Source organism: Xiphophorus maculatus, chromosome 8 (assembly GCF_002775205.1).
Source record: "Xiphophorus maculatus strain JP 163 A chromosome 8, X_maculatus-5.0-male, whole genome shotgun sequence".
Classification (NCBI taxonomy): domain Eukaryota; kingdom Metazoa; phylum Chordata; class Actinopteri; order Cyprinodontiformes; family Poeciliidae; genus Xiphophorus; species Xiphophorus maculatus.
Genome location: NC_036450.1, coordinates 6,791,663 through 6,916,595, shown reverse-complemented (window position 1 = coordinate 6,916,595; position 124,933 = coordinate 6,791,663). Strand labels below are relative to the sequence as shown.

General features: G+C 37.6%; 6 protein-coding genes and 1 long non-coding RNA gene across 11 annotated transcripts; 2 read left to right on the top strand and 5 right to left on the bottom strand.

Annotated features, from left to right (window-relative positions):
- Positions 1 to 3,268: 3,268 nt before the first annotated feature.
- LOC102235555 (dihydropyrimidinase-related protein 2) lies at positions 3,269 to 33,338 on the bottom strand. 2 transcript variants are annotated; one of them, XM_005799680.2, is made up of 15 exons: positions 32,707 to 33,338; positions 32,198 to 32,620; positions 19,031 to 19,119; positions 18,771 to 18,955; positions 16,540 to 16,704; positions 16,102 to 16,163; positions 14,445 to 14,525; positions 13,415 to 13,483; positions 12,853 to 12,973; positions 11,822 to 11,978; positions 11,545 to 11,686; positions 9,423 to 9,593; positions 7,756 to 7,935; positions 7,510 to 7,675; positions 3,269 to 6,307 (listed from the first exon to the last, which is right to left on the bottom strand). In XM_005799680.2, the coding sequence occupies exons 2-15, from the start codon at positions 32,468 to 32,470 to the stop codon at positions 6,216 to 6,218; spliced, it is 1,953 nt and encodes a 650-aa protein (XP_005799737.1). In that variant the 5' UTR covers positions 32,471 to 32,620; positions 32,707 to 33,338; the 3' UTR covers positions 3,269 to 6,215. The 2 variants fall into 2 exon arrangements, with proteins under 2 accessions (XP_005799737.1, XP_005799738.1); XM_005799681.2 differs by lacking the exons at positions 32,198 to 32,620; positions 32,707 to 33,338 and adding an exon at positions 29,392 to 30,075.
- Positions 32,679 to 36,803, top strand: LOC111609515. The gene is made up of 3 exons (XR_002753159.1): positions 32,679 to 32,762; positions 35,962 to 36,178; positions 36,283 to 36,803. It is a non-coding gene; the product is annotated as an uncharacterized LOC111609515 (long non-coding RNA).
- A 2,790-nt stretch (positions 36,804 to 39,593) lies between these two features.
- Positions 39,594 to 50,354, bottom strand: LOC102236145 (BCL2/adenovirus E1B 19 kDa protein-interacting protein 3-like). The gene is made up of 6 exons (XM_005799682.2): positions 50,105 to 50,354; positions 45,813 to 46,038; positions 42,854 to 42,932; positions 42,646 to 42,749; positions 41,688 to 41,837; positions 39,594 to 40,296 (listed from the first exon to the last, which is right to left on the bottom strand). The coding sequence occupies exons 1-6, from the start codon at positions 50,160 to 50,162 to the stop codon at positions 40,248 to 40,250; spliced, it is 666 nt and encodes a 221-aa protein (XP_005799739.1). The 5' UTR covers positions 50,163 to 50,354; the 3' UTR covers positions 39,594 to 40,247.
- A 1,510-nt stretch (positions 50,355 to 51,864) lies between these two features.
- LOC102236397 (serine/threonine-protein phosphatase 2A 55 kDa regulatory subunit B alpha isoform-like) lies at positions 51,865 to 64,753 on the bottom strand. The gene is made up of 10 exons (XM_023338770.1): positions 64,459 to 64,753; positions 61,575 to 61,643; positions 60,010 to 60,107; positions 59,750 to 59,915; positions 58,993 to 59,105; positions 58,704 to 58,881; positions 57,398 to 57,562; positions 55,955 to 56,124; positions 55,050 to 55,141; positions 51,865 to 53,774 (listed from the first exon to the last, which is right to left on the bottom strand). Exons 1-10 carry the CDS (start codon positions 64,463 to 64,465, stop codon positions 53,495 to 53,497), a joined length of 1,338 nt encoding a protein of 445 aa, XP_023194538.1. The 5' UTR covers positions 64,466 to 64,753; the 3' UTR covers positions 51,865 to 53,494.
- A 3,028-nt stretch (positions 64,754 to 67,781) lies between these two features.
- Positions 67,782 to 89,940, top strand: gsn (gelsolin). Of its 2 annotated transcripts, XM_023338352.1 has the most exons (17): positions 67,782 to 67,932; positions 75,197 to 75,397; positions 77,312 to 77,466; positions 78,831 to 78,992; positions 79,133 to 79,282; positions 79,360 to 79,449; positions 80,352 to 80,484; positions 80,557 to 80,861; positions 81,721 to 81,854; positions 82,684 to 82,774; positions 82,930 to 82,956; positions 85,212 to 85,382; positions 87,060 to 87,237; positions 87,715 to 87,836; positions 87,964 to 88,041; positions 88,128 to 88,188; positions 89,363 to 89,940. In XM_023338352.1, the coding sequence occupies exons 2-17, from the start codon at positions 75,202 to 75,204 to the stop codon at positions 89,530 to 89,532; spliced, it is 2,223 nt and encodes a 740-aa protein (XP_023194120.1). In that variant the 5' UTR covers positions 67,782 to 67,932; positions 75,197 to 75,201; the 3' UTR covers positions 89,533 to 89,940. The 2 variants fall into 2 exon arrangements, with proteins under 2 accessions (XP_023194120.1, XP_005799741.1); XM_005799684.3 differs by lacking the exon at positions 82,930 to 82,956 and having other exon boundaries at positions 67,784 to 67,932.
- A 1,143-nt stretch (positions 89,941 to 91,083) lies between these two features.
- On the bottom strand, positions 91,084 to 97,549 carry LOC102221814 (erythrocyte band 7 integral membrane protein-like). Its single transcript, XM_005799709.2, has 7 exons — positions 97,346 to 97,549; positions 95,835 to 95,944; positions 95,091 to 95,163; positions 94,082 to 94,164; positions 93,697 to 93,900; positions 92,676 to 92,810; positions 91,084 to 91,573 (listed from the first exon to the last, which is right to left on the bottom strand). Exons 1-7 carry the CDS (start codon positions 97,377 to 97,379, stop codon positions 91,385 to 91,387), a joined length of 828 nt encoding a protein of 275 aa, XP_005799766.1. The 5' UTR covers positions 97,380 to 97,549; the 3' UTR covers positions 91,084 to 91,384.
- A 2,616-nt stretch (positions 97,550 to 100,165) lies between these two features.
- Positions 100,166 to 110,971, bottom strand: LOC102236904 (erythrocyte band 7 integral membrane protein). Of its 3 annotated transcripts, XM_005799685.2 has the most exons (8): positions 110,797 to 110,971; positions 107,532 to 107,564; positions 107,191 to 107,300; positions 105,294 to 105,366; positions 104,491 to 104,573; positions 103,572 to 103,775; positions 101,814 to 101,948; positions 100,166 to 101,072 (listed from the first exon to the last, which is right to left on the bottom strand). In XM_005799685.2, exons 1-8 carry the CDS (start codon positions 110,849 to 110,851, stop codon positions 100,884 to 100,886), a joined length of 882 nt encoding a protein of 293 aa, XP_005799742.1. In that variant the 5' UTR covers positions 110,852 to 110,971; the 3' UTR covers positions 100,166 to 100,883. The 3 variants fall into 3 exon arrangements, with proteins under 3 accessions (XP_005799742.1, XP_023194356.1, XP_023194357.1); XM_023338588.1 differs by lacking the exon at positions 107,532 to 107,564; XM_023338589.1 differs by lacking the exon at positions 110,797 to 110,971 and having other exon boundaries at positions 107,417 to 107,564.
- Positions 110,972 to 124,933: the final 13,962 nt, after the last annotated feature.

Sequence of the window (124,933 nt, the reverse complement as noted above, 5' to 3'; positions counted from 1 at the left end):
AGAAAATTATTCTTCCAGCTGTAAAACTCTGACTTGTGAGGTAAATTTGTTGCAAAGTGATGATGGATGCAGCCTTTTCTTTGGCATTGCTAACCGAAGAAGATAAATTCTGCATTTCTTTTAAATCAGTCTGTTAATTAAAGTGATTTCAGATGAACCTGAAATACATGAGCTGGATTATTTTGTGAAAAGGAGAAATGTAACTTAAATATGTTAAATAAAGGATAGAAATTGATATGTAGCCCTAAAAGGTTATTTGTTTTTCAGAACATAAATGTAAGGCTATTGGAAATTAGGGCCAGTTAAGAAAAAGTCCAAATTCTGACTTTTTTCCCCAGAATTTGAAAAAAAGGAAATAATCAGAATTCTCACATTTTTCTGGGAATTTGGAATTTAATCTTAAAAAAGTAAAAATTCAGAATTTTTCTTTCTATAATTTGAATCTTAATTTGAAAACAAGGAATTCTAACATTTTTTTTCTAGAATTTGACATTTAATCTGAAAAAAACTGAATTCTGACTTTTCTTCTAGAATTTGAATCTTAACATGAAAAATAATCAGAATTCTGCTTATTTCAGTGAAATTTAACATGACAAAAACCTCCTCTGAATTTTTTCAGAATTTAAAATTTAGTATAATAAAATCTAAATTCAGAATCTTTTCCCCTCCAGAATCCCAAATTTTATATAAAACCATCTCAGATTTCTCTTTTTTTTCTGGAATTTGGAATTTCATCAGAAAAAAAAGTCACAATTTTGACTTTTTTCTTTCCAGAATGTGAGATTTAGTCTGAAAAAAAGAATTTGAATTATAACTTCCAGAATTTGACATTTAATTTTCTTAAAAAAGAGTCAATATTCTGAATACTGAATAAACAAGTTTAGACTTTTTCCCCCGCATAATTCTGACTTTAATCTGGAGAATAAATGTCAGATTATTGCTTTCCGAAGTGGCCCTAACACTCTTCCATACTTTTCATCAGATTTTAAAGAATCCAAGCAATTTTTCCTTCCTTTTTCAAGCTAAATATTCTAAGAATTTTCCTTCGTAGAAATAAACACATGGAAGTGTAACTCTTGATAGTTGGAAATATTTACACAAACTGGCCACTAGGGGCCACAATACTCTCATAAACCTTGTAAATAATTTATTTGAAAGAAAATTCATTAGTTTAGCATTTATAAAATAATAAAAAGTTAATTTAAACATTAAAAGTATCATGTTAATTCAGACTTCCGGTAAATATGTTGTAGTTGATTATTTCAAATGCGTAGCTGATGTATTTTATTTAGCAGCTGCTGTTGAATGATGAAGGATTTATAGAAACACGTGTTGGGTCTCAACTAGCTTGATCTGTAAATAGGACAGCACCGCCCCCTAGTGGAAAACTATAATATCTCTGGATTCCTCTAAAAAGCTTTGAGATGCCACACGATTAGAGTTACTTGCTTATATTTAATTCAAGATTGAAAGAAGCCATTTGGGAAATGAATTTGTTGTTGCTATTTTAGTTTTACAAATAAAAATCTGAATAGTGTGGCATGCATTTGTTGTAATTACAGTTCCAAGACCCTGGGGTGTGTCTGTACCAACTTTACAGTTCTTGAAACTGAAGTTTTGCTCTTTATTCTTTAAAATAAAAATCTTTCACAGATTCTCGATTGGATTTAGGCCCGGACTTTGACTGTACCGTTCCAACACATGGATATACATTGACCTAAATCATTACAGTGGGTCAAGGGTCAACATTATACACGACTTAGTGACAATTAATTAACCATTGACTAATCATTAATGATGTCACTTTGTTGCCATTGCCAGAAGACCTTCATATAGTCCTTTAAACTTTGACTATAGGTCAGTTTAATTATGTACAAAGGTGATAGAAAAAATGCCACCCATCAAGTTTCAGGACAGATTTGTAAAAAGAGGAAACGACTTAAACTGATTTGATGTTTTCAAATTATGTCGATTCATTACAGCAGCAGTGGAAAGCATTTTAACAATCCTGAATGTGAAATAAATCTATCTAAATCTTACAGAAATGTGAAAGTCATTTTGATTAAGCAACATGGAAATGAATAAGCTAATGTTTTTGTTGTGTCATTTTTGCATATTTGAAATCATGGCTGAAAAAAAGCGTTTTTTTTTTTTTATCAGTCAACATCGATAATTATTGAATAGTTTTTTTTGTTTTAAATATCTGAAATAGAAAATCTTGTTTTCACGCCACGCTGTTTAGTTTTAAGCAGTTGTGAAGCACAGAGTCGAAACCTTAAAAACTGCTGCTGCGTAAGTCACTCAAGTTGTTGCTAGGCAACCAAAGAGCAAGTGAGTTAGCTGATTTCACCAACCTTGCTTCCGTGGATATCTTATTTATTGAATATTGACTATTCTATCAGATGTATTATCTACTGAGATATATGAAGTTATTGATTTATTGTCCAGACTTATATGAAATATATTTAATATACTTTAATAATATAATATAATATTATATAATATAATATAATATAATACAATTTCACCTTTGGGATTAATAAAGTATTTTTGAATTGAATTTGAATTTATATGAATTTGGAATAGTCTTTCGAGTTAAATATCTAATATTCTCTTCATGTGACTACAGGTCAGGTATATGTTTATACCTTTTCATTCATGATTTCCTTTAGTTGTTACATTAATTATTCGTATTTATTGTGAAAATTAAAGAAAAAATAATAAATTAGTGTAGTCCAATAAATACTACAAGTAGGACAACTAATCGATAGCGATAATGTAGTAGACACACGATCAATATCAACCAATAATACATCAGAATATTAACTATATAGAATTCCATATATAAAATGATTTAATTTAAAAAACATTATGAAATAATAAAAAATTTATAACATTTCTTTTGGGATTAATAAAGTATTTTTGAATTGAACTGAACTGAATCTCTTACGGCAGTTGGTGGAATCAACAAACTCACTCTTTGGTTGCCTAGCAACTACTTGAGTAACTTGCGCAGCAGCAGTTTAAGATTTTTTGCTTCATAACTGCTTAAAAATGAACAACAACGGTTTGAAGTGAAAACTGTATATGAAACAACAAAGGTCACTTCACATGTCTGGCGGTATTTCAAATATTTTAAACAAAAAAAACCCAAATCAATAATCATCGATATCGACTGATATGAATCGCCTATGATGTGAACAGCATTAACTAATGAGTGAAGCTGCAAGTGTCAAACGAGAACAACAAAAGAAAACGCTTAATACTCTGAAGTTCTTGTTTCGTTTATTTTATTTTCCGCTGCCCACATGATCTTTTCGTCATAACAAGCAAGCATCCCAGAAACCCTACAGCCACCAGGACGAACACCATCACACAGTTTCACTTTCACAAAAAGTAGGGGGAGAGCTTACAGAGGAGGAGGTTTGGGGTGACTACGGGCCTCAAGGGGGGGGAGGCGGCGTTCAACAGCATCAACAACCTCAGAGCAGAAGGAAGAACCTGTCAGTCTGCAGCATGTTGGGTACATACATGTCACTCATATAGCGTTAGCGTAATATGGCATAGAAAGAAAGCATCCAAGCTGACAGAGCATCAAAGGAGTAAAGCTGTGCGTGTAAACGGAGGAGGCATGAGACACACCGAGGACGCCAGTGGAGACGTTTGCCGTTTTTAGCATCAAAGTCAATTCTTCTAAGCCTGCAGAATCTTGTCGGAACCATCTGGAGTCCACACAACAGCATAATTTAAAAAATATGTCGGCGCAGAGTTGTCGGTAATAGCGCCGAGTTTCCATGACAAACAGAGGTTAGAGGTTTGTCGCCAACAGCCAAAGGAGTGGGGAGAGAAAAAGTTCAGAGGAAGGGGGTGAAAGCGCGGTTCGCTGCCAAGTCGTGTTACTGTGTTTTTAGACTAACTCAACTGCATAATAAATCTTTAAAAACAGTGGGCTTTCAAAAGGTTTCCAGCCATTGCAAATGGAATAATGCTTCATGTAACGGATGCCAAAAGAGAAAAGTAGTGCTTTATTATTCAATACTGTTCACAGGCCAGATTAGCACAGACTAGCTAGCATTAAAGCTAAAGCCATTCAATGCAAATTAAATATTTTGCATTGACAATATGTTTAAAATAAACAGCTTAATTTCTTAACACTGAAATTTCAAATGTTTACTCATTTACTTAAGATACTTTGAATGAATAAGTAGTGGATATTATTACCCAGCTGTTTCTGGGTATAATTCACGATCTGCACTTTATACTGTAATTTATGCATTTAAATATTACTCAAATCCTAGAACGACAACAAAACTGAAAATTGCAGTTTTATAGGTGTGAATACAAGCTTACTAACATTAGCTACTAACATGCTAGCATAAACAGAGACTTGCAGGAATTGTCTATCAAAAGAAATCTTTAAATTACAAATTACACCCAAAGCTAATTCATTTAATTAAAGAATTAACTCCAGGTTGTGGTTTTAGATTTGAATCAGGATGCTAACAAAAGCAGAAGTACTTGTTTTAGGGAGCATGAAAATGACAATTATTAGCTTTGAACATGACCATACTATAGCTAGTTGTTAGCATTCTAATATCCAGACATTAGCTGAGCCTCACACTTAGATGTAGATGTCAATATTAGCATTCTAGTGTTAGCATAGGTATTAGACTATTGTTTTTGTGAATGCTAGTGCTTCTGTAGCATGCTAAGAATGAGCACATAATTGTTCATGGCCCATAACTAGCATGAATGCTAACAATAGCATGCTGGTATTCACTCTAGCGGATATTACCATCCGCGTACCATTAGTTGCCATCATGCTAATGTAGCAAATATTTAGCTGAAGCTAAATATTTGGTGAAAAATTAACTCTTTTTTTGCAGGCGCCTCCTGTTGGTGTCCCATCCCTCATCCGCATCAACACTAAATATCAGTCAGAACTACGTTAGCTCATGTCTATGTTCAAGCGTAAATCAATAGTGCTCAGCCCTTAGGCACCTAGTTACAGAATAACACTAAAAAGCAGTTTGACAACAAGGTAAAAACTCTAAAACATTAGAACATTTCAAGATATCAATCTCGTTTTTTCTTTGCGTAGGGCTCAATCGAGCTGAAAAGCCCCTACGAAAGCACAAAAATCTGGCACCTTTGAATCGGTTAATCCTGGCTATTTTACATCTTTTTATCTTACATCCTTCACTTACTTCAACAACAAATAAAAAAAAAAAGAACAAAATCAAAATATCAGTACAACTTCTGTTTGTTCAGGCACATAAAAAGTGGAAATGAAGGAGAGATTTCGATGAGTAGAAAACAGTCTGTATGCTAAAGCAGCAGTTGGTTGGTTGGTTGGTGGAGGACGGCTGGGAATTTCGCAGCTTTTCGCAGCTTCCGCTGTGAAATTTGGACCTTTGTAACTCAGGAATGCAAACAAAGTGGAAAATCAGTCACTTCCCAGGCGGGACAAATCGAGGATGTAAAGAGACAATAAGGCATGGAAGGGCTAAGTCTGACAAAATAAAACTACTCAACCACCAATTCTGCAATGCAGTTATGACCGAAAACAGAAATGAAACGTGACGGTTTTCCAACCATCACATGCCACAGATACACTGCAAAACAAACAAAAAACAAGATTTAAAAAATCTCTTTCATTATTTCAACTCTTAAGGCAGCATTCATTGTAAATTATCAACAGAATTTGAGATTCTTGACCTTACTGCTGCAACACCTTTAAGACTGATCAATTTGTTACCCATTCTTCATTTTAGCTACAACCAAAACAAAAAGTAAAAGAAATGAACAGAAATACAGCATCTTGCATAAACACAGCCTTTTTTGTCCTAACTGACTAACCCGACAAAAACTGCAAAGCAAAAAATAAAAAGGACAAACGGAATAAAGTAAGAACAATATATATATATAAAAAAAACCAAAACAATGCAGTCAAAAGTGCTCAAAAAGCAGTGTTATTTTTTTCACTTTCTTCCTTTATGTTTGTTTTCTATTTATTTCTAACTGTGTCCAATAGAGGCTGGGGAAACAGGAAAGTTGGTAGGTGAGAAAAACTGCATAGGAGGAAGTGCCGGGATCTACGGTGAGGCGCAGTGAAAGGTTCGGCTCCTCTCGACTTGATCTCACCGGCTGAATGCTATCCTTTGACAAATTTCCTCCTAGGCAGGGTTAAGGGTCAGGGTTTGTGAGGCGGAGCTTTAACCCAGGCTGGTGATGTTGGCCCTGCCACCCGGGGGCGCCACAATGCGCTGGGTGTTCCTGCGTGGAACGTTGTCGTCGATCTGAGCACCTGTGTAGCCAAACAGAAAGTGAGCTGTTATGGTTCCTTGAACACGTCAAAACAAAACATGTTCATTACATTTTTGAGATGTTTCAGGTTGTCTTGCCACTTTAAATCCAAATAATCTGCTGCTGGCCACGCCCCCCAACTCAACTCATATGGTTGTATGTTTACAGATGCGCAAACACACAGCTGTACATCTTTGAAACCAACAAGAATGGAGCAAGTGGTTTCCTAATGGTAAGTTTCCTAATGTTGACAAATGGTAAGTCAACAACAAAACATTTGTCTTTTTCAGCAGCCATTGTACAGCGCATTCATCCTGACTATTCTCTTCATGATTCTGTATTAGAAAAACAGAGTGTCTTTAGTAAGAGGTTTCTTCAAATTTGCTGTAATACAGACAGCAAAGGCGGTAACCACCATTTACAAAAAAAACTCTTGTTTTTGAATTAATATGATTTACAACAACATTTACTTTCCCTTTGGGTTCAATAAAGTATTTTTGAATTTGAATTGAATTAATACAGCAGTAAAACCAGCTGACCTAATGTCTTGGAGTTCATCTTGTGTTGCTAGGTAACAGGCAGAATTCCGCTGGGGTTGCTAGGTAATGGGCCAGGCTTCTCTGGGGTTACTGGGTGAAGGGTCGGTGCTTGTTGATTTGTGACGTTGCATTCCTCAGGTTTTTGAAACGGCTCATTGTCCAGACAACAAGAAACGTGAACTTATTGTCAAAAACCATCTGGGATTTTTTTTTTTTTTTGAAGCAGTAGAAACCCAAATGGATTCATTAATTCTCAATTTAATCCACAGTTTTATATATTTATCATGTTAAAATCGTGGTATCATCCATGACAGTGGATTAATGGCATTATATGGTTTAAAATAGTTGATTAGATCATAAATATCTCATTATTGACACAGAAACGTAAGCCAACCCCATGTCTCACACAGTAAAAATAAAGCAAAGCTTCTCATTGGTTCCTTACATTTTCAAATATGACCAAAATATTCTTTAAGTTTTCTAGAAGTCTTTAAAAATTTGCCAAAAGCTTGACTTTCTTCCAAATGGTGGCAGTGTCTGAAATCTTCAACTGGGTTATATTTTTGAAATAAACTCAAAGTATCACCTTTCTCCTACCAGACAGAAACAATCTACAGGTTCCTGACTGTCAGTAAAGTTTATGGACTGATGGCTCCTGACTGACCGGACAGGCTGAAGCCAGACTGGTGCAGGTTGCGGACAGGCTGGTTGGGTTGTTTGGCAGGTGAGGTCTTCGCAGAAGAAACGGGGGTCATGGTTTTAGGAGTGACGGATACCTCGCACACCGGTCCGTCGTACAGTCCTCTAGGCACACCCCTCAGCTCAGCCAGCTGCAATAAGAAAAACAACACGCAATATTAAATGCAAGAACCAAAACGACAGTCTTCCAAACAACAATGCAGCACTATACCCTGCTGCGAGCCTTTATCCTCTTGTAGACGTAGTCAGGGAAAGGTTTACGGGCCACGAAGCGTCCTGAGCCCTCAGTGGCGTGGAGAGTCCCCTCCTCCAAAACAATCTTTCCCTGACTGATGACCACCAGAGGCCCGCCGCGCACCTCCAGGCCTTCAAAGATGTTGTACTCTACGGTCTAAGAAAAGAAAAGTAAGCACATAAAAAATAGGGTTATTTTTTGCAAACTAGAAGAATTTGAATTCATTCTGCCAATTTGTTTATTTTGGTATTTTCCCCAAGTTACAACTGCTGAAATAACAAAACTTAAAAGAATCTCAAGACAGACTTTTTTCCCCGTCAGACGACTGAATTAATTTTTGGTCTTTTAACTGCAGTAGACGGTAACCTTTAAATAATAACCTACATAAATTATCAGAAACTCAAGCCAACAGCTACAAAAGCTAGCAGTTAACAGCTATAAACACCAACAGCTACTTTAACTGACAGTTACTAACACTAATGGCTGCCTAAACTAACATCTAATAATACTAACAGCTATCAAAGCTAACAAATACTTAAGCTAACAGCAGCTCGAGTTAGCATTTCGCTAAACTAGCACTTACCTAAAGCTAACAGATAATACCTAACATCTATTCAAGCTAGTATCTACCAAAGCTAAATGCTATTTAGTCTAGTAAATATTAAAGTAAACAGTGCTTTAATAATGACATCTAATTAAGCTAACAGTAATGGACTAATTCAAGCTAATGGCTACTTAGGCTAGTAGAAACCTAAAAAAACCATTAGATTAGATTATTTTAAATGACACAAGAACAAAATATTTTCAGTCAAGAGAATAGTTGACAATATTAATAGTTGTGAAATGCAGAAAGTGACCAGGTTTAAACAGAATTTGTTCAGTGTCTGGAGGTTTTGGGTTTGAGTTCTTTTAGGTTTTAAGCTCCTTTTACCTTGACTAAGATTACAAGTCCTTCCAGATTCTCCAAACTGGAGCTCACTCTACCAGGTGGATAGATGAGACCCCACAAATCTGACTTACAAAACATCCACAACTATTCCTTTAACCGATTTGTTACAATGTGTTTTCTGTGGTCTAATGCTAATAAAAGAGCTAATTGCATGGACAAGAGGGATAAGTTGATGGGGAACAGAGGCGTTCATTTTTGTCCCAACAGATGAGGAGGCCTGGCCAATGAAGAGGTTTGTGTGTTTGTGTGTGTCCACTCTGGAAGCCTTATAATGCTCTTTCCTAAAAGCTACTGAAGCTAACGCTGAGGTCATGGCAATCTGGCAAAACTTTATCCCAACATGAGCTCACCAGTAGGATTAGCCACCCCATTACTCACACGCTGCTATACATAATTTCTCCCATGGAACAAAAAGAGGCTCGGGGACATAACAGGATTAAATTATCAGATTCCCAGAACATCCACAGCAATGGTCTCCATGTCTTTCTAAAACATACATACACAGACAGGCAGCCTGCAAACAATCAGACCCTGATGTGTTTCAGTTCTCTGGCAGATTTTATGAATGACATCACTCCCTCGACACCGTGTGAGGCCCACGCCCTGTTCAGCAGTCTTCCCAGCCACCACAGCAGTGGACTAACCCCCCCTCGCTCCCACTGACACCGGTTTCAGAAAATGGAGGACATCGTACGGAGTTGTGGCTCTTGGCAGAGATGATCTTCGTGACGTCCGGGTCCCAGAGCACCAGGTCCGCGTCCGAACCCACTGCGATGCGGCCCTTGCGGGGGTACAGGTTGAAAATCTTGGCTGCGTTGGTGCTGGTGACGGCTACAAACTGGTTTTCGTCCATCTTACCAGTCACCTGGAATATATTACAACTGAGCGTTAGAACTGGCTTGATTCTCTAAGCTCCCATGTTGCATGTTTAGTCTATCGTTCCTGACCAATTGTTTGACTGTTCTCAATTGTTTTGTTTCACCAAAAGTGGTTTGTTTTTGCCTAAAGCATTTTTGGAAAGAAAAAACTTTTTGTCAAAAAATATGCAAATTAAAGAGCTGCGTTGGGCCCCCACACCACCAGGGGGCCCCAAGAGCAGCAAGCTAGCATAATAAAAATACAAATATATTTAAAATAACATTGAATAACACAAACTAAATAGTATTACACATGAAAAAAAAAACTATTTCTATTCACCTTATTCCTGGGAGGCTTACTGGGGGAAACGATTATGGGTCCTACTTCCAGCGCCCACCGGAAGTAGCAGTATTTCATTGTAATTTGTAGGGTTTTTTGCTAGTCTATATTCATGATAGAAGTTACAGCTCTCTTTTCGGTTATAATACAATATTTAGTCAAACTTGTTTACAGACACACCGTCTGCTATCAGAGAGCTGCTCAGTACAGATTATCGTAATTGTGAGTTTAATCACGGGGAGCGACAGGAACACGATCGTTAAGTTTCGTAACAGAATGACCGTCAATTAGCAGCTCTGCTAGCAGCTCATTTCTCTGGAGAACTGACAGTAATAAAGAGAAAAGCAGGTCAGAGATCTGAGCTGCTGTTTTGCGCCGACATTGTAAAGCACCAGAACTACACAATATTTGCTTTGTGTGATGTGAATTTTTTTGTTTTGTTTTGTTTGAATTTAAAACAATAATAAAGTTCATGATCTGAGTCTTTATCATTATGATTGGGCCAAAAAATTTTATTTATAAGACAAAATAAAATATCTGGGATTATTTAGTCCATGACAACCAGAACCTCGAGGTTCTCCGTTGCTGAGTGTCGCTGCGAATCAGCGGAGAAATAATAGCGTAATACAGAGAATCTCCCCACTGGACTAGAACCGAACTGAATCACACATTAACCGGTTATAGAGAGCAACTTGCCACTGGAAAGTGTCGGAAGATGCCCTTGTGGAGCTCGGGTAACTGTTGTGCTGTTCGTAGCTGTACTGTAATAATCAGACTATGTTTGGTTTGTGGCTGCTGCAGCAAGTGTGTTTTGAACGTGCTCCAAAAACAAAAGCGGTAGTTTCCATCGCCTACCGACAGACAAGCGAACAAAAAGAATTTGGCTAAAAATTCCAAACTTCAAGAGAGAACCCAAAATGCTTTATGTGTGATCATTTCATTGTGTGGACAAAAAGCCAACAGAAGAAAACCCGCATCTGCATCCGAAGCAACTGAGTCAGTGAAGTAGCTAACTATGCTAGTGCGACTTGAAGAAATGCAGCCATTTCTTCAAGTTGCCATCTCTCCCCGCAATAGCTGTAGGTAGCGGTAAAACAATTTTGTCACATTTAAGCTTTGATAGCTGGTGTTCTCACATATTTTATAGCCTAAAAGCTCTGATGAAAGCTGGTTAGCGAGTTCCTAAGATATAAACAAATGGCGGTTCTGGTTTGCGGCGGAAGTCGCACCCATAAATCACGCAAAGCCTCATGGGGGCTAGGAATAAGGCGGACATTGTTTTTATATTTGTAATAATGGTTTTCAGTTTTAAATCTTTTTTTTTCCTCAGTCCTATTTTTTTCTGTTGACCAAACTTTTTGCCTCAATTCAGCTCCATATACACTTAAATACCACACTCCAATTTTTTTTGTTACTCCTGTAAAATTAAAATCAATATAATAACATTGGTATGATTTTAGGTCATTAAAAAGAATGATAATAATAATAGGCCTGTTACACACAGAGTTACTCAGGAATTATAAAGAATTTGTTGTTGACAGGTTGGGATGGGGGACCCCAAATAAAAATCTGCTCTGACCCCCAAAAAGTCTTGGGCCGGCCCTGGCCAGGACACGTACCACACATTTGTCCCAGATGATTGACATCCTCTCTTCTGTGCCATTGACACCCTCAGGAATCAAGGTGAAGTCATCTTTCCCCACAGCGCGCTGGGCTGTGTTAAAGGGACAGTGCGCACTTCCTGTCACCTGCAGGTCGCCACTAGAAAGATTAAAAAGGACAACATACACACACACACACACACAGAAAGAAAAAAGAAAGAAAGAAAATGAATATAACCGGAATGCTGAGACAGAAACATTTCCAAATGTGTCTCCAGTTGGATCCAACTTTTACCAGGACAGCAGGGAGTTGAGATAGTCCGGAGTGGCCGGGTCAGGACTCAGCGGAGGGGACGTGACATAAGCCGCAGCCTTGGCCCAGTTCTTACTCCAGTAGTGCGACCCGTCCGTCCCCAGACTGGCCGTGATCGGCTCTCCATAGACCACAGTGCCTGGAAAAATGGTACAATAAGGATCTGCTACCAGACAGAGGCAGGTTACTGCAACAGCATGTTAGGGACACTGTGGACAGAAAAATGTCTCAGACATTTTTAGAATAATAATGAACATTTAGGAGATTAATTCCAAACTTTTGGAGATTTCTTGAAGCAATTTTTATACTTTTCTAATTCAGAAATGTCCTTGTTTGTTATATCTACTAGGACCTTAACAGACCCTTGTAATTTACAGGAAAAAGGTTTTAAAAAGTGATTTATTTATTTTTTTTGCCACATTGATTTTTACTGAATAAGCATTTATGACCACTGACAACAAAAAAAATTCAAACTTTTTCTTCAGAATCAAAAGTCAGAAAAAATGAAAAATTTTGAGAAAAATGTCAGAATTTTGATAAAAAATTCTGATTTGTTTTTCTATTTTACAGAGGTCCTCTCCTGTAAGCATGAGATAATATCAATAAACTTGAAAAGTATACTTTACAAAAATTATATATAATAATTAAAAAGCTTCAACAATTTATTAAATCTATAAATAAGATATTTTTTTAAAATCATAACATTTGTACGTTGTCAATTTGTACATATATAAATTTTTTTTCATGTTGCTGTGTTGCATAGATTCTCAAAAGTGTCTCAAACCAATAAAAAATATCATTTGCCATATAAATATTTGTGTATGTAAAGCTTAAATAAAATTGGAAATACATATATTGAGTTATTTACTAAAAACATAATGAATTATTCATGAAATATTTGTATTCACATTATAATAAAAGCATTTTTATCAAAGTACTTATTTGTTTTTGTTCTGCTTTGTAAAAACGGCCAAAATTAGCAAAAAATACACATTTATATATACTTTCCTCACCCTTCTTCCTAGCCTGAGCGATGACATCAGCAGCACTCTTGCTCATCACCTTGGTAACGTACAGCGGGCAGTTCGTCTGATTGGCCACCGTCACGGCGCGGTTCACAGCTTCGGCTTCCACCTGGAAAACAAAGTTCTTCATGAAAAACAGTGTAGATATAGACATCACAATCTTCTCTAAGCGTCTAATTAGGTGACTTTATTTAGTTGTATCAGTAAAAGCAGGTGAACACAAATGAAATACAGTACAATCTTTTTTTAGCCCTGACTTACGTTTTACAGTCAAGCTTAAACATCAACGTTGTACTTTTTCCCACCAGATAGAAGGAAAGGGGGAAGAAAATAAATGTTTTAGCAACAACACAGTGTTATCTTTATAACAGATGTCCTGATGACAAACCCCATCCTTTGTTTTGGCGTCTTGTTTTCGCCAAGGCAGAGAATTGTCCAACGATTATAAAACTGTCAAACACTTTAGTACCAAGCAGAGAACGACTGAAAAGGTCAAACTGTTCTGGCAAAGAAAGAGGCAGGAGTAGAAATGCAAAGTCCAAGCGTTCACCTCCTCTGGATGGCTCAACACGTGTCCTTCAGGTCCGGTGATCCCCTGCTCCAAGATCCGCCTCTGCTCCTAAAAACGCACAAACACACAAACAAACTCGTTGGAAAAGTCAACCGCTGAGTCACGTCCAGGTGTTTCCGATCAACAGCAGAGAAAACCGATCACAGCCATGACCCCCCGTCACCGACTGTCCTCATCTGGTGGCAATTACAAAGGCCATTTGGCGGCCATCGAGCGCGACTCGTACATGTTAGAGCAGGACTACAGGCCACACAAAGCATGGTCATTACATTTTCTGCACAAAATTATTCTTAAATAATGACGTTTTAGTTTGTGTATCTTGAGCTCCTTTCAGAATGAGCTGTTTGAGTGCATCTTGTCACTTTAAATCCAAATAAATTCCTGCTGGCTACACCCCCAAATCAGCATTTACACATGAAAACAGCTTTATTTTGAGACAAAAAGTAGTCCATACTATTTAAAAATAATAAATATATATATTGTGTCATAATTGACAACCATCAGAATCAGAATTCATTTTATTGTCATTGTGCATGAACAAAAGCACGAAACTTAAAAAACAGCAACTCTCAAAGGCAACAATAAATATATACATATCAATGAATAAATTAAGGCAAAATAAAAAATAAATAAACGATAAAATGATCGGCTTTCAAATGAATTTGCTGTGTTCAGGGAAACAACAGTTCTTCAAGCAACCATTGTCCAGCACATAAATCAGTAAAACCAGCTGGCCAAATGTGCCAGAATTCCAATTGAGTTGCTAGGTAACCGGCGGAACTCTGCTTTGGTTGCTAGGTAACGGCTGGGCAGTGCCTGCTGAATTGTTACATTCAGAAACCAAAAAACCTTTACTTATTGTCAAACAATGGGGAGGGAGGGAGGGTAGATTTTTAAAGTGTTTTGGCTGTTTTTAAAAGCGGTAGAAACTCAAAATGGAAGTACAAAAACATGCAAAACAAGCTAAATATTTGGATCCCGGTTAAGAGAAAACAGCTCATATTCATACCTCAGCAACGATGTCCCCGTTCTCGGCGTGAACCTGGGCAATGGCTCCCAGATCGCGGATCACGCTGAACACCTCGTACACCTGCATCGATTAAAATGTACTATTTGATGAAAATATCTACATATCTGTGAAAAAGTCATTTTTCAAAGTGATATTTTCACCATGTTACTCACTCATTTATAAATGTCACAGTTTCCAACTGACAATTTAGTTAGCAAGCTAAATATTTAATAAACTAACTAAATATAAGTTAGCAAGCATGCTAGGATGTAGGTAGCAGGAGTTTATATAGAGGTTCACAAGACCCACCTTTTATTTTTGTGGTCCACTTCAGTTTATTAGCAAGTAATTTGAATATTAGCTAAATATTTAGCTAGCTCAGTGTTTAGTTTGTGAACTAAGTATTCTGAGCTAAATATTTAATCTGAGCTAACATTTAGCTTGTTTAGCTCTGTGCTAAATATTTAGCTCCAAGTTAGATAAATATTTCTAATTGTAGCTTTATTCTGAGCTAACATTTAGCTTGTTTAGCTCTGTGCTAAATATTTAGCTCTAGGTTAGCTAAATATTTCTAATTGTAGCTTTATTCTGAGCTAACATTTAGCTTGTTTAGCTCCGTGCTAAATATTTAGCTCTAGGTTAGCTAAATATTTCTAACTTACTATATATTGAGCTAACATTTAGTATTTAGAAGGCTAAATCAGAGCGTTCCTGCTCTGAGTTAGCCAAATATTTCCAAGCTAGCTCAGATCTAAATATTTAATTTGGAGCATAATATTTAGCTTCCTCACTAAATATTTATGCCAGAGTTAAATATTAAGTCGGTCAGCTTCCCAACTAAATATTTAATTAGCTAGCTGTGTAGTTTGTAATCTAAATATTTTAGCTAAATAATTAAACAATTAGTTTGAAACTGTGACATTTTATAAATTAATAAATAATATTATGAAAATATTACTTTTTCTTTCTCTTATAACTAAAGAACCCAGATTATTAGTTTATTTTTTACAAACAGCATCTCATTTATTCAATCTGGAAACAAGGTTTTAAACATTTTTTCCCAAAGTTTCCACAACTTCCTTGGTGTTGCAGTGAAATGGGTTCATTGAAGGAATCAAACATGCAACAGCGCGACGCCGTCAGAGTTCAGCGGAAACAAAAGAGGAATAAACTGCAGCCGGCATTCCTCACGCAGGTGCAAAAACCGGCACAGATCTGCTTCAAAGATCTGTGCCGGACGGGATTAATTCATTTTCACCATGACTCAGAGAGAGATCTGCGCTGAGACGTGGCTTTTATTACATCTCACTCTCCCAGGAGAAACACTCAGACTCTCATTTTGAGAAAAAGCCTCGTCAAGACAAACAGACTCTGGATCTGCCAGAAGCTTGATTTATTTTATCATAAAATCATATGGTAAAGTCCCAGCCATTCTCAGAAAATACAGGAAAAACCACTGCTGATACTCAAAATCACTGCAATCAAGCTTTATTTAAAGAGATGTTTCCATTTTAATCTGATTTACAAGACAAACTGATGCGCTACAATGTAAATTTTGTAACATTATGCTAATCTAATTACAGATTTATAAATTTTCACACGGCAGAATAATTCAGGGTGGATATAAATGTTGTTTGGAGAAATAAAGGAGCCTTACCTGAGCATCAGTAAGCTGGAAAATATCTTTATACGCCAAGTAGACCAGGAAAGAGTTGACACCTGAAAATAACCAGATTAAAAATTATCATGAAAGCAGGAAATATGAAGATCTCAAATGAATTTCTTTAAGCAGACAATGAAAGCAAACTGTTACAAGAATCTCCAAGCTGTTAGACCCACTTCAGATTTAAATCCTTCATTTACTTACTTTTCTTCTTCTTTCATAATTTTTTGAAAGTAAAACAAAAAAAAACCCAACCGTAATAGTATATTAAGAGATTGTATCTCCTTCCTTAAAACTCCTTAGATAATTTATTTGGAACAAATATAGGTTGTCAGAAAACTCCTTAAATTTTTACAGGTTTCTATGAATTTTCTACCAATTTTGTTTGTTTTGTTGTGATGTACGGACGGATCCGACGTCCAGCGTTCGTACCGTGATCCTTCACCAGCGTCTCCATCTCCTCCTGGATCCCCTTGTGCCACTCGGTGATGTCGACGTGCAGCGAGTAGTCGCAGCAGGACTTGCCGTCAGCCCATTCGCGCCACTGCTCGAAGGCGGACATGAGGCTGACGCCGGGCTCGGGAACCACATGGTCAACTGGACATGCGAACAGAAACCAGAAGTTCAACCGGAGCTTTTTAAACGGGCAAATTTGGTGTAGCATTTCTGACAGGCTTTTATTTTAACAATGTTATAGATATGAAGTTTGTCAAAATGTGTTTATTTATTCTTTGAATTCATTTTGTTAAGTCTTATGACATTTATTGGTGTTTTAAGTTCTGTTATGCTGCTGTTGGCAGTTGGAGGTTCCCATGGTAACCAGTAACTGACAGTTACGACCACCTTTTTCTGTTGCCGTCGGTAACTGCGCTATGCAGTAGGATCAGCTCTATGTTTTCTTTACAAAAGTTATATTTCAACATTTACTTTGGACAAATTTAATAATATACAGTTTCATGAGGAATTTTGCTATGTCTTGTAGAGTATATGTTTTTAACTGTTATTATTATTATTATTATTATTATTATTATTATTATTATTAATGTTGTCCATTTTAGACGTGTTTAATTTTACAAATGTTAACTGCTGTTAACTGCTGTTAACTGCTGCTAATTGATGCTAACTGCTGCTAACTGCTGCTAACTGCTGTTAACTAATGCTAACTGCTGCTAACTGATGCTAACTGCTGTTAACTGATGCTAACTGCTGCTAACTGATGCTAACTGCTGTTAACTAATGCTAACTGCTGCTAACTGTTGTTAACTAATGCTAACTGCTGCTAACTGCTCAGTGAGAGCTATTGTTTTGCAGTTTCTTTATGGTTATTTATTTATATTTTAGTTAATGTTTAGGGACAGAAGCTGCTGGACTGATGTTAGCCACCATCTTGATTTCCTCTTTTTTTAATTTTTTTTAGAATAAATACAGTGAACTTGAATATTTCTGTTGTTAAATCAACCTACTGGACCTGAGACGAACATTGAAAGGTTACACATTAATGATCTTGAATGAATTTTCTAATATATTCTAAAGAGTTATTCTGATTGTATGGTTCTGTTTCGTCTTCAAAACGGTTATTGTTGCGTCAATGTTCCAGACCTGACTGCAGCAGTCAGCGTTTAACCTGAAGGGAGTTTGTTTTTGCTGCGGATTCAGTACAGGGGGGGCTATTGTGACATTTAGTTTCAATTAGGTGCTTTGTTTTTTTATAATTCACATAATCATCAAATATATTTTACTTTTTAAAGCTGAAATAACAAGGAATAATAGCTAGAATTCTTTTTATTTAAGCTGTTTAATAGATGCTTTTATATGATAACTGATGCAATTATGAGATTTTTCCCAACCAATAAGGCATCAGGGTATTTAAGAATACCTTGGTGCCTTTTTCTTCTTCAAATTTGTTGTACATATAAGTTGAAATAATTTATTTATCTGTTATTTCTGATGCTTTTTGTCTGATTGGTTGTTGGTCAATTCATCAAGCTAGCAAAGATAAAAGAAATGCAAAAGTTTATGACGAGAAAAAGACCAAAAGATTAAAACAATACTGTGGGAATAAAATAAAGTTTGATGTGATTAACCCTCTATGGCATGACTTTTTATTTTTGTGGGGAAGAAATATTTTCCTGCATTCTTTGGGAGCTTGGTGGTCCCTAATTACATGTCAATCATAAAATCGGACTCTGACACCTCCTGGAACCAGATTTGGGTTTGTTGCCTCAGGGTAACATTGGTCTAGAACACCAAGATTGTCTACACTGATTATGAGAAATGAAATACAAATCAAACAAAAACTATATTCATAAAAGAACTATTTTTTGGACAAAAATATGTCAAAAATCATGCCCCCCAAAAAATAAAATAAAGGAGCAATGTGAGGTACAGCTATGTGGTTTGTTGCCTGAGGGCAACGCCATGCCATAGAGGGTTAATATGAAATATTGCACATTTTCTTACAATCAAAACTGATTTCATCAGACAGCGTGAGTTAGCATTTATGCTAAATCAGGGGTGTTCAAAGTGGGGTCTGGGGGCCTTTTGTGTCTCTTGAAATGATTTTATTTGGCCCCTCACCATGAGTCAAGAATGGTAAAAACAATTGATGTCCCAAAAAATGAAATGAAATGAAGAATTGCAACTTTTTCAGTTGAGCGACTCACTGATCATCGTGGTACCGCCGGCCAGTGCCGCCTTGGTTCCCTGGTAGAAGTCATCGGCCGCCGTCATGCCCCGGTCGGGCATCTGGAAGCGCGTGTGCACGTCGATGCCACCGGGCATCAGCATGCGACCGTGGGCGTCGATGGTCTTCACCCCGCCGGGAACGATGAGGTTCTCTCCGATTTGTCTGAAGCGGCGACATTGAAACGGGTTGGGCCGAGCAGGGAACGGAGGGCAACATAAACAAACGATGTAAACTCACTTAATGACGCCATCCTCCATGTAGACGTCAGCACAGAACGACTGGTCATCATTCGCGATCTTCGCTCCTTTGATCAAGAGACGGTCACTCTGACAAAAAAAAAAAACAAACAACGACAGGACAACATCAAATCAGTTGCTACTTTAGTTTCCAATAATTTATTGATATCCATTCAGTGGAAGTGGAAATAAATTATTATAGAAGTTGCTCTCCTGGGTCTCCTAAAGCAGCTTTACAAAATGTACATTAAAATAATTCATTTTTATTCCTTTAGTTCCAGTTCACAACAAATCTCAGTCTTATAAAAGCAAACAAATCCACCATCTTCAGTCCTACTTACAATATTAATACGCCATTTTATTTCTATTGTACTTGAGAAAAATCACTTGAATAAACAGACTTGTTGCCATAGCAACTGACAACAATACCACTTTATGTTTCAGGATTCAACACCAAAAACCACTCAAATATTTCCCACACAAAGAACAGAACATTCAGTCCATTAGAGTTTTACGTTTTCAGTTTGATGTTTATTTTGTGATCATTAATAATTGATCACTGTGGCAGATTAGCTACCACTGCTATTAGCTAAGCTAACACTGCGTTGCTTTTAATTAGCTAATCAATTAGTTGATTAGCTAATTTAAACACCTGCTCTGCTGATGATCTGTCAGAGTTGGTGATTAGGTTGCCTAATTTTTCATTATTTTTTTGTAACTGAACCGAAACACAACAAATTCCACAGCACATCTACATATCAAGATTATCATAGTCAAGTTAGCATAACTAGCTTACTTCCCACTCCCTCGATTAGTTTTTTCTTAATTAAATCTTTTTCCTGAGCTTGTTGTCTAGATGTTGTAGTGTAGCATTGCGTCCCTTTTTCTTTCATATATTAGCAGTAATTTAAGATTTAGCACATTATATTGAAAGCTTAACAGCTAAAACCAATGCTAGTCATCAATGCTGAATCAATGCTAGCAACTTTTTGCCACAGGCAGGGAGATGGGATCTTACGTTCACGTTTTAAGGTATCCGTAAGCTAATTACAAACAACAGTAATGATATGTATTGTATACACATAGAGAAACTTCGGACATGTTGGTATGGAGGGCCCAATTGAAAATCTGCTTAGGGCCCCAAAAAGGCTTGGACCGGCCCTGGTCAGAAGACAATAAAAGAACCGGTTGGACACACCCATTCTGCCTCAGCACTGCAGAGACACAAGGGGCCGACCAATGAGAGCCAAAAGCATGTGATCAATCATCCTCGCCCACTGCGGTACCAGCAGAGGAAGAGGAAGAGGAAGAGGAGGAGGAGGGGAGCCCCTCATATCCACCAGTGTCCCCGTCTCTCCCTCTCTAAAGAAGGCGTGGCCGGTCTGGTCACAAGGACTCGGGCGTCCCCGGCTAACAAAGGCCTCTCTGTTCGAGGCGGGCAGCAGTAGCAGAACCGGACCCAGCGCCACTCTGGCTCCACTAAACGAAACATCTCTGCAAGGCTTCGGGACTTCTGTCCAAAAGTTGGTCAGCTTTAGATCCGGACGGTAAATTCTGCTTTAGAACCAAACTACATTTATTTGGCAACTTAAACTTCACTGCTGGATGATTACAGTGAAGCCGTGTCACAGTTAAATTAAAAAATGTTTTATTGTCGCAACTCAAATCGAGGGCTGAAGCAATTAATCAGATTAATCAGAGTCGTTATTAATAATTATTGATTAGTTGTTTTGTTTTGGAAACATTTTTTGGGGCCACAAATGGCCCACGTGCCGCACTTTGGACACACCTGGTTTAGTGAATGTTCAGGGTTTGAGCCAAGCATGAAAACAGGAATAAAGCAAACAGGAAGTGGACGACAGACCGACTGAGATGAGTAAAAATTATCTGTAATTCTTTAAAACAAAGTATTTACACCCACTTTTCCACAGAAAATGACGAGTTTGGAAAATTTTCCCACCTGATTTGCTTCCACTTTGCAAAAACACAAAATCTCACCAAGACCTTTTGGTCTAATTACTAGTTTAAATATATTATTACACTCAAAATAAGACAATACTAACTAAGAAGTAACATTTCTAAGTTATTGGGAGAAATGCGTCGATCTGATACAAATATTGGCATCGGCCCCAATATTGGGAGAAATTCTAAATTGGGTATCATGATGAATAAAATAAATCTATTCAGTCTATTTCTACGCTTTATTATTCATTTTACATTATGATTCCTAATTGAACTTTCTGAACCATTTGAGAAGTTTATTGCAGTTTATTCTTACACGTTTGACCAACATTTTGTTTCTGTATTTATTATTTGTTTTACGTTAACTGCACTGATTAAAGATATTTTTGACCAATACTGTGAAGCTATTTGTATATTTAAATGTTCAGTACTGGTGCAAAGTTATCAGATAAATTAGAATTTTAGTACATTTATGTCTGTGTTTTGAAAAAAAGAAACATTGTAAGTGAATTCATCTGTTTTTCTGTACCGGACTCGGCCGATACTAAACTTCAGATATCGGTATCAGAAGTGAATAAAGTGAATCGGTGCGTCAAGGGTTATCGGTAGAATATCACAAGTTGAAATGTCTTGTTTTACTGGCAGATCATTTAACTTTTTCATCAATATTAAGGATTTATTTACTTTCAACAAACCTCTATAAATTGCTGAAAAGTTTCTTCTAAGTTAATTTTGTCTTATTTCAACTAAAAACAGACAAAAATACAGATGAGCTCCACCAATTTATTTCTACACGTAAAACTGAACTTTACATCTAGACAGTAAGAAATGTAATAAAAAACTTTATTTTTGTGCTGGACATTTAGCATACTGTTGTTTTTGTAATGAGAACAGCTGCAGTAAAGTGACTCCTTGGTTTAATGAGAGAGTATTACAGCAGCTGCAGGCTGTAAAACCAAAACAATGATGGAAAAGACGCTAAAACTCACTTTAGAGACGACGAACATGAGCTAAAATGGTGCCTTAATTAAAAAGAAACACAAACGAGAAAGTAACCTGACGAAATGCAGGATGCAGAGTAAAAAGTCTGCCTCAGGCGTAACCTGGCAACAGCTTGTGTTGTGTTTCCGAAGGGGAAAATATCCTGGGAAACGTCGAGGAAGTCAGGTGGAGAAAGCTGCCAGCTGAATTACGTGTCTCCTCCTGGATGAAGCAAAAACGAAAACCCAAAACAACCGGATTTCTGTTCGGAGAAAAAACCATAAAAACGGACTAAATGTGCAGAGAAAAGCGCCACAAAATGAGCTGAAACTTGGTTTAAAATATGAAACTATAGCTCAACATGAAACAACTGAGACAAAATGAGCCAATTAAAACTTATTTTTCCGATTTAGTAATAAAAGAAAAAGCCCCTCAATCTTCAGCTGAAGGATTAAAACTTTACTCTCAACTTATTTCCTGCTTGTTAGCAACAAAAAAATGGATTTTATTTTTAAAAAAATATTCAAACGCAATGTATTAAACTTGTATATTAATTCATTTTTTGCTTCTTCTATTTTGCCCCACAAACTCCCTTTAGCTTGAGAGAGTTTGAGTCAAAAATGTTAAAAATGTGAATGTTATATATATATTTTTTTTTACATTAAATAATGACCTTAAAAACCCTTAAATTTCATTTAATGAAGCTGTTTACTGCAACTAAGTAGCATCTGTCTAACCTTTTAGCATAAAAAAAACCTGTTTTATAGGTAAATATGTTTCTAAATCTTAGATCTCGATTTGTAAAACACAAAACAAATATTTTTTTATTCAACAGAGTTTGGTTTTTTTTATCTTTATTTTGCTATAAAAACCTGAAATATGTTGTTTAATTTATCCAAACTGTTTTTTTGACTCAAAGTTTGTAATAAAATCCTCTCTGGTCGTCGTTGACCCCTCGTTGACCTCCTTTCTGCCGCCAGGCGGCGAGGATTTAACAGAGTCTCTGTTGTGATTACGGCAGAGTTCGTTTCTGGGTTTTATGAATGAAGACGCTCAGATTGAAGCTGAAAGGCTCAGAAATGCCAAGCGGAGTCGGACGGTGCGGCTGATTGGCCGACGAACTGGTTCCCAGCACCAAACCACCAAACACTGCTGGTAACAACAGCACAAAGGTTATAGACAAGATAGGAGAGGAAATTTCTGCCAAAAAACTCTGGAATTATTAGATTAATGTAAAAATAATTCTAGAAAAACATTTCAGAGATTTTTTTGATTTTTGGAATTCAAAAAATTCCCCTTTTTCTTTTTTTACAAATTTTTCTGAGATTAATCTCAAATTTAAGATTTTTTCCTTGCACATTTATGACATTAGGTGCTAAGAATTTTTTTTTCTGGAAAATTTTTAACTAAAATTTTGGGGGGGGGGGGGGGGTTTAAAATGAAAATTACAGATTCATCTAAAAGTTTGGGGGGGGTTCTAGCAAATTTTCAACTTTTTGAACTGAAAATTGTCCTTATCTTTTGTTCAAATTTTCAGATATTGAGTTACTTTCCCGTAAATTTACATTTGGAGCTCAGAAAATTTATTGTTTTTGTTGAAAATCTTTGAGAGTAATCTCACATTTTTTTAGAAAAAAAATTTCCCCAAAAAAACTTTTTTCTTTTCTTTTAGAAAAAATAAATCTAGAAAAAAGTTTTTCTTTAAACAAATGTTCTGGTAAAAAACTGAAATTTCCTCTTTTTTAAAGAAAATTTATGAGGGTTTTTTTTTTTTAGCAATTTTTCAGAAATTCAAAAGCATTCTTCTAGAAAATTTATGAGATTAATGTAAAAATTTCAGAATTTTTGGGTGGAAATGGACTCTATTTTTATTTACAATCAGCCCAACACTCTGCTTCTTCACCTGACAGCAAAATAATTTTTTAACTTTGAGAAAAATAAATGAATAAATTAGTTTGACCGCAGTTAGAATCTGATGAGTGTAGAATAATTCAGTCCAGGTTATGATTTATTGTGAGTCGGCCAAAAAAAACAGGAATGTAGTTTCACACTAAAGAAAAAAATTAAAGAATCACAAACTTGTTGTAAAACTGGTAAATTTGGTGTAGAGCCGCCAACAGATCACTCTGTTATATAAAAACGTATTTGTTCTGAGCTGAACTGAACTTTGTTACGTCCTTATAACAAGAAACGTTCTCATATTTTATGAGTTTTGTGTCATATATACTCGTTCCCGCCCACGACACAGCGGCGCCCTTGGCAAAGAGCCTTATCACCCAACAGGAAACACCAAACATTAACTGCATGTGTGGGAAACAAGTCTGATATGTCAGAAACCATGTAATGATCTTTGAAATGTTTTTTATTTTATTTTAGTCCTTTGATTCCACCTAATAATCTACAAACAGTCTTTAAATAGAGAAGCTATTTTTATCCTCCATCCTGAACAAAAGGCTTTTTGTTTCCTAAAATAACTTTTTATTTCTGTTTGTCTTCCTCTCATCTAAATTTATGACTCACATTAAAATGAAAATGTGTTTTGTAACTCGGTCTGATTTTAAAGTGAAAGTCAGATTAACTTAGTAATGATAACATTATATTTCAGCCAATACAATTTATTTAATGTTTATTTTTTTCGTTTTTCAAATCAAATATTTTAAAGCATATTTTCTTAAATGGGTTCCTATTGAGAGATTATTGGCAGTCACTATCTTACCTACACTAGATGATTCTCAAAGTGAAATCTGTTTGTGACATACATTTAATAATCCAGAATAATAAGTAGATTAAATTATTTTTTCACACTAAACTAGGGATTGAAGGATGATTTATTACTATTTTCAGGTTTTTATATCAATTTACAGAAAAGAAAACATATATTTTATTTTTCTTTCATAATCAAATTTCCTTTTAGTTACATTAGATTGTTTTATCCAATTATTTAATCAGATATTCGAAGGTTTAGTCAATGACTGTGTTCCTGTGGAGAGACTATGAGCAGTCAGCGTCTCACCGTTAATGCTCCAACTAACTGTTATTTTAGTAATCGAATATTTTTCTAAAGATTAATTGTATTAGAAATATCATAAAAGATGCAAATAAATAACCCACTTCGTTTTATGGATAAGAAAATAAACAGCCAGTGGTGTTTTTGTCTTAAATGTCAAATTGTATATTTATTGTAGCGTTTAGGATTAATAACTTCTCTGAATATGTCATCTTTTATCACCAAGTGGCATTTTTTATATTATTTTTGTTTACAATTAATCAATTAGTTGACAATTAATTCAATAACCAATGAATCCGATTGTTTCAGCCTTTAATTACAATCTGAATGAATAATCAAATAAACCTGAATATTTTTCAGTAGTGATGCAGCGGCGCATGCATCAAGCCCAGAGACCAAATCCAGCGTCGCTGCAGGTCACATGACCGATACAGGAACTGTTTCGAAATGAACTGAAACGCGCCAAACTGTGTTTATAAGGAAGCGAATCTGTCAGCGGGACGCATTTGCCAAAAATAATTCTTGATCTTTTACAGCGTCAACATATGGAGCCTCAAGGCAAACGAAAGGTTTTGTCGTTTGGGACCATTTTGATCTACGTCAGAAAATAAAACATCGGTTATCACTTTGTTGTTGTTTCATCCGGTTCTTTTCAGCTCCTATTTGATCTTTCTGAATCCAAATTCAGCTGAAATTGACTCTTAGTTTACTTTCATTTTATGTTCTGCAGGTTAAGTGTTGCATATGTTTGACTGAACTGTTTTATTTAAATAAATCCACGTCCTCAATGCTGAGGCATTACAGGGCGTCAGAATGAATCCCAGATACACCTGGATAAACTCAGCCATTCTACAAATTACTTTTTATAAATTATTTCATATAAATGTATTTTTTACTTCATTTTTTCCTACAGCAGGAGAAGTTGTGTCAAGAAAGCGTAACAGACTAAACTTCAAAATGTTGGAAAAACTTTTTTTTTTTTTAATGAAAATTTATGAAAGAAAAAAAAAAGTCCACAAGCATCTTCATTCCAAACACGTTCACTTAAATTTCCACTTTATGGCACATCATCACATTATTTATTGACTGTATCGAAGAATGTCAAATATATTTTGAATTTAACTGAAGATATGACTTAATACAATATATAATATACAATAAAATACAATGACTTAAATCTTATTGTATAGACTAGGTCATCAAATCAGTCTGTCAACTGCGTTGCCTGTAGGGATTTTTAATGTCCAGCAGGTGTCAGTATTCAGTGACGCAGTATCAATACAGTATCGACACAGTTTGGGTCAAAACGATTCCTTTACCATCACTATTTTTCAGGTATTTTTGCTGTTTGAAATATTTTTCTCCCACCTTTTCATTCATTTAGTCATCAAAAAAGATCCATAACGGACTGGTGGAACGAAACATATGGAAGACCAAAACTGACGAGATTAAAAGTAAAAGTAGAAATATTTCTCCTTTCACTTAAACATGCATTTTTATCAAGAAATGTCTATATTTTGTTTTGTCTTTTTCTTGTACAAGCTTTTCATTGCCTTATCTCTGTTGTCTTTATCGTTAGCATTTCTGGCTCCTTATGCAAATGAGTTGAAGCTTAGTAACTTTATTAGAAAGTAAAGCTTCTTTTTCTTTTTAAAACAACCATAAATACAAACTCTGTTTTTGCTCATATATGGTCAGAGTTAGTTGCCACATTTTCGCTGCAGAAGCTTCCAGGTGGTGAATTTGCAGATCCTCATTCATATTTAATGAAAGTGCAGCTGGACTCAGGATTCAAACTCAGCTAAATATTTAACTCAAACCGATTCACTAAAACCAAAAACGGTCGGCCAAACACCGACATCTTTTGTCTCTTGCTTCGGCTTTTCCTGCTTTGGGTTTTAATCAACTTAACATTCATTTCCTCCACGGCGTCTGTTCAGTTTAATGGCTGCTGGATGAAATTAGAAAGAAAAAAGAAAGAGATCAAAACCTAAAAATAAAAAGAATCGATAGGAGATGACAGAAAAAGCACGGCTTAATGTATTTAAATCTCAGGTTTCCAGAGACATCAGCTTGGTCTCTGACCCACTTTTTCTTTCAAGTGCTTCTCAAGAATAATCACGTCTATCCATTTACGTCCGACTGCAGGAACCCCCTAATCCGCTGATCTCTGCGCCGAGCAGCAGCTGCTCCTGCAGCGCTTCAGCAGAAGAAGAAAATCTACAAAACCTCCCGTCAGAAACACCTCCAGACCCACAGACATCCTGTCTCTGCTTCTAAATGACACGTAAAGGTGTCAGATTAAGTAAAATTTTAAATCAGACAAACAAAAGCTGAAAATATAAACATATAAAGTAGCTAAACCGCAAAGACACAAAATATTGCAAAGTATTTTTGTCTAAATTCTAATGAAAATGTCTCAGTAAACTTGGAATAAGACAAAATTAGCTTACAAGTAACTTTTCACCAAGTCACAGGAGCTTTTTCTAAGTAAGTAATTCATTAATATTGATTTTTTTTAAAAAGTTCTAGTTCCATTGGTAACATTTTCCTCTGCACCGTTACCTAGCAACCACAGCCAAGCCCCGCCCGTCACCTAGCAACCCAGTTCTGGTTCCGCTGGCAGATTACTTCACTTGTAACAAGACATTTTCCCCATTTTATAAGGAATAAGCTCCTGTAGCGCAATATGGAAGGAAAAGTAATAGATTTCTGCCATAAAAAATCTCAGAAATGTCGACATTAAGCTAAGAAATTTCTTGTTTAAAAATTTGAAATTTTGTTAGAATTTTTTTTTTGAAACTGAAAATTTCAGAATTTTTTTCCAGAAAATTTTATCTAAAAATTTCAGAATTTTTTCCAGAAAATTTTCAAGTTTTTTGATGAAAACTTGCTCCTTTTTTCCTCTAACATGCTGTCTTATGACTTTTTTACTTTTGAGCCTGTTTTTTCCAGTTAGCGGTTAATCGATTACTAAACTAGCCAACAATTATTTCATTCAGAATACATACAACGCCTCATGCCTCTATCTAAAGAAATAAAAGCTTTAAAAAAAACTACATACACAAATTGAGAAAAATTAAATTTTCCCAAGAGACAACCAACAGTTCATGATCAACAATAAACAATAAAAAGAGAGAAACCGGGCAAAAGTGGCATTCGCGGGACTAAAATTTTACCCAAAATATTTCTCTAATTAATAAAAAAATAAAAATCTTCCAATGTGGCTGAAAAATTATTGATTGATTCAGAATCAGTTGCTAGACAAGTTCTCTGCATCTATAATTTCAACATTTTAACACAACAGAAATCGTCCGACAAAACTGCAATTGGTGAGTTTTTCTTGACGTCTTTGTTGTCGGTTTGTGAAGAATCATCCGATTCTGGTCACCAGGCAATTTATTTTCCAAAACCTGACAAATGTATCTGAACCGACGAATAAAACTTACAAAATTTCAGAGATTTTGACAGAAATTTACACTTATTTTTCCTTTTTTTTGCACATTTGCTGTATTTTAAAAAAGCATTTTTTTTTGTTTTGTTTTGTTTTTTTAGGTTTGATTGAATACATTCATTTTAATTAATAAAAACAGAATTTGGGTCACTTTGTTTCTAAACACTTACCATATTTATCCAAGTTTAAGGAATAAATTAAGGCATAAAAAGCTGATTTTGGTGCGGATTTTGGTAAAAGTCTGAATAAACTTGGCTTTATCTTTTTGTTAAACCATTTTACATTTTCTTGTGTAAGCAAATGTAAATTAAAAGTCTCCGTCTGCATATTTGGACTCCCCTGTTGTAAATGTTTTATCTTTTTATCTGATTTAAATTCCAGTTTATAGAGACGCTGACCTCCTTCCTGCCCTGCCTGCATGCATCCTGCCCTCTGCACAGCTGAAGCAGAAACATGAAGGAAATAGGACCCTGCGTCCCCTCCCTGTTCGCCACTGTCCATTGAAACCATCATCCCTGCAGCTCTGCCGTGAATTCAGGGGAATAATTTGCTCCCACGGCTAATATCTGCTGAAAATAGCGCGGAAGGAATGAAGGCGGCTGTCCTGGAGGAATAAATAAATGAATAAAAAGGCAGTCTGAGGAGGGGGATCGCTGTGCTCCCACCTAACAAAGACCACCGGCGTGAAATCTCCACTGGCGTGCAAACCGCAGGAGACAAAGCGTGGGGGAATCTAAGCTCGGATCCACGCAGGCACTTGCAGAGATGCTGCGGACACAGCGCTGCTTCTTTCTGCTAAAAATCATTTTTAAAAAGGCGTTTGAAGAGACAAACTCCTGCAGATCTGAGCTGAGATTTTGCGTCACCAAACGCACCCCGGTGACATCCCGCGTCCACGCCCGCAGGCCCGCGCCGAACCCGAGCCGCGGGACTGACCCGCAGGAAGCCGGGGACTCACTGTGATGCGGGGGATGTTCTTCTTGCCCTGGTATCCGGACATCTTTTCCCGGCGCTCCTGCTCGTTTTGGGTGTATTTTTTGTTGTTGTTGTTGATTTTCTCTTGGAGACGGAGGAGTGCGGATTATCAGCGCGCAGCCTCTTACAGGGAGCGGAAACAGCCGAACCTGGAGCGACCCAAACCGCCTCGGAAGTTCAGACCCGAACCCTGACAGCCGAACCCAGCTCTCCACCGGCGCGCCGAGACCCGTTACCTTCCCAACGCGGAACCAGACAAGAGCAGAAAGGAGGCGCAGCCCGCACTGGGAGGGTCCGCACCGCGCATGCGCAGAGCCTCGCCCTGCTCCATTGACAGGCGAGCGGCTGTAATGCCATCAATTCCCTTCATGGATTAGGATGGAGGGAGAGGAAGAAACGCCCAGCAGCCATCTTAACTCCAGGATCTGATTTAATCACAAACTGGCTCCAAAAACCGGGGATTTTATTTAAATAAAGACGTTTTTCTGCCTCTAGAGGCTAAACTGTGAGCTAAAGCAGGAACATTTACAGACAATAGGAGATTATTTTATACATTCCTTTAACTAAAGACTGAAAAACACAATCTTCTTCTGCTTTTGGACCATAATAAAGGAAACATTGAAGAACAAATTTAGTGTGCGTGATGAAACTTTACTAATTTTTGACTTTGAACCTCATTGACTTGAATTGTGCTGCACAAATAAACATGAGAAATGTGAGGAAATATCAAATAAATCTGGATGACTGTTGCTAAGCAACGGCTCAATTCAATTACACCAACAAATGATCTGATTATTTAATTCTGGGGTGTCAAATTCATTTTCCTTTTTTTAAAAAAACAAAACATATTAAGATTATTATAGCCAAGAACTTTGACTCTTGAAATGCAGAAACTCATCATAAATTGAACATTTTTCTTCAAAATTTCTGAGATTAATCTAAATGTTTAAAAATTCTAGCAAGTTTTCAACTTTTGGAGCTGAAAAATGTCTTTTGTGTTTTGCTGAATTTCTCTGAGATTAATCTCAAAGTTTCTTTCCCACACACTGACAATATTTGGAGCTCAGAACATTTCAGTTCTTTTCTTGAAAATTACTGAGAATAATCTCAACATTTGTGGGACATGTACTACATAAACAACTTTGGGAAAAAAGTTCTTCTAGAAAAAGCTTTTTCTTAATAAAATGTACAGAAAAAACTCTAAGATTTTCTTGTTTTTGTTTTCTAGACAATTTTTGATATTAATCTAAATATTTCTGAGCTTATGGGTGTAAATTTACTCCTTTATTTTCTATCTGTAGCGGCCCTGATACGTCATCGTGTTTTTATCCTAACTACAAACGCTGAAACGTTTTTTCCCACCAGAACCAGAACAAAGACACTCCGCCGCTAAAACCTGGTGATGTTTTTAGCATCAGAGCCATTAAATGCAACTATATAATGTTATATAACTTTTAAAAGCTGTAAACTCTACACTAATATTGCTGCAGTAAAGAGAAAGTAAAGTCATAATGGGTGAGTTTCTTGTATGTCGGGTGGAAAAGGTTCGGTTCCTTAATGCTGCCAATCAATATGTAACAGGATGCAGCGATTCAACCCGACCCAAAGCTCTTAGCAGCAGGAAGCTCTTAAAGGAGCCGCAGCTTTAAACATAAAACATTAGAAAATATGTTCAGATTTTAATCAGTTACCAAAACCAACAAAAAAAAAGCAAAATTACAGATTTTATTGATTTGTTTTTATATTTCATTAAATATGTATTTAATAAATTATGTAAACATTCAAATGTTTTCCAGATTTGATCAATAATATCTTAAAAATATCTCACACAAATATTTATTTACTGGTTAGATTATAAATTTATTTGTGACTTGCTTTTCCATGAAATGTTTTGGTGTTTAAATATCTATGAGATAATTAAATACAATAAATACTTATATACTCTAAGTCTATCATAAATGCAATTTACATTTATTTTTCAGTTATTATATTTTTTTAATCAAAACATCAACATGAAAGAAACAAGGAAATTCCGGAGGCAAAAGATATTCAAAACAAAATTTCAAAGGAAATTTTAACAATAAAGTAAAAAATGTTCTAAAAAAGAAACCTGAGTTTAGAAAGTAAAAAATTTGCAAGAAAAAAACTATTTTTTATATTTATCTCAGACATTTTCTAGAAAAAAACAAGGAAATTTCTGAGCTAAAAAAAAAAAAGATAAAATTTGAAAATTGATCTACAAAAAATTCTCAAAAAACATGAAAACTGAGTTTGAAAAAATGACGAATTTGCAAGAAAACCGTCCCAGAAATGTTTAGATTAATGTCATGGAAAAAATGCGCTCCAAAATAAATCCAGTGTTAAATGTTGATTAGAATTTAATGTTTATTGATAATTGATAAAAACCAAAATATTATTGTTTATTGCAATGACTTCTGCAGCAATTAATCACCATGTTTAGTGTGACAGGCCTGTGCGTTTATAAAACCGCGTCATCTATTCATTAATTTATATATAAATGAATTTTATTTAAAGACTTTTTCACTCCATAACCATCGGGGTGAAAAAGCAGAGCCACTCCCTTCAGCTCTTAGGCATCAACGCCTCGTTTCAGCGCAACGCCTTCTGGGAAACGCAGTCCAGCCAAGTTAGCGGTTCACGCAGGATTCAACTTACTCATCCTGCGCACGTTTAGATTTAAACGACCAATTGTTGAATGAAAGATGTGAGTGCAGAAAAAGCGGGTCACATCTCTGGTACCATGTGGGATTGAAACGGGGGGAAATTACCCGCCTGTCGTCCAGGTTCTGGAGCGCCTCCTTGCCGGTGCTTTCCCGGATCTCCACCTTCCTGGGCTGGGAGATGTCGCTCTGCCGGTCGATGACTCTGCCGCCGGCGGCGCTCCGTCCTCTGCACGCCGACAGCGCGTCAAAGTCCAGCGTCTTCGCCTCGGAGGAGCCCTCCACCGGGCAGAACACGCCGCAGAATTTCTGCCTGGGCCTGTTGGGGCTGTCGGAACCCACGCTGTGGAAAAAAGGTGGCACTTCCCCAGCGGTTGACATCTTTTTTTATTTTTATTTTTCCTGCCTGCACAGACGCTCAGGGCCGCTCCTTTTCTTTTGATTTGTCTTCTTCTCCTCCTCCTTCAGTCCTGCCTGTCTCCAGCTGGACAGCCGCCGCCTTGAGCCGGTTCCGGAGCGCAGGTGGTCGCACTGTGACAAAAGGAATCACTGAAATCACTCCCACAGCGGCAGAAATAATGGAGATTAGATTTAAAAAAAGGAGCTGCTGAAGCGACCTCTGCAACAATCCCGAACTGCTTACTCATCCGTCCAAACGAACCCGCATCGTAAGGTGGGGAGACCACAGCGCGGCTTTGTCAGATAAACCGACCAGGGAGGAGTTTTCCTCTCTCTGTTCACACCGATGAGGAATTACCTGTAGCCGGTTCAGATCGGGTTTCTTCCAAACGAGCCGATTGGACCGATCAGAACCTGAATTGGAACCGATCAGGACCCTGGAGAGTTCCTGAAAGCCACACCCAGTCCGTGCGCAGAGGGCGCTGTCCCTCCAGCACCACACCCACACCTTCACAACCCAAAGTTTGGCCACTTCCACTGATCCCACCAACAACACAGCAGAAGCTATCGAGCTATTTTCTGAATAAAGATGAACTTTAGATGAGAGGAAACTTTGTCCAGCAGAAACTGTCCAACAAAAATGGACTGAAATTGTGCAAGAAGCAGCAAAGCTGTGATACCTTCCTTTACCTGCTAGCTTTGCTGGAGGATTTAGCTTCCAGCAGCAGTTAGCTTTGCTATGATGCTAACCTTAACTTCAAATATTAACTAGCTATCTTATATATAGTGCTAACTTTACTTTCCAGATGTGGTTAACTTCCCATATTAGCTAGCTATGCTGCAATGCAAACTTTAACTACAAATATTCTAGTGCTAACATCTGATATTACACATCTGTGCCAAAAAAACGACAAAAATATTAGTTATCTGTGTGACAAAACAAACTTTAGATGAAAATATTAGCTAGTTTTCCTGTAGTACTAACTTTAAATTCCAGTTGTGGCTAACTTTTCATATGAGGTAGTTCCTGAAATGCTAACTTTAACTTCAGATATTAGTTATCTGTTTTATAGTGCTAACTTCTGATGTCAGATATCTGTGCTGCGGTGCTAAGTTTAAATATTAGCTACCAGTGCTACAAAACGAACTTTAAGTTCAAATAATGATAATTCTCCTGTAGTATTAACTTTAAATTCCAGTTTTGCTAACTTCTGCTATTAGCTAACTGTCCAGTGGTGCTAACTTTATCTTTCAGTTGGGTAGCATCATATGTTACCCAACTGTGCTGCAGTGCTACCTTTAATTTTGAATATTAGCTAAATATCCTGTAAAGCTAAACTTAACTACCAGTTTTGGCTAACGTCTGATATTAGCTAGCTGTGCTGTAATGTTAACTTTAACTTGTAGTGCTATCTTTAAGCGTCATGGCTGTAAAAAAAAATATTTGCCTCTTCGCAGATTTCTTCTGTTACATTTTAGACAAATTGTAATCAGACAAAGTAAATTTATTTACAGAATAAAAACAAAAATGAAAGCCTTATTCAGGCAGCCTTACTCAAGCAGCCTTGATAAATAATTACCAAGGCTGCTCCACCATGATTCATCTTTAGCTTAGCATCATAAGTGGAGTGTTTCCGTGAGTTGTAAATACATTAGTGCTGCATGACGATCAATACCAGCGCACTCTAACACATGTCAATGTCTGAGCAGACAAAAGCTCTCCCTAGCTGAGGCCATGAGAACGAGTTAGCGGCGAATCCATGCCGGCCCAGTTTCCATAACAACGCGGTGGGCAGCTAATGGTTCTTTACTGCAGCCATTAAATCTCCCGGGGGATTAAGTGGGGGTGGAAACACACGTCTGAATATCAGCGGTAAATCCTGAATGTATGTGTTTTTTGTAGCAGAGACAGATTAAATAGTTTGGGGAAAGTTGGCAGCAGGCCACAAAAAAAGAGAGAGAGTGATCTGAGTGGAGAGTTAGGGCACGACGTTGGCATCCATAACAGATGTAGGACAAACTGACATCAGCAAAACAAGACATGATCCACTTACTGGGAGTGCAAACATGGACGGATTACTTTGGATCGGTTCTGCCTGTTCAGACTGAAGTATGAACAGAGATTATGCACATTTTTCACAAATTGCCTAGTTTTTATTCTAGATTAAATGAGACACAAAAGACCTGAAGCTGTTATTTAGCAGCAATGATGGAGGAGAAACTGGAAAGGATTAGGGACGCTGAAAGAAAAAACGTTAATATTCTGACATCAAAAGTCAAAATTTTGAGGAAAAAGTTAAGAGTTCTAAGAATTTTGAGATTAAAGTCATAATTATAAGAAAAATTATTCTGAGAAAAGAAGTCAGGATTCTGACATTAATCTTAAAATTCTAAGACTGAAACCAGAATTCTGAGATTAAAGTCTGAAATCTGAGAAAACAAAATCTGAGATTAAAGTCCAGATTCTGAGAAATAAAGAAGTCTGAGATTAAGCTCAGAATTGTAAGAAAAAAAAACAGAATTCTGAGATTAAAGTCTGAAATCTGAGAAAAAAAACACAAATAGAATTCTAAAAAAAATGAATTCTGAGATTAGAATCATAATTCTGAGGAAAATATCATAATTTTGAGATTAGAGGCAGAATTCTAAAAAACAAACAAAAGTCTGACTACATTTTTTTTGTAGCTGTGGTACTTCAGCTCTGATTTGTTCTATTTCTAGACTTTTGTTCCATCACATTTTTATTTGAGACTGGATATTTAAAATTACTCTGGTTTTTGGAGAGTTGCTATGATACGCAACCATGGCAACAAAGGTCAAATAATACCAGCGCTGTGGCCCAAAATCCCACAGGAGTTGAAATAGAGGCTTCATGGATGGAGCAGACAGAGAAGGAGAAAGTTTAAACTATCTTTACCATTCATCATAATGGGGGGTAATAATATCCCCAACTCTAACGTCTTCCTACCAGACAGAGATTTAAAGAGAAGCAGCAAAGCAAATGAAGTGGATTAGTAGGTTTTTGTTATCCCAGAAACTGAGCTGCTAGCGCGTCAGAATACAGCAAGTCTTCAGTCAGAAGCTTCTTCAGACTGACTGCTACTGGAGAGCCATCCTGCCCACAGCATTATCATCCAAAATGGCTGAAGATACGTGGGTGAAAGAAGCTAAGAGAGCTAGCTGCAATGTTACAAACTTACCTTGTTACTTTGTGGCAGCTAGCGGCTAAATGAGGTTAGCTAGCATCACTACGGCAGTACTGCTAGATGAGTTTAGAAGATAGAGCACAACTAACTGCTGCTGGAAGCTAATGTTAGCATCGCGGCACAACCTGTTGCTATTTTGATGTCAACAGCAGCCAAACAAAGCTAACGTTGTGAAACGTTCCTCTGATATGGAGGAGAAAGAACAGGTTTATACAGAAATCATGTTAAATCTGTAATAATCCCTTTTTCCGTGTGTTCATATGTTAGTGGAAGCTGCCTACATGAAGTCTCACCATAGAGACGGAGCTGGCCGCCACCCTGTAACCCATAGCAACGCCATCAGCTGCAGTGGGCGGAGCCGCCGGTGTTGAAGCTTCTGATTGGCCGATAACAGGTGTCCTGACATTCCATATAAGGAAGGTGGCGGAAGCATCGTTCATTTTTAAATATGTCAGGAATGAACACGCTGGATAACCTGCAACATGTAATTAAACAATTATTTGTAAATACAAATACATTATAATTATTTATTTTACACAATGTGGTTTTATATCTCTATTATTTTTATTTTTGTGTACATCTTGACAGGTTTAAGTGAGACTGACTGTGACCATTTCAGTGTAACTGACAGGATGGGACAACAGAGAGCAGTGCAGATCATCTCCCACCAGAGTGCACTGCTTCCCTGGAAATTAAAGGTTGATTTCTGTGTATGGTTTCAGATTTCCATTCATGTAACGTTATCCAGCTCTGGCCACAAGCTGCTACACACCCAGATATACGCTCACAGCATCCACCGTTTTCTCAAAATATGTAAACAAACAGATGAATATTAATTAATTAGAACATTATATATTATTCCAGCAATTCAGTTTATATAGTGGAACTAATAATTAGTCACATTTTCAAACTTTTAGTCAATTTTGATGATTATGGCTTACACCTAATTAAGACGCAAAATTCAAGAACAGTTTTCCTTCTACTAAACTTTCCATTATTAGGCTAGCATAAAATACTGTATAAGGAGACATAGTCCTTATGAATTAACATTTTGCAGATTTCATTAGAAATGTGTGAAAAACTGTCATCATTTCGCTAATGTAGAAAAAACTATTTTTTAATTGTGGTGTTTTTGTTAAATAAGAAACACATTTAAAATCGGAAGTGAATAAGTTTGTTTGCGTAAAAAAGATTTTTCATTTCAGTTTTGCAAACTAAACCAATTTTTATACGGCCAAAAAACACCGCACTTCATATTAGTGGCAAAACTTTTTAACTAAAGACGAGTTTTTTCAAAAATAAATTTTTCCATTAAGTGAATTTATTGAAAAATGTCAAATTGTGCCGTTTTGTGGTCGAAAATAATCCAAAATTATTCATCGGTCGAACACTAAATAGAAAAACAGAGTCCACCTCTTTCAAAAATTATATTTTTTTACTAAATGTTGAGGCATGGAATTCATTCAGGCTGCTGCAGAGCGAGAGAAAGCAAGACTTCAATTAACATAAAGGATAAATTTATCACCACAAAGTTGTTTATTTTTGTCCTTTAAAGCTTTTAAACTCCTTCTGTTATGGATTAAGCTGGATTTTAAAGTATTGGCACCTTTTAGGGATGAATTCTTATTCTCACCTGCTAATTTTGTTATGTTAGCTACGCTAACCACTGATGCTAAATACTCCATTATGGTTATAATTGTGTTTTAGAACAGCAAAACTCTATTTTACAGAGACTTATGTCTCTCACACAGTGTGACATCACCATAATTAACAGAAATCAGGTGAAAAAGCTAAAAAATGATTACAAAACTAACATTTAACCAATTGGACCAGAAATCGTCCAATATCTTTAACAAAAAACCAAAACCAAGCCACTCAGGTCATGTTTATTGACAAAATGTTTATCAATGTTTTCAATGTAGCAGGAAAAAATTAAAGCAAATGCATCATTACAAGAACTTCTCTCAGACCAGTCTTATGGAGGAAAATCTCTCTCCACACTTTCCTTTTCCTTCAGCAAGGAGATTTATTTTCCCGCTTTTGAAACATTTTCACATCAAGCTTGATTCCCAGTGTGTGCGTTCACAATCGCTTCTTAGACAGCAGGAAACAAAAACGGTTCAAAACAAAAAACAGAAAAGAATACAAAATGTAAGGTTTAACTGTAGCAGGAACAAATACAAGCACCAGCACAAGGGGGCAGCAAACAAAAACAAAACAGGAAGTTAGAAAACAAAACAGGAAGTTACAAGGTTTTTAATGCAGAGGCATGCTGAGCTGTTTTGTTGAATTGTTTCGATGAGGGAACGGGGAACGTTCTTGATTTGTTTCTGTTCAGCAAGTGCAAAAAAAAAGAGAGTAAAAATCACAATTTCCATTTATTTCCTCCTGAAATAAAAGCATCTGCTGATGGTGCCAGTTAAACCCATCAACAAATTATAATACTTTTATGATGATTATGACTTACAGCCAATGGAAACATAAAATTCAGCTCCTCAGAAATTTAGAATAAGACCAATAAATCATTTTAGAAAGAGAAATAGAATCAATTCTCTTCGAAACAAACATTGATGGAAAGTTTAATGGAAGGAAAAAACTTGGAGTGAACTGTCAGAAGAGAGATAATAAAAGTAAACTTCTATTTTGAAATTCCAGAGTTTTAATAACATTTTAGGAGAAAGAAATCAGTTATTTTATGATCTGATTATTTAATTTATTTACCTTCCATGCTTCATCTGGTTTCAGAAGTTAAGGAGGCGAAATAAAAGTAAAATTGATTCATTTATAAATCTGACAAATATTGAAGTTATGATCATGTAAGTAAAAGGTCAAATATATAATTTAATTAGAAATTAAAGTAAAAGGCCCTTTAGTTTTTTATACTTTCAGATTTTTTTATTTTAGGAATTTAATTTAGGGATAAAACGTAGAAAATCTAATATTTTTTTAATGATAATTTCGATGATAATTCATCAACAAGTCCAAAGTCGGAGCATTTTCACTGCTCGGATTTAACATCCTAACTTCTAAAAACAGAATTTTTTGAGCTGTAAATAATAATCATCCATTTTTTTAATCATTTTCTCATTCCTGGTTTGAGGCCGTCATGCAAGTACCGTCTGTTAGTGCTTTTCTATGTTTGCACAGCCACATTCTATCACCTGCAGATCTGCGGAGTGCTTCGCTGGAGTTCAGGAGCGCTGCTTTCCTTCAACAAAAGCATCTCTGAAACTATAAACTCCTAATAGAAACTTTAAATTTCTTTGTGAAAAATTTTCTTCTTGAAAAACATTCAGGAAAAAGTCAATTAAAACGAGCAAGACTGAACCTGAAGAGTCCTGCACTGTAAAAACACGACATTTTACCGAGGGTTTTTATCTAGTTTCTAGTGTAAATATCTTAGTACGCTTGGAATAAGACAAAACTGACTTAAAAAGAACTTTTAAACAAAAATTAGGAGATTGTTTAATGTCTATAATTCCTTAATATTGATGAAAAATTACTAGTTTCACTGGCAGATTATTGCTACGTCTGAAAGGAGTAAATTTTCACCAATTTTCACCAAATTTTTACATTAATCACAGAAATTTTGTAGAACAAACAAGAAAGTTTTGAGCTTGAAGAGTCGAAAACTTGGTAGAAAAAAATCTCAGGAGTTTTGAGATGAATCTCAGAAATTTTCAGAAATTTTCGAGATTCAAAAGTCAAAAATGTTAAATTTTTGAAACTCAGAAATTGCCAAGTTTTTTCCAGAAAATTTCTGAGATTTTTTTTCCCCAGCAAATTTTCCACTTTTGGAGCTTGGAAATTTCTACATTTTCTCAAGAAAATTTCTCAGATTAATCTAAACATTTTTGAGTTTCTTGGCAGAAAAAAATACCATATTTTTCATCAATATTAAAGAATTATTGACTTAAAACAAGCTCCAATATATTGATAAAAAGTTATTTGTGAGTTTGTTTTGTCTTATTTTAAGCATACCTAAATATTTCCACTATAAACTACACCAAAACTACTTGGTAATACTTAGTTTTTTTCCAGTGTGTGCAACCCAAACTGGTTCCCAGTTAGTGTCAAAGTGTCTTTTTCTCTCAAAACTGGTCAGAATGAAGGTTTGAGTTGGCTGCTGTCTCTGTAGACAACTACTGTTTGCAAAATAAATAAAGTAGACACAATTAGCAGAAGAAGAAGAAAAAAAATGGCCACTTTCAGAAAAAGAAAAAAGGCGCGATCACATTTCCAGGCTGCGTTTGGGCCTGAATTTGGTCGTGATCGAGAGCTGGGCTACGTCACGCAGGTGGCACAATCTCTGGTCAGTCTCTGTTTTCAACGCTGCAACAATCCGCTTAGAAACTTCTAGAGGGGAAAATACGACCTCAGAAAGCTGCAGATGGTTAGAGGAAAACAGCAGGAGGGGTTAAAAAGAAGCAGGAGGAAGAGGAGGCAGGCAGGAGAGGAAGAGGGATGAGACGGGCAATCTTCTCACAACAGCACAAATCCTCCAGAAACGGGTCGTGGCAACTTCTCTTCAGGCACTTTTCTTCAGTTTGGGTTCAGAAGGAGCTGGCCGGCGGCGTGGTCAGCCTCTTCCCGATGTAAACACTGACGGGAGGAGCAGAGGAACCGTCAAACCAGGCCAACAGAACCAGCTCCATTTGGCTGTAGCTGCCACTTCACCCACATTGAAAAGAAATCGCGTTTTTCTGTCACCTGTCTGTCTTGAAGTGTTAAATTTACAGAATAAATGTAAAAATCTCCACAGAATAAGAATGAGCCTAAAATATAAATATAATACTTTGTATTGCAGTCATTATTTTCTAAAATCTTTTCCTAATTAAATATTAAAAGTCATGATGGGGCCCAAATTTGTATTGTGCTAGAACAAAAAAATCATTTCAAGAGCCACAAATGGCCCACGCGCCTCACTTTGGACAACCTAAAGTTTAGAGCTTTCAAACATTTTCATGAAAGAAGCCGATGATTGAGAAAAATCAGTTCCACATGAACTCAGGGAGCGTAATGCAAGCAAATAAAAACTTTAATCGTTTTGACTTCAGACGTTACAACGCGTTTCGTTCCTGCTCAAACCTCGGCTTTACTCTGACTGCTGCAGCACATGTTATCAGAGGCAGCGCAGCAGCTGCAGCACACTGCTGCTGCAGCTGCTGCTGCTGCTGCAGCTGCTGCACCGCTCCCCTTGCTGGTCGAGCTGGGAAACTGCACTGGTTCCGGTTTAATCACAGGATCAGCAAAAAAAAATTAATAAAACAGCAACACGGTTTGTGTAAAACATCTGAAAATAATAAATTTATAATGGATTCCTTCAAAAAAGTTTGCATTATGTAATCCTGCTGCCCTGCTAAAAGCCTGACTTCACCATAAAATCAAAATAAAACAGTGAAGTTTGAGGTTTTAAAGAAACAAAACATGGAATAGTGAGTACTTCTATAGGGACACCATATTTAGCCTTTTATATAGAGACAAATATGCTAAATTGATATAAAAATACAATATTGAACCTGAAAATCAAGCTAAAGTTGTTAACTGAGTTGTTTTCGACTACAAATGTGGCTGAAATGATTAATCGTCTATTAATTTAGTAATTGATTAATCGTTAACTGGAATACATAAACTTAAATAAAAAGCAATTGGCCAATAGAACAACACAATCAGGGGAATAGTTAAGACAAAACTGTACAAAAATATACAAAATAAAATGAAGAGATTTGTTTTTAAATATGTTTTACCAAAAACACCGACAGTGGAACTTTTAGCTTCAAATTCTGTAAAAAACTTAAATAAAAAGCAACTTTTGTTGTGCAATTACTAATCAGTAACTGAAAAAAATCATAAATAAAGATAACTGAAGCAGAAAGAGCTGAACTTCTCACTAAAATGGCTGAAAATCTGCAGAAAGTGCCATTTTTTTCTACCTGATTAATCGATTAATAGTCAATAACTGATAGATAATGTGTTGGTCAGTTAATTCGTACCCCAGGCCCAGAGCGAGGATGTGCGATAGCAGCAACGAGGGGATGAAGACTTTGAGGAACTCGGCAGAGAAGATCCCGCCCTTCTTCATGGCGCTGGTCTTCCTCATGCTGAGCATCACCGAGCGACGAGGGTGGCGGAAATGAAACTCCCTGGGACAGAAAAGATCACACACACACACACCTTAAACACACACCTTAACATTAACTCTGATCGTTTCATCCATCTGGTAAACAAAAATCATTTTAATTCTTAATTTATTAAAACCAGAGACATTTGGACTGATTTCACTTCAGACACTGAGGGAAAAAAAGGTTAGTGTTTCTTTAAATCAGTAGTTGGAAGGAAAACATTTCATGCTGCTTGATGTTTGTTTTAGTTTTCAGCTGTAATTATAGATAATTATTAATAGAAATTCCAGTCACACTGTTTTAAAACAAAACGATCCATGAAGGTGAATCTGTTCACATGCTAACATGCTTTAAGACAGGGGTGTCCAAACTGCGGCTCGGGGGCCATTTGTGGCCCTTGGATCGATTTTTGTGGCCCCTTTTGTGCAATTCAACAATGACACAAATGTGGCCTTTTGTACTTTTTTTAGGATGAGATTTTCTTCTTAAACCAAAAATGTTAAATACAAAACAAAAAAGTTTCTCTTCATAGTCTATTTTTTTAGTTTTTGCTTATATTTGTAGTCGTGTCACAAACATCTAGCGAGTCGTTACTAAGAAACAGAAAATTAGGCATTAAACTTTGCTGTATTAATGTTTTTGAGTTTAAAACCATTGTAAACTTAAAAAACGTAAAATAATAAAGCTAAATGACGGTTAAGACAAACATAAAATATTTTATATATCGTTGTTTCAGTATCACAGTCTCCTCTGTACTCAGACTGACCATTTCCTGTGCACAAACATGGACCCGGACGCCTGTTGCTATGGAAACGTGGGGAGACCTTACTTGGGGGGAATGTTTTCCGGTCGACTGGACCAGTCGGCGACCCAGTCTGCGTCCTTCATCAGGATGTCCATGTCCCTCTCCTTGTCCAGGGCGTCCTCCTCAGACTGACGGGAGCAGGAAAGGCGAGTTATCAAAAACACCGCAAGATGACGGGGAGCAAGATGGCAGCAGCACTGGCGTTTCCGTGGAAACGGGACAAGCGTCTGACCTGGCTGTCTCTTCTGCCGGTCGTGTCCACGTCGAAGATGATCTGTCCCTCGTCCTGGGGAGAGTGGGGCCGCGGCGGGCTGCGCCGTGAAAAGCAGCAAACAGCAGAAACCAAAGAAAATCTGACTGATACAGTTTAATAAAGATAATACCGCAGTTTCACCAATTAGTTTTTACAGCGTGAAAACAAATCTGCCCTTCCTACTGTCACACAACGCTAATAACTTCTGACTTAATTCAGAAACATTTAGCTCAGACTCATAAAACTCATAAAACTATTCTGGATCATGATACACTGCAAAAACACAAAATATTACAATGTAATTTAAAGTATACTTTCTAGTGCAAATATCTTCATAAACTTGAAATAAGACAAAACAAACTTTTGTTTTGTATTGTTTTAAGAAAGTAATTTCTTAACATTTATTAAAAAGTAGTGGTTCCACTGGCAGATTATTACACTTATGACAAAAATATTTTGCAACAAATGAAATATTATGCCAGTGGAACAAGTGCTATTTAATTAAAATTAGGGAATTATTTACATTAAACAAGCTCCTATGTCTTTCTGAAAAGTTACTTGTAAGTTATTTTTAAATTATTTAAAGTGTACTAAGATATTTACGCTAGAAACTAATCCCAAATTACTCGGTAATATTTTGTTTTTGCAGTGTATCACTATCCAGAATAGTTTTTATTTTATTTAAAACTCTCATTAGACTTAAAAATTAAGTTTAAAAAAAGGTTAAATTTGTTTTCTAGCAAATTGTTACTTATCTGGCAACTAAAAATCAATCTAAAACCAGGTCACTTCAGTAAAGACTCTAAAGAGCTTTTAAAATTTAAAATCTGTTAAATTTGTCCGACAAAAATCTAAATTTTGGGTCGGTCCCATTTTTCTGCGTGGGGAAGCATATTGAGCTTCGTTACCATGGTAATCTAAGAGGGATAAATAGATCTAGTTTTGTTACTATGGTGATTTAAGTGAGCTCAAATAGACTCATCTTTGTTACCATGGTAATCTAAGTGGGCTCAAATAGACTGTTGTGTTGCCATGGAAATCTAGGTGGGTTTAAATACATTCAATGTTGTTACCATGGCAATCTAAGTTGATTCGAAAAGCTTCGTCTTTGTTACCATGGTGATCTAAGTGGATTCATATAGAGCCATACTTGTTGCCGTGGTGATCCAAGCTAGCTCCAGCAGCTTTAGCTTTTTTAATAATGAAACCTTCAACTCAAAATAGCAAACAATGGCAGCGCAAAGGGAAGAAAAAGTAAAATAGTAAATGTTTTTCAGCACAGGCTCCCTCCTCATCTTGACCTTTCTACAAGAGAAGCTGAAGTGGAAGAATTAGAGGATTAAGTGAACTAAAAAACGCTCCATGATGATATTGTTACTCAGAAAGCTGCTGAGTCGGGTTGCTGATTCAGCGTTCCTGGCTTGAAAACATCGTAAGACGTCGACTCACTGGTGGCTGTAAGTCCAGCGGCTGATAAAATCCTCTTTATCGCTCCAGAGGCACATGATGTGTCCACAGGATGAAGGGTCGCATGTTTTTAACACGCTTCATAAAACACCGACCTCGTTGTCAACATCGCTCTGGTTTTATCTTCCGTAAATAAAACTGCTGACCTTTTTCTGACCCTGGACTTCATGACTTCATTGTTTTTATTTAACTGACAGAAAATGTTTTGTTCTCAATGAGGGAAAATGCATCAGAACATTAAAAACAAAGCGTCAACATAGTTTATGAGACCATTTCTGAAACTTCTCCACACTCAAACTTTTCGGTTGTATGTGAAAAATACAAATTCACAAAAAAAGATATTTCCACAGACTGAAAGGAAGGACGGATATTTTTTATATTTCCCTTTGGTTTTCACTCCTGCAGTTTCTAAACTTTTCCTACAGTAAAATTCAAACATTTCCAATTAGACACAAAAACAAAACAAACAACAAAAAACTGTTTTAATTCACCGTTATATAATTTATTACTGCTCTACATTCTACAGCAGGAGCAAGATAAACTAAAATATAAATAATTTTTATGTTTTGAAATTTCTCTCTAAAAAACCTCGACAAAACACTAATTAAACAATTTTAATAATTTTATTTAACGTGTAAAATATAAGCCAACATTTATTTCAGTAAGTCATTCATGATAAATGTTCCTACTTTTAAAATGATTGACTGTTATAGTTCCTTTAGTCTGTTTCTTTTGTTGATTTTTTTCTGTTTTATTGTTTTCTGAATGTTGTTAAAAATTAGAATTTATTCTCAATCAAGTTAACTAGTTAAATAAAAGCTAAAAAATGTAAAACATAAAGAATAATAAATATTGTTAAAATGTTATTGCTACGTTTAATGGCAGGGATGTCAAACTCTTGATCTCAAAGGGCTTTAATGTGTTGATAAAACCGTTTAAAAAAGTCTAAAATATGAATAAATATCCATTTCTGTCTTCAGTAAGGACTTATTAAAGTTAAATCATATTGAACATCTTTCCATATTTTCAGGCAAAAACTGGTTCAACTTGATTAATATAACAATATTTAAGCACAGAAGGTTTAGAATCTAAAGGGCCACATAAAAAGTTATGGCGGGCCACATTTGGCCCCCGGGCCTCGAGTTTGACACACGTGTTTTATAGAATTTAGTAAATAGAAATAATTTCGGTATTTCCTACTAACCTAAAGCAAGAAATGTTTCCTCTAATTTAACTTCAGACATTGAGAAAGAAATCTCTTTTAATTATTAAAAATATCTCATTTCAAATGTAAATAGCGTTTTCTCTTGAAAAGAGTCCAAAGAAGCGCAATAAAATTTTTATTATTATTCCCCTTTATTACAAACCTGTGCAGTTTGAATAATCAAGCACTTTCCAAACCTGGAAAACACCTGACTGAACCTCCAGGTTGTTCCAGGATTTGTTTTGGCGGAGCTTTTCCTGGGCCTACCTGTCGCAGGACGAGTTGCTGCGGCTCGACTCGTGCTGGGCGTCCAGCAGGATCTTCTCCATGTCTCCGTTGTGGATGGAGGAGGACGACGGGACGTGCTCCAGCCCCCCCACCATGGCCTCCTCTTCCTCCACCTGAGGAAGGGGCAGCAGGCCCGGCGCCGGCCCGGCCGGCGAGGACGACTGGGCCTGATGGGTTCTGTTCATCTCCAACTCCACCCAGGACCCTGCGAGGAGGAACCGGACGGGTAATTTACTCCTTCATGTTTTCCAGAAGGTTAAACCAGGATAAATAATCAGAAATGACCAGAGAAGAAGAAACGTAACACAATTAATATGGTTAGAATTATAAAAATCACTCAAAAAACGAATTTGTTTTCATTTAAAGTTAAGTAGGCCTTTAATAATCACTAATTTTGATGGACAATAAGTTGTTTCAGATGTTATGACAAATGATAATATTGTTATTTTGAGACCATTTTTAAGTGATAAAAGAACAAATTCTAAATATCAATAAACTTTCAATTTTAATAAACATTCAACACTGGAACTGGAAAACATTTTAAATATCCAAAATAAACACAACAAATAAAATGATTTATGAAAACTGTAAACAAATATATCCTTCAAAATAAGAGCTTCTACTGAAGATTTTTATCATCCAGTTTTTCGTAGAAAAAGAGAGAAAAAGGACAATAAATCATAAAAATAGACTTTATTGAACTTACCTTAATTTATTGATTTATTGCTTGTTGTGCCAGGCCTTTTGTGATTTTACTATCAGATTCATCAACTTTCAGTGAAATTCAGTTTTAATTTTCACAGTATTAAGATTTTAAAAAGAGAAAACCTGTAACAGAGTTTGAAAATAATGATTTAAAAGTCAAACTCACCATAACTAATTTTACTGGAGAATAAACTGTCCCAGAAGTTTTTGCAATAAAATGATAATATTGTTGTTTTGAGATCATTTCAAGTCACTTAATGCAAGAACACAATCTCAAATATCAATAAACTTTCAATTTTAATAAACATTCAACACTGGAACTGGAAAACATTTAAAATGTTTAACAGAACAACAATTAAAATTAATTAGGAAGTCTCTGTAAACAAACAAAAACGAATAGTTGAGACCAAAACTGAAAAACTGAAATCTTTTATCATCCAGTTTTTGGTAGGAAAAGAGAAAAACAATTAATCATACAAAAGGAAATAATTGAGTTTGCTTTAATTCATCATGTGATTAACCTGATTTATTGCAGCAGGCCTAACAATCAACAACTTCTTAATGTTATTTCTGAGTTTAAACTAAAAACTGTCGTGTTTCTGATAAGATTTGAGTCACAATATTTGATTCAACAAACCACTTTTATGTCTAAAATTGTCAAAATAAAATAAAATTGGCACTAATTATAAACTTACAAAACCTGTGCTAATGTTCGTACATTTTGTGACAATAAAGTTGGTCTCGTTAAGTCGGTGTAGGAAAGTTTTTCACTTATTTGTGAGGCCAGAGTGTGGATGAGAAATAAAGCCACCAGACGGTTTGGTTCTATTTATTGCAGCTGGCAGTAAACGCTGGCCTGTGTGAGCAGACGTTGGCTGGGGAATAAAACGCTCCCACCGGCTCGTACGTGAGCTCCGGCATGGACCTGCAGCTCAGACGGCAGCGGTACAAATATAGAGGAGGGGGAGGAAGAGTAGCAGGACGAAGAGGAGGAGGGACGGCTTGTTACAGACGCTTCAGAGTAACAAAACAACGAGGAAGAGCAGAAACACGTAAACAGGAAAACACGCCAGAAACGGAGAAGCTGCTCCTCTGGCCAGCAGCCGGGCTCAACCTGCGGATTACGCGGCGGACCGCGGGCCATTGTGCCGGCCCGGTGGGCCAAAGCCGCGTTGCCATGGCGCCCATCGCTCAGAACATTCTGGCCAGACGGACAATATCAGCTGCTGGATCGTGATGCGACCTCTCTGCTGGACCAGAGGGGCAGATGGGAGCAAAGTAACATGTTTTATACCAAAACAGAGCAACACGGACGGGAGTATGAAGAATAATCTGAACATGAACACAAGATTCACCAAATAATCTAATTAATCCAAGAGTAAGAAGATTTTCACTGCAAAAACACAAAATCCTACCAAGTATTTTTGGTTTAGTTTCTACTGAAAACATCTTGAAATAAGACAAAAACTAACTTACAAGTAACTTTTCAGCAATAATTCCTATATATTGATTAAAAAGTACAACTTCTATTGGCAGATTATTTCACTTATAACATGGAAAAAACATCTTGTTATAAGTGAAATAATCTGCCAGTGAAACCAGAACGTTTTCATCAATATTAAGGAATTATTTACTTAAAACAAACTCCTATTTCTTACTTAAAGGTTACTAATAAGTTATCTTTGTCTTACTTCAAATGTACCAAGATATTTTGCCTGGAAATTAGGCCAGAAATACTCTGTAATATTTTGTGTTTTTGCAGTGCAGGTTGAATTTTATGTGCCTGAAATAATTCATGTTTTTTACTTCAAAATTTAGGCAAAGAGCTCAATCAGATTAGAAGGTGGAAATCAGTTTTCTAAAATGGATAAAAGTTTGGACTTTTTATTTAAACAAAGGATTCTCAAAGCGGGGTCCGAGGGCCATTTGCGGCCCTTTGGCTGATTTTGTGCGGCCCCCTAGACTACAATTCAAGTATAAATTAAATAAATTAGGATAAAACTATGACTTTTAAATTGAAATCTAATTAAACACATGTTAAACGAAACAGAAAGTTATCATCTTCTCCAACATTTTTGGTTTTCTTTTCTATTTTCATGTGAATAGTACAACATCTACTCATTGATTTATACTCTAAAGTACATCTTGGTAGGCCTGTCGCAATAAAAATTTCACTTTTTATAAATTGTCCCAGTAATTATTGTGTTAAACAATTTTGTGACCATGTTCAAGTAATATATTGATGATGGCGTAAAACTACCAGAACACTCGACACTGGAAGATATTTTAAATATCCTAAATAAACCAAAAACTATAAATAAAAAACAAACACAACTGACCTTCATAAAAATATTAATCATCAGGATGGAAATTAACGAGCACATTTTAATTTATCATGCGATTAATTGGTTAATTACTTATTGTGACAGGTTTACACTTTGGTGTACCAAAACCTGCCTATAATTTATGTTTTAAAACTTGGTTAAAAACAGAATTTTGTTTCAAAATTAAGACTGATTTACATACTGTTTTAACTGATGAGAATAGATTAAATATTTTTCAGTTTTCTTTAATTAACCCCAAAATAATAAGCAAACCGGATGCCTTTAATTTAATTTAGCAAAAACTATTTGAATTTCTGGATCTATGATCCCATAAAGAAATCCGATTACTTTATTTGTTCAACTGATCTACTTCATACTTAGTTTATTGTTGAGTACTACTGACAACATTTTCTCCGAGTGAAAGTACCCCTGCAGCATGACACTGCCACCACCATGCTTTACAGTGGAGAGGGTCCGTTCAGGGTTACACTGCACACAGATGGGCTGCGTTTACTAATTAGAGAGATTGATTGCACTGGGTTTTATTTAGAGAATGAGAATAAAAACATAAAACATCTAGCTACAATTTAAAACATGTTTTGCTTCATCCACCTTTAACTAGCGTGAACCAAGCGACTCCTCCACCTTTCTCATATCTAAAACTTCAGTCCCCTTGTTGTCATGACCATAAATAGCAGGCCAAGTCACAGCTCCCCCCTAAATAGTGCTGTAAAACATTTTCCAACCCCTGTTAGCTGGGCCTGAGTCAGTGCAGCAGTGTAATATTTAGTGAACACCTTATAGTTTATGTCATAGTTGTATCTTACATAAATATTAATCGGTTATTTACCTTATAAACCGCTGTTATTAAGGGCAAACTATCAAATAGTTGCGTCAGTTTCACCACGTTGGACATCTTCCAACTAGGCCTGTTGACAAGAGTCCAGCCCGCCTCCAGGGAAGCGCTGATTGGTTCACGTCACTGTCACGCTAACAAGCTAACTGTCGCTCCACAGACTGTCAATAAACACGGAACATTACGTGCTAGGCCCTCCCCCTGTTCTGAGGCTTCGCTTGCAAAAAAAAAAAAAACATAAATGTGAAAATTAAACCACTGTTGTTGACACACGCCGATCTATAAACGACTTTTATTTATAAACCAGAGTATTTAGAGACGGTAGCAGAGGGGAAAAATAGCCTTAAGGATGTTTTAGGGCATCGGGTTGGTAGCAGTTAGCTTACCGTTAAGCCCCGAGTCTCCGTTGTTGTCTGTAGAAGTAACGTTAGCCGCGTCGGACATGGTGGTTCCGAGTGAGGAGGGAGGGTTGCATTAAGAGCTACAACTGCTCCTTTATATACACATTCAGACGAGCTTTAATGTAACCGAGCCGAGGCGTCGTCAGCCCTGGGCAACAGAACCAAAAAACTGAGACGCCAACTCGAAGCGCCGTTTGTTATCGTAGGCTTAGCTGGCCTACAAGCAGCTGCCGACACCAGCCAATCACAGCTCCTAGGAGGCGGGGCCGTGGGATGACGTAACAGCCTCTGTTTGACTCGACCGGGGTGGGTGCGGAGTCAGATTACGTAACGAGTTAGAAAAAAACAATGGGAAGTCGATTTATCATATTATAGTTATATGTAGTTAAAGGAAACAGCTAGACGAGAGCGTAGTTTTCAGAAAACAGCAAGCTCAGGGTTAAATAAAATAAAATAAAAATATTTTTACTGCTGTCTAGTAAACATCTAATCACCTAATATATCCTAGGGAGGTCAGCATATCCACAGAAAAAATTAAATATTATTTCTAAACAGCTGAAAATCCATTTATTTTAAATAAATTTATTTGAAAAGAAGTATTTTCGAAATAGCTGACATATTAGAGATTAGGAAAAACTGTTTTAGATAGCGATATCTACATTTTTAAAATTCCTTTATATTACAACCTGACTTGCCATATTTCAGATTCACCTTTAACTCTGAAGAATGTTCTACTTTTACAAAAAATAAATCCCAATACTTATATTTTTAAAAAACAAAACAAAACAAAAAATCTACATATATATGTTTCCAGAGTTCATTATATGCTACAATGTCTTGCCATACAGAGAGCTAACCGTTAGCTTGAAATGTATAAACATGGCATCTCAGTTTGCCTCGGTCGGTGGGGACATGCATGCCCCCACGTACACAGTCACGCCTCTAACCCGATGAGAGCTTCTTCACAAACTCCTGTAACTGGACCCCATCGGAGCAGATTTCAATCCACTGACGGTTCAAATCCGAGAACTTTTCCATGACGCCTTTGAGCAATCTCGTTAAAAATAAAAATAGTAAAACCCAAACAGACTTCTTATGAGTTGAATTTTATGCATCAGAAACTAAATTGTGACACTAAAAAAGTTCCAGTAATTGAATTTAAAAAGTAAAACTTAATTTTGACCTTATAATACAGAAAAATCTGGAATATTTAGGCTTTATAGGCCACAGAAGGTAAATTTTAAAGGCGCTGTAGCCAAGTAGAAAATTTAGTGAAAGGAAAAAGTGTCAACAGGAATGTCTTCAACTTCAACAGCGACATGAGGATGCTGTTTTATCTCAGTACGTAACCTACTTTTTTTTTAAGACCTCACCAATTCTACATGCTAATTCACACTAAAGAATAGTTCATGTTCATCTACCACATGTTTTCCTTCCACAAACCTTTCCATTGGATACAGCTCTAAATGCTTAATCAGCTTATTTTCTGTGTTTTATCCCAATTTTTATAACTGAAGGTCATATTAAATCTGTTCTGTTTTAATTGATATTTTGTCATGTTTAATTTTATGAATTTTTCAACCATAATCAACAAACAGAAAGGTAAAAAAAACACTAGATTTATCACTTTTTGTGTAATAAATCAAACTTTCTCCTTTTCAGCTGGATCATTATAATAAAATGTTGAACATCATCTTAACTGAAACAAAAACAGACGGTGAAACAAAGTCACTCAACCAAAACGATGCAAAATAATTCCTTTATTTTTCTTTTTCCTTCCACCATCAGAGTAAAATTATAATTCCACATTACTGGAGGAATCCGTGTCCTGAAAAAAAAAAATCCTAATTACAGTAATGTTTTCAGTGGTTAAAATAAGTTATTCAGTGCCTCAAATAATTTTGCGGTTTTCAAATCGCAGTCGCACAACGCAGACTTCCAGAGGACTGGATTGGTGCACAGAAAGAGTCCAGTGTGAAACTTGAAGATCTCTGAAAAAGAAGCTAAAAGTCCAGCTTTGTTTCACAAAGCGTGACGGAAAACAACCGGCGACATTTTCAACAGCATTTCACATAAATATGACAATCATAATATTAACGATATCATATTTGTAAAGCCTTTCTTTATCACCCGACTGCTGTTGCACACAGAAAAGTAAAGATAAAAAAAGAGGAAGAGGATCCGATGCAGAAAGACGGCCATCTTGAAGGGAGATAAAAGAATAACTTCTGGAGTTTGGGAGAGTACGACGGAGAATTAGGGACACGCCAAGAAAATATAAAATAAAAAAAAAATACAAGGATATAGCACAGTATCACGAGTATAGTCGAATAACAAGAAAGTCATAATATATAAAGAATAAAGTCTCTATAAGACTAGAATAAGCTCGTAAAATACAAGAATAAAGTCATAGTTTCGTGAGAACAAAGTTGTAATATGAGAATAAATTCATATTATAAAAAAATTGAAATATAGAAATATAGTCAAAATAATACAAGTTGTAATAACAAAAGAATAAAGTCATAATACCACTAGATTAGTCGTAATAACTCGAGAATGAAGTTGTATTAACGCCAGAATAGTCATACCACTAAAGTCGTAATAACTCAAGAATAAAGTCGTATTAACGCGAGAATAAAAGTCTTATTAACGTGAGACTAAAGTCGTAATAACAAGAGAATAAAGTCGTAATAACACGAGAATAAAGTTGTATTAACGCAAGAATAAAGTCATAATAACGCGAGAATAAAGTCGTATTAACGCAAAAATAGTCGTATGAGCGCGAGAATAGTCGTGATAAGATTAAAGTCGCACTACTACGAGAATTACATTACAAAAATAATGTCAAAATAATATTGTATTACAAGGATAAGGTTGTAACATTACAACAATTCTCGTATTATTACGACTTTATTCATATATTACTGCAGCTTTGTTCTCGTTTGAGTTTATTCTTGTAATTTAATTCTTTATTTTCCTTTTTTTCTTATGATCCTAATTCTCCGTCGTAGCTCAGTCATGGACAACCTGTGATTTTAAAATCATGAAGGAAATGAGTAAAAATGTGATTTCTTTTAGAAATGTAAACACCACAACGTCATGAGAGACAGAAGAAAAAAAAACCTGTTTTAATTCTACCAGAGAAAGAATCAGAGGGACCGTTTATTAAAAAAAAAGTCTAGTCAAAGTCTGAAGAAACGACGGGATGAGACGTAAAGGTCGGGTCGGCAGGCGAAAGGAAAAACATTGGCACGACTTTAACAAGGCAGCGGACGACTGGAGACTCCCGTCCACAAAAAGGTCACGCAGGGGTCACGGAGCTCCTTCCAGACGATCCTGCAGGTTAAACTCCCCTCCCTCTGGCCTCCATCTCCGTTAGTTCACTTTATCCTGGAATATGTAGAGGTTGTTTGTGGTTGCCACGGCAATGATGTTGTCCTGCGGATGCCAGGCGGTGTGGAGGATTTTCTTGTTGAAGTCCAAACTGTCCACGCTGATCTCGTCCTTCTTGCGTTTGCCGCCCGTGCAGACCTTCCGCGGCTTGAGGACCTGCAGCGGCTTGCTGTTCTCCCGCGACGCCTCCAGCGTGGCGTCCCGCCGCTGGCCGCGCTCGAACATCCGGAAGAAGTTGTTGTAGGAGCCGGTCATCACCACGCTGCCACGGGAAGGAGGGCGAGACAGAGACAACAAAAAACAAACAGAAAACACTGAAAAAATTTACATTTTTATACGAGTATGTGGAGAAAGAAAGTTTAGTGGAAGAAAAACCATTATGGTGTTGATTTCAAAGAGCACCAACAAGGTTCCCAGAGGGATTTGGAAAATAAAGAATCAGACTTATAACTGCTTATTTTTTGCTAAATGATCAAATTTAAACTGAACGTCTTGCTAACATCAAAATATTTCTGTCTGTATATTAAATGCTTCTCACTTTTAAACTGAAAAGTTATAGAACAGGAAAATAGAAAATAAAAAATGTAGTAAAATTAAACGTTGAATTCCTCTGAATACGTGAGATGCATTATTTATCTTTTTCTTTTAATTCAAATGTGCAAAAAACACTGAATAAGAGTAAAATCCCACCAAAAAAACTCAGAACTTTTGAGATTAATATCTGAACATTTGAAGAAAAAAAAAAAATTTGCAAATGAGTTTCAAAAATCAGAAATGTTTACTTTTGAGTTTCAAAAGATGTTTGACTCAGAATTTTCCATGTTTTTTCTATAAAATTTAAAAGATTATTCTCAAAATTACAGATTTATTTTCCAAGCAAATTTTAAACTTTTTAAGCTCAGAAATGTTCTGGCTTTTTCTAGAACATTTCTAAGATTAATCTAAAAAAAAAATCCAGCATATTTTTTCAAGGAAAAGTCCGACTTTTTAAGGTCAGAAGTTTTTATGTTTTTTTTCTGTGAAAGTTCTGAGATTAATCTCATAATCGCTGAGTTACCTTCCTATGAAACTTTCAACTTTTAAGCTCAAAATTTCACATTTTTTCCAGGGGAATTTTCAACCTTTCAAAGTCAGAAATTTCATGTTTTTTCATAAAATTTATTTAGGTCAATCTCAAAAAGTTTCTTTTTTTTTTCTAGGAATTTTTCAACTTTTCAAGCTTGTACATTTCCTTGGTTTTTCTAAACATTTTCTAAGATTATTCTCAATATTTCTGACTCTTTTTTTGCTGGAAATGTACTACTCTTTTTTCCATCTACAATGGCCTTACAGTACACCTCTGTAAATTAATCCTGGAACCTGTTTTTAATCCAGGGAGTGGAGATAATTGAACCCGTCAAACAGAGGAATCATTCAAATCGGCTCAACGTCTGAGCGGATGACACAGAGGGAAAACAAAAAGCTCGTCTGGGTGTCCCGACCGGCGACAGATTAGTCACGGATTCTTGGAGCGTCATAACGGCCGTTGTGCTCCTACCTGTCGTTTCCGTTCCAGCAGCACTCGAACTTGTCGAAGATGCAGTCGTTTTCGTAGAGCGAGCAAAGCTTGTTCCTCAGATATTCATGAACCTGAAACGATTCAACCAAACAGCCGTGAAGCAGAAGAAGAAGAATCACTTCTCCCTACAGCTCTGATACCTGAACTGTTTTTGTCTTTTACCGCAAATGTCCTTTACAAATTGTTTATCCTGACCTCTAGTGGCCGCTATGCAAAATTACAAGGAGGGACTTGAAATGTGTTTTTTGTTCGTTTTATTTTAACTGACATTAGTTGAGTAATAACTAGTTACATTTACTTGGGTAACTGGAAAAACATTTACTTTTACCACACTGTACTTTTAGTAATTTTATTATAAATCACTGCTACTTTTACTTGAGTAAAATTTCTGGAAATTCACCAGATAAAGACAAATATTATTTGTTATTATAATAGTATAACAACTAATATTATAATATTAGTTATTATTCAAGTTTTATACATTTTAGAGTGAAAGAAACTGATTTGGGAAAATGTTTTTTCTGATTTTATTTTTGCAATTATGACCTAGCATGTCCTTAATACTGTGTTGTACACAATTATGTTATCTATATAAATTATTTTCATTTTGGTCTATTAAATACAAAAGCTTCCATACAGCTTTACATTTTGATCCACCTCATGAAGTAAATTTAAATATAATTATTTGATGTTTTGATCAGTTTCTCAGTACTTCGTTTTTTTTTTCTTCTTTTTTAATCTTGCATAATTTCTTGGACAGCACATTTTTTTTATTTTCCTCGAGTAAAAATACGTTTATGGCCACTTTTGGATAGATAAACGTCTCAGAGAATTCAGTTTGAGCCAATCAGAGTCTAAGGAGATCCAACCATCAGCGCGCTCACCTGGTACGTCTCCACCGGCCGGTTTTCCATGTTCAGGTCCCAGATCTTCACAGATAAATAGTCTCTGGTCATCAGGTAGCGTCCGTTGTGACTGAACTTGACGTCTGAGATGGACGATATGATCTCTGAGAAGAAGGAGCGGTTGCTGGGGTTTTCTGGCTCCTCAAACACTGGAAGAGAAGAAGAAGGAGGAGACCAGCTGTGACCAGAGGGATCCTCACTTCATCCGGCCGTCAATACAGGAGGGAAATAACGATTACCGTCACGAATGGACTGTAGTAACTCATGTTACCGTGTTGGTTCCAGTGCTGCTGACCAGAACAACAACTGGCTCCAATAAAAATATTAAAACCTAGTGCCAACTCAAATTAACTCACTCAGATGTGTTTTTTGAGTTTCAGATGTTTGGATGTCATGGAAGACGAGTTCAATCATCAAGTGTCGCCTCTGTCGGCCATTTTTCAGCCATATAATGATCAAAAAATTAAAGTGTTTCGACAAAAATGTTCCAGTACGACAGAATATTAAAGAAAAATTACATGAAAATTAAATTACGTGAATAAAGTTGGAATAATACCAAAAAAAAGTCAATAATACAAGTTATAAAATTACAAGAATTAGTCGCAATAATACAAGAAAAAACTTTTTACAATACGGTGATAAAGTCACAATATTATGAGGATAAAGTTGAAAAAAGTCTAAATAAAATATGAAAAAAGTTCATGATGATACAATAACAAAGTTGTAATGGTACAATAAAAAAAAGTCACAGTTATACGAGAAAAAAGTAATGCGACAAAATATCAGAAAATTACAAGAATAAAGTCAATAATACAAGAAAAAAAACGCAGATTGATAAAAGAAAAAGTCATGATAAGGAAATGACGTATTAGAAAGTCATACGGAAAAAAGTCGGAATGATACGAAAAGTTGGAATAATGTGAGAAAAAGTCAAAATACAAGAATAATGTAAAATTAGGAGAACTAAGTTGTAACCTTATAACTCTTACATGGAAAATAATAAAAAATTTAAGTGAGGAATTCTGAGCATCTTTTGAAATTATACTTTAGTATCGGTTTACAGATGAGGAAATACTTTATCTTTCAACACATCAGAAGTTAAAGAATTGCTCAAATAACTATTCATATAAAAAAATCGAGTTGGTTACATCAGATCTTAAAAACTAACAAAAAAACTTTTTTCAAGTAATTATACGATTCCCTTCTGGCAACATAAAATCTCTACTCAGCTATTAAGTGACTTTATTCTTATAATTTAAGAGAAATAAAAATCCCAGCCTGGCCCTAATTCTTATGTCCGGGAATTTACCTACTTAAGACTCTAATCTGATATTTTATTATTATTTTCATTGATGACGTTTTGATTTTACTCGCATCGTTTTCCTTTATAATTTTCTGCTTAGAAACGTGGAGCCAACTCACGCTTGGAGTGCTTGTCGCAGAGAGCCGACGCCCGCATGTCGCAGAGGCGGATTGTCCCTTTGCTGCTGCTGTAGACGAAGGTGTTGCACTGGTGAGGATGAAACTCCGCCGCCGTTATCACCTCGGTCAGCTCCTCCATGTTGGCCGGCTTGATGTCAACGATGTCTGAGGTAGCGCGCAGTCAGGGAGCGCCAACAATTCACACACCAGCCGCTTTCATTCAACTCCGGGTCGGTTGTCTAGAAAGTTCGGTTCGTTTTGGGAGGCGAAAATTAGCAATAGAATAAATAAAATTAAAAAAGAAAGAAAGAAAGAAAAGAAGCCGGCTGTTCTGTATGATTAGCATTCGCTGTCAGAGTAGCATACTTGCAGTGAGTACGCATGCGTGCGCATGCGCAGTAATAGGTCCACCACATTTGCAGGAGCTGTCAATTAAGCATACGCGACCAGATTTGACAAAAATAAGTCGATAAATTGTTTTCGGTGATAACTAAATGGATATACATCCGTTGTCATGGTTTCAAAGTGTATTTAAAGAGGATCTAGCTGTAGCTACAGTCAACTACGAAACACGGCCCGTGGAAAACTCGCCTTCCTGTTCCTCGATGATGGTCTGACTAGCTAACCGCAAAGTCGGGACGTCATACAGCTGTTAATAATAATAGTAATAATATGGCGATCTCACTTTTACGTCATGATTTTATGTTGCTAATGAAATTAAAGCATGTGGTAATGACAGTGTATACTTGCCTGACAGACGCAGCCGTCAGTTTGTGCTACGCGTATGACGTCCTGACAGTTTATCAGCGTCATTTCCCTTCAATAAAAACGACAGAAATTGGACTAATGACTGACCCGTTTGATTGTAGAACGTAGCGATATTCATAACCATCAAATAGCATGAAATATTTCATAAAGCATAGGAGCTCTTGCGGACGTGACTCACTGACTCACAGTAATGGCGCCTGCAGGAGCGTCGCTAGGTTTAGCTGCTAACCCCAAACCAGTTATGTATATTAACAGCTAAATCATTCAACCGCTAAAATCTGACAGTTCTCCACTTTTGTTTACATTTTATGAAGCAGAAAGTTGTGATCAGCCTCTTCTTCAGAGGTTTTGTGTCGATTCCTTCAGTATTTCTCAGTGCAGCGCCACCACAGGCGAGGGGTGGAACAGATTTTTATATTGGTTTGGCTCGTTTGACACAGTGACGCAGCAGCTGAAAATGTATCAAATGTCGCGATTTTGGTCCCAAATCGGGTTACCTAAATGTAAATAAAGTCTCTCAGGTTGTGTTTGAGGATACTGAAGCTGCGGTCGGTGATCTCCAGGTTCCACAGGTTGATGCGCAGGTCATCCGCAGACAGGTAGGTCTCGTCGTCGCTGTTGACCGAGACGGAGTTGATGTGGTAGGTGTGAGCGTTGGAGAACACCCGGCGAGGGCTGGCCTCCACCATCAGGTCCATGGGGATTAATACCGGGACCTGCAGCAGGAAAGCGACTTTCAAACACTGAAATGTGCAGAAAAACTAATAAAAACTCTCTGATTTTCTTTGAATGCATCATGGCAGCATCAAGGTGTGGTTCTGACCGACCCGCAGTGCCGTGATCGTGTTGGGATCTCTGTATCGGCCATCTTCCTCTTTCAGGTTGTAGCCTTCTGGTCGCTTGTCTCTTTCACTTATTTTCCACAATTTTATAGTTTTATCTGCAGCAGGAAGAAAAAATAAACTCAAAGTTCACAAACTTCAAATTCAAACACATTGTCAAAGTAAGCTTTCAAACTTTTGGAGCTTCATTTGGTTAAATATTTACAGTTCAAACCAGTCAGCGTGGGAAAAACGTTTAGTATTCTGCTCCAAACATGTTTTGTTGTTACAGCCTTTTTATTTTTGTATTTTTAAACATTTTCTAAAATAAATGTAGGTATAAAATCCATTCAAAGGACTTCGGCACCATGTTTATTCGTAAATATGATTTAAAATCCGAGACAAACAGAAAATTTTCCTATTATTTGAATATTTCTGCCTTTAGATTGTGTTGATATCAATATCCGATGTTAGCATTTTGTTGTTATGGCTGATAACTGATATTTACCATTATATTATATATATTTCGCTACGGTTTCGACACCTATAGAAAAAAAAAACAACCAGAAAAAGATTCAAAATAATGATTATATCAATTATGATATCAATGTTTTTGCCGATATATTGTTAATTTCTAGTTGAGAATAAACAGAAATCCAGGTTTTAGCATATCTATATGAAGGTTTATTATTTACTCTCCTCCTTGTTCAGGTCAGAAAAATGCAGAGGAGAAATGTTTGGGTGATAAAATCTGCAGCTTTACCGTTGGTGGACAACAGGAACTGAGCGGCGTTCTTCTGGGGAAGCCAGCGGATCTTGTTGATTTTCTCCTCGATTTCTAAACTCTTCAGGTAGTCGAACTCGGGCTCGTGGCTCTGGAAGGTGCTGTAGACGTTGTACTCGCTCCTGAACTGGGGCAGGTTCTTGTTCTGCCAGGAGAAACACGGACACTTATGAGACGAAGCGCGATTTAATCCAAAGGAAAAAGAACCAAAACACACCGAACATTTAGGAGGGCTTTACTTCTACTTCCTGCTGGAAGATGACGACGCGGCCGCCCTTGTCTCCGGTGGCGAGCAGCTCCCCCGTGTGGTTGAACTCAACCGTTGATATGATGTCGGCTGGGCAGAGAAACGACACATCAGAATGGAAACATTTAGTTACTAAACGCAGCAGTAGCAGTCTGTGTCGGTGGGAAGGAGGGCGGACGGAACGTGATCGGTTTCATTTTCGCTCCAGTTACTCAAACCGTCTTTCATATCCTGGACTCCTCACACTGAAACACACACACACACACACACACACATACATCCCCCCCCCCCCCCACACACACACACACTTTAACGTCCACTGGAGCAGAAAGACAATGAGCGACTAGATTGTAGTGAGGGGCCTTTGTGCTGCCGGAGGCCCAGAACGGGGTGTATAAAAGTTTGCAGAGACATTTTGTCTTGTTGTCTCCTTAAACTTCGATGTATTTTATCATGAAACATGGTGGCGGCTGCATCATGCTGTGGGAAGCTGGTCAGAGCTGATTGGATGATGGATGGAGATAAATTTAAAACCACAGAAGAAAACCTGTCAGAGTTTAACTATTTTGTGCTGATTTGTCAAATAAAATATTCGGGCTGGAACAATTAATCGTATTAATCATCAACTAATTAAGTAATCGATTAATCGCTAACTGCAGCGTGAAAACTAAAGAAAAACTACAAAATATATTAACGTTTTTCATTTAAGATGTTTTAAAAAAACTTTCTGTAGATGTTTTACCCAGAATTTCTAAAGTTGCCATTTTAGCTTCACTTTGTTCAAATACTGTTAAAAAAAACCCCCAAAAAACTCCTATTAATAAAACTTTTATCACTAAAATAATCACCAGATTAGCTCTACACTGTATTAATGCTAACTTAAGTAGAAAGAGCTGAACTTTTCACATGTTGATGTAAAAGTATTTTTTTAGCTGCGACCGTTCACTACAGAAATGCAGTTTTTGCGTTTTGGGCAATAAAATGTTTATTTTCCTCTTAAAAAAGGAATTATTTGCATCTTTTATTGCGTTTCCAATACTACTTAATAGGGGTTAGGTGGTTAAATGAAAAATCTTAAGAATGTGCCAATTTAAAAAAACAACAACAATGTATCAATTAATCATTATACTAATTGATTAATCGTCAAAGTATTTGATTACTAAAATAACCGTTAGTTGCAGCCCTGTTAAATAAACATTTCAGATTTGTCTCCTAATAAAAGCTGCATCCTTAAAGTTCCCTTAATACCAAAAACCAGTTTAAAATCTGAGCTTCAGATTTCAAGTCATTTTCATAAAACTCTGAACTCCATAAAGTTTGGATTTTCCCCGTTTAGAAACCAACAGCACCAGTAAGTGACGAGTCCAACCCTAATGGAGATAAGGGAGGGTTTCCTGTTATAAAAACATTTAGGGATTTCAGGTTAAGAGATAAACTTTGGGGAGGAAACATTTCAACATAAAGGATCAAGAGCTCCGATATCCAGATGCTAACCAAGCAGAATCAATTAGATTTGGAGCAAAATGTTGTCGTACGAAGGATTATTTTAAATCGTACCTTCAGCTACGTCGTCGTCAATGGCTCCCTTCACCTGGGAGAAGCACCACTGCATGTCGCCTCCGGGTCCTTTCAGAAGGAAAAAAACTTTTCTATCATGTTACAGGTTTATTGCATCAATACATACCAATTTAAATAATAAATGCATTTGATAATAAGTTAAAAAACTGCACCTTGTAATTTTCTTGCTAATATTTTCAAATTTGTCAATAAAATAATTAAAAAAAGCTTAAGTTTCATCAGTAAGTAAGCAATAAATAAACAGGATGCAGAAGCTTACAAACATCCTCTTTACCTACTGCTGCAAACTGAACCTTAAAACACAAAAACTTGTCTAAAAAAGATACAAAAGTCTAAATATTTTACAAATTTAACATCCACACAATTCATGTGTGTCCAGTAAAACTTAGAAGAAACTCTTCATTTTTAATTTCAACACCAGATCATAAAAAACTGAAGACATCGATTACCCAACAGACACAACTTTGGTCAGAGTCCTGCGGTTAACACTTATTACAGGAAGGATCTCCAGTAGCAGTCCGTCTCACAGCTCATCTGAACAAGCCTCTGACTGAAGACGGTTGCTGTATGGCGTTCTAATGACGTTTTAACAGCTGAGGAAGACACTTTGCTTCCATTTTGATTAAATAAATATGGACTCGTGAGAACTGGAACCATTTATGATGATGTCGGATCCAGCTTCTGTTTTTGGGCCAGAACCGCATAAACAAACTATCAGTGGGAAGGAATGCAAAAGTTTTGATGAATTAGTTAGAAAACTGTAAACATTTTTCATCAGTTACAGGTAAACTTAATGTGTGTTTATTCTATAGGTCAAAATTAGAGTACATTTTATTGATATCATGTTATATTTCTAATGATTAATCTAAATTTTTAACTAAAGAAATTTGTTGTTGTTGTTGTTTTAAAGCCAGAAATATATATTTGTGCATATTTTTAGAGTGAAATACTTCATAGTTGTGAAATTGTGGTTATAACACTGTGAGGATCTCATACCTGAGCATGTCTGGGCTCAGTTTTCTTTCATTTCTCAAGAGCAGCTCGCAGATAATGTTGATAAACATTTTCTTTAAGCCACTCAATTATCCTGCAATTAAAAAAAAACCCAAAAAACTATGGATTATCGCTTTACTTTCATTCCTTTATATGCTTGAATGACAGCTGGTTAAACGTAAAATGCCTTTTATTTTGTTAAAGAAAAACAGTCTCATCTAGATCTGTCCTATAAGGAAACAACCACTGCTGAAAAAACACAAATAAATTGACAAGAAGCTTAGATATTACAGCTCAAAAGCAATTTATAAATATATATTTTAGCACTAAATGTTTGGAAGATTTAAAACATTAATTAATTACATATATATGTATATTTGTAGATATCAATATCTACATGTAAAATATTCACAGCCCTGAAGGTATTTTTTTTTAGATTAGATTCCTGTTTGGACTTGACGCTACGATGGATCAGTGATTTTCAGGTATACAGATGAACAGATTTCAGTACCACTGCAGAATAAGAGCAAATATCCAGGAATAAATATTACAAACAGGTACGGTAATCTTCTTCACGTGTTTTAATCACAGAATTTATACTGAGAAATGGAAGCAACTATAAAAAAATACCAATTAATTTAACTTAGGAGACATTAAATCACGCTAAACTAAACTTCTCTTAGGTCAGTTACAATTTTCTAAATTATTTTTATCTGCTAAATGGCAGAAAAACAACATCATTATCATAATTTTATTTAAATCTCTGAAGTTTACAGTTGGAGCTGCATAAGATATCAATAGTGCAATAAGAAATGAGAGCTGAAAATAACATAATTTCTCTTTTAGATCGGACTTTTAAAGTGTAATTTTAATGGTTAATATGCTGAAAGTAAAAACAGACATGTGATGAAAGGAGAGAAAGAAAAATCAGAAAAAATTATTGATATTGCCCTTTAAATCCAAATCAGAATCTATAAAATAAGTAATAAATTTGCTCATCCGCTGTTGTTTTTACTAATGTAAGCTGATTGGAGATTTAAAGGGGAACAGCAAAAGCAACCGAGGTGGATTAGCATTGCGTGTGTTCAGTCAGTGGCTTTTTCAGATTGGTTGGAACACTGACTGCTACTGGAGATCAGTCCTTCACACAGCATCTCCTATGATAAATATTGGATATCTTCCCCAATTTTCCTTTGGGATAAATAAAGCATTTCATTTTGCCTTTCGTGACGTCATCAGCCCCTCCCAAGAATCACATTTTAGAGAACAGTATGATATCTTTAATTACACGTGTGCGTCTCTTCTAAAGTGGTCGTGAAAGGAACAGACGGTTCTTCTGGGTGATCCGAGTCAAGTGATCCGGCTCTCTGAAAGTAGCCGACATTCCCACCAGCAGCGCTAACGCCATAACTCGCCTCGCCTCGTCAAAGCCAGCAGCCGGGGTGTGTTTAGGGACAACCAGGCATCCCGTGGAAACCAACACGTATTTTCCAGTCAAAGCAAACCTCCCAGTTTCATGTTTTGGTTGGTCGGACCGGAGCGCAACTCTTGACAATGAACCGTTAGAGCGGAAAGAACTGCAGCAGAGCTCGGCTAAAGCGACAGTTAGCTTGCAAAAATAGTCCCAGCGATACGGTTACCGGCGATCATCTGCTGCCAGCAGCTGGCCGCTCATTTTTAGCCGGCAGAGGCAGCCAGTCCGTGGGGTGACACTTGTTTCTGCTGGCTAGCTAAGGGTTAGCGCTGCTAACTTTGGCTAGCTGGTTAGCTTCCGTTACCCCCACGCAACATAAAACGAGTCGTTGCGAACCAGAACCAAGCAGCAGACCGGCGGCCGGACGGGGTGAAACCCAGCTCCAGGCTGAATTACCTGCCATGACGAGACACGCAGCGGAGCTCGAACCTGCTCCCCACTCCCACGCGCTGATCCGTGGGATCTGAACTTTTTCTTCCGCTCAGGATCCGATGGCGGTGTGCACAAACCTGCACGTTGCGCCCCAAATGAACCGTATAACCAGTTAATTTATTACACCACCCTTTATTTCCCGCTCTTCCTTCAGCTGGTTCCTGTAGATGTCACCCACTCAGCCGCCCGGCTACTTCGCATCCCATAAGTCACTTCTTCTTCTTCTCTTCTTCTTCTTCCTCTCCACCCCTCACCAGACGTTTTTCCGCACGTGAATCAGAAGGCTCTTATGCGCGCGCATGTATCGCAGGAAATAAGAAGGCGCCTTCATTCTATCTATCTATCTATCTATCTATCTATCTATCTATCTATCTATCTATCTATCTATCTATCTATCTATCTATCTATCTATCTATCTATCTATCTATCTATCTATCTATCTATCTATCTATCTATCTATCTATCTATCTATCTATCTATCTATCTATCTATCTATCATCAAATACAAAGGAACACGATCTACACCACTCGTGTCAAACTAAAGGCTCGTGGGCCAAATGCGGCCCACCATAGCTATTTATATGGCCCTCTAGATTTGAGAGAGTCACAAAGACTGATAACAGTTATGTGCTTAAACATTATTTTATAAGTCAAATCAAACTAGTTTTCATTTCTATAGGGCCAAATTACATAAATGTGAAAAGATGCTAAAATTATTTATGTTTTAAGGAGTACTAATCGAACACACTATAATATTTTAATAGTTTCTTAACGAGTAGTTTAATTGTTACATTCTGTCGCAACCGGCCCTTTAAGGACATTCGTGACCTTGATGAGGCCCAAAATTAAAATGAGTTTGACCCCTCTACAGTAGACGCTACCTTCGGGGGAAACTGTCTTAGCACTAGCTAACTAGCTAGCTTAGAATTAGTTTCCACTGTATGTATTAATGCAGAATTAATGAAGAATTAATGTCTTCAGTTTGTAAGTGTTAACAGACAGTTATAGACGCCCTTAAAGCGAGTCTCAAGTATTTGTGGGTATTAATACCTCTACCGAATACCAGAGGTCCACTCCGACCCCAAAAACAAACTGATGTCTTATGAAGGCGATCAAAAAGAACCCACAACAGCATCAAGAAAATGGGCAAATATGGCCTTCATGGGAGAGTTACAAGACCAAAATCTTCCCAAACTACAAAACAAACAAAAAAACACAAGTTGTCAGGGCAATGACGGTTCATATTTTGTTTCTGTGGATTTGGAGAAGACGTCTGGCTGTGTCCCTCTCGGAGTCCTGTGGGTCGTACTTTGGGATTATGGAGTACCAATCTTCTTCTGGTCCTTCTACAACCGGTGTCAGATCTTGGTCTGCATTGCTATCATTTCTGGTCAGAGTTGTATTTAGGTTGCCCTTTGTCACTGATTCAGTTCATAACCTCATTGGCAGACTTTCTACGTACAGCTAAAGTGTTGAGGGGGTCCATGTTGGAGGTATCAGGATCAGGTTGCTACTTTTTGCAGATGATGTTGTTCTCTTAGCTTCATCAGATTGTAATCTTCAGCTTTCATTGGAACAGCACCTCCAAATCCCAGACAGTTGTCTCTGGAAAAATGTATAGAGTGTCTTTTCTGGGTCAAGGACGAGGTCTTGTCCCTAGCAGAGGAGTTCAAGTATCTTTGGGTCTTCTTCATGAATGTCCGGCGATGTACTGGTGCGTCATGGTAAAGAAAGAGTTGAGCCAAGGCTATTGGTCTACTGGTCTATCTACGTTCCTGCTCTCATCTATGGTCATGGGTTTTGGGTAGAGAACGAAAGAACAAAATTGCGAATACAAGCCGAAATCAGGGTGTGTGAACTCTCCCTCAAAGACAGGGTGAGACTCTTGGCCACTGCCCAAAATTTGTCCAAACTGGGGTACAAACTGCATTTAGAGTCCAATAATCGCAATATACAAGTCACAACCAGCTGAAGAGGACGATAATACATCTACCTATCTTACATAACACAGACTAACTATCTATCAACATATTACTGCCTTTGGTGTGACTAAAATCCCTTTTGAATGTTTTTCTTCTTGCAGTATTTTCTGTGAGTCATGTGTGCTTTAGAGGATCCACTTCTCGGCTGGAGGTACCAACGCGCTCCGTAAATGTCTTATAGCACAAACACGCAGGCCTTGACTTGAGTGAGCAATAGCTCCGCCGCCCACATGGATACGTCAGACTCTGTTTCTCCTTGAAAGACTGAGCATGCCAAGTAAAGAGGACTAAAATACAGTGTTTGTACACCACTGCAAAAACAGCAATGATGAAAAAGGGGAGAAAGAAATGGCAACGATAAAAGAAAAGAAACAGAGCTGTAATCTGATGAAACTCTCTTTAGAAGTCTTATAGACATGTTTGTAATTCTAAAGTCTAAAAATCATTAAGAAGGTTTCATGGGAATACATTTAAAATGGTATTTTATTAATCTTACAGGCTACTGCCAGTCATATGCAGTTACATTTTTTCGCCACCAGAGGGCGACAAAGTTTTAAAGGGCTGTGATTTAAAATCCAGCCAGATTTCCAAAGAAATTTCTAGTCGTTTTCATCAGGCCTTATAAGGACATAACACGTTAAATTATATGTAAATATATTCAAATTAATTAAAGATGAAGTAGCTGTCAAGAACTTACTCAAAAGTATTTAGTAAAACTTTTGACTCAAGTACTGAGTAACTTATCAAATTATTAATAATTTATTATTTAAAAATTGCATCATCAAATGGACCAAAATATAAAGTTAAGTGGAAATTTTGTTATTTTAAAGATGAAAATGACAATAATTCATATAAGTAACAAAAAAATAACAAAATCAGGCAAAAGAAAAAGTTTCCAAATCAGTTTCTTTCCATAAAAAACTTCAGAAACTTTATCCAAACTGCAGGTGTGGTTCTGTTTATGGTACATCTTTGGTTAAAACATTTTTATTTTTTCATTCAGTGGGGAGACAATCCAGGAATTTTACTCAAATAAGAGCAGAAATACTTTGTAAAATCAAACAATTACTCAACTAAAAAATACAGCAATCCTAAAAGTTAAGTAAATGTAATTGAGTAAATGTAACGAGTTACTACCCAGCTCTGTTTAAAACCTATATATTTACGGGTAGCAGGGTAAAAATGAATAAAATAAGCGATTTTCAGTTTGTTTAGTTAATTAAAAATGGCGTTTGGTTGCCAGTTTGGTTCGGTTGCCGCTGTGGGATCAGGGAGGGGACTATTCGGGGTGTGTCCCGTCCCGGCAGCATAAACAGCGGCTCGGCGCTGTCTGCCACGCCGACTCGACGCCTCTCCGCCCCGGCTGCAGCTCGGAAGCGTTTCCCCATCGGCTCGCTCACACCCAGGCAGCACCGTCCATCCACCCATCCGTCCGTCCATCAGCCTCCACATTCAGGTAATCTGCGCGTTTCTGACCATCTCTTCACTGTTTAAACCACAAGAGGACAGATTACGGAATTATAATCTGGGTTTCACTGCAGCCTACTTATGGCCTCGGTTGGAATAACGGCCTGATGTCGCGGTGGATAAAGAATCGCGTTTGTTTAATCGGACTTTTTCTTTTGCAGAGGAGATTTAAAGACGGACTGAAAGTGTTTTTATTTGCCTTTGCGCGACGCAGCAGGCGCCATATATGGGACTGAAACTGCAGTTTAGATGTCTGTGGTTGCACACACACTCACTCACTCAGTTCAGTTCTTACAAAATGAGAAAAATGCAAAATATGGCAAGCAATTCTGTATTTATTCTGTATTCACTACTGCATCTGTACAGCTAGATATTTTCAAAGTACAAACAGTTGTTAAATACAAAAAGAAAGAAAAAAAAATACCAAATAGAAATGTGGCGCCCCCTTTTGGGTGACGCCCCTATTCAGTACCCACCCACTTTCTGCATCACTGGTCCTACTCATTAAGTTTAATTCAATTTTCTGTATTTATAGAGATGCAGTTGAAAACAGATGTTATTTTAGGTTCAGTCATTCAGAGTTTTCTGTGAAATGTGACTCCAATTTAGTACAATTGCCTGTTCACAGATTTGTTTTATAGAGCAAATCTAAGATATTCTAAAGCAAATGCAGTTTTGGCAACTGAAATAAGTTATAATACTGCTTGACATGCTGCTTACAAAGAAAACGCATCATTTGCAGTCTAATTTATTTAAAGGTTCGCTAGTTTTTATATTCAAAGTAAGCTAATAGACCTTAGTTCACTTATACAAGTGAACTCTCCACTTGTATAAGTGAACTATATAAGTGAACTATATAAGTGAACTGTAGAGCTCAAAATATTTACTTATTAATTAGTAAACCTTTTGCAAAATGTATGTTTTCCCTCAGAGATAAGAAGTAAAGTCAGTTGACTGATTGAAGCTAATATTGCATCATTGCAAACAATAACATGGTTAGCAAATGTTATTACAATGTTTAGGTCAACTGCACTTTTCTGCCTATTGATCTAATTTTCTCAGCTAAAAATAATAATTAGTTTACTAGTTTACCTCAAATGTACCTAAACTTTGAGGCTCAGATTCTCTGTAGTTTGCTAGCAACACAAGGTTTGTCCTTACAAATTGACTAGTAATGTTTATTATGACCTTCCAAGTTAACCAAAGCTACTAAAAGTGCAAAATTATAAAAAACTTAGAGTTCTTCATAAATGTCTTTTAACATGAGAATTTTTGCCTTCAATGCAATTACAAACCCCCAAAATGTTCACTAATTAACCAATATTAAGTATTTTTGCCTTCAGAAGAAACTAATAAAGAATAAAATGCAGTTTTGCATTAATATTATAATATTACAGCAACTAAAAGTTAAAAAAAGATGGCAGAATGACTCTTGGTCCTGTCATGAGACTTATTTGGTTTCTATGGAGACAAACTGTTTGGAGGAAGTTTGACCTCAACAGAAATGAGATTTCCCTGAACTAATGGGACGTTTTCTGTGCCAGTGCATGTTTTCTGTTGGGTTGGACTCTGGGGTGTGTCTCCTACTGCTGACATGCGCGACATTTCCTTTCAGCTGTTGGGTCCAGATGGCCTAATTTGGCATCCTGTCCTCAAACAGCTGAAGCATGCCTGATGGGCGATTCTCTGAATTCGGTGCATTTTGGCGTCTCAGGTTACTTAAAAATATACCACAAAAAATTGTGTTTTTGATCACTGCATCTACTGAAAGACTCTTTGAACCTCCAGGAAAATATGTCTCCCCATTTTATGCATGAAATCCCAAACAGTATTATGAATTTCTTTGTTACTTAGGTTGCTTTAAATTGTGTAACGGGACAATTTGATTCCTCTATGAATGTAACTCTACAACATAATAAACTAATTCTTCCAGTTCTTTTGAGATCACCTGTCCCTTGATTAAAATAACTAATTGTAAGTATATTTTATTTGATTCTGAATCATAATAATTAGACTGATAAGTAGAATATGGCAACTTGATGTAAAAGCACTTTTCATAAATCATGAACAAACACTTTAAAACAAACATTAAATCAGGTTTTTTAAATATTTTTGAATCATTCTTTAAACTTTGCATATAGCCCAAAAAATATTAGTTTAATATTTGCTGTTATTATTTAAAGAAATCATAATGTCTCACGTTACTGGGCTGAACCCAGTGTAACAGTTGACCAGCCTGTAACGGGTTGACCAGCCTGTAACGGGTTGACCAGCCTGTAACAGTTGACCAGCCTGTAACGGGTTGACCAGCCTGTAGCGGGTTGACCAGCCTGTAACGGGTTGACCAGCCTGTAACGGGTTGACCAGCCTGTAACGGGTTGACCAGCCTGTAACGGGTTGACCAGCCTGTAACAGTTGACCAGCCTGTAACGGGTTGACCAGCCTGTAGCGGGTTGACCAGCCTGTAACGGGTTGACCAGCCTGTAACGGGTTGACCAGCCTGTAACGGGTTGACCAGCCTGTAACGGGTTGACCAGCCTGTAACGGGTTGAACAGTCCAAAGTTCAGCCCTGTAACAAAACCACTGTTTTTCTAACGGGGTTGAAGATTTTCGCTAAAAGTTGCCATCAGCTAGGATATGGAGCAACATATGATAAAAACAAGAAATTAATATGTTTCAAAGAAAATTCTTTACTTTTTCCCAAACAACAATAAATATCATTTACGTACGTAACAGTGTTGAAAGGTTGAGCTTGACGATGACGATCTATGGATGAAAATAATCAAATATAGGCAAGAAACAATATTAACACTTAAATCTCTTTACAGTGTGAGCGGGAAGAGACTAAAGTGATGTCTGTCAGGTATTTTCAGGAGAAACTCTCAATTCTTTTACTACTTTATTTGGCACTTGAATCATCAGATATGTTTTAGTTTCATCTAATTTTAACCCTCTATGGCATGGCGTTGCCCTCAGGCAACAAACCACATAGCTGTACCTCACATTGCTCCTTTATTTTATTTTTTGGGGGGCATGATTTTTGACATATTTTTGTCCAAAAAATAGTTCTTTTATGAATATAGTTTTTGTTTGATTTGTATTTCATTTCTCATAATCAGTGTAGACAATCTTGGTGTTCTAGACCAATGTTACCCTGAGGCAACAAACCCAAATCTGGTTCCAGGAGGTGTCAGAGTCCGATTTTATGATTGACATGTAATTAGGGACCACCAAGCTCCCAAAGAATGCAGGAAAATATTTCTTCCCCACAAAAATAAAAAGTCATGCCATAGAGGGTTAATTTGAACTTAAAACCTTTTTGGGGTACCTTTTGTCGTTCCACTACTAAAATTGTAACTTATAGTCTGAAGTTTTGTCAAGAGGTACTTTTAGATGATGGGAGAGAAAGTGATTTGCATCACACCTTCCAGTTCTGTCCTGCTGTCACTTCCAGGGTGCTGAGGAAATTGGACTGAACTATTATTTATAAAAAGGAGGGATTGGTCTGCTGTTACAGTGTTGAACAAAACTGTTTATATTAGTAGAAATAACTTGTAGTTATTGGCTATTTTTTATTGGTTTTATAAAATATATCAAATATATTTGCATGTTACATTACCAAGACACATGGATATTACCATTTCTTTATTTTCTCAACAAAAAAAAGTGATTTGCATTATATAAAAATCTTTGAGATAAACCTGAGACACAAAATGCACCGAATTCAGAGAATGACCTTGATAATACAGTGAATAAACTACAATATAAGTTAAATTAAAACTTCCTGATGAGTGATTTAATTCAGTCACACCATCAGCCTGCAGAGGCAACTTATCAATGCTAATTAGCTAACAGTGTAAAAGGTTGGATTGGTAGAATCAGCGCCTGATAGTCTCTGGTTTTTTGTTTATTGTGGTTTTTGTAACATGAAGGAAATTTCTCTCATTGTCTCCACAAATATTTGAGATCCCTTATAAGGAGCTTCTAACTGCTTATTAATGCTCATAAACCGTACGACACTTTCTTAGTTAAGCTAGCTAATTAGCTAGCGCTAGCATAGCTTCCCCTGAAGCTAACGGCTATGGCAGCTTCAGGGGAAGCTCATTTTCATTTAAGGAAAAACGCCTCACTACTTCCAGCTGCCTTTTTAGGGAAAAAATAAACTTTTTAGTCATTTTTTAATGCCTGGTTAAGTTTATCTTGTGGTGTTGTCAGTTGTTGGTAAAAAATAACTCTTGTTATATCCCTTCATAACATAGAGGCTGTCAATAACAGATGTTAGGGAAGCAGCCAGGATGTTAACAAGTATGCACAGATCTTTATCTGATATATCAGAGATCCACAAAAGAATGAGGAAGAATGGCGTTCAGGGAGAAAATGAGTCATGAGAAGATCCCCTCCTCTCCGCTGGAGCAGGGCTTATTTTTATCAGGGTGGGGGATGGAAACCCTGGACGGGCTCTCCAGGCCTTCAAATCCACTTAATGCTATCTTTGGGTTCCCTTTCAGCAGCAGACAGATCACAAAGCACAATAAAAATGTAGTTTCTCTTCAAATGAATTCCCAGTTTGAGTTTCCAGTCAGACAACAGGGAGGGAGGCTGGTGGAAAGTGGGGGAGGGGATGAAGTATGTGAGGCCGGGTGGCACGGCAGGAAGGGCTGCTGGGTCGGACCGGGACACGTTTCAGTCTGCAGAGAGGCGCTGAGCGATAATCATATGACCCGGTCCGTTTGACAACAGCCTGTTTTTATTCCAAACATCTGCATGAGTCACTGGGCGAACGCACTGCAAAAACACAACGTGTTGCAAAGCATTTTAATGCAAATATCTTATTACACTTCAAATACAAGAAGACTAACTAAAAAGTAACTTTTCAGCAAGAAATATTCTACCAGTGTCACTAGTGCTTTTGCATGAATATTAAGAAATTATTTAGTTAAAACAAGCTCCTATATCTTGATTAAAAGTTACTTTTGTCTCATTCTAAGATATTTGCAGAGTTAAATCTGTTTGGTTCTTTTCCGAATTGAATTGGTATTAATTTAACTCTTCCAGTTATTTCAACAAGAGCTGGAGTAAATTTAACACTGGAAAAAGTTGTAACTGTGCAATCGCTTGTTGATTTAACTCTGCAAATTTTGCTGCGAAACCTACGGAAACATGTTCCTGGTGCTTTCAGTGGCATTTTTTGTGGAAATTCAAGGCAAATATTGCAGGAAAACAATTAAAAAGTGGCTAAAAAGCTGCACTTGTTATTATATATGTTGCAGACCTGTGATCTAGTATGACAGTAATTAGTCAAACTGCTGTCTCGCTTAGCATTAAAATGAGCTTTTTAAACATTTTTTCAGTTTTAGTTTCTGATAATATATCAGTTTGATTGTGAATAACAGGATGTGTTTTAGTTTTCAGCGTTTATTCTCCCAGCTCTGAGCTTCACAGTTACATAAGAGGAAGAGGAGAAACGGGGCGAACAAAAAGGGAAGCCGTTCTCGGTTCCCTCTGCCGGGTCTGGATCAGATTCCTGCCGTGTCTGTGGGCTCAAACTCCATTCCTGTGGAAAAACAAACTCTTTCAGTTCTTAAATACAAAAAAAAAATCGAGTTTAAAACAAGCTGGGAATTAAATTTTAAAGCTGTCAAGTTCTGGTTTACTACAGATGAATCATTTTCAGTATCTGTTGTGTTTTCTGTCCAAACTGCTGGAAGATATTTGAAGTATTTTGCTTTTTTTGCTGCAAATGTAAAACTGATGAAGTATTAGCTGAAGCTACATTCACATGAACCAGAACCGTAAAATTAGTTTGTTTTTCCTGCCTCTGAACTCAAAAACAAACTAAACTACTTTTGCGCTTCATCTACAATAAATGTATTTTCTTAATGAATACACTAAACATTAAACTCCAGCTGAGTTTATATTCTGTTTAATTTACTGGATTATAAAAGTTTATAGAAATGTAACTAAAAACAAAATGTTCAACTCGAGGCTGCAATCATGAGGAAGGAGAGAAAAAAAAGTCTAAATTATAAGAAAAAAGTTACAATTCTGAGAAAAAAAGTAAAAATTCTGAGAGAGAAATCACAGTTCTGAGATTTAACTGTCAGAATTTTTTTTCTTGTAATGTCCCTAATGGTCTTCCGTACGACCCGGTTCAGATAAACACTTACCTAATCTGTCCATGTGGCGCCGAGCGTCTTGGGGATAACGATGAAGTGTTTGCTATTTGTGAGCGCAGACGGTCAGGACGGCCATGTTTCTGTTTGTCTGGAAACATTTTGTCGGAGCTGGAGGAGCTAAAGACAGGAAGAAAACCTCTTAGTGGATGATATACAGCACAAGAAATCTGTGTTAGAATGGCCTAGTCAAAGTCCAGAACTAAATCTAATTAAGAATATGGGGCGAGACTTGAAGAGTGAGGCTCTCTCCGGTAAGACTTGCATCTGGATCTGCAGTGACAGTCGGTTCTACAAAGTAGAGACTGTAGCTGGTTACAAATGCAAGCCACACTTTTCAGATTTCAGAAGTTGCTAAGCAGCCAATGTCTGCGACCTTGTTGTGACAAAGTGACAAAATGTGACGGTTGGTGTGAAACGTTTTGGCTGAAAGTATGAAAGTGGCAATTAATACAAAGAACACTGTAAAAACACAAAACCTTAGCAAGTAATTTAGTTTAGTTTTTATGGCAAATATCTTAGAAACACTTTAAATAAGATAAAAACTAACTTACAAGTAATTGTAGCAAGATATAAAGGCTTGTTTTAAGCTAGTAATTACTTAACACTGACGAAAACTTCTTAGTCCTACTGCAGATTATTTAACTTGTAACCTGGAAAAAATGTCTTGTTATACGTAAAATAGTATAAAAATGGCGCTAGAACTTTTTCATCAATGTTACTAACTTAAAACAAGCTCTTACATCTTGCTGAAAAGTTACTTGTAAGTTAGTTTTGTCTTATTTCAAGCATTCTAAGATATGTGCCATAAAAACTAGACTAAATGACTTGGTAAGGTTTTGTGTTTTTACAGTGTTCAGCAGTAAATTACGTTTTTCTCTTCCTGCTTCAGCTTTCTGCACACGCAGCGTTTCGGTTGCCATCACCAGGATTTCCTCTTGGCGGTGAATCATCCTCCTGCTTGTTAATAACTACCCGGGGCCCTGATCTTTATCTGCGTAGCCATGGCGACGGCGCGGCACTCAAAGAGGGCGCGGCGGCCGCAGCCTGTGGCTCATACGTGGCGTTTCAATCTGCAGGCAGGATGGCAGCGCAGCACGCCGAGTTCCAGCGGGCCGGTCAGAACCCGGGTCTGCAGGTGTGGAGGGTGGAGAACTTCGACCTGGTGCCGGTTCCGGAGAACCTGTACGGCGGGTTCTACACCGGCGACGCCTACCTCATCCTCAACACCATCAAGCAGCGATCCGGGAACCTGCAGTACGACCTCCACTTCTGGCTGGGTGAGTGTGAGAGAAAAACAGAAACATCTCTGCATTTATGTTTAAAAGTCCAGATGTTCTCGGTTTTCCAGCTGCGACTCTGTTTGACTTGCAAAGCTTGATGATGATGATGATGATGATGATGATGATGGCGGCTCTGACTTTGCTCCTCTGGATTCTCAGGAAACCGTTTTGCTGCTTTGCATGTTTCTCTGAAATTCCTGAAAATGTTTCAGTCAGAAGCGAAAAACATTTTAATATCCGACAGTTTCTGCACAGAACGGCTCAGTAAACACGACGACGGATCAAATGTGAAATCACTGAATGAACAGCTTCGCTTTTTATTATCATCACACTGTAAAAACACACAAAAAAGTGTTTTTAACCAGTTTCTTGAGCAACTTTCTCACAATAAAACAAAACTAACTTACAATTAACTTTTCAGTAACACACAGGAGCTTGTTTACGTGAATAATTCATTCATATTGATTAAATAAGGAGATATTTCACTTAAAACAAGAAATTATTCACATTTTATAAGTGAAATAATCTGCCAAATTATTATTTTTATTTTTAATACTAGAAAAAAAATTAGTATTAATTTTTAGAGTATTAATCTGTAGCACATTTTAAAAATATTAAACAAATGTAATTTTTTAATCAATATTAAAAACTTATTTATGTAAAACAAGCTCCTATAACTTACTGTAAGTTAGTTTCCTCTTATATCTATTGTGCTAAGATATTTGCACTAAAATCTGCACAAAAATACTTGGTAAGATTTTGTGTTTTTGCAGTGCAGGAATTGGTGACACATTAAAAGTAAGATTATATTATAAAATAATAAAAACATAAAACTTCCAGTTCCCTTTTTCTACCTAGAAACATGCGAGCAGTAAAAAGAAATACATTTTATTGGTTTGCTTATTCCAGAAGCAGAATAGTTCATGAATTTGCATAACAAATGTTAGCTTAAGCATTTTTTTCTACTGTATTATCTTAAGCTTACAGTTTCATTATTTGAAGTTAGCTTATCTTTATTGGTTCCTTATTGGAACCGACTGTTGGTAGATGATTAAGAGAGCTGGGTTTGGGTGGTTTTATAGATTTACCTGCTTTTATTCAGACTTGGCAACAATTCTGTTTAAATATTTGTGCATTTTCTCTGGATCGTTGTAGTTTGACTTCAGGAACAATGTTATTTGCTGCTAATAAGCTGCATTTAACATGTTAACAATTTATTTATTTTGTTCAAGCAAAGTCCGCTTTTCAAGAAAATAACTTTTTGTTTTAGAGTTTGTGACCTAAAAGAATTTCTTTATCTTGAGATAAATGTGTTTTAAAAGTACTTATATGCTTAGAAAAGGAATAGAAAAATAAGATTATGATTGATTTATGTTTTAAGTTCACAATGCTGTTTGGTTTTTTAGTTTTTAAAAGCTACAACAACAACTGAGCACTCCCCACCAAATCAATGCAGGGGTTGCTGATGCTTGCTTTTAATACAGTTACTTTCAAATGACAATAAACTACTTGGTATTCTTCTGAATTGTTATTAAATTGTACTTGGTTATATGTTTCCAAAAAAAACAAACAAGAAAAAAAACCCCGATTTACCAGTAGAAGTTGTTTTTCTAAAGGGGCGGAAATTTGGTTCAAATTGAAATCAGATCCAAAATAACTGGAAATATGGTGCAAATATATGAAAATGAATTAAATATTTTAATATTTTATGACTTTTTTAAAATCATAATTTGTCAAAAAACATATACCAGGAGAAACTTAAAAGATTTGGAATGATTTAAATATACGGTTTCCAAAACTACAAAATGGCTTCTTCTTATATGAAAAAATGTAAAAATTTAAAGTATTTGTATCTTTTGGACTCAGAACAAACAATATTAATATGTAAATGTACTGTTTCTTGTGATGCAGGTGATTTCTGCAGCCAGGATGAGAGCGGCGCGGCGGCCATCTTTACTGTCCAAATGGACGACTTCCTCGGGGGGAAACCGATCCAGTACCGCGAGGTGCAGGGACACGAGTCCAAAACGTTTCTGGGCTACTTCAAATCTGGAATCAAGTACATGGTAGGACGTCAAACTGGGATTATATTATAATCCAGCCTGTTGTGGAAACATTTAACGTTTTAAAATGATAATAACTAAAAGAAGCTTGTTGCAGACTTGATTTATTAGCATAATTATTAGATTATTATTGTCATTTTACTATCATTATTTATTAATTTAACTGATTATTAGTTGTTATTTACAGTTGTCATTATTACCATTATTATTATTATTATAATTATGGCTCAGTAAATTTACTTGTCTTTGTATGAAAATCAGTTTGGAATCATTGTGTTTACTGTAATTTTCAAATTACAAAAATATTTTATTGATCCCAAAGTGAAATTATATGTTGTTGTAACTCATATTAATTTAAATTCCTAAAAGCAAATTATAATTTATTTCCATTGTATCTAATTAAATTAAATGAGTGCTTACGTCTTCCTACTCTTTTTCAAACAGAAAAGTAGTTGCATGGATCCTTTGCATCACAATTCTCTGCTTTAGGGCACAAAGCTGCTGGCTAACGATGACTAGCATGCCATGGTTTCAGCTGTTATGTTGTCAACATAACGTGCTAAATCTTAAATGTACGCCTGATATACGAAAGAAAAAAGCATTCAGTGCTTTGGTGAACTATGACAACTAGATAACTAGGCCAGAAAAATGTTTTAATTAAGAAAATAATAGAGAGAGAGAGAGTGAAGTAGTTGAATGATGCTAGCTTGACTATGAAGACCTGAACATGTAGATGTGATGTGGAATTTGGTGTTTCGGTTCAGTTAAAAAATAATAAAAAAGTCGACCTAAATACCAACTCTGACAGATCATCAGTATAGCAGGTGTTTAAATTAGCTAACCACTGCCGCTGTGTTAGCTTAGTTAATAGCAGCGGTAGCTAATCTATCACAACGATCACTTATCAATAATCGCAAAATAGACATAAAATCTAAAAACAACAACTGCAACGGACTTAATGTTCTGTTCTTTTTGTGAGAAATGTTTGAGGCTGTTTTGTTGTGTTGAATCCTGAAACATAAAGTGGCGTTGTTGTCGGTTGCTATGGCAACGAGTCTGCGTGTAGCGTAGCCGACACGGAGAGGGAGGGAAAAAGTTGTTTTGAGTTGTTCTTCAGCGGTTTTTCTGAAGTATTTTTCCCTTTGCTGTGTCGCACTGCACTGAACTAATAATATCTACACCAGGCTTCATTTTGTTAGAGTTTTCGTACCGCTGCAGTGGTAAAAGAATCGTCTTTTTGCCCTCCAACGTTGAGCACATGCACTAAACAAACAATAACATTCAAAGGTTCCATATGCACATGCTCTCTTCTTTTCTTCATGTTTAAAAACCGGTTTGAAATAAACAAATATAAATGTACCTTCCAGAAAGGAGGCGTGGCGTCTGGGTTCAAACACGTCGTGACCAATGAGGTGTCGGTGCAGCGGGTGCTCCAGGTCAAAGGTCGGCGTGTCGTCCGGGCAACGGAGGTGCCAGTCAGCTGGGACAGCTTCAACCAAGGCGACTGCTTCATCTTGGACCTGGGGGATGTGAGTCAGACGGAGAAGATCCTCATTAGTTATGGAACAAAACATCATGTGACCGTCACCAGAAACAAATAAACCAGCTGCTTCTGCTCATTTAATTAGAGAATCTCTGGGAACCAAACGCTCTTCCTTTCATCCCACAGGAGATCTACCAGTGGTGTGGCTCTCAGAGCAACCGCTTCGAGAAGCTCAAGGCTACGCAGGTCGCCAAGGGTATCCGTGACAACGAGCGCAGCGGCAGGGCCCGGGTGTACGTCTGCGACGAGGGAGCGGAGAGAGAGAAGATGACGGAGGTCCGACCAGTAAACCCACTGAAGCAAACGACCAAACAAACAGAGATGTTTACTGAAACCGCTGCCTGTGCTCACAGGTTTTGGGGCCCAAACCAGATTTGCCTCCTGGGGCTTCGGATGACATCACAGCTGATGCTTCAAACAGGAAGCGGGCGAAACTATACAAGGTCAGAGCGTGAATGTGTGAGCAGATGATAGATGGAAGCATAGAGAATCAAATCAAACCTGGACTTCATCTGATTACATTTTAAATGGTTCTCAGGATTAGCGGCTAGCGTCAACATTACAAACAGCTGAGTGTCACCTTCATAGAGAACAATAACGAAAAACCAAACTTCTCCTTTCTGAAAGTTTTACACTTGTTTGACTTCCTCTAGTTTATGTGTGTGAACGTAATAAAACACATTGTCTGGATTTAAAGTGTCCTATTAACTGCTTTACAAACATCCCACACTATTCCAACCATCCAATCGTTAGGTTCAGGTGTGTCAGCCATTTTACACTTTGTAAACATCACCACAAAACCAGGTGATTTGAATCTTATTATCGGTCACCTGAGAAACGATGAAAAACCAACCGCAGTGAAAAGTGGACATGTCAGGGGAAAACTTTGTTAAACCGGCTTAAACAAAGCTATAGCCACAACAGGAAGTTAGCAGTTAGCCCAAATGTTTCACAACCAAAGCAGCAAAGCTTGCTGCTACAGGAAGTTAGCATTAGTGCTGCTGCAGAACGAGCTGCTACAGGAAGTTAGCATTAGTGCTGCTGCAGAACGAGCCGCTACAGGAAGTTACCATTAGTGCTGCTGCAGAACGAGCCGCTACAGGAAGTTAGCATTATTGACATCAACATCAAAATAATGTTGTCCACTTAAACTTAGCTTTAGCGCTACAGCTCAGTTTACTGCAACAGGAAGCTGTAATCCCAACCAATCCAATCCCAACTCTCCAGATTCTCCTCAGTCCGGGTTGGTGTGGACTTGCGGACAGATCCGTCCTCGTTCTGGTTGGTTTTTTACATCGTACTGGTTGGTACTGGGACATGACTCTTCCTGTTTCACATGTTCCAGGTTTCCAATGCCAGCGGCGGCATGACCGTTACTCTGGTGGCGGCGGAGAACCCGTTTGCTCAGAGCGCCCTGGAGTCCGGCGACTGCTTCATCCTGGACCACGGCTCCGACGGCAAGATCTTCGTCTGGAAAGGTCAGCATAAACTTCGTCACAGAACGCACTTCTCCAAGCGGTGGAAGCTGAACTCAGTGATTCTTTCTCCAGGGAAAGACGCCAACATGGACGAACGTAAAGCTGCGCTGAAGGCAGCCGACGAGTTCATCAAGAAGATGGGCTACCCCAAACACACGGAGGTCCAGATCCTGCCAGAGTCGGGCGAGACGCCGCTCTTCAAGCAGTTCTTCAAGAACTGGCGCGACAAAGACCAGACGGAGGGTCTGGGCGTCGCCTACATCGCCAACAGCATCGCCAAGATCGAGAAGGTGGAGTTCGACGCCGCCAGCCTGCACGAGTCGTCGGCCATGGCGGCGCAGCACGGCATGGTGGACGACGGCAGCGGAGAGAAGCAGGTGAGATGGGATTGGTTAATGAGCATGCAGCAGCTCTCAGTTAGCTACAGAGCCCCCTACTGGACGTGGGGGGGATTTTTTTTCTTCTGCATTGAATCGCAAAAGTACGATGGAGTATTAGAGCCATACTGTGAAAAATTTAAATATAAACCAAAAGGGTAAAGTCAGAATATTATGACAATATTTACTTTTACAACAATAAACTTGTTTGAGAATAAAGTCGTACAAGACTAAAGTTAAAATAATATGAGAATAACATCAAAATGACAAGAATGTCATAATATTATGAGAATAACCAAATAAGAATAAAGTTGAAATAAAGTCATAATATTACCAGAATATTCTTAATTCTATCACAATAGAGCTGTTCGAAATTAAAGTCATAAAATTATGAGAATAAAGTTAAAATACGACCATAAAATGAAATAATTTGAGAATAAAGTCATGTTACTAGAATAAAGATAAAATATGATGTTAAAGTCATACAAGCATTTAATAATACGAGGATAAAATCTAAGTAATACAAGAAAAAAGTATTGATATTATAACTTTATTCTCAGAATTTCATTTATTTTTTCTTGGCCCTAATGTTTCGTCGTACTTTTGCAATTTAACACCAAAGAAAAAAAATCCCCCCCATATCCACTAGGGGGCTCCATAATTCTCTCTACTAACTTCATGAGTTAACAGTAACTCAGAAATATTGGCAGATGTAAAAGCATTACAGTAACAGATGACACTCATTAATCTGCAGTATTAAATCTATTGATCTTATTATCGTGAGTTTAGCTGAATATTTCAGGTGGAAATATTTCAGATATTTGAGACAAAGACTGATTTATTTAATCAACCATGTCAGATCTGGCGTATTGAGGGATCCGATAAGGCGGCGGTGGATCCGTCCACGTATGGACAGTTCTTCGGAGGAGACAGTTACATCATCCTGTACAACTACCGTCATGGCGGACGGCAGGGACACATCATCTACATGTGGTGAGAGGACGGCACACTGCGGCACTTTTCCTTCGTCTAACGCGTCTGCTTCAACGTAGTTTATTGAGCCTCAGTGGTCGTCCATATTGGCTTTGATTTTAAATCTTAGGGTTTGTGTTTATCCCTGTTTCTACCATATTTTTTCCTTCCACAAAACTTTTATTAGTATTATTACACACAGTAGTGAAAACATGAAGCCTGTGGAACAAAAACACAAAACCTTACCAAGTATTTTGGTTAAGTTTCTAATACGAATATTTTAGTGCATGTTATATTTCACATGTTGATATAAAGGTAAACAAGTATTTGGTTTGTTAAAAGTGTAAATAAAATATTTCCACACTGTAAAAATCTTACCAATAATGAGACAAAATTAACTTGCAAGTAATTTTTTTAGCAAAATGCAGGAGCTTGTTTTAAGCAAAAATATTTCTTAATATTGATGAAAAAGTTCTAGTTCCACTTGTAGGTTATTTAATTTACAACCAGACATTTTGCCCATCTTATAAGTGAAATAATCTGCCAGTGGAACTAGAACTTTTTATTAATATTAAGAAATTATTTACTTAAAACAAACTGCTATATCTTCTTGAAAACTTATCTGTAAGTAAGTTTTGTCTTATTTCAAAGAATACTTGGACTAAAAACTAGACCAAAAATATATTATTTTGCTTTTGCAGTGAATTGTTTTATAATTTTCTACCACAGATTTTCCTTCCACTAAACTTTAAATGAATACAGCCCTCTGATGCTTTGTGGTTTTTCACCATCTGATTGAAAACGTCCTCATAACTTTTCTGTTTCCAATATATTTGCTTTTGTTTTTCAGGCAGGGGTCGGACTCCAGTCAGGATGAAATCGGCGCCTGTGCGATCCTCGGCTCCCAGCTGGACGACGAGCTCGGCGGCGGTCCTGTCCAGGTGCGACTCGTTGTTGTCATGGCAACCTCCTCTTTTCTCACGCCCATGAACTCTCAGCTCCGTTTCCTCCTGACCTTTCCATCCTTTCGTTCCCCGTTATGTTTTGTTTTCTCCTGCTGCTTCTTTGCTCATTGGTTTCTGCCCCGCCTCCTCAGGTTGTCGGTGCTCCCATAACCACCCAGGTATTTCCCTCCCCGCCTGCTTCTCATCCACTGATGCTCAACTAACCGTCTGACCTTTACTTGTGATCTGACTTCGCATGGAAAACATTCTGTGTTTCTGTTGCTGCAAGAAAACAATCCATTCATGCAGAATCATACAGCGACGGCGTACTGGGGCCCTTGTGGACCAAAAGTAAAAGAGTTAAACTTTTGAAACAATTAGACAATTTTCTGAGACTAATCTCAAAATTTCTGAGATTTTTGGCAGTAATTTACTCCTCCCCTTTTTATCTACAACTGCCTTTATACGCCGTTGTAGAAAAATGCCCTTCTGCCACATCATCATCTCCAAATGAACCCCTCTGCAATGCTCAAAATCGTTTTAATTGAAATAAATCATATTGCAAGATGTAAGTTTGTGCACCTACAGTCATTTTGAAAAGAAATTACATCCTTCTTCTGTTCTATCGAGATCTAAATTTGTTTTAAAATTGAACCTGAAGTGAGCAAGAAAAATTAATTTTGCACGTCTCCAGTCATTCAACGACTTTAATGTTTATAAAATCACAAGAGAAATCAGTTTAAAAACTAAGTACACCCCTGCTGCTTCCTTAATATGGGAAATGGTAACTAAAGCATCTTTAGGTCTTAGCCATGAAAGTAGAGATATTTGTCCGTAACGAACAGACCCTGAATGGAGAAAATTACTCACAGCTCATCATGTAGGCACGGTGGTGGCGGTGTGGAGATGTGGGCACGTTGGGGTCACTGAGTCGACCTTGAACTCTTCTGTGCAGAGCAATGTGAAAGTCTGGACCTCAGTCTGATTAAATTGCTGTGGTAGGAGTCACTGTGCAGAAACAGTGAAGAACACTGGAAGGAAGGAGGAGACAGAAAATAACTGAGTTATTTCTGCTGAAGAGTGTACTTACTTTCTCACTCAATCAGCTGTTTGTTTTTATACAGGGTGTACTTTCTTTTTAAACCACATAAATAGTAAACATTCTACAGACTTTTACATGAACTAGACCGTTTTCTGCTTTCCTCTCCTACCTGTTCGGTTCGTTCCCTGCTGACTTCGGTGATTTATCCAACAGGAAGTTACATCACCAGCCGTTACAAAGCTTTACGGATATTTGGTCAAACTTCGCAGCAGACGTGATGAACGTGTGAAACGTCATGTTTCACACGTTCATCACGTCTGCTGATCTGATCCGAAGCTCGTCTGTAAATATTTATCTCTCCTGGCTCTGCTCTGTTCAGGATTAGCATGATCTGGATTGTTGACCGACAGCGTCACGTCACAGCTAAAAATAAAGATGGCGGACATGACGAGAATTCTCTGCTGCCATCTGGTGTTTATAATAAAAACTGCAGCATACAACTATTTATTACAAAATGTATTTTAAATGTTCAGCTCTTATCATTTTTATGATTTTCAGCTCATAGGTAATTAAAAAAATAAATGGAACCTTAAAAAAAATCTAAACAAGGATTTGAACATAAAACTGTGGCATCCTGGCTTGCAGATTGATAGAGAAGGTCAGAAAAAAAACAATTCCTAAATGAGCTGTCCACACTGAAAGGATGTTGAGTGGAAGGAGTTCTCAATAAAACACTCTACAAGAAGGCTGAGTCACTAAATAAGCTGGCTGATCACCAATATGTATACATGGAGTCATGAAAAGTTTAGTGGAAGGAAAAACTCTTTAAAAAAGCTTGAGATGAATGCTTGGATAGAGTTGGCTTTACTAGAAATTAGGTTTTTGTGGCTTACCCTCCATATGGATGTTGTCGATGGCTGTCCAGTCAGAAGTTGCAGATTTTTTAAAAACTGTTTTCCTTCCACTAAACTTTACATCAATATGCTTGCACTATGATTAACAGCCAGCTTCTTTAGTGATGACCCTTGAGTTTTAGCCTGCTTGTGGATCATTTTAATGACAACTCCGAGTGTTTAAGCCATAGTTGTAGCTTGCCTACATATACTTTTTCCTTCCACTAAACTTTCCATCAAAATGTTTGCACATGGATTAACAGTGATTGAGTCTCAACCTGCTTGTAGAGAGTTTTAATGACTCACATTTCCACTCATATGTTTGCACTCAGCAGTGATGGTGTAGACTATAACATGATTGTATTAATTGATCGTTTTGATGACGTTGATATTGATCAGCGTCTGATGAGTCGCTGTGGAGCGTTTGATGTGGATAACTCACGGCTCTGAGCCCCGAGCGTCCCGCCTGGGCCGGCTAACGCTGCTATCTGTGTGCCAGGTGAGGGTGGTCCAGGGCAAGGAGCCGGCCCACCTCATGAGCCTGTTCGGCGGCCAGCCCATGGTGGTCTACAGGGGGGGGACGTCCAGGGACGGGGGCCAGTCGGCTCCGGCAGAGACCAGGCTCTTCCAGGTGCGCTCCAACTCTGCGGGGCACACCAGAGCCGTGGAGGTGAGTGGTGATCATCACATCATTCTGTCTGCTTCTTGTTCATCTATTTGGAGTCGATTTATCCCGTGAAGAGGCCCGGCGCCAGCCTTAACAAGTGTTGCCTGCTTAGCCGGAGCGGAGCTGATTCCTCTGCGCCTCAGAGCAGATTAAACGCCACGCAGCGCCGCAGTAAGAGGTCTGCTCCGTTATTAACAGACACACTGTAGTTTATTTTCAGGCGCCGTCCGGCTGGCACCATAAACCTTCTAGATCTGTATTAATCCGCTGCTGAAAATAGTCCCCGAACACCATTTGCTCTTGTTTGACTACGAATTGATGCGCTGCAAAAAAACCCTGAAAGTATTTTTTGTCTAGTTTCTACTGCAAATATCTAATTGGAATAAGGAAAAACTAACTTACAAGTAACTTTTTAACAACATATAATTCCTTAATGTTGATTAAAAACTCAGTTTCACTGGAAGATTATTTCACTTTTCATACGGTAAAAATTTCTTGTTATAATTTAAATAATCTGCCAGTCGAACTAGAAGTTTTAATTCAATATTAAGGAACCCCGGTGGGAGGATCTGGGTATTTTAACTCCTACACTTTTCATCGGTTTGCTCTAATAACTGCATTTCTGTGCCGTTGTTTTAGTACCATCTATCTAATTCTGCAGTGAAACTGATGCGAACGCATATATTTATGTAGGCAAACAATGATAAAACAGTTTGCGGTGCGATTTTATCTCAGGTATGCGTCCGACTCGTTCCACCTCTTATTACACTTTAAATAAGACAAAACTAACTTACAAGTAATTTTTCAGCAATAAATAGGAGCTTGATTTAAGTCAATAGTTACTTAATATTAATAAAAAAGTTCTAATTCCACAGTCAGATTACTTCAATTATATCTAGTACTTATTCATTGATATTAAGGATTTACTGATTTAAAGCAGACCTGTTATGCAAAATTCACATTTTTAATTCTTCCCTTTGGGTTTCTACTGCTTCTAAAAACAGCTTATACATTTAAAGAAAATTCACTCTCCTGGTTATTGTTTCATGTTTTTTGGTGTCTGGAAAATGAACCCTAATGAAGTTTCAAAAACTTCCTGATTGTTAAGTCACAACCTAGGGAAGTCAGCCGTTACCTAGCAACCCAAGAAGAGTTACACCCGTCACCTAGCAACCCAATCTGAGCTCCAGCAAGTTTGGTCAGCTAGTTTTAACCACTGTATGTGCTGTACAATGGCTGCTGGAAAAGACAAGTGTTTTGCTGTTGACTTACCATACAGAAACCTGCATTCTTGTTGTTACGCAGGAGGCTCCACTTCTGCTTTTCAATTACACAGTTGTATAATTACATATTTGTTTGCAGTCATTTTTACATGTGAGTGTAAACGTTGAGAACAGCAGCAGATTATTTGGATTCAAAGATGAACTCAAAATAAGCAGAACTAATTAGACTAAAGTCTGATTATCTAAGAATTATTTGTGCAAAAATGTAATGAAGACTTTTTGTGTAGCCCGTAGGCATGTCCTAACCTGTTCAAGGAATCAGAATAGGTCACCGTTAAAACAAGCACCTACATTTTCCTGAAAAGCTACTTGTTAGTTTTGCATTAGAAACTAAAACAAAAATAGATTTTGTGTTTTCTTTAGCCCGTTAGCCTTCAGCCTCTCTGTGTTCCTGCAGCTCGACGCCGTGGCCACCAACCTGAACTCCAACGACGCTTTCCTTCTTGTGAGCCCCGACGGCGCCTCCCTGTGGATGGGAGTGGGCGCCAGCGACACCGAGAAGCAGGGAGCTCAGCAGCTGTGTGGCATCCTGGGAGTGTCGGCGTCCGACGAGCTTTCAGAGGGAGGAGAAACTGGTGAGCGCACTGTAAAAACACAAAACCTTACCAAGAAATCGCCATCTAGTCTCTAGTGCAAATATCTTAGTGAAATAAGACTAAACTAACTTAGAAGTTAGTTTTCAGCAAGATATAGGGGCTTGTTTTAAGTAAATCATTCCTTAATATTGACTAAATGTGGACAGATTATTTCACTTATGCCAGAAATAATTCCAATTTTATAGGTGACATAATCTACCAATGGAACTAGAACTTTTTAAATCAATATTAAGGAATTATTCGCTTAAATCAAGATCCCGTTTCATACTGAAAAGTTACTTGTAAGTTAGTTTTGTCTTACTTCAGATGAACTAAAGATATTTGTACTATAAAGTAGATCAAAAATACTTGGTAAGACATCGTGTTTTTGCAGTGTAAGGCAGTCAATTAGCTACAGTAAACCTGGTTTACTGGAAGACAAATGGTTCTTAAAGGGACGATGTGTTGCTTTTCCAGATCAGTTCTGGGCCGCTCTGGGCGGGAAGGCGGAGTACCGCACCTCCCCTAGACTCAAGGACAAGATGGACGCTCACCCGCCGCGACTCTTCGCCTGCTCCAATAAAACCGGGAACTTCATCGTAAGTTCTTCCAAAAAAAAAAAGTAAAACTCCTGACAATGTCCAGAGAAAAAAAACTAATTAAGACGGGATTTTAGCTTTGGTTCACCCAAAATGTTTACCCAACAACAACTGTTCTCCCTCACAGATCGAGGAGGTTCCCGGGGAGATGACCCAGGATGACCTCGCCACTGATGATGTCATGATCCTTGACACCTGGGAGCAGGTAAACATCCCAACTTCCTGTCTGCTGTCAGTTCTGTGCTAACAAAGATGCTAATATAACCTGAAACCAAACCTTTTTCACTTCAGGTGTTTGTTTGGATCGGGAATGAAGCTCAGGAGGAAGAAAAAACTGAAGCCATGGCGTCTGGTGAGAATAAACAGAATCAATATTCACACCTTACAAACAGAAACTAAAGAGTTCACTGTAAAAACACAAAATCTTGCCAACTATCTTTAGTCTAGACTGTAACCTATCAGCAAAAACATGAGCTTGTTTTACGTCAATAATTCCTTAATATTGGTTTTAAAAAGTTCTGGTTCCATTGGTAGAATATTCCATTGGCACGGTTACCTAGCAACCCCAGCCACGCCCAGCCCGTCACCTAGCAACCAAGTACTAGTTCCACTGGCAGATTAATTCACATATAACAAGACATTTTTCCCAATGTTATAAATGAACTAGAATTTTTCATCAATATTAAGGAATTATTGACTTAAAACAAGCTACTATATCTTGCTGAAAAGTTACTTGTAACTCGTAGCTAAAGTTTTGTCTAATTTCAAGTACTGATGTTCTAGAACAGTGGTGTCCAAACCTTTTGTCAAAATTGGCTAATTTAAACTACTGGTGGGTCACAAAATTAGTTAAATCAAATTAATTTTTAGTTTTACCTGCTCAAAAATAAGATTTAAAAAAAAAAAATCTGTATATCATTAATGACTTAAAACCACAAAAAGGGATTCAAACTGTTGCCTTAATAAAAGAAAAACCATTTAAACTTTTTTCAAAAAGGGCTGAACACCAGACTTCCATTTTATGTTGGGCTATCACCGGTGTTGAACTCGCGGTCCGGGGGCCAAATCTGGCCCGCTGTAGCTTTATATGTGGCCCTCTTGACTCCAAATTACATCAATAAGTCCCTCCAGTTTTTCACTAATCTGCCAAATTCACACAAAATCAAATTTTTTTCTGATTTTTACTGCAATTTTTTTCTCAAAATTGCCCAAAGAAATGGACAGCTGCCTCAGCCTCAAGTTATAGCCCATGATCCATGTGGCGTTTATTAAAAAGCCACATTTTACACAAATATTGTAAAAAATCTTTACAAATATTCCTAAATTAGCACCACACAATCTGTCATTTTGACTGAAAAGATGTTTAATATTATTTAATTCCAATTAACACTTACTGAAGGCTGATATTTTACCAGTTTAATTGGTTTTATCAATACATTCTGGCTGAACCGGCCCTTTAAGAGCATTCAGCCTATCAATTACGATCCTGATGAAAACAGTAAAGATGGCTTCCTGTGCTCCCTCAGCGGTGCGCTACATCGAGACCGACCCGGCCAACAGAGACGCCCGGACCCCCATCGTCAAGATCAAGCAGGGCTTCGAGCCGCCCACGTTCACCGGCTGGTTCCTGGGCTGGGACCACGACTACTGGACCAGCGACCCGCTGGAGCGGGCCATGGCAGAACTGGCTCTGTGAGCGAATCACCGCCATCGTCACTCTTCCTCTTCAAACATTATGCAACAAACGCCAAGAACGGCTTTGTTTTTTAGCTTCCAGCTCACTTTGTTTTAGTCTCTTAGTTTGTTCTCCTGTCCTTAGTGCCACATCAGTGCCTTTCGTTTGTATTAGAACCAACAGGAGACATTTTGTTTTGCACTTTTAAACTTTTATCGTAGACTGTTCTAATTTTATATTGAATCAGCAACTCAGAAGGAAAACAAGCGATGCCTTAATCTCATTTAGTTTATCGTTTTAAAAGGTACAGCACCTGTTTGCTGATTTCTTTCAGTTCTGTATTTATTTTTTAATTATTGTCAGAAACCAAACTACTTTAAAATAAAAAAATGCAGCTGCTTCTGTTTCAAATAAACCAAATTCAACACATTTCTGTGGGTTGAGTCTTTATTTAAAGTCCTCATAAATATTAAATATTGAAATTAAAAATCACAACAAACAAGCTGGTGAAAGAATAAGATGCATAAACCTCGAACACAGGCTCAGATCTGGTGTTGTGTAAGGAGTTTTTGGCAAAAACTTTAAATGCATGTTTTTTGTTTTTTCAAAACTAAACATGTAAAAATACAACAGCAGAAAAAAAATGTAGAAATTTCTGAGTTTCAAAACTCAAAAACTTTCAATTTTTGAAGCTCAGATCATTCCTGAAAGTCAAAAATCTTCTAGTAAATTTCCTGTAAATAGGATTTTTTTGATTCAATAATTTCCTTGTTTTGTCTCAAATATTTTTAGGATTTTTGGCAGAAATTTTCTTAAACTAATTTCAAAATTTCCAGGTTTTTCGGCATAAATTTGCTCCTTTTTCCATCTACAATGGCTCCGACCACAGAGTGTAAAGTGTAGTTGGAGGTTTTCCTTCTTCCTGTGATAAAAATGTGATTCCACTCACTTCCTGCAGAAAACTACTAAACTTTGCTGCAGCAGCACACTGACCAGCCAAAACATTATGACCACTGACTGGTGGGAGCGAAACAAAATAAGATGTTCGTGTTGGAAATCAGGGTTTCTTTTTCAGATTTCACACTTTTCCATAAACAATTACATTTTCAAGCATTTGTTAATGACATTTTGGATACTTAACTATAAGATTAACTAAATGTGGTTTTTAATTTAAAATATTAAAAGTTAATTTCTAAGACGAAGCAGGAAAGATGGATCAACCAGGGAGACAATGAACATCCTAAGAGTCAGTAAGAAATGGATCCGACTAAAGAACATGGATCCAGAACCAGCATCAGGATGAACAGTGAGTGAAAGGAAAAACATTTTAGTTAGAAAGATGTTCCATCGATTCAATGAAGAATCCAGGTGATGTGTAGAAATCGCTACTTTTGATCCCAATCGTTAGTAAAGTGGTCATAATGTAATGCCTGATCACAACATGCTACAAACAGTCAAGCTAACATGTTCTATGTTATATTTAATAAATTAAAATAAAGTATCTGGTTTGTTAAAAATATCAATAAAATCTCCCTACACTGTAAAAACACAAAATCTCACCAAATACATTTGGTCTGGTTTCTACTGCAATACTATACTGGTAAATATTTTATGTTTTTGCAGTGTGTGGCTCATGTGGTGAAATGCTGTCAGTGTTATAATATCAGGACAGATTAGGAGGGGATGTGTGTGTTTATCTTCGATTTAACAGCAGAAGATTTGGTCTGAGGCTTCCTGGATCCTCCAGTTAAAACGATTTAAGGAGTTTTAAAATCCAAACAGCTGCTTTCAGAGGCAGGAAGCCTACATGACCTGTCTGTGGGTGTGTGTGTGTGTGTGTGTGTGTGTGTTTGTGTGTGGGCGGCGTTCTTCCTCAGCGCTTCATCAGGCTGTGCATCATGTCCATCGGCAGCGGGAAGACGATGGTGGAGTTCTTCTCGGCGGCGATGGTGTTGAGGGTCTGCAGGTAGCGCAGCTGCAGAGCCGACGGGGCCTCAGAGATCACCAGGGACGCCTCCTTCAGGGCCCGCGACGCCTTCATCTCACCCTCCGCCGCGATCACCTGCAGGAGGAAGAGGAGGAGAGGAAGAGGAGAGCCTTCATCGCCACATAAAACCAAAGATTCAGACAACAGCAAGCAGGTTTCCAGAGATAAAACACTACAGCTACGTTTACACTGCAGCCTGAAGTGACCCAAATCTGATTTATTTTATTTTTTGTTATAATGTCTGATTTTGTCATGTCACAAACTGACATGGTTATTTATTTTGTTTTTTCAAATGCAACTTGGATACGCGTTCCTAAACCTGATACGTATCTGATCGTTTCAAATGTTACCAGAATCTGTTCGGTTGGCCTGCAATCATCCCACCTGAACCTGTCAGGTCTCCCGTTTTGGTCGGGAAACAGCCGTATTTCATCCCTCTTTCCCGCCGCGCTCCCGTTTTAGTATTTTCCTGTAAATTGCCCGCATTACATCATAATTACCCACCCGAGCGGCAGTCGCTAACTCTCTCCCCCTCCCCGCTCTACTGGTTATGCCTGAACGTCATCGATACTCGACAAACGTCATAATTCTGAGTCCGGGTTAAAAACAACAAACATGGCGGAAGGTAATGAGGATTAAGTTGTTAATATGCTGACTCCGGTCGGACAACAACTTTAAAATCTTAAGATATGCTCCACCGTTAGCATCCATGTTTACTTACGTAAACACAGAGCGCGTCTTCTTCTTCTTTTCATTTTAGTATGGCTAAAATAACTTGCTCCTGGCAAGCAGCTTCCAGGAGCGTACCGCCACCTACTGTACTGTGTCGCACTAAGCACTTCCTTTTTTATGGTAAAACACCGAGCACGCTCGTTACGTGTGACCTTACTGTGCCCTCTACTGCGCACGCGGGACACTTTCAGGTCGTTAATAGTTCACACTGGAGATCACATACAAGTCGAACATATTTGGAAGTGTTAAAGACCACAGCAAGAAAATAAATTTGGACTTGGGTCACTTTAGGCTGGAATGTGCCGTAGCCTAAATTAAACCTTTAAGTTGAGCTTCTCAGCACCACATTATTAAATGCCACATGAAGGGATCATGGGCCTTTATCGTATCGTTTATCATTCATGGTGATCAATCAGTCATCCTGGCTGACAGCGCTCCGCCTCACCTTGGCTCTGGCCTCGCGGCTCGCCTCCGCCTCGGCCGCCATGGCTCTCTGGAGCTGCAGAGGCAGCTTCACGTCCTTGATCTCCACGCGCTCCACCTTGATCCCCCAGTTGTCTGTGGCATCGTCCAGAGTGGCCTACAACATTAACAAATAACTTCCTGGCTCGACTCGTCACCGTGTTGCTAATCTTCTTTAAATGCTTTAACTTTTCAAAATGATGTTTGCCACAGTGCTATTACATAGTACTTTCAGATTTTTCTTGGCGCCAATTATGTTGCTCATTTTGCTCTATTGCCTAAATGTCATCTTGACAATGGCCAGTTAAATGTGTAGTGTGTGAATGCTGCTTTTCCCTGTTTAAAAATTAAATTAATTAATTCATAGTTCCCACAAGTCTGAACCAGAAGTTGTCTGCGCCATCTTGGTAGGCAATGGCAGCACGAGGCATAGCGAACCCACGGATTCGAGACCAACATAAAGAAAATATGTGGACACTCTGAAACACTGTACGAGAGAAAGACGCATGAACAAAATGGCTGCTGTCAGAATCGATAACTCTTCTTGTGAATAACAAGTTTCTGGTGACTGGCAGGGTAAGTACATGTCCGTGTTAGCTAGTAGACAAAAAGCCACATTAGCTAAGCTAATTTTGCTAGCTCGGCCGTAAGTACTACAGTAAATACCACTGATATTTAGTATTACACAGAGGTGTGTAGAGTACTCAAGTAGTTGTAATGTCCTTATATTGTTTATAAGTTAGATGGGAATGAGGCGAGAACAAGCTCTAAGCTTGTGGCTTGTTCATTGTTGTCATAGCAACTGCCTACCAAGATGGCTGTCAGTTACAAAGTTCATGGAAGTGAGACGTCACATTGAAACGGAGCTTCATTTCCATAATGTAGATTATTTTAGAGGACGGGACTTTGACAAGGAGGTTAAGCACAAAAAAAGAGAATCGTAGCCGAGATAAATCAACAAACCTTCATTTTTTCATGAATGTTGGAGGGGTTGTCCGTTCTACCTGCATGCTGTGAGCGATCTCCTCGCGGTCGGACAGGATCTCCGCCAGGTTCTTGGTGCCCAGGACGTTCCTCAGGGTGGTCTGGGCCAGCAGCCGGGTGGCGGCGTCCGCGTTGGTGATGTTGGCCACAGCCAGGGTGGCGTTCTGGACCCGGTAGTACACCACGCCGTCAACGCACACCGTCACCGAGTCTTTGGTCAGAACCTGACAGAGCGGGAACGTTTGCAAAAAATTTAACTGAATCAGTAAAATCCGTTTTTATTTGCTTTGTGCTGCTTTAACTTTCTTAGACATTGAATTTAGTTTCTTTATTAGCTCTAAGCCATAATCATTAAAATAATAAATGCTTGAAATATACCACAAGTGTATAAAAAGCGAGTCGTACCTCTTGTGGCGGGATGTCAAAGGTGATAGTACGCATGTCCACATTGACGAAGATGTCAGTGCACGGTACGATGAAGAACAACCCTGTGGTGTTACAAGAACGTAAATAACTTTTACCAGTGTAAACACAATAATGAGAAACCTTGTCAAGTCAAACTCTGCTGATAAAAGTGCAGCTGTGCACAGGGATGGATGTTTGCATGCTTCGGTCTCCATGACGGACAACACATTGACAGGATGAAAACACATCAGCAATGGACTTAGATGTTGCTGGACATCTATCTGGGTTATGAGGCAATTTCTAAAGAATTGGGAAAATTTCAAAATAAAATGAGTTTCTGAAGAAAATACCAATCAACGAACACAAGTGAATGCTTTTTACATGTTCTTGATTGTACACAAGAACTCCAAAGCTGTGAGCTCCAAAGCTCAAAGAATGACCCAGTGTTATAATGTCACTTTTAAGACCTTTTAATGCTAGCTTGAGTTAAATTTAAGACCAAAAAACTATAAATATAGGGGTTCATCGAGGGTTCCTACTGGCTCATATGGGTTGGCAACAAGAGCGCCAGTGGCAGAAATGAACGTCGTCCACCATGATAGATTTTTTTAAAAAGCTACCTAGCTAGCTAGCAAATGCATTTAGCAACTAGTTAGCGGTAGCCTCAACCATCTCAAGATGCAGAACAAATGAACAAATTCACCAGTTTGCGATTCAAACTTTTTCCGCACAGAAAAGTCCAGCAAACCAAAAAAACTACTAAATACATTAGCTAACTTAAAGACAATTTACATGTTTTAAAAGTATTTGAGACTTGTTATGTACTCCTTCAAATTTATTGACTAGCTCCTGTTGTCATCCCATCCAATTTATCTTCCAAGCTGTCAACCAAGCAGTCCATTCTAATATATATTTTTATCTTTGGTGCAAGAATAAGTTAAAGAAAATGAAGCGATGTGAAAACCGGAGGTGTATAAATGTGGTAAAGAGCCGTTTAAACCAGACTGACCTGGTCCCTTGTCTCCTCCTTTCACAATGCGGCCAAGGCGAAAGATAATGGCTCGCTGGTACTCCTGCACTATCTGAACAGAGGAAACACAAGGGTACTTTCTGTATCTTTAACATGCAAAATAAATAAAAACAAAATAAATATACTCATGGTAAAAAAAAAAAAAAAAAAGAGAGAGACGCCTACAGAGTTCTAACATGTTTAACGTACAGCTCTGGAAAAAAATAAGAGAAATTGTGAAAAATGAAAAGCAAGTGAACTCTGGCGCAGTTCGAAGGCATAAGATGCACGCGGACCGGAGACCGGTCCATAAGCAGGAAGTGAAGAGGAAGTTTAGGGAATTCTGGGTTAAAACAAAACAAATGTGTGAGTCCAGCGCTAGAGGGAGAAATAGAGAAATGGTTCATGGGCTTTTACTAAACACAAAAGAGAAATCCTACATTTTTGTTTACATTTTGTGAAAAAGGATGCTGTGCTCTGAGTGTACTTCACAAGTTTTTGGTGCAGCGCCACCACAGGCGAGGAGGGGAACAGGTTTCCAAATAGTTTGATATGTCTGACTCAGTGTAATGTGAAAGCGAACTGCTTTACCAGCTGAAAATGTAACAAAAGTTTCAATTTTGGTCCACAATCTACAGGACTAGTCAAATACTGTATATGTTAACACCAAAAATGATTACTCAATTAATTTAGTTTGTGTTTGCTTTAAAGACATGCCTAACTTAGATTTGATAACCAGCTGACCTTAAAGCACATCCATATGGAGAGGGGGAACGTGATCAGCACCAGCAGGAGAGAAAGTCCAACCAGCACCCAGCCGAACATGCCAATGTCAGAGTCTGAGTTCTCGAGAACTAGGAGAATAAACAACATTATTAAATTATTTCTTACACTTCCACCTAATATTAGACCAAACTGTTCTTCCTTCCTTTCATTTTCCTTGCAATAATCTGATTTGTTGTAAATACAGCCAACAGAAAACAGTGACCTCTCATTTCCCTATTAACCTGAATATTTACAAGTCTCCTATTCATGCACAGATATACCTTACCAACTCTTTTTCAACCAGTTTCCTTTTCTAAAATTATCTCTATAATATCTTTAGTTTATCCTTCTCCCTCTTTCATTTTCTTTCACCAAGTCTTCTTTTCAGAGGTGAAGGAGCAGAGAGGCGTCTCGCCTAATCAGTGCCATGAGTCTGTTATTGAACATGACATTTACACATGCATAACTACAAATGATTTTTTCCCCACCATTGTTTCTGGCGCCCCCTTTAACTCAGCGCCCATATGACTTTCATAATGTTACCCACATTGTGCGCCAGTTGGCATGTAGTTCCTATGCATTGGTTTATTTCTTAGTTGGTAGTATTGTTTTCTAAAAATTATAGATATAGCTAATCATAGAGACAGAGAAACCTCAAAGATAATTTTCTTATCCTATAATTGAACTGCACAGCTCCGTCTTTTTGCTAACTGCACTGTATTTTATGTCGCAATTTTGCATTGATTGCGCAGTATGTTATTCTTAATTTTGTTGTACATTTAGATTTTTTCTTTTTTTGAATCTACATAAATCAATTTGTTGCTGTTAGACTTGAATTAAACCCCTCTGTGGGACAATAATAAAGGATTTTTAATTTTAGTCACTTATACGATCAAAATTGATTACTAGAAATAGCAACCGACATTAATCATAATCCCATTTACTTTTAAACACACCATGGCCTGCTCTATACTAAAATATCTACATACTGTAACAGAATATTTTCGGCTTTTTAAAAAGTCTGGCGGCCATCCGCCATTTTGACAGATAACAGGCACAAACTGTTTCAACTTTAAGCACAGAGAGCATTCCGAGAGTCAATAAATCAATCAATATAAGAAAAAATTCACTCAGATTATCGACTCTGGTCAATTTAAATGTTTACTGCTATAAAACACTTAATTTGTATAACAAAAAAACAACAACTTTGCTTTTCTCTTTGGGAGAACGACAGAACGGTTGCTAACGGCTGTTACCGTTAGCATTCCGTTGTTTAGCATTGAGCTAACAAGTGAAGCCGCTGCTTAATTTGACCAAATTTCACAATTTTTAACATCCTGTGACGGTGAAGCTTTAAAAGAAACAGTTTATGTTGGAGAAGGAAGAAAACGAAGCGGCGTGCAGTGCGGCTCAGGCTACAACCTGGAAACGGCTAAAACTCCCGTTAACGGGCGATAATATAGCAGCCCAGAAAATGGACCGAACCTCACCGGACTGGCAGTTTCCTTTCTTGGAGTCGTTCATCGAAACAGGCTGGTTGTCCACAACCCAGAAAGCGGGATAAATCCTGGGATAAATCCTGGGATAAACGCTTCAACGTGTGCGCTGGGAGAAGTAGCGTCAACGGAAACACCGACTTCGGCCTGGATGTTTGAGTTCAGATCGCGGTGCACCGCCACACCGTCACAACTAAGTTTTAAAAAATGCATATATTAAAAAACATATCGTGATGTCATGATCTTCCACACCTGGGAGCAAGTAAACAACAAAACTTTCTGATAATGTTGTTTGTTCCTTTCCTCTCTGTATTTATTATTATTTGTTTCAAATAAACCAAATTTATGATGTTTCTGTCTTCCTTGAACTGAAACAAACCAAATCACAAACGTGTCTGTTGATCACATCTTTATTTAAAGTAGTCATGTATATGTTTTATATTTAAAATCAGAGCAAACATGAAGGTAAAAAAATAAAATGGAAGCATAAACCTGGAACACAGCCTCAAATCTGGCCTTGTGTAAAGGCTTTTTGGCCTAAACATTTAAACTGAAAGGCAACTATCACAGAGAACAGTGCGGGGTTGACCAGCAGGGGGCAGAAGAGCCCAGGTTGAAGGCTTTCCTTCTTGACTCGGTAAAAAAGAAACAATCATCCAGTGGTCAACAGTAACACTCAACAATAAAACGTAACAGATACTTTCCACAGTGTTACAACAACACACAGTGATCAGGCAGAACATTATGACCACTGACACCTGAAAGTGAAAAAACTCCAGACTCAAATTTCTTAAGTGCTGCGAAGGCCTGTTATAATTCAGATTTTTCTTCTTACAATTTGACACAAAGGAAGATAGATAGATAAATCTTTATTGTCATTGTCGGAAGAGCTCATTTAGAGGCCGAAATATTTAACAAATCTTAAATTTCACCCAAATTTGTCGCTGACTGAAATTGTAGCACTATAATGGAATTTAAAATGGGATCTACAGCGCCCCCTAACCTTAGATTGGCCAGCTGGTAAACCATAGAGAGATGAGGCTTGGTTTATAGGTAGAACCACCCAAAAAGCCCTAAACCAAACAGGAAGTTGGCCATTTTGGATCAAAGGGTCATTTCTGACTTTCCATACATGTTAAACTTTAACGAACTCCTCCTAGGGATATGGAGGTATTGGCTTCCTACTTGGTCAATTTGTCCTGAAGGTTTTTGGGGATTAAAGTTACCAAAAGTTTGGGTTTTTGTGCACGTCAGAGGGGCAGCGCCAAGCCTCAAAGCTGGCCTTCTCGCCAAACATTCTGACACGCTTTAACTGTCACATAGACTCCATTACACCAAAGCTGGTAAGAACAATCAGTCTCAGTTGTCCAATAAGCAGATGTGGTCAAACGCTGCATCATCTAAGCCCCGCCCCCTCACAACAGGAAGCCACTGTTTTTCTGGGAAAGCTTGATCTCCGACCCTCTGGGTCTAATCAACATGATCTTGTGTTAGAGGACAGATAAAAAGTTGTTCTCCCTGGCTTTAAAGCTCAAATAGTTTTCGCTGGAGGGCGTTGCCATGGCAGCAAGGCGAAGTCAGATGTCACACTGTTGTCATACGTTTGGCACCAAACTATGGCTATGATCGATTCTAATCCACCAACATTTGGTGGGCGTGGCCTAACTCCCCCCAGGATTCACACCAAATGAAAGGAAAACCTTTTCAGTTCAGATGGATGTTTTATCAATCCACTAAAGCATCCTGGTGGTGTTCTGTGAAAAATGGAAGCTGCTACTTTAGGAAGGCGGTCATAATGTAATGGCTGATCTGTGTAATAAATAACAGCTAAACCTACGGGATGCAAAAACTACCAACAGTCGAGCAAACAGGGATGCGTGTTATACGTCACAGGTTAATATAAAAGGTAAACACGTGTTTGGTTTGTTAAAATTGTAAATACATTCTCCGGAGCAGACAGAAGGAGAATAAAAACAACAGGTTGGCAGTGAGTTAAGGCTTCTGGCTCAAAGGTTTGTAGCCCCTGATTTAGTAAAAAGTAAGAAAACTGAAGGTTAGATCAAATGAAAGGCACCACTGACATGAACTGTTCTACTCTGGGTTTTAATGGCTTATATGAGTCTCCAGTCTATCAGTGAGTATAAATACTTCAGGTCCTCTGGGTTGATAGAAAGCTTTTAGTATCTATGTACAGGCGTCCGAATCCAGCCTGAAGCCTGGAAACGTTTCGTCTTATAAATGGATAATAATAATTTACACAATATAAATGCGGCTCAACATGGAGAGCTGCTGCCCGTCCTCCATGTTGTTTATTTACACTTAAACAGCAAGGGGGGGAAATCCGAAAAGTGTGGCATTCATCTGTATTCTCCCCTAAATTTAATCCATTTCCTAAATCCGTTAGTTACGTTTTCCAGTAGTCACTTAACTTCTGAAGTAATCTGTAAACAGACGGCGGTGGCAGCATCATGCTGTGGGGTCATTTTCTACAGAGTTAATGGATGAAACTAAACAACCCTGGAAGAGGGTGAAGACAGATGCATGCCACACTTTTCAGATCTTCCAGTTGTCTTCCGCTTCATCACTAAACACCAGCTTACACTGCAAAAACTCAAAATCAGACCAAATACTTTAGTTTCTATTTCAAGTACACTTGAAATAAGACAAGACTAACTAACAGGTTAGTCAGATATATGAGCTTATTCTAAGTGAATAATTCCTCAATATTGATTGAAAACTTCTACTTCCACTGGCAGATTATTTCACTTATAACATGGGAATAAAATCTTGTTTTATTTCAAGTGTGTGAAGATATTTACTGTAAAAACTAAACCAAAGATACTTGGTAATATTTTGTGTTTTTACAGTGTGTTAAATGAAATCCTAATAAAACTCTGAGGTTTGTGGATGTGAGGAACAGATGAGGAAGAGGAGGTGTGAAGAGTTTTGCAAGGCACTGAAGGCGATGAATCAAAGAATCACCAGTTTGTTTTTTAACACCAGTTAACGTGGCGCTTTCTCTACTGGGAACTCTGGTTTTGACCTTTTAAAGTTAAAATACTGGATTTAATAGTTGTGTGACTCGCGTGGTGAAACGCTGTCATGGCGGCGTTGGAAATTCAAATTCTAAAATACTTTATTGATCCCAAAGGGAAATTAAATGTTGCTGTAACTCTCATTATTTCAGATTCTCCAGAGAATTACTGTAAATGTTGGCAGGAGAGATCTGACAGCGAATCTGAACAAACAGTTGTGTTACAATGTAAGGACAGACTAGGAGTGTGTGTGTGGGTGTGTGTGTGAGCACGTTTGTTTCTAATACCTTGTGGGGACCACTTTCCTGACATATGCTACGTTGTGGGGACCCACTGCGCCTTGTGAGGACCGAAGCCACGCTGTTTTTGGGTCAGGGGTCAGATTTAGGACTAAGGTGTGAATTGAGTTTTGGTTACGGTTAGAAATGAATGGAAGTCAATGGAAAGTCCCCGCAAAGATAGCTGCGCAAACATGTGTGTGTGGGCGGCGTTCTTCCTCAGCGCTTCATCAGGCTGTGCATCATGTCCATCGGCAGCGGGAAGATGATGGTGGAGTTCTTCTCGGCGGCGATGGTGTTGAGGGTCTGCAGGTAGCGCAGCTGCAGAGCCGACGGGGCCTCAGAGATCACCAGGGACGCCTCCTTCAGGGCCCGCGACGCGTTCATCTCACCCTCCGCCGCGATCACCTGCAGGAGGAAGAGGAGGAGAGGAAGAGGGGAGCCTTCATCTCACAGGAACTAAAACACCAAAGCTTTCTGAACAACAGATGCTAAAAGTCTCGGTTTTATCGTGAACGGCACAGGAGCAGTTTGGGAAAACCAGTTTAGTTGGAGCATTTTCAGACCATCATACTGCCACCGCCGTGTCTGACTGTAGGTTATGTGTCTCATAGAGTCGCACAGATCACCAAGATGATTCTTAGTAAATGATGCGAGATGATCTCTTTGTTCTTTTGGGTCAGAGTTTCTCTCCTTACATTGATCATAATAATAAAAATAACTTTAATAAACACTAAATATATCTCTGAGTAATGAATCAGTCTTTGCCAACATAAGATTCCTTTAGAATTTCATTCTAATGTATTTTATCCTATATTATATGAAAAGACAATTAGTACAAGCACTTATGGAAAGATTTAAAGTATTATTTGTATATTTTCTGTCATTGATCTGATTATAACACCTGCTTTATTATTTATAGAGAATATTTTTACTAAAATTAAATGGATTTCCTGAATCTTCTATTAAATCCCAATCCGTTCCTTCCTCAGTAAGGATCTAATTATTGTTTAGCAGGATTAGGATTGATAATGTAACCATTTTGTGAAGACAGATTAAGATCCATTACAGTTTTGAGAGGAAGCGGGCCTGGATCTGGATCAGACATTAAACATGGCGCCTGGCTGACGGCGCTCCGCTCCGCCTCACCTTGGCTCTGGCCTCGCGGCTCGCCTCCGCCTCGGCCGCCATGGCTCTCTGGAGCTGCAGAGGCAGCTTCACGTCCTTGATCTCCACGCGCTCCACCTTGATCCCCCAGTCGTCTGTGGCGTCGTCCAGAGTCGACTGGAAGCAGAGAGACGGACACACCCTGTAGTTTCAAACATCGTCCAGCAGGTGGAGCCCTTCAGCAAAGCCACCTGCTGCTGCGCTGCATCTTGGGAGGAAATCTCTGGGCTCCTTTCTGGGAAAACTTTGACCGGTCCATCTCACAGCTCAGCAACCCAACGGTCTTTTCTTTGGACTGTCGGAGGAAGCCGGAGCAAACCTACCAACTCGATGCAGAAAGACGCCAGGCCGGGGTTTGAACCGAGGACCTCATGTACGGCATATTTATTCTAAAACAAAATAGTTATTCCTCTGGTTTTCTCTCTGAGCGTTCACACAGGAAGTGCTCTGGCCCAAAGGCGGTGGGATTAATCAAGCTTCATTTATAAAGCAGTTTTCATACACACAGAGGTTAAAGGTTAAAACATCCAAACAGACATAAAACCCCCAGAGACGTACACACTAGGAAGCATCAGACTTAATTACAAAAAATTGGTTTATATTAATAACAAGAAAAGCCCTTTACAGAACAACAGAAGAAAATATACTGAGACTCGTTTACACGGTAAGACTAAATTCACTGATCAGGTTTCAAGCATTAAACTTCTATAATGCTCTGAGTTAGAGGATGTAGTTTGGAACCAAACTAAAGTAAAGACAGTTTTAAGCGTTTATCATTTTTTGACAGTTCTGTGGCTTTAATGTTACATTTGTGAGAAACTGAGCTGTACTGTAACACTGAGGTAACAATAACTTTGCAGCAAAAGCTAAAGTTGACTTTCTAAATGGTTTAAATTAATTTTTCCCAATGTGACAATGACAGCATTTAAGCTAACAGTAGCTTTCTCGCTAATTTGGACTCAATAGCTCAAGCTAACTGAATGGTCTGAGTTAAAGTTAGCCATCACACTAGTGTAAGACAACATAGTAATGATACATTTAAGCTAACAGTAGCTTCTTAGCTCTTGTTGACTCAAAAGCTAAAGTTAGCTTTCTAAATGGGTTAAATTAATGTCACCCAACTGGATAATAGAATTTTGCTAACATTAGCTTTCTAGCTAACACTGACTCAAACGTTAAAGTAGGAAGAAAACAGAAGTGAGTTCAGGAGAAAGATGTGGAGCTGCAGAGGTTACAGACTCTTGAGTCTTCCTGTAGTTTCAACTGCAATGCAACGTAAAGTATTGCTAATAAAGATGGCATGAGGTCATATTTGTATCTGTAGCTATGAGAAAAGCATAAAACCAAGCTGCCTTTGGGATCACAGCTAACTGGGTTGACCTTGCTGGTTTGGTTCCGACAGGATGTAGGTGACGGCCTCTTTCTGCAGCCGGCAGGTTGGTCTGAACCTCCCAGCAGGTTTTCTCTATCAGTCTGATCTCAGATCAAAAAGGTTTCGGGAAACTCAGAGCAAAACCTCAACAAACAATAAGCAAAACCACAAGCAGCATAAAGAGGAGAGCGCCCACACAGAGAGGGGCTGATGCTCTGCTAATGCTCAGAGCTGAAGGAGGAGACAAAGTTTCACTTTTATACTGCAGCTTATTGATAAGGAGCTACTTTAAGTTTAACAAATGTGTAAAAACCAATAACCCTCATTTAGAACATTTTCATAAATGTTGGAGGGGTTGTCCGTTCTACCTGCATGCTGTGAGCGATCTCCTCGCGGTCGGACAGGATCTCCGCCAGGTTCTTGGTGCCCAGGACGTTCCTCAGGGTGGTCTGGGCCAGCAGCCGGGTGGCGGCGTCCGCGTTGGTGATGTTGGCCACAGCCAGGGTGGCGTTCTGGACCCGGTAGTACACCACGCCGTCAACGCTCACCGTCACCGAGTCTTTGGTCAGAACCTGACAGAACGGGAACGTTTTCAAATAAATTCAACTGAAACGTTGAATCACTTCAGTAATTCAACTCAAAAACCGATTCTCATATATTTAACAGTGAACTACGTCTGTTTCTCATTTTTGATTTTAACACGAGACCAAGGAAAATAATTTTTAATAAAGAAACTTTTTTTTCAGGGGGAAGAACTGACATTTATCTAGCAGTGACTTTACACAAAAGCTAGAGGAATATCGATAAAGCATATTAATGGAAAGTTTAGTGGAAGAAAAAGTGGAGTAGGAAAGGAACGCAGGTTATCACCACTGTGCTGCTCTGTTGGTGGGCTGCAGATTGAGTCAGAGCTTGAAGAACCGCCACACCCAGACATATACTGCTTTACTATCAAACCTGTAACTCTCCCTGTGTCTCCTGCACCTTTCACTACAACATGTCTTCCTTCCACTAAACCTTCCATTAATATTCTTGGATAAATCCTTTCATAACCAACTTGTTTCTTTCAAAATGCCCCTCGGTGTGTTTTCCTCCTCACCGAGGGCATCAATACCAGTCTGGGGCAGCTGTTACTGCATTGGTCAAAGCAACATTTTTACACTAAAAATCATTTTTATTTGCTTTGTGTTGCAATTTAATTCACAATAAAGAAAGTAAATTCAGTTCCCAAGCCATAATCACATAAAAATATCTGTAATCAAGTGTAAAAATGAAAGCGAGTCGCACCTCTTGCGGCGGGATGTCGAAGGTGATGGTTCGCATGTCGACGTTGATGAAGTTGTCGGTGCACGGTAAGATGAAGAACAACCCTGTGTCGTCACAAGAATGTAAATAACTTTTACCAAACCATGAAGGCGTTATTGTATGAACACAGAGATGAGAAAACGAATCAGTAAATGTTTGGGAACAGAATGAGCGTCAAGTCGAACTCAGCTGGCTGAACTACGGCGCTGCACAGGGACGGACGGACAGACGGATGTTCGCAGCTTTCATTAGCTTTCATTAGCTTGATCCACACGTGCATCAAACTGCACATGTGTACGGTGCCTGAGCATTATGGAGTGTTCACAACAAACGCGTCCGACGCACTTTGAATGCAGATGCTTGACCTTTTGATCTACATGTAGCGTTTCATCTAAGTGGAGGAGCGCCAGGTGCGTCAGCTCTAAGCCTTGTTTTCCATCGGATGCTCTTGATGCGTCAAACGCTCCAAACGGCTCAAATCACGCCGCGCCTGATGCTCAAAACGCGTTCGGTGTGAACGCGCCATTAAGGACATCATGATCATATAAACTTATAACAAAAAACGTCCATTAATGAAGGATTGGATGCGTCCGTCCATGTGATTCACCAGAAACACGCAGCTGCTTATCCTAATTTACCAGGATCTCAACCAAATAGTCCCTTTGGATGTCTTCTTAAATCTTTGGTGCTAAAAATAAGTTTAAAGTATTTAATCAATAAAAATGAATTGATGTGAGAACCAGAGGCGTTTATCTGAAGTAAAGAGCCGTTTAAACCAGACTGACCCGGTCCTTTAGCTCCTCCTTTCAGAATGCGCCCAAGGCGGAAGATAATGGCTCGCTCGTACTCCTTCACTATCTGAACAGAGGAAACAAATAAATAAAACACAATAAATACAGTCATGGTAAAAGACAGACACTTATTTCATATATGGTAATCCTTTTTTTACTTAATCTTATCTATGTATATATAGAAATCTGTCTTAGACAGGAAAGAACCACCAGGAGCTTCCGGTTCTGATCACCAGTGAGTGCCTCTACAGACTCCTTTGTTTTTCACAAAGCAGGCGATCCTGAATAAATCAATCGATTAATTGATCATGAGCTGGTGTGCCGGAGATCAATTGTTGCCGCGCATCAGTCAATGCGACGGCCATTTTGAAACAACTTCAACCCAAATATTTAGCTGAAAGATATTCCAGAAAGGCGGAAAAGTTTTACTGCCTCCAGGAGTGAAAATCAACAGATTCATCAGTTTAAAGAAACTTCAACACCAGAGGCTCATCTCAGACGCTGCACTGTAAAAACTATAAAACTTACCAAGTAGTTTTTCTCTAGTCTCTGGTACAAATGTCTTATTACACATGAATTAACCTTTAAAGTAATTTATCAGCAAGATTTAGAGGCTTGTTTTAAGTAAGCAATTCCTTGATATTGATAAAGTTCTAGTTCCGTTGCCAGATTGTTTCACTTATAAATTGTCTTGTTACAAGTAAATTTATCTGCCAATAAAACTAGAAATTTTTCACCAATAATAAAGAATTATTGACTTAAAACAGATTATTTTACTTGTCATATTATAAGTGAAATAATCTACCAAAGGAACTAGAACTGGGTTGCTAGGTAACAGGCTGGGCTTGGCTGGGGTTGCTAGGTAACGGCGTAGTGGAATATTCCCTCAATGGAGCTAGGACTTTTCCAAGCGCCGATAAATTGCCGATAAGTTATTTGTAAGTTAGTTTTGTTTTATTTCAGGTGTTCTAAGATATTCACACTAGAAATGAGACTAAAAATACTTAGTTAGCAGGTTAAAGGTTAAAGTTCATGACAGGATGATTAGAAATCGGATGAGCACGTTGAGTTAGGAACGGCTGGAGGAGCCTTGAAAAACTAAATGGCAGCACAACTTCTGGACCAAACATCTGGATCAGAGTCCTGTGGATGATGAGACCAAAGAAACTCCTTAGAGGCCGGAGTTCGGTCCAAACTGGCTCATCAGCGGGACAATAGTCCTGGAAACATTGTGTGGATCAAGATGTTCAAGCGTGTCCATCAAAGTTCAGACCTTAACCTGATGGAAACGCTGCCGTGCGACCCAGACTGAACCACAAACCGCACAGAACAGCAGCATGTTGAGGGTAAACCAATCACTGAACAGCAGCACAAACACTTCCTGCAGACTGTTTTTCAGACGCAGTAGGGGAAGGGTGGTGGTCGGCCATGTTGTTCATCTGCTAAAACTTTACAGTAAATATACAACTGTTGGCTCCAATTACAAGAAACTTTGAGCAGCTAACACACAAAACCATGAATCATGAGTCAGAATGATTTCCTTCATTACAGGAGGGCTTTTATCATTTAACGGATTAAATTTCTTGCCATAATAAGAATTAGATTTAGCGTTGTCACAGTAAATTCAAATTAAAACTCCCCCAAACTAACCACATTTTCTGAGTTTATTTTCTCCACCTTTTGTTCCATGACAATATGAAAAGATGGTTAAATGCAGGTTAGTGACACAAATCACACTTCTTTACATGACATGGGGTGTGTTTCTAGGAGCGATAATTACTGTAACACGCAGTCATAGTTACACAGTCGTCTTTACAGTTATTATAATGTGGTGACAAAGCTTTAAGTCCATTTCCTCCAGCTCTGTTTGCTTAATTAATGAGCCGCTGACCTTAATGCACATCCATATGGAGAAGGGGAGAGTGACCAGCATCAGCATGAGGGAGAGTCCAACCAGCAGCCAGCCGCACAGGCCGATGCCCGAGTCCGAGTTCTCCAGAGCTGGGAGGAAGAGGACACACACACACACACACGCTGTGAAATAAAGTCATTCATTTATCAGCTTTTCACCAAACATTCTCTGTAATCACGTCATGAATGTTGTCTCTTTCTAACACCTCTAAACCATTTGTTTGTTCAGGTTAGTCGGGTTTCCTGTCACAGCAGAGCCAAACCCAGACACTCATGGTTACTGACGATGACTTTCACCCAGACGGCGGATCAGATCCGTACCTTCAGCATCGTGCGAACTGTAACGGCCCGGACCTACAGGCAAAGTAAACCAAACACAAATCAAAACGCAGTCCTGCCAGGAGCAGCGAGCCCAGGAGGTCTTAAGGGTGCCAGTGCAGAAACCAACAGAGACCAACGGGTTTCATTTTACTGGAGCTAAACAGAAACAAACTGGAATTTTAAAAAATGTAAAAAGTGGACGCAATTTCTGAAAGCGAACATTAATTATTTAAAGTATCCAACATGAAGTATGACTGAAATCACCTCTGCTTCCAGCTTTCATTTGGTTAAAACATTAGAACAGAAATCCTGATACGCTTTGATTTTTAACTGAAATGTGGAAAAGCTGTAAGGAGAGTAATCTGAAAACACTGATAATTAAACTCAGAAATCCACATCCATCTCCTCAACTTTTCAACTGCAGGATTTGAGTCGGCCATTTTGGGTTTCTTCCCAGCAGCCTGCTGGTGGTTGGACCCGTTCCTCCTGACCCAGTTGGTGAAACTGAACCAGGTTTGTTCCCACACACGTCCTCAGCGCTGTCTGTGAAGTGCAACACTTTGTCATGTAGGAAAACACCCACCAAACCCCAAAGCTCCCACCTCTGACCTTCACAGGTCCGATGGCATTTCCCTCTACATGTAACAACAAGGGTCATTAGGGCAACAGATTTCTGTTTCACTTTCTTCATGAAATCTCTAAAAATGTGGGTTTCTCTTCCTTTCAGGCCATGTTGGTAAACTTTCACTGTGGATAATAAAACTCAAACATCAACCAGCATCTTCACAACGTGCTGGTTTTGTTTTCTCTCTAGTTTCACTAACACTAATCGCTTTTTCAGGGGATTTCTTTAAAAATGTTGACATGTGTTCAGTTTTATTCCAAAAGACGTAATTTCTGAATTTTTAGGCTCACCTGTGACGTCTTCTCAGATCAGATTAAGACAAACAAAAGTTATTCCACACTCAGCTAAGTGATTTAAGGTGTATAAATCTGACTTAATCATAAGAAGTTATAATGATTTTTATTAATTATTTTTTACTTATTTTTATTTGATGTTACTGTGGGTGATCAGCTCCATAAAAAACAAAAACATTTTATAAATTAATAAAATGTAACAGTAGCTCTATATATTTTCTGCTAAGTCATATGGTCAAACAATGATTATTTAATAGATTTGAACAAATTACAAATCATGCTAATGGACCTTTAAAAAAGAAATAATATTTGATAAATTATTAATCTGCTGTTCCCACACTAACGCCTAATTTTAGACCAACCTGTTGCCTTCCCCTGTCTGTCCTGATTCTTCTCTTCCTCTCTTCTTCCTCTCCATCCTCACAGCTGAACGACATGAACTTTATGTTAAGTGGGTTTAAAACATACGGCAGTCACCCACATATAACAAAACATAAGTTAATAATATCTGTTTTTGAATAACAGTTACTGACTGGCCAGTGAATCTGATCAGCTTTATTAGATACATCTACACCACTGCAGCGACATGTTCACTGAAAATATTTAAAACACAAGTTTATCACTGCCAAGCTCCAGGGTTTCCCCCAGAAAACTTGCTAAGCCTGGTGGTTGGGCGCGAAGGCAGTCGTTCATCCAGCAGCCCGCCATGTTTTACACTTAAAAAATGTTTAAAGTTGACAGGCAATTTGAAAATATCACTTGATAATTATGTGTTATTGAAAGATTAATACCTGAACTATATAGTCCTAAAAAATGCAAACATTTTAAAAAGACTTAAATAAATATTAATGCTTAGCCTGGTGGGGGCACAAGTAAAGCCTGGTGGCCCGCCAGGCTTATAATACACTGGGGGAGACCCTGAGTTTTATAATTTATCTTACTTATAATTCATTATCCATGTAATCTAAACAACCAAATGACTACAAACAAGTGCCTTCACTGTTCTTGCCATAATCTGTCGTATTGAATAAACGGCAGGACAACAGTGACCTGTCATTTTACTGGACGCTTAAGCTAACCTGAATATCTACAATATTTACATGCCTCTTCTTTATACACTGATATAACTTACCTTCTGTCTGTCAACCTGTTTGAATAACCTGTTTTTTAATCCCTAAACATCTCCCTCTAACATTTTCCATGATAGTTTGCTTTTCCAGGAGGGACACCTAGCCTAATCAATGCTTTTCCTCTATGATTATTATTATATTGATCATATTACTAATACATGCACAGACAGCTGTTAAATGCAGAAAATGCTGACTATAAGGTATTTTTTCACCACTGTTCTAAAGAGTGCGCCATTGTTTCTGGCGCCCCCTTCAGATCAGCGCCCCTTCCTCCCGCAGCTATCGCCGTCATTTAATGGGTGTTTACATCCCTTGCGTATTTTTCTTTAATACAAAAATACGCAAGCATATACGCTTTTAAAAAGATTATTCTACTCAGTTGCACATTAATTTGGTGTTATTTCTGTACAGAAACTATATATTTTATAGTTTTGTCTTTGTGTGAACCTACATGCATCGATTGCCTGTCACTTTGCTGCTGCTACACCTGAATTAATCCCCACTCGGGGACAATAAAATATATTTATACGTCAGTTACTCCATATAAATGCTAACATTTGCTGTCCCAGCAGGTACGAAATGACCAAAACTGTGACAGGACGAAATGGCGGTGGGATAATGGGGAATTTACCAGGAAACGTAGAAAATTAAAAAGTCAAATATGTTGAAATTTGTGCCGCTTTGCATTGGCACTCTTAAGTGACTCTGGGTTTAAATGGCTGCCGTTGCTAATGCGATCAATATTGATTACTAGAAACAACACAAACTGACCCCACCCGTCATTAACGCTAATCCCATTTACTTTTAATTATAGTCTGGTACATATAAATAAACGATATACAATCACACTTATTTCCTTCACTCAATGCACTTTAAATATCTCCAAACAATCGGATGTTATTCTTATTATAGCACATTTAATTCCTAGAACAAAACAACAACAAGTTCGCTTTTCCTGTTGGGAAACCGACAGGAGGGTTACCGTGCGCTTTCCGTTGTTTAGCATTGAGCTAACAATTAAATCCGCTGCTTAATTTGTCTCCACTTTTAACATCGTGCGAAAGGGGAGCTCTAAAAATTAACCGTTATTATTTCAGAAGGAAGACAACATACAGTAGTTGCGTGCCTTAGCAAAGGCAACCCGGCTGAGGCTACGTCCTGAAAACCGTTAAAACGGATCCATACACAGCAGGTCGGGAAGACGGACCGAGCCTCACCGGACTGGCGCTCTCTTCTTTTGGACTCTTTCATCGAAACACCTTGGTTGTCCATAATAACTCAGAGCGACGGAGGAGAAACGCGGGGATAAACGGTTCAATGTGTGGCGGGCGCTGGGAGAAGCAGCTTCAACGCAAACACCAACTTCGCCCTGAAATTTGTCTTGCAGGCGTAATGACGTAAGCACGCATGTTTCAGGGGCAGTGGCGTTTACAAGCCAGGTAATTAAAGGCATTTAATTGATACAAAAACAAAGCTCGTGATTATTAAACACACTCATATGCTTTATTTATATATATATATGTTGATATCTATGTATAGATATAGATATATATATGCCTTACAGCTAATAAAAATATTAAAATGCTGGAAGAAAGCAGTCTTGTTTCTGTTGAACATGGGTTTGTAGATCACTTCATAAACTTTTGTTTTATTTAACAACTTATTTGAGTAAAACCGACTGGATTGTTGAAGTTTTGCTGACAAATTAAACTGAAAGCAACAAAATGAGCTTAATGAAAGATGGCCTCCATTTTAGGACGGTGTTGCTTAGTCTGCATCTATTTGCATGGGCTGGCCTCAGTGAAAATTTCACCCAAATCTATTTTTAAGTGTATCTGTGCTGGTACAGCAAAGTTGTGCCCTTATCAAGCTGGTATTAATGCATATTAGGGTATATTTGATGTTTCAACTGTTAAAATATGCACTTATAGAAGGAAACTCAAGTATTTAATTATTCACATACAGTTGTACATTTGTGAGGACGGTCTTAGAGCTGGTGATTAATATTCTAATGGTGGAAAAACAACTTACAGTTACAGGAAAACTGTTTATCTGCCATCATGGGTGGCTATGCTAACTAGCATTAGCATCTTCAGGCTACATTGTGGTGAACCAGCTGCAGTTTAGCAGAGAGTTTCTGACTGAACTGCAACAACCAATGACAATTTTAACAGATATCTAAAAACCTTATTTTCTTTCATAAAAGTTACGTACTGCAGCTTTAAGAGTAATGATTGCGCGCTCTGCAGCCTAAAACCCACAGGACTATTATTTATAGCCAGTTTGTAAAAACACACCGTGTTTATTTTGAGAGCTTCGTCACATGCAGGAGGTGCAGAGAGAGCAAATAAAGTCCTTCAAACGCAGCAGGTCATTTCTGAATTTACCAGCTCTGTAATTCAACTAATCCATTTATACCAGAGACTGGCAGCGAGCCTGACATGGTCACAGAAGAAGCTCCATCCATTGTTAGCAACAAGTTTAAACTTGTTGTGATACACGTTTATTTGTGTATTTTCAGCAAAAAGGCAATTCAAATTGTTTTATCTGATTAGAAGAAAAATAACTTTAGTGGCAAAGTAAGGAAAAACAATGGTAGCTTGAAAAACAGACTGTACACTTCATGGTGCTTTAGTTGTTATTTATCAAAGGCAGCTTTAAACAAATGGGTACTTATCCCAGGCTTTCAGAGACATGGTGTGATGACTTCCTGAAGGTGGAGTTTCAGAAAGAGCAGCAGCTTCTTAAAGAGACAGAGGCCCAATTTCAAATTAGCATTTATACAACTCAAGGTAACATAGTTACTTGATTGTGCAATAGAATGGCACTATGCCGCTGGAAAACACATAATACTGCCCCGTTAACAACTGGGAGGTGTTTGAAATGGCTCGTTTTCCAGACACCAAACAACATTAACTTATTGCCAAAAAATGCCCAGGTGGTTTTTTAAGCACTCGAACTGTTTTTAGAAGCAGTTAAGATCCAAAAGGAAGTATAAACAAGTGAAAGAAATTATTTTTTGACTACAGGTCCCCTTTAAGTCTGAGGATATCCCACTGGGAGGAGACCCTGGGTCAGACCCAACTCTTGTAGGAGGCACTATATGTCTCTGAAAGCCTGGGAACATTTGGACCCTCCAGAAATAGCTGGAGAGTTGCTGGCCAAAGATATGCCTGTATTTCTCTAATGAGCCCATTATGCCCTCCATCCATAGATACAGAATGAATAAAAACATCAAAAAAATTAAAAACATATATCCTATTGTAAACACTGGGTTTGATTGAAAAATCTCCATGGTAACCCACATTAATGAAGCTGTCAGTGCAACCCTGTGGAAATACAAGCATGCAAATAGTTTCAACAAAGACTAAAGCCACTGTAAACACAATAATGAGGAAGCCTATTGGCAAATGTTTGGAAACACCGGGACGAATGAACGCCTGGCAGGAATCCAAGTCAAACTCTCTGCGTGGAACTGCAGCTGCGCCGACAGCCAGGCAAAGCTGTGCATCTTTGCAGCTTTCATTAGCTCTCTTCAAGCCACTCTGGTTGAATCAGTGAATTCGACACGGCGAGGCTGATCAAAACAGACGTGTACTAGGTGTAAAATCATTTAGCAAACATTAATACAGTACCAGCTAAACAGTGGCTGGCTGCATTCTGCGTCAGGTCAGATCCCAACCATGTGTTCAGCGAGCGGCGAAGATAACGCCGTTTCCTCGCTACCGTTGTCACAGATCTCAATAATTTCATTTCTTGTAAGTCAGTGGGAAGGAAGTCGGATCTGCTCCGGAGCAGCTTCTGTAGCGCATTAAGGGATGAACAGGAGGTTCTGGAGGGGAGCGGCCTTCACACAAACAGAAATTTATTCATTCTTTAACAAAGAAATATTCAGGAATCTGTTTGAAACTAATAATTTCTTGCTTTTACATCAATTAATAAAAATATTCCTGTTTATTTTTTTTATCTTACAAGAATATTTAGTTTTCTTTTTTCAGTTGAATTGCTTTAGGTTAAAGGAACAACAAAAAGTACCCCAAGATCCAAAGTGGGAACACTTCCAGTCCAATCATGTTTGTCCACTGGCTTGCTAATGTTGTTTTTATCCAGTTATTAGCAAATAAGACCCACCGGTGCTAAAATATAAAGCTCCAGAGCAGGAGAAAGAGTTCAGACACTTCCTGTTTACATGTCTCATGTTTCAGATTGGCTGTTTTCTTAATTTAATTGTTAGAAAACCCACTTTTTTTATTGAAATTGTTCAGGACTCAACCTGTTTTTGTACCTACACATGTGAATGTAACATTACTGGAACAATGTAAAAGAGAAGAATAATGTCTGAAGACGTAGTGAGTTAAAAAAGACCCACTATATTGGTGTGTTTTTAATGGATTGTATTGTTTATTTAAAACTTTTAGAATCTGGGGAACCAATAAAACCCAGACTAACGAACATAACATGGAGTCTAAACTCGGCTCTGAATTTCCAACATCACAACTTTGCTGCGACTATTCAAACCATTCTACACTGCAAACACACAATCTTATCAAGTATTTATGTCTGTATTCTAGTGCAAAAATATTAGTACGAATGAAATAAGACAAAACTGACTAAAGTAACTTTTAGCAAGAAATAGGAGCTTGTTGTGAGTTACTAATTTCTTAATATGAATTTTAAAAAGTACTAGTTCGCAGATTATTTCACTTATAACATGAGAAAAATTTTATAAGTGAAATAATCAGTCCATGGAACTAGTACTTTGTTGCTAGGTAACAGGCTGGACTTGGCTAGGGTTGCTAGGTAACAGCGCAGTTTAATATTCCACCAATGGAACTAGAACTCTTTCAAGCTCATATATTTTGCTGAAAAGTTATTTGTAGGTTAGTTTTGTCTTATTTAAAGTGTATTAAGATATTTGCATTAGAAACCAAACCAAAAATACTTGGTAACATTTTGTGTTTTTGTAGTGTACAATTACAAATAGTTTGTTATTGTTGAATGTGTTGCTCTAAAGCAATCCACCACATTGTGTGTGTTGGTACAGATATACATCTAAGACATGGGCATTAGGGGAAAAAGCAATAAAAACCTCTGGCCTAGTCAAAGTCCAGACCTAAATCCAGTTAATAATCAATAGAAATGCTTGAAAACTGATGTTCACAGAAGCTTTTCTTTTGGAAAATGTTGCTGGTATTGATGGAATTGCACCAAATATTTACACAAATCACTACAAAATTACCAGAAAAAATTCTCCAATAGGACGTCTGGATTTTTCAGAGAAATGTAAAAGAGCTTCTGGTATTTATTGAGGGCCAGTCGTGTTATTTATGCCTGTTTTGTCTGAGTCTCTGAGCAACAGGAAGTGGCAGTTGGACGGGTTTTCCCTCAGGCTCCTCTGTTCTGCTACATCTTGTGGTCGATTCTTGGTAAAGCGGCATCGGACTACGGATCTATTCCACGTTTTCCAGGTTTCAGGGCCTTTAATCTAGGTTTTTAAGTTAAAAGTATCAAATTTTACTATAAATTGAACCCAAATATTGCTATTTTGGTCAGGCTTTAAATATGGAATAATGGATGATGGGACGTGAAATAAAGCCTGGAGAAAAATATATTTTCATACTAGATTGTCTTATTTTCATATTTAATTTATTTAGCATCTGCTGCTGCTATTCTTACAGTAGCTACTTTTTCATTACAAACGTGCGCTTATGTAAAAAAACACATTTTTGCAATTGCTGTGTTTCCATTTCATAAGAAACGTAATAAAATCACACGTGAATAAGTTTGTTCACCCAACAAATCATTAAAAAACGTGCAGCGCCATTATCTTATATCCACTTCCTGTCGTTGTCTTCTTCGTCATTTCTGCCACTAGTAACATCCTGTTGTTGATCATGTGACTTGTGTGATGCGTAAAAAGTGTTTCCTCTGCAATTTTACAAAATACACTAAATCTTATACAGCAAAAAAGAAAAATACTTTACCCCAGTGCACAATTTTGTTTTTATCAAAAATTGTGGATAAAAGGTGGAAAGTGGAGGAGGAGCTTGATGTTTTTCACAGATATCTGTTTCACACCTTGAATGGTGTTTTAGGATAATTGTAAACTGATATTGATATTTTCTAAAATAAAACATGGAATTATTTTTGATCCTTTTTGACACATTTAAAACATTTAAAATGACAAAAAACTAAGAAATTCGCAGATTAATCTCAGCAAAATCTCCGAAAATGTTCAACTTTTGAAACTCAGAAATGTTCACGTTTATTTATTTCATTTTATAAAAATTATCTGAGATATTTTAATCTCTGATATCTTAATCTAAAAAAATTTGGATTTTCTTTCTCTTGCACATTTTTGACTTTTGCATTTCAACATTTCTGTGCCTCTTCTATAAAAACCCAGAGATTAACCCCAAATTTCTGAGTTTGTTGGTGGAAATCTACTCTTCATTTTACATCCATACTATCACGACTGTGACTGTTTTAATAAATATGGAAAAAACAGACGATTGTAAAAGTTACATACTGCAACTTTAATGAAAGAAAATCCCTTTAAATTAGAATCAAAGGCACAAATTGACTAAAATACTTTAAAATGCCTTGGAGTTGTGTCATTCCATTGAAAAATAGGACATATCTGCGTAGAAACGACTCCAGTTCCCTCCCTGTTCAGCTGATGTGGACACAAACAAGACTTTAATCTACAGCTGAGCGAATCCCAGTTTCCCTCCTAACCAACTGCAGAACAGCAAACTATCCCAAACTGTCTAAACACAGACTGCTGTGTGTGCTTTCTCTCTCTCTCTGCTGCTGGAGCCCCGGAGCTGTCATAGCAACCCAAGGAACCAGGCTAGCATGTTAGCATAAAGGACGACAAATAAAGGTGGAGGCCATGACAGTTTCACATCCAAACTGTTCAACCAGTTTCTGACCAGAAAAGCCAACAATGCCTCTTTGGATCTTCTAAAAATGGTGCCTATTAGATTTGAATAAGAATAATAACAAATTAAATTACGTTTTTAAATACAAATACAATTAAAAATCCAAGTTTTAGCAGTTCTTCATAGAATAACCACATTACTAAACACTAACTGAAACATTAATATTTCGTCTTCCTACTTTTTTTGTCATTAAAAAAATCTCTTTAACAAAAGACATTTTAGAGGAAAATTTGTCATTCTATACTTCTTTATTTTAAAAACTAAATATAGAAAGAAGTTTCCTTCAGTCTATTGGTTTCCAAAAGCATTTGGGGCCATAAATTTTCTTTATTTTTTTAAAGAACTTTTGTGCCTTTTCTTTATTTTATCTGCTCAAAAATAAACTAAAAAAAAAAAATCTGATTTTTGAAAAAATCAGTAAATTATTTTCATATGATTGTTTTTTTTTAATTTGGTTGCATAATTTTATTTTGAGTAAGAGGAGGTCAGTATTTGTGGCTCTAGTTACCCCAAAATTAAGATAAAAATGCAACATCTAATTTTGCATCTAATACTTTTGAGCAAAGATATTATTTTTCTGTTAAAAAAAAAGTTCACAAAAAGAATAAAAAGTGTCCATCTGGATCTACTAAGTATGCTTGGCCCGCCCAAAATCCTTCAGACGGCCCCAAATGGCCCCCGGGCCTCACTTTGGACACCCCTATTTTAGTCAGTATTTATCAGGACTTTTTGAAACACTGTGTAACACTTGCAGCTCCAAATGAGTTTTATTTCACTGGGTTAAAGGCAAAAATAATTTTTTGTTAATTCACATTTTATGTCGTTGCAACACAAAAACGGGTAACATGAAGATTTTAAAACTGAAAGTTTAGGAACTTTATTTCAAATTCTTCATGTTTATTTCCATTTATTGAACTGAATTTATGAACAATATCAAAAACTAACAGAAAACAGAAGTTAAATTTAGAATTTAATTGTCGCTAAATGGCGTTTTATGCGGTTGATGACTTTATAGAGCCGTTAGTTTCCACAGGGACGTTGCAGCTCAATGTCAAGTCCATGGGGAAAGGGCGCCCCCTTGTGTTGAGCACAGAGTAAACACTGCACAATGTTTTAATTTGTAATGTTAGTACATTTTCACTAAGATATTAACATTTTATTTTTGGCTTTAATTGAAAGACTATGGACGCAAGCAGAAAACTGGTAATTAATATAATTTTTATTTATGGCAAATTTCATATTCACAAATGTAAATTTGAATAATTTTCACCGTTTTGGTGAAAGAAATCAAATTATATTTATCCGCCATTTCCAAAAGTAAACATAAAAAATCATTCAATCACCTCTGAAAATCTGAAATAGACAACTTGAGGGCGACAATCAGCTAAAATTAATAAAAAATGCAGCAAAAATAGGAACTTTTTTACGAATAAAACCACAAATGCTCTGAGATAAATTAAAGTCTTGCTGCAGATGGACTTTCTTTAGTGTCCTGTTTATTTAGTTGCTTCATTTTGCATCAATTTATTTCTACTTCCATTGAGGATCATCAGTTATTTTAATAGTTTTGCACAATAATCATATTTACAGTAAGATATAATGATTTTTTTTGCCAAATTTTCTGTGGAAAATAAAAAATTATCGCACTTAAAAATTAAACTCGTGGTCTTTTTAGTTTTAGTTTCCTGTGTCAAACTTGAGGCCCGGGGGCCAAATCCGGCCCGCCATATGTTTTTATGTGGCCCACTTGATTCTACAAGAACAAATAAATAGATAGGAGTTGTCTATTATTGTGTACTTTTACATTTTATAAGCATTTTAGTGATTCTTTTATGATGTTTTGATGATGACACAATAAAATGTAATGTTTCTTCTCAAATTAGTGACTGATGTTTCTTTGGTTTTATGATTTAAAGCACTTTGGACTGTCTTGTTGCTGAAATGTTCTCTAAATAAACTTGACTGATTGATGAATCAAAATAGTTATCTATATACTGCCAAAGTACAATGTAAAAAATATGTTAAATAATATTCAACTTCAAGAATTATTCATTGAATGCAAAGAAAGTTTATATTTTAACAGATTCATGGGTAGTTTTATCAATATATTTAAAAATAAAAATGAGTTTAACGCCCTACGTTCTGGAAGGTAAAATGATTCCCAGCAGATTGATAGATGAGATTAACGAACAACAAATTCTGCTGGACGATAAATTGTCCCTGAAGTTATCGCCATAAATGATCATATTGTTGATTTGAGACCACTTTCAAGAGAAATGATGCAGGAACAGATTCTCAAATATCAATAAACTTTTAATTCTAATGAACATTTAACACTGGAACTGAAAGATATTTTAAATATCCAAAATAAATAAACAAAAGAACTAATAAAATGAATCATGAAGTCTCTGTTAACAAAACTGTCCTTCAAAAAAATGGCTTTTTGAGACCAACTCACCAGATTGACGACGTTTGTCATCCAGTTTTTGGTAGAAAATAAAAATAAATCATGCAAATGGAAACCATTGAGCTGGTTTTTATTTATCATGCGATTAATTGATTTATTGCTTACTGCGACAGGCCTAACAGTATCATTTTGGAAATCCAGAAAAGTCCATTAAACATGCGTAAGAAATCAAAGGAGCAAATATCGCTGGAGCTGCTTCCCATCTAATCCTCTTTTAATTAGGGTGATAAAAATGTGGGACCTCTGCTGGATTAGTCACAGCACACTGACAGAGCACCATGCTGGGAACCAGTGGACGGCACTGGTGACCACTGCAGCCAGTTAGGTGCGGGAACAAATCCTCTGTAGTGTGAAGCGATAGACTCGTTTCCCTGCAGCTACCTGGAGGTTCAGCCGCCCTGCGTCTCAAATCAAAGCCCGTTTTGGTCTCTGGTGAGCTGGGAGGGATAAGTTACAGCATATGATTTGCTCATTTTCAATCTTTTCACTCCTGCTGTCGCACTTGCTCCCTATTATCCACCCTCTTTGCTAATCCTGCAGGGTAGTTTGTCCTCCTCGTTATCTTTCCTCATCCCTAACTATCTGTCTTCATGCTCTGCCTGCTTCGTCCGCCCTTTTCTAACCCAATAACGGAGGTTCGGCCTCATGGTGATGGGGATCCGGGTGAACAAAAGAATCAATTAACAGCTGGAGCTTCTGCACACATCTTCACATAGAGCCTACTCAGGTTGGTTTAGAGAAGAAGGAAGCAGGCAGTCATTTTGACTGCTACTTTATCTGTGAATTGTTGCTTTGGTCTAAAATTAAAGAAGGTAACCAATCTGTAGAGTTTTCTTGCTTAAGTGTTTTTCCAAAGACTCCCAACTAAATCCTGCTGCCGGGTAAGGCCCTGTTTTAAAGTGAATGTTGACCTACTTCCTGACTGGACGATGGTAAACGGGATCAAGGTGACACCTACAGCTTAACTAAGAGAAAATATGACATCTACTTTCATATCTGAATCTCTATGAAAACCATATAAAGTTGAAAGATTTGTTGCTTTTTTGAAAAAGAGTCACTACACTTAAAAAAACAAAAAAAACTTACTTTTCTAAAGCAAAAATCTTAGTAGACGTGAAATAAGACAAAACTAACTTATAAGTAACTATTCAGCAAGATATAAGAGCTTGTTTAAAGTCCACAATTCCTTAATATTGATGAAAAAGCTTTGCTCCACCAGCAGATTATTTCATTTATAAGATATTTTACCCACACATTCAAAAAAACCCCAAAGTCTTACCAAGTATTTTTTGTCTAGTTTCTAGAGTTTACCAAATAGCTTGGTAAACTTGAAACAAGACAAAACCAACTTAAAAGTAATTTTTAAGCAAGAAAGATGCCAGAAAATGACTTTAGTAATATACTTTCATCAATATTAAGTAAATAATTCCTTAATATTGATGAAAAAGTACTAGCTCCATTGGTAGAATGTTCCTCTGCGCTGTTACCTAGCAACCCCAACCAAGCCCAGCCCGCTACCTAGCAACCCTGTTCTAGTTCCATCGGCAGATTATTTCAGTTATAATAAGTTATTTTTCCCACAAATGAAACAATCTGCCAGTGAAACTAAAACTTTTTCATCAATATTAAGGAATTTTTTTACTCAAAACAAGCCTCAGTTTCTTGCTGAAAAGTTATTTTTTAGTTTGTGTCGTCTTATTTCAAGTGTAATAAGATATTTGCACTAGAAACTAGACAAAAACACCTGGTAGGATTTTGTGTTTTTTACAGTGCATTCTACTGAAATAATTTGCAGGTGAAACTAATATATATTTTTAATCCATATTAAGGAATTACTGGCTCACAACAAGCTCTATTTCTTGCTGAAAACTTACTTGTCAGTCAGTTTTGTCTTATTTCAATTTTACTAAGATATTTGCCCCAGAATGTAGACAGAAATACTTCTACTAAAATGTTGTTTTTTTGCAGTGTAGAATAGTCTGAATACACTTAACAAAGTTGTGATGTTGGAAATTCAGAGCAGAGTTTACACTCCGTATCCATAAACCTGCTGCTGTTATTGGGTTTTATTGGTGCATCCTCCCCACACTATAAAAACTAATCCAAAAGGTTTTAAAGAAACAATAAAATCCATTAAAACACACCAATATAGCTTTTTTTTTACCCCCTACGTCTTCAGACGTTATTCTTCTCTCCTACATTGTTTCAGTCCCAGTGGACGGACATGACTGGACCTGGAGCTTTGGGGATGGGGACACTGGGTGGCAGTGTGTCCCCCCGTACAGGAGCAGCCATGTTCCCCATCTGCTCCCTGCGTCTGTGTGAACTCAGATCTGCTGGGGTTTGACAAGCGTGGAGATTAAGAGAAGGTAAAACATCCTGCGTCACATGGAGGGAAGTTTGTTCCTTACATGGAGAAAAATCTTTATATCCATCTAGAAATATGGCCGGACCGGATGCTGAAACTAAAAAAAAAATACTTTAATAAATGGTAAACAAACACATGCAACTACTTTATTCATTTTTTTTTAAATTCTTTCCTATAAAACACTTTTTGTTTTTCTTTTCTTACAGAATAAATGACACATTAATGTATAAAAATCTTTAAAAAGGGTCTTCAGGAACCATGATTTTCACATTTTATTGACAAGAACATTTACTTCTTATTTGATATTTAGTCCTGCAGTGCAGTTTATTTAAATTTCAATATTTAGATTACACTCAAATTATTTTATTCTATAAATGTATTTATAATTAATTAATCTGTGAACATGTACAGCAATATTTATTTAATAAATTTTAATATTATGTAAAAGTTCATTTATTTCTGTAACCTGAGTGAAAGATTAATTACATACAATTTTCAAGCCTTTAATTCTTTAAGTTGATTTTCCACCTACAGCTTCTGAAAACACAACTTTTGATTTTAAAATATTACAAATTTATAATTAAAATGTGTAATATAGAAATGTGTATGTCTAATACCTGCTTAAAGATTGTTTTTTATTTAATTTTGGAATGCAAATTCTAATTTATTATTAATAAAAACTATTAAGTGGGCAAGTTATTCTTGAAATAAAACTGTCATTTTATTTTTTGTAAATAAGACCAACTCTGTAGTTTATAGTTCAATACATAGTGGAGGTTTGAAAATAAATTACTTGTTCAATAAAATGATTTTCTAAAAAGAAAAAAAATAATATTCACATCATCTATAAGCTACTTGTTGTGTTTGCACAGAAAGCTGCATCCATCATTTTCTGACAGAAAAATGAAACAGGATTAACACAGAGTTACATCCTGATTGTAAATTTCATGGAGATGGCACAAAATCTAATTTAATCCGGTTCAATCTCTGCAGGGATTACAAACATGGCGGAGCAAGTGGGGTCAATTATAAAACCCGCTCCATACTTTGTTGACTTCCTCTCGCTCGTGTTTTGTTTTTGGTCCATTTCAACAAACTAAAATGCAACTTGACAGAAAATCAATTCGTGTTATACACGTAATACGGGATTATCCCGCCAATAAGCTTCCAAAAATCGGGATTTCACTCTGAAAATTTAACGGCGGGGAAGACGCAGGGGGTCAGGGAGGTCACGGCGCAGATAAGCCGAGAACTTGTAAATCCTGTCGATCTGTTTTCAAATTACGGCGGTAACAGCATGCGAGGTGTTGTTTCCGTGTATTATGGTAATGTAATAGCTGAAGCAGGGCCTCGGTCTGCAGCTTCTCCCCGTTTGTTCGCAGGTATCCGCGCTCCTGCCATGTTGGCATTCCGCTCCACTTCTCCCGTTAAAAAAAAAAAACACAGCCTCTCCTTCTACCTCTAAACTTAGAGGATGCAGCAGCAGCGCCCACACAGCTGTTCTCCCCTGAGCTGGCGTACATAAAACATAAAAGGCGAGCCTATATGAAAAATGCACAGAGCGCTGGAATATAATGTGGTTGAAACCCCGCTGCTGTCGGGCAGGAGAGGGATAAAGAGAGAGCCCTACCCTGGATGGATTCCTTTTTCTGCAGGATTCGTTTGACTGGATGCCTGTGCAAACATTTACTCACCATGCTCAATCCGTGGATCACATTACAAAGATTGATTGTTCACTCGCCTCTCACCCTCCACTGTTTCATTGGCCAATATGAAATCAAATGGGATTTTTCTTTCTTTTTTTTTTTTTTTTTGAACCAGGGGTGGAGTTGTTATGCACAGAATCAGCGACAGCGCTCCGGCAGCCAGAGCAAACTCCCCCCTCATTGTTCTCATGCATCCCGCTGCCGAGGCGAGTGGAAAACAACTCCGTGTGATTGTTACAGTTGAAACGGCGGCGCGGCGCTCCCTCGTGTTGCAGCCGCGTAAATTAGAAGAGCTGCCGTGTAAACTTGTAAGGCAAATAATTGGTGCCGCGCCACCTACCGCGGAGTGATTGCAAAGTTCACAAAAAGAAAGTGAAATTAAACAAGAGGGGGAAACACGGGATCTTTCTACGGGAGAGTGCGGACCAATTAGAGCTTGTAGATTTCAAATCAAATGAAATCCAATCAAGTTTTTCAAAATAGAAAATGGTATACAGCTGGGTCGGGTTCTGAGGGTAATATCACCTAGAGTACAACAACAAAAACATTACAATTAATAGCATTTATCCAACCATCCATTATCTAGGCCCACTTATCTTCAAACACATCGTAGGACAATATGAGACCAGTTTACCTAACAGTAGCTGTTAGCGTTACAAATGTCCACAAAACTTTATCGATAAACTTTGTTGAAAGTAAACAAAAACACAGTTTTGCATTTGCGGTGTTTCCACTAAATATTAGACACAGTCACTGCAGGAAGTTAGCATTAGTGCTAAGACATAGTTAGACATAGCAGGAAGTTAGCATTAGTGCTGAAGCATGGTTAGCCGCTCTGAAGTTAGCATTAGTGCTGAAGCATGGTTAGCCACTCTGAAGTTAGCATTTGTGCTGAAGCATGGTTAGCCACTCTGAAGTTAGCATTAGTGCTGAAGCATGGTTAGCAGCTCTGAAGTTAGCATTAGTGCTGAAGCACGGTTAGCCGCTCTGAAGTTAGCATTAGTGCTCAATAATAGATATCTACTAGAATGTTTGCATTAGTGCTGCATCATACTTATCCAAAACAGGAAGTTAGCTTTAATGCTGAATCATAGTTAGTTGCTAAGCTTAATGTATCGATTGATAATTAGGGTTAATTGGAAGATTGAATTAAAATAAACTTGTTTTGTAATGTGGCCTGAGATTACATTATTATTAATTGGTGCAAAATAAATAAACTGTACTTTAATTTATGTGAATTGCACATTTTCTGTATTTAAGTAGTAGAAACAGATGGGGGAGAGGTAGTACAGCATCCACCACGCAATATGCACCACACAAATAAAAAAAATTCATATACAGAAAGACTTGGGTCTTGTATGGAGATATTTAGTTCCCCTCACTATCCTCTGCAGGGCAAATCTTAACCAGCTGATCCTGGAGATTTTGTTGGTGCAAAATCAAAACCGACATTAAAGACTTTAAGCTTTTATCCCTTCTCTTTTCCAACCAGTCAAACTGAACTGGATCCATAACATCTACTCCCCTTTGTGGTTCTTTTATCAATAAAATCAGCTGGTAAAGCAAATTAACACCGTCAGTAGACGGCAAAAGATGTTGATCTGGGTGTCTGAAGCGCTGAAGTGAAAGTAAAGAGCAGAGCTCAGCCGCTGTGACCCGAGGGATGGAAGGTCAGCACACTTTCTCCTCCTCTGTAACCTGCTTCAGAATTACCAAACTGCTCCTGGAGATTAGCCCCCCTTCCTGCCAACACGTTCTCCTCTCCATTTCCCCTCCACGTCTTCCTCGCCGCGTCACTTTCTCTCCCCCTCTCCCTCTCGCCTCCTCACGTCGTTAGCATTTAGATAGTTGAGAGCAGAGGAGCTTGGG

What these genes read in the sequence shown, in the direction of transcription:
- LOC102221814 (XM_005799709.2), bottom strand. Translation starts at nt 97,379, where the DNA reads ATGAACGACTCCAAGAAAGGAAACTGCCAGTCCG. An exon ending in TTGACATCCCGCCACAAGAG is followed by an intron (nt 93,901 to 94,081) that starts GTACGACTCGCT and finishes CCGCTCTGTCAG; the next exon opens with GTTCTGACCAAAGACTCGGT. An exon ending in GCCGCGAGGCCAGAGCCAAG is followed by an intron (nt 91,574 to 92,675) that starts GTGAGGCGGAGC and finishes TTCCTCCTGCAG; the next exon opens with GTGATCGCGGCGGAGGGTGA.
- LOC102236145 (XM_005799682.2), bottom strand. Translation starts at nt 50,162, where the DNA reads ATGTCCGACGCGGCTAACGTTACTTCTACAGACAACAACGGAGACTCG. An exon ending in CGGAGACTCGGGGCTTAACG is followed by an intron (nt 46,039 to 50,104) that starts GTAAGCTAACTG and finishes TCCTCCTCGCAG; the next exon opens with GGTCCTGGGTGGAGTTGGAG. An exon ending in CCGGAAAACATTCCCCCCAA is followed by an intron (nt 41,838 to 42,645) that starts GTAAGGTCTCCC and finishes TTTCTGTCCCAG; the next exon opens with GGAGTTTCATTTCCGCCACC.
- LOC102236397 (XM_023338770.1), bottom strand. An exon ending in ACACGATCACGGCACTGCGG is followed by an intron (nt 58,882 to 58,992) that starts GTCGGTCAGAAC and finishes TTCCTGCTGCAG; the next exon opens with GTCCCGGTATTAATCCCCAT. An exon ending in GATCACCGACCGCAGCTTCA is followed by an intron (nt 57,563 to 58,703) that starts GTATCCTCAAAC and finishes GCGCTACCTCAG; the next exon opens with ACATCGTTGACATCAAGCCG.
- gsn (XM_023338352.1), top strand. Translation starts at nt 75,202, where the DNA reads ATGGCAGCGCAGCACGCCGAGTTCCAGCGGGCCGGTCAGAACCCGGGT. An exon ending in CAAGATCTTCGTCTGGAAAG is followed by an intron (nt 80,485 to 80,556) that starts GTCAGCATAAAC and finishes TTCTTTCTCCAG; the next exon opens with GGAAAGACGCCAACATGGAC. An exon ending in TTCAGAGGGAGGAGAAACTG is followed by an intron (nt 87,238 to 87,714) that starts GTGAGCGCACTG and finishes TTGCTTTTCCAG; the next exon opens with ATCAGTTCTGGGCCGCTCTG.
- LOC102236904 (XM_005799685.2), bottom strand. Translation starts at nt 110,851, where the DNA reads ATGGACAACCAAGGTGTTTCGATGAAAGAGTCCAAAAGAAGAGAGCGC. An exon ending in CAGTTCGCACGATGCTGAAG is followed by an intron (nt 107,301 to 107,531) that starts GTACGGATCTGA and finishes TCTTCCTCCCAG; the next exon opens with CTCTGGAGAACTCGGACTCG. An exon ending in GCCGCGAGGCCAGAGCCAAG is followed by an intron (nt 101,073 to 101,813) that starts GTGAGGCGGAGC and finishes TTCCTCCTGCAG; the next exon opens with GTGATCGCGGCGGAGGGTGA.
- LOC102235555 (XM_005799680.2), bottom strand. Translation starts at nt 32,470, where the DNA reads ATGTCAACCGCTGGGGAAGTGCCACCTTTTTTCCACAGCGTGGGTTCC. An exon ending in CGGCGGTACCACGATGATCA is followed by an intron (nt 16,705 to 18,770) that starts GTGAGTCGCTCA and finishes TCGCATGTCCAG; the next exon opens with TTGACCATGTGGTTCCCGAG. An exon ending in CGCTCAGGCTAGGAAGAAGG is followed by an intron (nt 11,979 to 12,852) that starts GTGAGGAAAGTA and finishes CCATTTTTCCAG; the next exon opens with GCACTGTGGTCTATGGAGAG.